Genomic DNA, 144,179 nt, shown 5'->3' on the forward strand with positions numbered 1-144,179 from the left:
GACGATATGGGTAATATCTTAGTGCAATGCAGCCCATATCTATCAGCCTCAAGGAGGAAATGTATTCCACAAGGACCTGACAGTCATCATCTAATTACTTCACTGCCTTCGCCCGACCCAATTCACCACTCAAATGAGTCACCCACTTAAGGGTTCTTACAATGCAGATTTCAATAATTATATTTAATGCATACTGAGTTTATTGCTATATAAGAAATCAAGAGTCCCAGAACACACAAAATTATACAGTGAAGACCTTGGCAGCGCTAAAGCACTGGCACTGTGTACCTCTTCTCCCCAGAATTCTCTAACAAGCAAGAGGGCATGCTGTAAGAGTCAGTTTCCAATTAAGTTTCTAGCTATGTAGACAAAAGTGAAGACTACTCTCTAGAAAACAAAGAGGTATGAGGAAGGTGATGGTATCTAGAGTGTCTGGCATGAGTAGAAATGGAAAAATGTATGAGGTTCTATTTCACCACCACCCCCTTTATTAACTTTCTATGTGTATGCCCTTGACCAAAGAGTAATCTTCCAGGTTTGGGGTGGAGGATGAGCCTTGGCATAGAGAGGGAAGAGGGGGATGCCCACGGAAACAGCAAGATCACATTTAAAGGGTCACAAACATGTGCCAGTAAAACAACCAAAAGTGTGCTAACAAAAAGTGGATAGGATCAAAGAAGGTTTTTATTCTTTGAAGGAAATATCTAAATAATATGCAGCTCAGGAAAAAATAAAAATGGTCACAAGGAGCTCCTATGGTATAGAAAGAATGTTGCCAACCTACCTTTAAGAGAAATGTAGTGTGGTGGTCTATTGGGCTCAATCATCCACAAGGACAGTAAGTGAGAAACTCACAAAAAAGCACTTGAACTCTAATGTAAGATAAGGCACTTTGTTTTTAATTTTATCAGTTTCTTCAGAATTAATCAAGGTCTGGGGTCCTCTGGTTATCTGAAGCGGTGCTGGCTACAGCTTTAACAGGCTGAGCATGTCCCCAGGAAACCCTCAGAGTGCCACAGTCCTAAGTAGACTCCTTGGTGTGCTCTGCCCACCTACCCATGTGCATTCAGACTTCTCGTTAAACTTCCCACAGCATGACCAGTGGGGGCGACCTGGGTGGCCTTTGTGTCCATGGCCACAGCCTAGGTACCCACCTGCATGGTACAAAGAAGAGAGGGAGAAATAACTATTAGAGTGGAGTCCAGCAGTTACCATGGAAATTAAACCTCCTGGCAACATTCGAACTCATGGGAGTGAAAATATCTAAGAAGAACCTGGCAAGAGGAACAAGCTATCTTGTTTCCTCTATAATCAGGAGGACTCTCAAGACTGATTACAGAAAATCAATTCATGTTAGCCAAAGCTCCAAGAATACTGCAGTGTTAAAATTGCCTACCTGAAGGAGAACTAGTTTGGACTTTAACTGTAAAATGATTGAAATAAAATAGAAGAGTGGATTGGTGATCATTAAAAATAAAAAGGTACATCCTGAAGTGTTTATACAGAAGGGTACAATAGCCTATTTTATGGCCCACCAGTAAAGCAAGGATATAATGGAATAATTTTTAAAAAATAATTAGATCCTTTGCCTGAGCTGACCCTCCTCTCTCCTCCACAAAATAATTGGTTTAATCATCCATTCCCCCAGCCATGCCTCATTTGGAATTTATTTAAAATTTTAAAAGGAATAAGGTGGGTCTACAGTTTTCACACCGTTCAGGGTTCTGGAAAGGGTACAGAGTGAAATTAAGAATCCCACAGAGACACACAGGGCTCATGGGATTGACGAAGTCTTATCAAAACTAAAAGCGCTTGGAATTTTCACAGCTTTAAGTGAAACTTCTAGAACAGTGGTATCTCTATACACAGACTGTACTTCCCAGGAACAGAGCCTGAGTCCATATATCTAGTGTCTGTGTGGCAGTGGAGGGGCCAGATTTGATCTCCACTGCTGGCAGACAGGCCCTGAGGGTACTGATCTTGCTCCTTACCTGGCATAGTGCCTCCACAGGCACAGCGAGCAGTTTTCTGGCCTCCACTGGAGCAGAAGGTGCAGCAGTGAAAGACGCCTGCGTGTGGGCGGTGCTTTCTCCTGACGGTCATGGTGAATGGAGAGCCCTTCAGGGTTCAGACCAAGAGCAAAGAACAGCACTTTGTGAGTCAACGGGATGCGCTGAGCATCCCTAAGTGCTACAAGAGTCTAAGGTGCAGGGCTCAAGGACAAGGACAGCAGGAGAGAAACAGAGATTAGAGGACAAGAACCCTGCTCAGCTGGGTGGGAGCAGATACAAATGCAGTGAAAGAATCCAGGAGTCTGTACAGCCCTTCACCATGCTTCTCACCACAGATGCTAATGGTTCAATACAGGCACTGATCTTTCCCATGTGGCTGAACTCTCTGGACACTGACTAGGGTCATACAGAGTTGGCTCCATTTTCAGTGACATCTTTATTAGCTGGGGCGTGTTCTGGCAGGGCGGTAGAAAAAGCAGAAGCCCATGCCACAATACATATAAGCTTTTCTTAATGGATTTGCCTTAACTCTAGCTTTGGGTGAAGTGAAAGCTCGTATATCATTTGACATAGTAATCTCAACTTTTGCTTTCATGTGACTGACTTTGGTCCCTAGGACTCTCAATCTCGATTCTTAAGGCATCTCTGGGCCCAGTGATAGAAGAAGTAAGGAAAGGCAAATAGCTAATAATTTGAGAGGGTGACTAGGGCAGCGGTTTCTTCTGGGAAGAGCATATCTGGGTTAGAGAAAGAAGCTGAAGGGGATATTTCCAGGAAAGGTGACAATATGGGTCAGATCAAATTAATAGAATGTTGTGAACTCAAGGCTAGGACATCCTGTGGGCATCTCTCTAATTTCTCAGCCACGTGCCTCTTCCCCTCGCATACCAAGCTATCCTTTTTCCTTCCATTCCTCTATCCTGGACACAGCATATGTATTTACCCTGCCACTTATTCTGAGACTGAAGATATATGGAAGGGAGAAAGGTTAAGTGTGTGTGGCTAATAATTCTCAAATCAGTAACTCCCGTTTGCCCCCTTTCCTTCAAGGGTAACTTCCATTTTCTAATTTCTACCCTATGTTAAACAAAAAGTATTTAATGTGCCTATCTCTATGCGAGACCCATATCGTTTGAGAAAGCACAAAGTAGTGAGTCTGGCTCCTTAGAAGCCTTTCAGATGTTAAATTTCCTCTCCTTTTAGTTTACAGTCTGTTTTAAAAAAAAATCTGGAGTTCAAAGAAATGGGTTCAAATTCCAATTTTGCTACAGAGTTACTGTGTATTGTGGCAAGTTTGGTCTCAGTCTCATTGGACAATGATCCCTATGCTTCAGTGGTTTTGAAGAAAATTGAAATAATGTATGCAAAAATACTTCACCTGTTCTTGACATACTATATTTAGGTTAGCAACAAGTGGCTATTGAATATGAGTTTCCTGGTGCGTAGACCACAAACCTAACATATCATCATCCTGTATAGTATTTTATTATCCCATCAGTGTTGATTCCTGACTACTCCAATGTCAGCAGAGAGATTCTGTTGGACATGTATAACCCAATTTTTCAAAATTCCTAATCTCTAACCAGAAAGTGCTATACTTGTTTGTGAAGAAAAGTGTTATGCTTATTTGTGTTACATTTGCTTATTTGTTATACTTGTTTATAGTAACTGTGTAACATGGTAACAATTTAACAAGGTAACATGTCATAACCATGGTAACATGGTAACTAGTTTGTGTTATACTTGTTTATTGTAACCATGTCCAAGATCGAGGAACCAACAAAAACAAACAAACAAAAAAATAAATAAATAAAAATAATATAGTAACCATGGTAACAAATAAGCATATATGAAAATAGAGAATTACATGGGCGATGGTTAGGCAGATAGATGACTGGTCAGTTAAGAGGAAGGGGCATAACCTTCCCAGTTGTGTTCTAGTAAGTCCATGTCTGGTTACACTCTGGACAAAGCTGGAAAATCCTGAGCTAGACTGTATTTCTTGAACGTGTGTGCTTATTTGCTTGTGGACTGCCCTCTTGATCAAGGCATCTTCCCCAAATTAAGAATTCTAACAAACCAACTAGGAGAATGATAAAATAAAAGCATAACTGCCAGAAGGTGAACGAGGGACAGAGAGTTCGTATGGTCACCAATATCCTCTAGTAAGCATAAGAGCAGCAAACTCTGGGCAGCTTCTAAAGTGAAGAGAAGAAAGAAAAGAGAATCCCAATCTCTCTATACAGCTGATCCTATGAGAAATGTCTCCAGATCCTAAAATGACAGCACCCCAAGGATGCAGGGAGAAAGGAGCTCAGGGAAGCACACACATAGGTCTTACTCACCTGCACGTGCTGCTCTTTGATGCAGACCCACACCGTGTAGACCCCAGGTTCCTTGGGGGTAAAGGAAACAGAGTACGTTCCATCCTTGTTATCCTGGACCATCGTTCTGATCGGACTGAATGGAGATAAGAGTTCATAAAACCACTCACTCCCACAAACCTGGTTCAGTTGCTACTACTTTAGAATATAGTAAACTCTAAACCATTCCATTCAATATTAATTTTAAGTGTCCCCAAACAGAATGCTTCTTCCATTTGCCTCACAAGTTAATTTTACAACAGAAGGTGAGCAGCATAAATTCTAATGTAGTCTGACATTCAGAAAAATTTCCTTATTGTATTCTTTTCAGCGGGCTTTGGTTGAACCTTCTTGCTCTTTGTTGTCCCTCCATACTCCAATTCCAGAGAAATATAAATATGCCCCTGGCACAATTTAGTAGCAAAGGGGGACTGAATTTTGAGAAGGGCGCTGTTCGATCTTACACAGAAGACTTTTTGGTTCACTCCAAAGCTTGGGATGATGACAATCTGAGGGGCAGACCATACCTTTGAGAGAAATGAATGTAGGCATAAAGCTCACACAAGAAAACACATTTGGTCCAACTGGTTGTATCACATTTTTTCATAGCATCACAGAGAGGCAAGATGAAACACCGCATGCAGTTATATCTCAAAGGACTTAACGTTTCCAGTTTTCTGTTACCCATAACACCTAATTGTGCCATACAAACCTGTCTTTCTTATCTTTAGGGACAACAGCAACTTGAACGTTGTCTCCTCCCCTGCCCATGCTCTCTCCCATGGCATCCTTACAAAGCAGGGTGAAAGAGGCAGTCTGTTTCTCCCGGGCTTTGTGGAGATCTGCAAAAGATAAATGCACAATCCTCACCTCAAAGGCAAACTGCATGTCTACGGCCCCAGATCAGACACCAGCTTGCTTCTTCTCTTCAGAACAAAAGGTTGTGCTTCCTGTTTATTGTAACAAGCCTGCTCCCTTTCTTTTCTCTTCCCCTGCCTCCTAGAGTATACCTCTTGGGAGTCCCTCCTGGTGAACCTGGTTCTCTCTCAGCCAGCAGCTGCTCTTGAGTCACACAGGATCCTGGACCCAAACTTCAGCCCTAAGGAAGTTTTGAAAATACTCATGATTGACCTAGGTCAGGCATCCTCAAACTGTGACCCTCGGGCCACATGCGGCCCGCGAAGGACATTTATCCAGCCCGCCAGGTGTTTTTGCCTCTGCTGCCTGTCCTGCTTAGCAGCCGACTTGTCCTGGTCACACAGTGCGCATGTGTGGAACGTGAGCCACACTCTCCAACGGTCTGAGGGACAGTGAACTGGCCCCCTGTTTAAAAAGTTTGAGGACCCCTGACCTAGGTATTCAGAGAAGAAAATCCCTAGATCCTGTGAGAGAGGCTAGTCACCCCAAAACTACCCTCTTGAAGCTCTAGATCCTGCTGGAATAGGCAGGGGGTATAGCTGACCAGCTCAGACTCTCTGTGTTGTGAGATCCTCTGTAACTCAGTGGCTCATGCCAGGGTGTTGGGGGGAATATCTAGTAGCTACCCAGCCCCTCGTCCAACATTCAGGCGAAATAGGGTTTCTTCACCTGGGGTTCATGTACTTTTATGAGGTCTATGGAAGGGCTTATGAAGGGTCTAAGAATCTCTTGAAATTGTATGATCAGGTTAGTGGGTGTTTCTGGGGGAGAGAACATTCTTAAGGGGATCTATGACTTCCAAACAGTTAAGAATTCTTGTGCCAGAGTCAGGATGGTTCTAGGATACAGTCTTCCTGTCAGGATTGATCTATGAGATATGTTTGAATAACATGCTTCCTTTAGAAATTGAACACTGGTCAAAAGAAACCATTTTTTCCCCTTACTGACTGAAACACTTACCATATCCTTTTAAATGCTAATTACAGTTTGAGCCAAAAAGAACACGAGAAGAGAGAAGAAAGGAAACCGTAATCTTGTCTTGCTCATTCCTCTGAAACCCCCTTCACCACTTGATCCAAGCAATCTGAGCTCTGCCATGCTCCTCTGGGCAGGCAGGATTTTGCCCTGCCCTAGTCATTGCTAATCTCCTATAGGCACTGTCTCTGTTCTGTCATCTGATAGCAACAAAGCATGATCCTTGAGTATGTCAGTAGTTGCCACTTTTCTGAACTGGAAAAGGGTCAAGCCTCACCCTTGAATTGAATATTAAGTGTACCCTGACTAGAACAAATCAGAAAGGAAAAGATCACTGCTTTTTAGATTAGTATGTCTCCCCCACCCTGCCCCAGGTAAACTGGTCAATAGGGGAGTGCTTCCTAGCTGAACAAGCCACAAAACTTTAAATACTATGTCCCTATCCACTGCCCTCTCAAGGCCAATGGCAAATGTCTTCCTACCTTCTCCTTGAAGGACACATTTGGCTGGATCAACTTCTTTGGTATTAATAGTCCCATAAACTTCATAGCCATGGCACAGGCCTGCTTTCTCCTGGGGAGAGAAGCATATCTTATCGTTTACTCCGGGACGGGCACTATATTCAACTTTGTTCAGCTTCCTGAGCCGTTCTACTACCACCCCCTTGGTGATGAGGATCTCCAAGTCTGAGCCGCTGGTCAGCAAGTGCTCAGTGAACTCCACTCCAGTACGCATGTCTGCCAGCAGCTGTTCCAGTTGTGCCTTCTGCAGCTGCAGGGAGTTCTCCTTATGGGCCCGGATGTCTTCCAGCTGCTTCAGCAGCTTGTCCCGATGCTCCTCAATAGCTTTGATGTAGCCCTCTGAGAATGTTCGGACATTGGCTGCCACTGCCTCTACTCGCTGCTGGAGGGCACCGTTCATCCTTTTGATCTGATCCAGAGCTTCTTCCAGGGCCTCCACATGGGGCTGTGTGCCTTTGAGGAGCTCTCGCACAGAGTCCCCATGCTTATGGATGACATTGCTGGTGAAGTCGCAGGGGTGCTCCCGATGTTCCCCCACCACACAGTCCCGGCACACAGGCCGGTCACAGAGCTCACAGAACAGCCTCAGCTCCTCGGCAGGGTGAGCAGAACACAGGATGGGCTTCCCAATCCGGCTGTAGCCTTTCAAGTCTTTTAGGTCCACCATTGTATGGTAAGTTGTTTTCCTCTGCCGTCTAGGGGCAAACAGTCAGGAACAGGAAATAAGGGAATAATTCTGGTTGGGAAACAGTTTAGGAGCAGAGGCTCTGAAGTTAAACAAATTTGAGTTCAATTCATTGCTCTAACCTCTAATTGCATAATCCTCTCTGATTCCAGTTCCTTGTCTGTACAGTGGGGAGAATACTTACCTGAAAGGGGTGTTGTATAGAACAGAATTAGAATAGACTAGGGCTCTGGCCTGGCACATGCCTTTGTGCAAAAGGTTGCAACACTAAGACTACATGCTAGAACTTTCCCCAAAAAGTTAATTTGGCAAATTTATACAAGAGCCACTGCCTGCTTCCTAAGGCAAGATAGAGGTGACAGCACCATGAAAAATCAGCACCAAGAGACAGAAACTGGGCCAGATGGCATAGCAATAAACTCTAAGCGATTAAAGAGCAGCTAGCTGGCACTGACAAAGTTTCATCCAGCTTGCATATAAGAATTTGGTAAAGCATTTCCGTTGACCAGTATCTACATCACCTAAGGTCAGCAGGCTAGAATTTCCCTCCAGAGTCATCAACATTATTAGAAAGAGTGAAATCAGTAGTCCGTAGAATCAAAGCGCTCTTTTTTAATTCCCCTTTTCTGTAGTGCTCTAGAGATTCAGGGATATACCTAGGAAACAATGATGACTGTTCAGAGTTCCTGCATTAGCATTATATCAACTTGAAGCTTATATGTCTATTCTGGCATCAGAACAGCGGCTGCAGAGAAAATAGGGTCAGCTGTTTAGCTGGCAGCAAGACAGTCATAGGGTCTATCACATAATATGAGTTAAAAATAGACTGTAGACTACTAACTTGTTATGTTGGTGAGGCCATAAAACAAATGGAAGTCAGAACCTAAAAACTATTTTAGGCTAATGCTAAAACCATGGTCATTTACTATTCTGATGTCCTGAAATGGTATGAGGGAGAATAAGAAGGGACAAAGAGTGATCCATCTGACAAACTACTCACCAAATGCCATAAAAGACATAATCTCCACCCCAGTTAACTCCTACCAGCTGACCTCACCAAGAGTCAGACTAATTCTACGGTGCAAGGGAAAGACTAAGGTGAGGTCCAGTCAGTACTTGTACTAGGAAGGCAGCATGGGTTAGTAGAAGGAGCACAGAATATAGTCACATGATCTGAATTTAATACTCTGTTAACACACGTACCAATTGTGGGACTTGGTAAATTATTGCTGAGCTCCAGATTCCTCAATTAATAAACAGGAGTGAAAACAGTGCTTGCTTTTCTAAAAGTTGCAATGACCAAATGAGATCAAGAACAGGATCAATGCTATTATAGTCATACTCGTCTGTTTCTCCAGCAGCAAGTAAAATTATTCACTACACAATGATTGATGATTAAAGCAAACTGTCAATGTACTTCATAATCTGAAAAGGACTATGCAAATATTTATTGCTGCTATTACTACAGGTATCAGGCTGACCAGGTTAACTATTATTCTAGAGTATTTGCAATTGCATCATATATTGCTCTTTGACCTTTGATGGTATTTGAAAAGGCTTTCCTTTCCATCTGCTCAACAAGGGATTTCTGTTTTGACACCTCTTTGTTCTCTGCTCTTAAACCACACCAGGTGGGGTATCCCATCTTTACCTATGAGCCTGGCAGCAGAAGTGGCAGAGATTGGCTTTGCAGGTCTGACACCTCTTCTCTACTTCCCTGTCGCTGCACAGGTCACACACCAGGCCCTGGCCTTCCCCACGCAGACTCTCCAGCATCACATCATTCATCGCCAGGTGGTCTATGGTTAAAGCCTTCACTCCACCCATAGGCAGGTCCACCTGAGCATCACATACCGGGCAGAGGATGCCGATCTGTGGCTGCAGACTGGGTGGCTTGAGTTCACTGGGTGGCTTGAGTTCCTGGAATATTGACCCCTCAGAGCTTGTGTCAGAGTCTCCCCCTCGGAGATCTACTACTGAGAAGGGTTCCAGCTGCTCCAGACAAGTGGTGCAAACCGTGTGCAAACAAGGCAAGAGCCTGGGGGCTTTGAAAAGTCCCATGCATAAAGGGCAGTGAGTCTTGCCTGAGTTCCCAAGTGCAGTCCCACTGGGGACTTTGCTCACGAAGCCCAGCAGCGGCTTTCTGTTTTCTGACATATTCCCCACGTTTGTGCCCAGGATCAGAAAAGGTCCCGGGCAGTTCTATAATGAAGTAGCAGGTGGTTAAGCCCACCCAAAGAGAAAGTTTCCAGAATTGAACAAAGACCATGAGGACTCTTTTGTTGACAAATTAAAGGGCAACCGGGCAGAAGAGGATTCCTCAAAGGAACCACCTCGGGATTTACTCAGAAGGGCCCCCTCCTTTCCACTGCATCCCATACCAGACACGCCACGCCCTCCTCTGCCCCCCAAGGGCTAGTCCTGCCACCGACTCCACCACCCCTGCACCTCCCACGCCCTGCACTACCACCCCCCGCCCGCCTCCCGCCCCACTCTCCCGCGCCCGACACGCGACAAGCGCCACCCCGGGCCCGGGGCGATGAGGTAGGGAGCCCTCCCGCTCCTTCCTTCCGCGGAGGGCGCGCGCTGGGCAGGGGAGTTGCGAGGCCCGGCCGGGTTTGCGGCGGCCACCGCCTCCCGGCGCTCGGCCCAGGATGCCAGAAGGACCGCGCCTCTCCTCGCACCAATCCCAGCTCGGGTCTACTTCGGCGAGTCCAATCACTGTCCGAGAGGGGCGGCCCTTGCCGCTCCAGGCCCCGCCGCCCTCTAGATTGACAACATCAACATCTAATAAGCTTTGGGAATTCCACATCCTCTCCAGTCCACTCACGCGGGGCGGGACCAAATTAGGACGGAGGCGGGGCCGCCGGAGGGCTCGGAGCACTGCGAGAGGAAAAGAGCAAGGCTGGAAGTGGGCGGCATAGTGTAGCCAGCGTCACCATTTTACGGGTACGGTCTCTGTCTTTATCTTTGTGGCGACCAGAGAGGGATCAGTTAAAGCCGCACTAATATGCCACAGGGACGGCCCACTTTCCGCCCTCGGATTGGTCGCACGAACGTAGACTGAGCTCCCTCATTGGTGGGTGCGGCCGTCGGCTGACCCGGCGCCCTCTGCCCGGAGCTTGCTGGGAGTTGTAGGCGGCATTTTCCTGGTCCGGGCGGTCTCTGGCGCTCCCGGGCGGTAGACGTTTCTCTTCAACGCCGGTGTGTGTCTGCGAGTTTCCCTCCTTGGCCTCCGGAGCTTATTTTAGTTCCCCAAATCCCTCAGGCCTAACGTGCCGGTTGCGAGAACTACTGCGGCTCGCTATCTCCTGATACTTTCCGGGGTAAGGGCACCTCAGGCTCCGGTTCTGAGGACCGGTTAGGGAGACCCCTGAACCGAGGTCTAGAATCGAGGGCTTCAAGCGGCCACCCCCGGGGAGCTCGACCCTCAATTCCGGGGGCTCGAGAAGCCCTTGTTTCAGTCTTTCGGGACAGTGCGGATGTCTTAAGGATTATTAAATAGGTGTCACCCAGAATTCTACAGTTATGTGTAACAAACGAGCAGAGCATGTTTGGCCCTCTGTATCAGTAAAGGAGGGCTCCTGACTGGTCACAATGGGACAGTAGAGGATGTCAGTGAGGGACAAGCCCTTTGTGGGATCACAAGCGGATTAGGAAGGTGAACACATCTGGCACCCTTAACTTTATAATTTCCTTGTCGCCTCCTTTAAGTGTCCTCACCACCGGGAGTCTCCTGATTCGGCCATATGGTGGCTTGTTACACCTGAGATCTGGGACCTAGATCTCCAAAATTCCAAAAATGGTAACACGCTGGTTCCTTACCCTCCACCTGTTCTCATTGCCTCCAGTCGCTCAAGCCTGTCTAGTTTGCCAGACTGGCTCACTGCTTTCTTTGTTCATGACCTTCCCTACTTGATTTGGACCCCGTGGGCAGCCGTTTCATTGATGCCTTCATTATCCATTTCGCGGTCCTGGTATAGTGCCTGGAGCCTAAGCTTTTAAAAAATATCTGGAAGAAAAAAGATGACTCCAAAATTTGAAAAGGAAACTAAAATATAAAAATTGAAATGTTTGGCCATTTCTAAAATATATCATGTCAATGAGTCAAATGCCACTTTTATATAAAAATTACACATGCAGTTTCCAAATGAAAGCATGACTACAAAGGTCTTAAAATAGTCCTTACCTAGATTTTTTTCAGCCTCTTGTTCTTCTGGCATCTACCCTCATTCAGAATGTGCATTCTCTGCTACTGGAGTTAGTCACAAGAACCATGTGGACTTGGGTTTGCTATATATTCTTACTTTGAACTTTGTCTTTACCCTCCCTGATGCTTGGCTATGCTTTACTTCATCCCTTATTCATGATGTATCATATTTCCTGTGGTAGGTGTTCCATCTTGTTTAAGATGTGCTTTATAATTTACATGTGCATTATCTCATTTAATCTTCTATCAATTTTGTGAAGAGACAGCCTCAGAGGGGTGGCCAGCTCAAGTTAACATATCTGGATCTTGAACACTGTCTTACGATGCCATGTCTAAGATTTCTACTGCAGCCACCTCTACCCTTTCCTTTCTCAGCTTGCTTTCTCTTCTCCTCTCCCTCTCCCTCTCCTCCTCTCTTCTCTTCTTTTCTCTCTCTCTTTCTTTCTTTCTTTTTTTTTTTTTGACAGAGTCTTATTCTGTTGCCCAGGCTAGAGTGAGTGCCATGGTGTCAGCCTAGCTCACAGCAACCTCAAACTCCTGGGCTCAAGCAATCCTTCTGCCTCAGCCTCCTGAGTAGCTAGGACTACAGGCATGTGCCACCATGCCCAGCTAATTTTTTCTATATATTTTCAGTTGGCCAATTAATTTGTTTCTGTTTGTAGTAGAGATGGGGGTCTCACTTTTGCTCAAGTTGGTTTCGAACTCCTGACCTTGAGCAATCCTCCTGCCTCGGCCTCCCAGAGTGCTAGGATTATAGGCGTGAGCCACCATGCCTGGCCTCTCAGCTTTCTTAAACATCAAATCCCTGACACACTCAGCAGCTAACTGCCTTCCATTAAGTGAGAAAAACAAGGCTATATCAAGAACTCTGTCACCTTTCTACTTAAAAATCTGTGATTCTTCAGACCTCTTCTTATTGCCTTTCCTAATTGCTTTTCTTCAATTCCAAGGTTAAGTCCCTCAAGACCGTTGTTCTTTATTTCAACCTCTCCTGCCTCCTCAAAACCTTGCTTCTCCAGTGTTTTCAGTCAGTCCTTTAATAACATGTTCTTTCTGCTAAGAATTATGATCAAGTCCTGAAAGGAGAAACAAATCCTCCCTTGACCCAGCTCCTTTTCAACTTACTAACTTTGGTGGCTTTTATCACTACATTTCTTCTTTTTTTTTCTTTTTTTAAGCAGATGGGGTCTTGCTCTGCTGCCCAGGATGGAGTGCAGTGGCACAATCATAGCTCACTGTAACCTTGAACTCTTGTTTTTTATTTGTATTTTTTATACAGAGAGAGTCCCACTATGTTGCCCAGGCTGGTCTCAAACTCCTGGGCTCAAGCTGTCCTCCCTCATTGGCCTCCCTAAGTGCTGGGATTACAGGCATAAGCCACTGCACCCAGCCTACCACTACATTTTTAAAAAGAGTACTCTCACTCTCTGCTTTCATCACCATCTTATTATCACTATAACACAATTATTCTTCCCTTCTTTCCTACTGACTTTCTTGTAGATCTTGAGTGACCAGATTGCTGGTCTTTTTTCAATACATAATCTCTTTAGTGTTCACCATTGTTTTATAATTCTTGATCCTTAAAACTTGCTTCCTCCTTGACTTGTGAAATCCTCTGCAAGTCAAGCATTCTAATCTCTTGGGCTGCTTCTTACACATCCTTCCTCACCAGCTCTGCTTCCTCCATCTTATTCCTTACCTTTTCCCGCTATGGGGAAAAGGTAAGAAAGGTAAGAAAGGTAATTATCTGCCCTCTTGGGCAGATAATTTCTAGACCCACACTTCCAGTACTGTCCTCTCCCCTGAATTTTGTCACTATTTATTATAAATCTGCACCCAAATGTGTTTCCCTCACCTTAAGCCCCACATATCTTAAACTTCATTAAACTTCGTTGCTCACTAAACTGTGCTATCTGATTTTTCCTATTTTATTTTCTCCAGAGTATCATCATTCCCCTTCTCTCCAGCTTGAAACCTTATAGTACTCTTGGCCTCCATTCTCTTTTTCCATATCTAGGCAGGCACCAATTTCTTTCCATCCAGACTGCCAACACCTTACTGCATAGAATTTTTATGGTATTAATAGTATAGGACTTTATTACTCTCAAGTATCACAATAGTCTTTAATTTTTTTCTCCCTTTTTTTTCAATTGGTCTACATAGTTCTTCCAAATGAATTGTAAAAACATGGTATAAGTCAGTCTTCATTCTAAAACCTTCAGTACCTCCCCAGCTCTGTAGGATAATGTCTGGATTCCTTAGGGGATTCTAAAAACCAGCCTTTTAGTTGTTCCCTAAACACTACCAAGCACATTTCTTGGTCTTTGCCAATTTCTCTGCAACATTCCCCTACCTTTGTTATTTAAACCTACGCTTTCATGTTAGGCCTGCTTCACAGTGCCTCCTTGAAACTTTCCCTGTTATTCCAAGGCTCCAGATTTGAGCCTAATAGTTCTTTTGCGTATATTGTCCACCTTGCAGTTTGTGCTACCTTGTAGTACTGTTCCAATTTATTACGTATGTCTATGTGTATATATGCATATATATTTACATATATAACATGTATATATACATACTGACTCTCTATATAAAATGCATATATATTCTCTCTCTTTTAAGGTGAGAAAGCCTTGGTAACCAACTTAGTGCCTAGGTGTTTAATGAAGACCTATTTTTTTTGTTTGTTTTTTGTTTTTTTTGAGACAGAGTCTCGCTTTGTTGTCCAGGCTAGAGTGAGTGCCGTGGCATCAGCCTAGCTCACAGCAACCTCAAACTCCTGGGCTCAAGCCATCCTTCTGCCTCAGCCTCCCGAGTAGCTGGGACTACAGGCATGCGCCACCATGCCTGGCTAATTTTTTTTATATATATATATCAGTTGGCCAATTAATTTCTTTCTATTTATAGTAGAGACGGGGTCTCGCTCTTGCTCAGGCTGGTTTTGAACTCCTGACCTTGAGCAATCCGCCCACCTCGGCCTCCCAGAGAGCTAGGATTACAGGTGTGAGCCACCGCGCCCGGCCGAAGACCTATTATTGATGAGACAGAGAATAGTGATCTTAAATAATGGGAGAACAAGCAGGGTCACATTCAGACAAGAATTTTATGGATAGTGCAGACCACTATCCATAGTAGTATGGGATGAGAGGGTATTTGTTAAGAATGCTCCTTTCTCAGAATTAGTGCAGTATCTTTCATCTTTTCGCACACTGATTCATCTGTCTGGGGACCCTAGGCAGCAAATAGTTACAAGGAAGTGCAAAAGTCAGGGGATCAGAGGAACAGGACTGATGAAAGTAACCAGGGCCCATCAATGTGTCTAAAGAGTTTCAACCCACCACAGTTGCCCAGGACAGTGGAAGGTACTGAAAGCAAGAAAGCCAGTAAGAGAATGACCTATCAAGAAATCAGGGAGGTCTGGATTGGAAAGTTTGCTTGATCAGTACCACAAGACATTGAGTGAATATATGGAAGAGAACCAGAGATCTCTGTCAGACTTACCTTTCACCACTACATCTGTCTCTATTGGGCACCATCCTTCCCCCTCCTTTGCTTCAAAGGAAAGAATCCTTTTTCTGGAAACCTGTGCTCTGAAGTCCAGCCCTACCTGCCTCTTCTCTCTCTTCTGTCTTTATTCTCTCTTGTCTAGTGGATCTTTCTTTTAACTCATACCTGTGCTTCATTCTCTCCTTCTACCCTATGTCCCTCTCTCATTCCCAATTTCTCTTTTTATAGCCAAACCTCTTTAAAAATAGTTTGCATTTGCTTCCTTAATTCTTCTCCTTGCATTTTACTCCTGAATACAGTATAATCTGGCATTCACTCTCACCAATAACTTCTATTTGTGAAATCCAGTGGATATGTTTCAGTTCTTATCTAACTGAATTCACTGAGCTTTGTTTTTCTATTTTATTATTTCAATGGATTTAGGGGTACAAGTGGTTTTTGGATGAGACATGGATGAAACTATAGCTTTTGACACTGACAACTTTCTTCTCCTTGAAACTTTCTTCTCCCTTGGTTTCCATACACTATTTCTGATTTTTCTTTTACCTCCTGCCATTTCGAACACTGCTCTTTTTCCCTGCTGGGAAAAGTAATGCTAGGCACTACTTTTTCCACTTTTATCTTAAATGTTGCTACTTCCCAGGGTCCTTAGTGTGCTCTCCCTCCCTCCCTCTCTCTCTCTCTGTCATTTAAACTCTTTATTCTCTCTTGATTGATGCAGGATTTGGAGGTAATTTGTAAAGTATCAGCCCACTTATTACAGGGGGCTCTTTTTACTGTTGTTATTATTGCCTCCATCATAGCTCTGAATTCACTTTCCCCTTTCCCTCCCGGTTCTTTGCTTTAGTTTAAGTTCTTGTCATACTTTGTCTGGATTACTATTTGGTGTCCCTATTTGCAGTCCATTTTTAACAACCCTGTTAGTGATCTTTCTGAAATTCCACTTCGATTGTACTCTTCGGTAGCTCTTCAGTACCTTTGTTTATTCATCAGATATCCTGTGAGCACCTAAAATATGTTTTCCCCAAATGTGTTTATGGCTTATTCCCCACTAAAACAGTAAGTTCCATAAGGTTGATGTGCCAGGCACCAGAGATACATTGTTAGAACAAGCAGAAAAAATCCCTACTCTCGTGGAACTTACCTTTTAGTAGAAGAAAGTAGCCAATAAACAATAAACAAACATAGTAAACTATATAGTGTGTTAGAAGGTGAGAGTGCCATGGAGAAAAATTAAGCAGAGTGAGGAGTATCCATAGTGCAGGGTAAGGGTGTTGCAATTTAAATGGAGTGGTCAGGATAAGTATCATTGAGAAGGTGATATCTGAGCAATGGCTTGAAGGTAAAGGAGTGACCCAGGCAGATGATTGGGGAAAAGGTAGTTCCGATAAAGGAAGAGTCAGTGCTTGCTGAGAGAGGAACATGCCTAGCTCTATCTGGGCAACAGTGAGGAGGCAGTCTAAGAATGAGCTAGGGGGAAAAGAGTAGGAGGTACCTATAGGATAAAATTCCACGTGTCTTAGCTTCCCATGACCCTACCTCTGCCAGCCTAGTCTATCTCATTTCTTGTACTTCCCCCATCTCAACCCCAGCATGCACACTGAGCTTTAGCCTTCTTTTATGATTGTACATGCTGCTAGCTCTGTTAGGACACCCTTCCCACTCTTCTTTCCCTGGTTAATTCCTACCTATTCTTCAAAGCTCACTTCAGACATCAACTTTAGGAATCCTCCATTCACCAAGTTTTCATTAGGTGCCCCTGTATGTGGCACCCATGGTACTCTGTGATGAGCTCTGTCAAGTCTTTAACATTCTGCATTTCAATTTTCTTTTCTTTTCTTTTCTTTTTTTTTTTCATTTTACTTTTTTACTTGCTCTACCGTCACTATATCCCTCCCCTCTTACACTGGAAACTCTTAAGTACAAGGGACCATGTCTTGTTTCTGTATTCCCTAATACTGGGACAGTATCTGAAACATAATATGGTTTAATACATATTAAATTAATAAATGGTCCAGATTCATATTTCATTTCTAAGAAATTGATCATTATAACTGGACAATTTACCGGAGAAATTTATTGTTGATTTCAGAGAGATCATTTTTGCCTTCTGATTTTCTTTTTTAAAGGGTCCTGATTCCTAAAACAGAGTATCTTTAGTGCCATCTGGTGGAAGTAGCTGCCATAAAAAAGCTATACTACTATTAATAATAAAGGTTGCACAGTGTTCCCTTCTATTCTATTTTATTAATTTGAACTGAGACAGAGAAGGCAGGACTTGGTTGCATAGACTCCAGTGCACACTGCATTATGGGTGTTTTGATCTTTTTATCTAGACATTCACTGTACTCTGAGATGATTCTAGTTGTGAAATCTAACAAGTATAAATAGTTCCTATATTATAATTGATATTTTGTGAAAATGGGCAACTCTTCAACTTTGAGAAGGTGAGGATGAAATGGCTAGAACAATATGAGCTTTGGAGCTCTCCTTGTATAACTGCTTTTAGGTCAGACTAGAAGTACAGAAGACATCAGTTGCATTAACTACCTACCCTTTTAGAAATAATTCTTCACTGTTTTATCCAAGATATTTTAGCTCTTCTCACTTGACTCCTAGTTGTCTGACAGATTGTCTGCCATGACTCCAAACATTCCATAGTTGATGTAGTCAGGATGCTGTACCCATTCATAGTTGGTTTAGTATAAATATAAGTGTCTCTTAGACTATTTACACTTCATTGCACACTTTATTCACCTCTTTCTGTGAACACCCTTCTTAATTACATAATAGAGCTATTAACCTTTCTGAAACGTTTAAAAAAGTACCTGCTACATTATCTTGATGTATTTTATTTTAAAATGTGAATAAATGCTTTGTGATTATATTATTTTTACATAAATGTATCTTCTGTGTAAAATATATGTAATTAAATAAAATAAGTAATTAGATAAAGAAAATGGCACATTTAGAGATTGGGTTTCATGCTGCATATGGCGATAATGTTCATGATTAAAATTAGAACAGCAGTTGTGGAGTGCTCCTACTGTTATGTTAGAGAATCAATCATAAAAGACATGTTTTGTGATCTTGATAATATTGCATTATAGTTTAACATACATTTTTTTTTTCCTTTTAGGAGTCTTTCAATACTTGCATCTAATAAACATGTCAACTTTGAAGATTAATCATGAAAATTTTGGTTTAGAAGGGGCCCTTTGGAATACATTTGCCCCAGATATCTTCATGGCTTGCTCCCTGTCAGAATGGTAAGTCAGTGAGGGCAAGGACAATTGTCTTTTGAGTTCTCTGTGTCTTCCCAGTATCTAGATGCATGTCTGGTTCATAATTGGAGCTCCATAAATATTTATTAAATGAATGTATGAGAAAACTGAGGCACGATGAGGTAGCCATTGGCTTAAGTTCACATGAAGTGAACTTAATTGGGGCCAAAATTGGGGCAAGAATTCATGTCTTCTGACTCCTACTCTTTTGAGTGGTTTAATGTAACACCTTGTCTCAAATCAGTATTGTTTTTAGATCCAGACACCTGTGGCCATGCCCTGGGCCCTTTGCTTTGAAAGAACCCACTTGGTCCTTCTTTAGCCACATCTCTTCATGTGGGCCAAGGAATTCCAAGAGTACATCTCTCCCTACACTATGTTACCCCTACACACTTCAGACTAGGTTCTTGTTACCTACAACCCCAAAATTCTCTGACAACTAACCAGAAGCCCACTTCCAGAGCCTGTGCAGTTGTAGAATAAAGGATAAGTATGCACACACCTAGGCTTCACAAGTGGTCAAAGGGCAGCTGTTGGTAGTGGTGGAATTTGATCATGCCTGTTAAAATATCCACACACATGTGTATAAGGCCCTCTGGTAGAGTGCAGAAAGTTGAGAACAAGCCATGGGTTGGGTGCCTCTGTTTGTCCTCTTGCTCACAGCCCCTCAAATGTTAGGGGCAGGACTACTTCCTATAATAAATCTAGTTTCACATATATATATTGGACAGTCTTGCTCTGTTGCCTGGGATAGAGTGCAGTGGCATCATGCAACCTCAAACTCCTGGGCTCAAGCAATCCTCCTCCTTTAGCCTCTCAAGCAGCTGGGACTATAGGCATGTACCACCACGCTTATCTAATTTTTCTATTTTTTGTAAAGATAGGGTCTTGCTCTTGCTCAGGCAGGTCTCAAACTCCTGGCCTTAGGCAATCCTCCCCTCTCCCAGAGTGCTAGGATTACAGATGTGAGCCACCACGTCTGTCCCCCCCACATATTTAATGTAATTTACATCAATACTAAGTGAATACCTATATTGTGCCATACACTGTGCTGGATATTTTCAAATGCATTATGTCATTTAAACGTTATTTTTACATAAGAAGGCTTGGTAGTAACTTACCCAAGGGCACACAACTGGTGAGCTAAATGCATAACCAGTCCTTAGGAAGTAAGTGCTCTGCATGTATGTATGTATGTGTATGTGTATATGTATATATGTGTCTGTGGTATATGTGTGTATACATACATACATGTACCTTTTTTGAGAAAGTAATGTGTTTGATAAAAATGTTCAAGCAATTTAAAAAAACTATAAGTAAATAGTAAATCTCCTAAGCCAGCCCCAAGGCAGAGTCAACAATTTCTTTTTAATTAAAAATACCCATGTTTTAAAACTTATTATCAATAATTTCTAAACTTTTTTATTTGGGAAACTTTACATATATGATATATACAATTATAGGGAAAAATATGATTAACCCCTAACTACCTATCACTCAGCTTCACCAATTTACAGTGTTCTCTCATTCTTGTTTAATATACTTTCCCAACTTTTAATTATATTTTTCTTTGCTGCAGTATTTTAAAACAGATCCAAGATATAATGTCATATTATTAAATTACATTAAGATTATGTTAAGATACTTATTTGTAAAGATTTAGATGTAAAGATGGAAAATATTTTGGATATTTAGTGAAGACCTCTTAATTTAAAATATGCCATGTATAGTTAAATACAAACTTTATTTAATTTTTAAAATTTTCTCCTTCATTTCAAAGAGGTCTCAGGTGAGAGTGAGACATTTAATCATGATTTTTGTGACTACAAGTAAAACTCATATGTGTGTATTTCACTTCATGTCATGCAGTTTTCTTTGCAGGTAAGTCAATGAGGGCAAGGACTTTGCAGGATTCTGTGAGTCAGTGTCTCTTTTTATTTTACAGTCAGTTCACTTTCTATTTTTTTCCTTTCCCTTCTTTTGGAAGAACTATTGAAAATGGTGTCCTTTTTCCCCTACCTCTATGAGTAATAAAACCTGAAAATGATAAATATATAAGGGTAGACTATGATTTAATATGGTACCTTTTCTAATTCAAGTGACAGCTAACTTTTCTGAGCTAAAATGCACCCACGTCTTGCTAATAGCATTTAGAGCATGAGTAGATTATAATATATCATGGCATATAGAGAAGTCTATACATTAGTTCCAGGAATGTTGCCTGGGAAATATAAATAATGTTCCTAGTTGTAGGGAAATATAAATAATCTCCACCAACTAAGGCAAAGCCTAGTTATTTATTTCTATAGTGACAGCAACTATTTTTTTCTTAAATACCTATTTTCTAGGTAGCGTTTAAATCTGCACTGCATTTTAATAAATTTTTCTTTTACTGCACAGTGTTTAGGACCTGAAAGATTTCTCCTATTATTGGTGAGGGGTACGTGGGGTTTTTAGGAAATTCTGGTGTGATAAAGTCCTTTCATTTTTCAGTGTTCCATGCCCTTCTTTTAGATAGAGTCACACCAAGAAGATCTTTGGAATGGTACTGTCTGGAGCACTGGACTGGGCAGGGTGTGGTGCAGGGGCAATGCCCCTGAATATCCAAGGAGCCAAGAGGAAACAATCTGGACAGAAAGAAAGTTCAGAGACTTGTTTGGAAGCTCCTTTTGCAGAGCAAAAGCACTTTTTCCTTAAATATGTATCCAGTGTGGCTTGGAGCAATGCAGATAGAAATTAGGAGGTAAGAAGAATACAGGGCGGGTGAAATTCCTCCCAAGCCACCTTTGGCACTGCCACTCCTCTAGACCTATGTTGTCCAATATGGGAGCCATTAGCCATGTGTGGTTTTTGAACACTTGAAATGTGGTTAGTCCAAATTAAGGTAATGCTGTAAGTGGAAAATATACAGTGGTTTTTGAAGATTTATCATGGAGAAAAAGAATGTAAAATAGCTCAATAATGTTTTATATTAATTGCATGTTGAAGTGATAGCATGTTATATATTTTTATTTTTACAGTATTTATACACTTTATTTTTTAGAGCAGTTTTAGGTTCACAGCAAAATTGAGCAGAAAGTGCAGAGCTCTCATATATCTGTTCTCCCCACACAGGTACAGCCTCTCCTACCATCAGCATCCTGCACCAGGGTGGTACCTTTGTTACAATCAGTCAACCAAAATTGACATATCATTATCACCCCAAGTTTATAGTTTGCATTAGGGTTCACTCTTGGTGTTCTACATCCTATGGGTTTTGACAAATATATGGCATATATCAACTATTTGAGTATTACACAAAATTGTTTTATTGCCCCCACAATCCCCTGTTTTCTGCCTATTCATTGCTGCCTTCCCCATAACCCTTGGCAACCACTGATCTTTTTACTGTTTCTATAGTTTTGCTTTTTACAGAATTTCATATAGTTGGAATTAAACAGTATGTAGCCTTTTCGGATTGCCTTCTTTCACTTAGCAACATACATTTTTCTCCATATCATTTTGTGGTTTGATAGCCTATTTCTTTTTAGCACTGAATATTTACGTAGCCGAAAGTGATAGTATTTTAATAAAAATATAAATAAAACCTATTATTAAATTTATGTCTACTTATTTCTTTCTACTTTTAAAATTTGGCTACTAGTGTTGTTACCGAAAACTCAGCACTTGTCCCTGAGGCTGCATCAGAAGAGCAAGGACAAGGTGGTTTGAGGAGAAGGAAAGAAAGATTTATTAATTTGCCAGCAAATGAGGAGGATGGAGACTCCTGCCTAAAATGCCATCCTACTCATCATAAGCAGAAATATAGAGGCTTTTAAAGAGAGGTTTTTAGCTTCAGGCAATTGCTGTTCTATCCCATGGCCAGGGAAGACAATCTTGTGACCTCCACCCAGACCTCTGCCCACCAGTACCCCAGCTGGGCAGTTCCACTGAGCCATCTCCCATAGCGCAAAGAACAAAGGACTCTCTACTGCTCCTCCTGACCACTGGGCTGGGGCAGGGATGCAGGTTTTCATTCTCCAAAAGGAGTGGGGAAAGTTTTAAAGAGACAGAAAACATTTTTGCCATTTTTTTCAGGCCATTCCCTCTGTTACATATTCCCTACTGTCAATTTTACCCTTCCATGTATATGGGAGGAGGGGCAATGTAGTCCTCAAGCTACATCCTGCTGAATTGGGGCAATGTTTTAGATGGAAGGCTTATACTTATGTATGCCATTACAAAGTTCTGGCAGTATATTTACAACAACAGATTGTCAGGCAAAAAAAGTCATAAGCAACAGTTACAATAGTGAGGATTGACAAGGTGAAATGGACTGTTGCCTTGTACACAATGTCTGATACGGGGCTAGGTTAGAAAGAAACGTGAGACCTTTGAGTACAGAACTATTGGTTGCACCCTAAGAGGTGATCTAAGAGATTGGCTTCTGCAAATTCAGAAATCGTATACAGAAATGTTTGCATTAAATGAAGTCTAGGATGACAAACCCAGCAGCAAGATGGATCAGCAGAAGAGGCAATAGCCCAGGGAAATCCTCACTAAGGAGTTGTCCCTCCATCCTGTAGACAAAATAAGTAACCAAAGAAAGATTAGTAAAAATATCAACATTTTCATTTTTCCCTTTTTTTTTAAACAGCTACTTTGGATCACCTAAAGGCCGGCCCCTCCACTGGGGGTTTGGGTCCTCTTCTTCCGTGGGATACCTCCTTACTCTGGTATGATGGACCCAGGGTTTCACTTCTGACAATTTCAATGAGGTGTGAGTTGTTAGAGTCACTTCATAGTGTCCCTTCCCTTTCTCTGCTTCCAACTGGTGCGGCGACCTGAAGAGGCAAACTCATGCATGATGGTTAGTACCTGATCTACTCATTTGACATATTGCTTTTTACTTACTCATAGTTATATTATAATACTCACCTTAGGGTGCTAGGAAGGGTCTGTCATAAACTATTTTTTTTTTTTTTTTGAGACAGAGTCTCGCTTTGTTGCCCAGGCTAGAGTGAGTGCCGTGGCGTCAGCCTAGCTCACAGCAACCTCAAACTCCTGGGCTCAAGGGATCCTCCTGTCTCAGCCTCCCAAGTAGCTGGGACTACAGGCATTCGCCACCATGCCCGGCTAATTTTTTGTATATATTAGTTGGCCAATTAATTTCTTTCTATTTATAGTAGAGACGGAGTCTCGCTCTTGCTCAGGCTGATTTCGAACTCCTGACCTCGAGCAATCCGCCCGCCTCGGCCTCCCAGAGAGCTAGGATTACAGGCATGAGCCACCGCGCCCGGCCTGTCATAAACTATTTTTAAGGGCTTAACTTAAGCGTGCTTCTGTGGACTACCCTTATCCAGATGAGGGCAAGCAGGAACACCCTGTCACACTTTAGATGGGTTTCCTGTATCAATTCCGAAATGCATGTAATTTTCATTTCAGGTGTAGGGCCTTACTTATTTTGTGGGTTATCTCCACTACAAAGGAGGCTCCATTATCACTCTTGCAAAATGGCTCTGTGGGTGCTCAGACGGACTTAGTGTGCTCCTGGGTCATGTTGACAATGGGGCCATAGGTCCAGAGACTGAGCCAACAGTTGGAAACCAGGGCAGCAACATGGAGTCTCAGGACACAGACAGCTTGACCTTCCCTGTCAGAGCCTTGTCTGCTTCCATCAGCTTCCAGGTCCCTTCTTGGCCTGAGATTTCTGCAGCCAGCATGCCATTGAGGAAGACCCCGGCTCCTCCAACAGCATGCCATTCTCCATCTGCTTGGCCTCTTTCCCTGGACTGCTGATGCCTGTCATCATGCTGTACTCCAAGGCCTGTTCCATGCTGGTGTATGTGCTCAGCAACTCAGTGATGGCCCTGTCCCAGGCCAGCAGCTCCTGGTAGGAGCCCATCTTGGAACGTCAGACACTCTCTCCATTTGGGTAGGACAAGCCTCTACTTCGCCTGAAAAGGTATCTACTAATACAAGGTTAGGCATCTGAGTGAAATCAATTTTTCTAATCATTGAAACCTCACATGTTTGGTTCCCTTTGCAGCAGGTTACTTTGTCTTTGGCTTGTTTCAAGCACACAGTCCGCTGAAAATGGGGTCCTCCCAAATCCATTAAGGTATCACACCCTTAGTGTGTGCATTCATGCAGTTGCCCCACAAGAGGCCAAAGCAAGGCCTTGGGTAGGAGAACAAATACTAAGGCTCCAAGGTTCATGCCTTATTTTTTGTGAATGTATCTGTACATCAGGCAACCCCAAAGCAGGGGCAGTCATCATAAGACTCTGCTTTAGTTTTTCAAAGGCATTTTGTCCTGCCCTTTTAAAGTCCCTAACACAGTCCAGCATCACTGCAAGGCCACCCCAATCCCAGAATCCTGCCACTCAAATGCAGCTGAGACAATATTATTAGTGGCACATTGGGCCTGCATGCATCTATACTCACTGGTCTGGGGAATTTAAGTTCTCTCTGTATGTCCCAGGGTCCCATCAGCCTATATGGTCTTACTCACTTTTGGTAGCTCTCTTCTTGTAAATGCTGTTAATGATAGGCCTGCTGAGGCCCAAACTTCAAAGCACAATGGCAGTCTCTTGTAATACTTTACCAGGCCCCATATTTATCCAGGAGGAGCTTGGAGGCCCCTCTGCCAAGTTCTGAAACAACTCCAAGCACTCCTGCTGCTCACCCACATCTGAATTCCTGGGTCTACTGAGAGGAGTTCCTCAGCCACTACCTGCCTACAGCTGCCTCACTAACACCTGGGCCCTCCCCTACCACCTCCTGTCAGCTCACAGAGCCAGCTAATGCCCAGGAATTTATGAGGAAGACCCCCAAAGCAATCACTGCAGCATCAAAAATAAACAAATGGGATCTGATCAAATTAAAAAGTTTCTGCACAGCCAAGGAAACATCAGTATAGCAAATAGACAACCCACAGAGTGGGAGAAAATATTTGCTTTCTACACCTCTGATAAAGGTCTAATAACAAGAATCTATCTAGAACTTAAAAGAATTAACAAGAAAAAAATCAAACAATCCCATCAAGAAATGGGCGACAGAAATGAAAAGAAACTTCTCCAAAGAAAACAGAATAAGGGCATGCAAACATATAAAAAAATGCTCAACTTCTCTAATTATTAGAGAAATGCAAATCAAAACCACAATGAGATACCACCTAACCCCAGTAAGAATGGCCTATATCAAGAAACCCCAAAACAACAAATGCTGGCGAGGATGCGGAGAGACAGAAACACTCCTACACTGTATGTGGGACTGCAAATTAGTGCAACCTTTGTGGAAAAGAATTTGGAGATACCTCAAACAGCTAGAAATAGAAATACCATTCGACCCTGCAATAGCATTGTTGGGCATCTACCCAAAAGAGCGTAAGACATTCTATTATAAAGACATCTGCACCCAAATGTTTATAGCAGCACAATTCACTATTGCAAGGTCATGGAAACAACCCAAGTGTCCGTCAATTCATGAGTGGATAATTAAAATGTGGTATATGCTCACAATGGAATATTACTCAATCCTAAGAAATGACTGTGAGCTAGCACTGTTTATGCTATCCTGGATTAAGCTTAAGCCCGTTATCCAAAGCAAGGTGACACAAGACATGGAAAATGGGCCCCACATCTACTCGCCATCAAATTGGTACTGACTGATTAAAACTATGGTTTTCAAATGGTGGCAATGCTCACCAGGGATTGGGGGGGAGGGGACCCAATCTTAGGGATGCGGTGAGCACTTTGGAGGGGAAGGGCATAGCTCTAACCCTTCTTAGGGAGAGCCAAAGATATACAATGTAACCAAAATGTCAAAAAACACAAACAAAAACAAAACCTTTTTATCAGGTGGTGGGCAGGCGGGAGGGGGGAGGAGGAAAGGGGTGTATGCTTTTGTAACGTGTGTGGTGCACACCACCGGGAGATTGGACACATCGGTGGGAGGGAGGGTGGGCAGGGGCACCACCTTTGTAACCCTAACAATATTTGTACCTCCATAATATGATGAAATAAAAGGAAAAAAAAGAAAAAGAAAAAGAAAAAGTGGTGGCTGGGTGAAGCCCCACTCCCACCCCCAGGCTACTTCTGTCCACACAGCTTGGAACCAATCAAATTCCCACTGTCAATTTTCCCCAGGGCTCCTGTGGGGAATATGTGGATTGGAGCTACTAGTGAGGCAGGGGGCATTTACCCACCACATTTGTCATCTGAGTCCTGGACTTAAAAATAAAAAATCTCTCCTGGGGGCTTTTTGCTATCAGATGTCTTTTGCAATTTTGGGCCATGTTCTTTCCAGTGTGCTTCCTTTATATATATATATATATATATATATATATATATATATATATATAGCACACAGATTGTACATAAATTGTCCTCCTCCAGGTATGGTTGCCCTCTGGCCAAATTGGGTTTGCTGCCAGGACAGACCATTCCAAGCCCCAAGTCATAACCTACTGAGCATGGGACTGAGGAATTATTTCTAGTCATGCCCTCTCCCGCCCCCTCATTGTGACAAGATGGCGATTGCCCCAGGTCAGGATCTGCAGGGGCAGGGGAACCAGCCTGCCTGTCTGGCAGGAGCCCCATTAGTGTGAGCTCAAGCGTGGCTGAGCTCACATCTTCCTGTGGATCACCCCAACTGCAGTGGGCACTGGCAGGGCCAGGTGGCACGCATGCCCAAGGGCAGAGGCAGTTGGGTGGCTGGCACTCCCTCCCTGCCCACGCTTCCCTCTCACTGTGGGGTGACAGCTGAGTTCACTGCCAGTCCCCCCCTCCAGCCAGGTGCACCTCTGGGGCTGCAGTGGTGCTGATCCAGAACTGGTGAGAACCGGGGAAAATGTCTGTTTAAAAACAAAGTATCTCGACTATCCCACCCACCATCAGTAGAGGTCTCTCTTGTGCCATTAACTTTATCCCAGGTTTTTAAGATTGTAATAGATCATTAAATATGGAATATATGACCTCGAATCAAACTTAAGGAAATTGGGCATTTCATACCCAATACATAGAGGATCTCGTCCCATTTACCTGACCCTTGACAAAATAATTCCAGTTATAAGAGAGTATAATAATGCAAGGTTTCATTCAACAGCCACTTCTCACACTCCACCATGTACACTGAATTACAATAACACTGTGCTCTTGTAGACATGGATTTATAGCTATAAGTTTGGCCATTCAGTGAAGATTTTCCCCAAGGGTATTTTAGATGGAGCTTCCTTATGTTGCAACAAAACTCACAAATAACAAACACAGACACCACAGGGGATTCCCAACACAAAATGCCAGGGCCCTATCAAATAAATGGGAATCCATAGGGTTCCCATGGCACCTCCAATGGTGCCTCACAAATGCCCTGCCACAGGGCTAGAAGGTTGAAAACCCTTCCCAAATTTTGGCCTAGTCCCCCTTCTTCCTCACATGGTGCCACCAACCAAATAACCAATAAGAAGGTGTGAAAACCTCCCAAATCTTTGCAATCAGGGTCTCAGCGTTCATGCCGGGTCACTTACCAAACAAATGGCCATGATGTCCAGACACTTCCCAAAACTGTTTCCTTCCCTTCAACTCAGTTCAGGTTGTGGAGAGCTGCATCTGCTTTGCAGGGGAGGGGAGGGAGAGATGGGATTTCCCTGAAGCTAAAACAGGCTCTGGCAGCTGGGACCTTACCTTACTCTCCCACCTTGAAAAGAAGCCTCTCCTTTCAGCAAAGACCCATGGCTTGCCCCGAGGCTCCTCCCCTACTTTGGGGTGCCCACCCAGGGACACCACATTCCATTATCAAAAGCTCAACACTTGTCCCCAAGGCTACACCAGAAGAACAAGGACAAGTGGTTTGAGAAGAAGGAAAGAGATTTATTAATTTGCTGGCAAATGAGGAGGATGGATACTCCTGTCTAAAGTGCCATTCCACTCATCATAAGCAGAAGTACAGAGCTTTTTAAAGGGACATTTTCAGCTTCAGGAATTGTTATTCTGTCTCATCTCTGGGGAAGACAATCTCATGACCTTCATCCAGACCTCTGTCTGCATGGACCCAGCCAGACAGTTCATTTACTGTTTTTTCAGGCCCTTCCCTCTGTTACAGTGTCAATGAAAATGAAGCCAACTCTGTAAAACAAAGAGATTTATTCTGAGCCAAATTTGAGGACTATGACCTGGAGCCATACCCAAGAAGCCTTGAGCAAGTGGACTCACTGTGGTTGGGTTACAGTTTGGTTTTATACATTTCAGAAACACAAGAATTACATGTAAAGTCATAAATCAATACATGAAAGGAGTACAATTTGTTTGGCCTGAAAAAGTGGGACATCTTAAAGTGGAGACTTACAGTGGGTTTAAAGACTCTTTGATTTGTAATTTGTTAAAGAAATGAAGCTTTTTCTAAAGGCTTGGAATATTTTTAAGATAAGGAAATCTGTTAATCAGAGACAAGCCACTGACCATATACCCAGACTCAAGTGATTTGTTACTTAAATTAAGGACTTGCAGCTTTGTCTTGCATAGCCTTAAGCCTGTTAATGACATACAAAGGATATCTACAAGAAGAGAGAGGGGCATGATGAGGCATGTCTGACCTCCCTTCTCATGGCCAGTAACTCAGTTTTAGGGTATCACTTTGGGCGTCCAAGAGGGCATCCATTCAGTCAGCCTGGGCAGGGGCTTAAGATTTTATTTTAGTTCACACTAGAATAAAATTATGTAAATTGCTCACAGTAAATTTCTATTGAACAGTTCTGCTTTAGACCTTGGCAAAACAGTGTTATCAGTAGAGTTTATCTTCAGTACAACCTTCCCATTCCAACACCTGCCCGGTTTTTGTTGCCTCATGCAAAGGGCATTCTTCTCTAGTGCTTGCCTAACTTAATTCGTTCCCGCTGCTGCCCCCAAGCTGCTTGAGATTGCCATGTTCTCCAGCACCCACTCCCCAACTGAAACTTTAGTCATTGAAGTCATTTGTTTAGGACAAGAGGACAATTGACTGATTTGGTCTTTTACCACTATACTGGGTTCTCTGGAGCATATAAAAGTGAATGGCTTGTTTACAACAAAAATGTTTTTCTTAGAAGAGATAAAAACAGAGCATTAGAAGTTAACTTTTTTGTTAGGAAATTTAGAATTTATCTTACTTTACACTTATCTAAGTGATTAATATATGAATACTGTCTCCAGAAATTAATTGTAATAGGTGTTCATTCTATTATAATGTGATTTATTACTCTTTTATGTTAGATCTGTTTATCTCATACATTCTCAGAATTTGGTTCTTAGGGTATGAAAAAAATCTTACACTTTCACCATATAGAGCAGAAATATATATACAGTACAAAAGCAGATATATAGTATATCTGTAGATTAAAGTTTCCTAAGAGGATGATTAGGAAGAAAAAAAGTCTAAGAATGTTCCTTAGAGCACTGATCATGAAAAAAAAAAAGTGGGCAAACACTGGTTTATCTGACCTGGATATTTCTAGAGTGTGGTACACATAACAATGGAACTTTTTAATGACCAATTAATCTCCAAAGTTTCCCAAGGAGAGAGAAGAGTATAAAATAGAAGAAAGATAGAGAAAGATTTACATTTACAGGTTGGGGGAGATGGAGCATCTGAGAAGTTTCAGAAATCTCTAACATCAGTCCATCGCCAATTAACATTTTGCCAAATTCTCTCTCTCTCTCTCTCTCTCTCTCTCTCTCAATCTTTGTGTGTGTATTATCTAGATGAAGCGTGTATATATATATGTTCATTGCACCATTTTTTCACATGTTTCTAGGTGTGAAAATTTTCAGAATAAAAGTTGGGGTAAAATGCCATCCTTCCTTACAACCTGTCTCTACCTACCTTGTGCTCCAGTTTTATAATGGGGCCCTACTGAACCACAGTTTCTTGGTAACGTGTTTTCTCTCACCTCTGGACTCTTGCGTAGATTGCTCCCTCTGCTTGGAACATATTGTCTGGCCTTCCCCTTCATCATTCTTCACACACAGCCATTGCCTGGATAACTCCCAGAAGTTTCGCTTCCTCCAGGAAGCCTTTCATGACCACCAAACCCCACTAAAGTCTGGGTTAAGACTCTCACATATATTCCCTTTATTGTAACTGTCTTTGTCATACAATATTATACTTATACATTAAACTTGTCTGTCTTCACTGAACTGTGAATTCCTTAACCACTCTGGTACCAGCGTCGACTATAGTCGATAGCCACAGATGAACGCGCACGGCGACTTTAGCGGACAGCGTGATAGGAAGGCCACAGCTGAGCGTCAACTTTAGTCGACAGCCATGATATAACTTTTCTAATTTTTCATTTATCAAAATAAAATTGTGAACATTTAAAAATAACATAATGAAAACATATGTGTATAAGTTACCTATTCTGCTTTACATTACAAGTAAAGCTGCCTGTAAAGTAAAGCAAGCTGTCAGTGCTTTAAAGCTTTCCTTAAACAACAAGAGCAAAACAGATTTGTTGTCAATGCACAGCACAAACTATCGTGAGGACTATGAGTGCCGGCTGTGGGCAAGGTTTCAAGGCCGGTGAGTGCCCTACCGAAGTGGTTAAAGGCAAAGATTATAACTTATTTTAGTCATCTCTTTGTTCTCTGCAGCTACCACAGAGCCTCTCATGATATTTATTAAATAAAGCAATAATTAATTTTTCTGTGAGATGCATGGTTGTTTTATATAATTCCGTTCCAAAGGTGCAATATTCCTGACAATCCCAGGAGAAATTGGTTGGTTGTTTCTTTCAGTTCCAACGGAGCTCTGTTTCTGCGTCTGTATTATAGTACTCTACAGGAGGGGTAGACAGGAGTGGGAGGTGGGAAGTGGTGGAGTGGAGAGGATACCAAGATAAGAAGTAAGGGAATTGTTTTTCAGGAGTTTGGAGTTTAGTGAGAGATATGGACTCATGAGTAATACTAGTAGTTCCTTACATTTGTATCAGGCTTTGTTTTCTGTTTTTAGGTTTTTAAAAATCATTTATTCCTCACAAAAGCTCTGAGAAGTAGCTATTATTAGCCCCATTTTAAAGACGATGTTAATACAAACCAGAATGTTCTATGAAAGTAAGAGATTCTCTTTTTTGTCTTATGGACTTCAGGCATTTCCCCCATATTTAGGTTCCATCAATTTTAAATCTACTGCTCCTTACCAATTTTACACCTTTCCTTTTGTATAAAATTGTGTAGGTTCAACACAGGCTTCAACTTCACCCATTGCAGCAGGAACCACTATCTAATGAATGATGGACTTCAGAATGAAATTCCTCAAGTGAAATGCATGGGATTGAGTAAAGTCCACTGCTTTTCTAATTTAGCAAATCTTTAGGTACGTAATTCTATATATTTACTCAAGATGAAGGCTATAATTGCAGCTCTTCAAAATATGTGTGCATATGGATAAAGATTGGAGCACACACAGACATGTAATCATTATTGGGGGGGCAGATTTAGGAATAATTCCTTTCTCTATAAATTAAAAATTGCCAGTAATTTTTAGTGTACGTACATACCGAAGTTCTTTTGCACATTAAGGAAAACTGAGAATCACCTGTCTTGAGTCCTAATAGAGTCTTGGCTTATTTAACTCACTAGTTGAGTAGCCATTTTCCCTCTGTCTTCCCAGATGTTCTGTCAAGAACATCTTCTTCCCATCTTCTCTCAAGAACAGGCATAGGATTCTGCCAGAGTTTTTGGATCAAATCATACCACCATGCCACACTGACCTAGGAAAGACTCATTCTTCTATTTCTCAACTTTCTCGCTCTTCTATTTTGAACAAGGCCTAATTAATACTTATTTTTGCCCTCCTGAAGCACATTATTTGTATTTGTATCATGCCTCTAAGGGGCGGTTCTTGGATCACAAATCAAAAGTTAAAATGTAGGCCGGGCGCTGTGGCTCACGCCTGTAATCCTAGCTCTTGGGAGGCCGAGGCGGGCGGATTGCTCAAGGTCAGGAGTTCAAAACCAGCCTGAGCAAGAGCGAGACCCCGTCTCTACTATAAATAGAAAGAAATTAATTGGCCAACTGATATATATATAAAAAAAAAAAAATTAGCTGGGCATGGTGGCGCATGCCTGTAGTCCCAGCTACTCGGGAGGCTGAGGCAGGAGGATCACTCGTGCCCAGGAGTTTGAGGTTGCTGTGAGCTAGGCTGACGCCACGGCACTCACTCTAGCCTGGGCAACAAAGTGAGACTCTGTCTCAAAAAAAAAAAAAAAAAAAAAAAAAAAAGTTAAAATGAAACTGTAGGCAGAGAGATTAGTTGAGACGCTGGGGCAGTTGTTCATTTGAGTGCTAGTGCAAATCTGAGCAGAGTCCAGCAAGCCTTTTCTTCCCACAGGCAGGGAGCTGGCTACCCAGTATGTATGGTCACACCCATGTGAGAGCGCTTACAGTTGGTCACCCTTTGCGCAGCCATTTCAACCTATCTGTAGTCCAGTGACACTTATATGTAGTGAGGATTGCCCGACTCTCCTACAATGGCTGGCAGGCAGGTCTGATTATTCCTTTTTCTTCATTGAGCAGACACGTATCTGGAAGACCCTGGAAGTCCTCGACAGAAAAACAACCTAATAACAACTCCTGAACTTTGGAGGCTCTCCTTTCTAACAAGGCTATTTTTTTCAATTAGGAGCTTCCGTAGCATCATAGTTGCCTACTCTTCTTTTGATACAAATAAAATATAGAACATTTCTGTGGGGAAGGGTTCCTATCTACTATAATGGGGTTGGGGAGACCACGCTGTACTGGAACAGTTGACTTAGTGTAGCTATGACTAGCCTAAGCACTATAACAAGAGCCCAGAGGATTGCCCTGCTCCTTCAAATCTGACTGCAAGTTTCTCCCCAAATAAACCCTCTTTTATGTTTACAGTATGTAGCATTAGAGATACGTGTGTCTTTGTCCTTTTACATGACTTTGATCAGCACATGGGTGTTTTCAGTCTTCAAAGACTGCAAAAAGTTAAGGGTTTTAGTGAGAAGGAAAGAAAATAGAAAATAACCTTGGTTTCTATCCTGAGAGCCCCAAAACAGGATAGATTATAATCTACCTCTAGCCCCAAACAGCCCTAGTACTCAGCAATTTAGTTTAGTTACATGGAGCCAAACTGCCCTCTTATCACCAGTTTTCCTCCTTTGAAGACTGGACCCACACTGGTTTTATTTTTCATCTTTTCATGCACTGTGGTCTTTTGTAACATTTAAAATAGTAACCTGTGGTTTGGGGAGGCCATTAGCCAATTCAGTTCCCTTAACAGCATCTACCTGCTGAGCCATTGTGCTCTAGTCTTCAAGTGTCCTCTGACCTGGTTTGCTATCAGTAGCTATTTGGATAATGCCTTCTGTTGTGTCCCAGCTGTTCAAACATTAACTGTCTGTTCTTGGTTAAATGGAGGAAAAAAGCAAATTTGTTCATATCTTCCCTTTTATGGTTTCTTGATATTCATTTGTTGTGCCCAACACATATGCTTAATAATTACTAATTTTTATTAGTTCCCTCCTATATATGCCCATGTTTATGGACTGAATTGTGTTCCTCCAAATTTATATGTTGAATTCCTGACCCCCAGCATAACTCAGATTGTTATTATATTTGGAGATAGGGCTTTTAAAGAGGTAGTGAGGGTCAAGTGAGGTCACATGGATAGGTTCAAATCCAGGTGTTCTTATAAGAAGAGGGAGAGACCCCAGGAGTGCACATGGACAGAGAAAAAGCCCTGTAAGGACACAGCAAGAAGGCGGCTGTCTATGAGACAAAGACAGAGGTCTCAGGGGAAACCAAATCTGACACCTTGATCTTGGATTTTCATCCTCAAGAACTGAGAAAATAAATTTCTATTGTTTAAGCCACTCAGTCTGTGGTATTTTGTTATGACAGCCCTAGCAAACTTACACAGCCAGGCAATGTAATAACTGCTTTTTATGAATTATCTGATTTAATTGTCACAGTTACCAAATGAGGCAGGCACTGTTTAGTCAGTGACTCCCAATATAGATTTTGCCCACAGCAACAACTCTGTTCAGAATATGCTCAGGCTTGATCCTGAGAGTAGATAAGTAGAATGCTCTGGTTCATATATGGATGAGGTGGGGAGAGGAATTTAATGGAGCGAAACATTTTTCTGACACATGTGTATATTTACTCAGATTGTATCTACCTCTGTTTACTCCTTGTTTGTTAAAGGAGAATGGTAATACCCTAATTTACACTAGGAAAATTCTTAGAAGAGTTTATTTATTGAATTGATGATTCTTTTCTGACTATTCACTAATAATTTCTAATTTTTTCCTCTGTTTTATCTCTTTGTTATTCATTTTCAGGAAATAGCTAGGGGAATATATTTGCATATAACTTTTTTCTTTCCTATGTATGCTGGCTAAAACTGTAGTCCTGAAAGGTTATCAAAAGTTCAGAAATAGACATGAGTATATATAAGAATAAACAACATAATAAAATATTTAAAAAATTCAGTGAAGGGAAGGATGAATTAACTTACAAATAGTATTGTAGAATCACTTGAAAAAACAATAGTTAACTCCCTTACTGCATAGAATATGCCAAAAATATAATTTCAGATGGATTAAAGATTTAAATATTAAAAATAAAACATGAAAATATTAAAATGTAAAGATTAAGTTTTCATATAATCTTGGGGTACAGGGGAATATCTAACCATATATAAACATAAGTATTAAAGGAAGAAATCAAAGTAGAAAAAAAAATGATTTGACTACATAAAAGGAGTGTGGTTGGTCATGGCAGAATGGATAGGACCGTATGTGATCTAGTTCTCAACATTAGTGGATTCAAGGAGGATTTTATAATAATTAAATCTGTTCTTTCTAAGTACAATTGATGCAGAACAGCAAGGAACGTATAAACTGGTCTCAGGAAACATTTTGTATCATCTGGTAAAGACTTCTACCTCAGAAGATCACAGGTTATATCTGAAGTCTTAGAGACATTCCGCAAGGAACTTCTGGGAGCACAAGGTGGTGTCCTTAGAGTGAGTTAGGAGGAGACTTGCAATTTCACTGCCAGCCCCTTTGTGCATCTAGGAAGGCCCAATAATTGAGGAATCATTGCTGTGTCCTCCAAGGAGAGGAGCTGTCCTCCTCACAGATGGCTAAAGATCTTCATGAGCAATGAAGTAAGAGCTCCCAACCAATCCTCATATTTTAACAAAAATAAGAACGTAGAAGGCAATATTTATATGTTTTAAATCTTTCATAGCACTTTTATACATGCTCATGCTCTTTCAAAAATAGTATGGGGTGTGATGATAGATTTGGTTTGAATTCTGGTTAACCTGCTGGCTCCTGAGTAGGTTACTTACCTTCTCAGGACCTGTTTTCTCATCTATAAAATGGTGATGGTGGTGGTGCAAGGGTCAAAATGATACACACCTTATAGGATAAGGATTGAATGAGAGAAATATCTTAGTATGTTTCACACATAGGAGGCACTCAATTCCTTTTCCTTCTGTAAAAGAGGTTATTTGCATCAGTGGACCTCAGTACTCTAGTTTCATCCAAATTGTTGCAAAAGGCCTTAATTCATCCTTCTTCATGGCTGAGTAGTGTTCCATAGTATACATGTACCACATTTTGTTAATCCACTCATGAATTGATGGACACTTGAGTTGATTCTACATCTTTGCAATTGTGAATTGTGCTGCAATAAATATTTGAGTGCAGGTGTCTTTTTGATAAAATGACTTTTTTTCCTTTGGGCAAATACTCAGTAGTAGGATTGCTGGATAAAATGGTAGTTCTACTTTCAATTGTTTTGGGAATCTCCATATTCTTTTCCATAGAGGTTGTACTAAGCCATAAAGTTCTTATTTAAAGTACTGTTTAGTGTTTGGAGTAAGGGATCTTTAAATTGAAAATACTAAGAATACCTCTTAGGCCGGACAATTAGATTTAAATTGAAGAGATACAAGCCTTCCTAGGGGATACCTACTTCACTCTCTTTCACAGAGCAAACTTCCAAGGGCTGCTTGAGTCCCCATCCTTATTTTGCCATCATTTTTAATGGAGTCCAAATACACAGCAATGAAAACAAACTCTGTGGTTTTGTACTAAGATGCATGAGTAGACTAAAGAAAAGGGTAAGATCATGGTGTATTGGACCACTCAGGTAGAGCTTCATGGGGAAAGAGGAATTTTTGTTGGACCTTGTTGGTGGGTGAAATTTAAAGAAAAATAGGAGAGAGAAGAACCAAGCTTCTGTTTCTGTGGACCCTATTTATTTTCACTGATGACTTCCATATTGAAACTCCTAGGAATGGAATCATGTGAAAGAGGAAATAAGCCAAGGTAGAAGGAGCAAGTAGTTCAGGCACATGGTAAGACAGACAGTCTGAATTAGAGCAGCACAGTGGATATGTGGAGATTTCACCAGCTGGAGGGTGATTGAACATTTTAAGTTTCATCAGAGAACCAAAGCACACTACCTATTCCATAGAGTAGAAGCCTTATGTAATAATGACCCCCAGTACACTCCTCTCCCTCAATTAACAATGCACAGATTGAGATCACTGTGTACTTAAAACGAGTCTTCCATACAATCTGGGAATAGCTGGTAGCCCATACTTCACCCTCAAGTTTGACTTGTTTGTTCCATCAAATGTGTTAATACTTCTGAAAATACTGTGGCTTTGGCATTTAAGTTTAAGCAGCCCCAGATGTCTGTGGTGTACATCATATTCTGGTCCTTACACTTGGGCTGATATGACCTACATCTGTTATCTAATGCATCTGCTATGTGCTCGTGGACAAGGCCAAATAATCAACCTGGGCTGGGAGTGTTTTGCTTTCATAGTTTGCTTTCTCAATTTGATGCAGCATTGGTCTCTTCTTGCAAAAGTCCTATTAGGACAAATCTGGAAAAGGAGCAGGGCAAGCTGATGTGAAAGTCCCTTGGGGATTTGTCCCTTGACAAGTACATTTTCTATAGATTACATCCCTCCACCAATTACTAGCATGGCTTTGGAAAGTTACATAACCTGCAGATAGCCAGCTACCCATACTTCACCCTGTGCTTCTGGGTCTATATCTGAAAAATTTAATAATTCCTCAGTAGTTAAAGTCAGAAGTTTGTCCATATATATATTCTCTCACATTTATCTTCCTCAAGACCGTTGCCATTGCTATTTTCCCAGATGGAGACATGCCAGGCTGGTATAAGCCTAGTGGAATTTCCTTAAGAAACTAGACCCAGCCATCCAGCCCATACTCACAGACTCCTCTCATGCCCTCCCATTCACTTACCTATTCACTCAACATTTATCAAAGGCCTATTATGTGTTAGGTACTGATTTTTAGAACCTATTCTACAGCTTTTTAATCCATCTTCCCTTCCACTTATTTTCTTTAACAAACCAGGCAGACAACAGTGTAGGAAATAGATATTTAATCATTCTCTTGAATGGTTAGAACTCCAAAATCAAGTTTTCTATAACAAAATGTAATACAGTCATGGTGGTTCCAAAGTGCCAGGAAGGCAGTGATCAACACGTGAAAAGAGTGCGGGAAGGGTGCTGGAAACAAAGCATTCTTTTCCATCAGAGCTTCATTCATCAAGGCCTCATTTCAAAGGGTCATTGTCCCTGTTTTCAAAAGTCTCTGCATGTTTTGAGGAAGGAACATGTTTGTTGCTTTAATTTGAATTTTGGCCAGGCAGGGTCTGGAGATCTAAATTAGAGTGAGAGAACTTGAGATGGAATTCAGGTAGCTGTCTTACAGAACTTGGTTTTAGGGTAGAGTGAAGGGAAAGGAATTTAGAAGCTCAACAAGCTGAATATAATCCCATCAGAAATTTCCCTCAGGCCTTGTCAACTCTGTTCTCAAAAGATGTTATCCTGGTTGCCCAATAGAGTTCTGGCTCTCTGTGCTGAGGCAGTAGCCAAAGAGAATGCCTATTTTTAGGGAGCAAACTGCCCTCTTTTCTAGATCCCTTTCTACTTTAAATCAGGGTTTCTTAACATTGGTGCAGTTGACATTTGAGGATGGGTAATTCTTTGTTGTGGGGAGACATCCTATACATTGTAGGATGTTGAACAACATCCCTGGGCTCTATCTACTAGATGCCAGTAGTACTGTCCCATGCTCATCCCACCCTCGATTTGTGACAATGAAAATTTTCTCCAGAAATTGCCAAATGTTTCCTGGGAGATGGGGAAGCAGCATCACCCCAGTTGAGTCCTACTCTTCTAGATGATGTTGAAAGCTGAGGTCATAGCTGTCCTTGTAGGATAGAAAGTAAAAGCCTCAAACCTTGTGATGACATAATGCCACATAGTCAAGGTGAGAGGTCCTTCCCTGGACCATTCACAAATGAACATCATTTGAGAAACAGAATGGCATTTGTTGTTTAAAAAGAAGGTGCTCAGGTTATTTATAAAATCATTGTCACCAACTACTTTGTTTATGCCAAAATTATGATAATTTTTCATGTCTTTGGCATTTTTCAGGTGGCAGGATAAGCCATTTTTCAGGTGGGTGGAAGCATCATAATGAAAAGTGAATCATTTGACCCATCACTAAAATGCAGCCACCCCTAAGTTGTGAAATGGCAGCTGAATCAGCTGCTTACAGCGTAAACTACAGTTGAATTTGTGGAATAGAAGATGTGGGTATATTGCGACTGACACTTTCCAAGAGCTTCCTCAGAGCAACATGACAGAATATGTAAATAAGGATTCAGAGACAAGGGACATACAGTATCCTGTCCTCTCACTCCCCAGGAGATAATAGGTAAGGGGAGGTCCCTGAGACCTAGGGATACACTTATCTCCAAAATGCATTTTACTTAACAGTCTTAACATATTTCTCCAGTTCAGGTGAATTATTCTCCCAACTTTTAATATATCTTTGAAGATAGAATTATCTTGTTCATACTGGAGTCTTTTGTGGTTGCTTTTGGCTTCTTTTTGTCCCTTGTTCTTGTTTGTCCACTCCAGACTCTAGACATGAATTCATTTTCCCCCAGAAATATAAAAAACTAAGTCATATCTGGTGGTGCAATAGTTCTGTAGATTCCTGGGATTCTGAAAATAACAGCAATAAGATACCATTAAAGTCATTCAGCAAACATTTATTGAGAACTAAGAGTCTTCCTGCCACTGTGTGAATATATCTCTTATTTTAAAATGGGCTTATTTTTCTGTATTTTGATGTTGGTCTATTGAGGCCACAGGGTCCCATGGGTTGCTAGGGGGAAGGGAGATGGCTTGAATCTCTCCTTAAAGGAGTATCATCACAGTGACAGTCTTGGGGAAGAAACAGGTCCTTAGAGAGAATGGAGACTGAGAGATGAAGTCTGGACAGGCTCCTGAGTAGAGGTAGAAAGGTGGCTTTTGCCTCAGTTTTCAACCAGGGGGTGTGTCTGACCTAAAATATCATGATTAGTTATAATGTATATCACAAAAAATGATGTATTCATTTAGTTTTACAAATCTACTTGCTTTAAGGTTATTTCTCTATGGTTCTAGGGAGAAAGAGGTGGAGCTGCAGCTCACTGGGTCACTGTCCCAGACCCCACATGGACTGCATGTGAACATCATCCATCACACAGAAGCCGTGGCTTTTAAAGAAAGGGCTGCAGATTATTACTCTAAGGGAATACAAGGTAAGATGAATCAGCTATACTATATAGGTCATATTACCTAGTTGCAGGTTGTTAAAACTCATTTACAGTGTTGTGGGGAATCAAGGAAAGAAGAAAATGTTCCTTCTTCTATGAGCGAGATCCCCAAAGGACAGTTTGTTTCTCTAGGGAAATCTCTCTCTACTGACAGCTGTGGAGGATTGGAAATCATGGAAACTGGAGGCTTTCCATATAAAGAATCTACTTTGTATACTACACTGTAGTAAAGCTTGGAGAATGAGAGAAACAAAACAAGCAGAAAAATAGATCTTTGTCTGCCCCTGAGAACATAACAATCTAGGCAAGGAATATGTGCCTTAGAGAGTATAAGATATAAATTATACATGCATGCCAAGAGGATGTAAAATACAAAGACCCTCAGGAAAGGGGGCTATAAACTAGGAAGCCTTTTCCCGAAATGGATAAAGGAAGCAGTGAATATGAATTGCTGTGGAGTAGAGGAGATTTCCAGGAAGGGGCAGTGAGAGAGGGAGCAAGAACAGAGAGTAGTAGTAGGAAGCTGAGAGAAGGAGGAAGCTCAGGGAGAGAAATTGAGAAGGCAAGGACTTTAACTTTGACACAGTAGTGCCCAGAGAGTCACTTTGGGCTCCAGAACAAAGGAATGCTGTGATGAAAATAGTGTTTGAATTCTTTGATTCTGGCAACATGTTTCTTATCAGCTGAAACAGGGAGAGGAAGGAGCAAATACAGGGTTTTAGAACTAGTCTGGGTGTGAGATGACAAAGGCTAGATTAGGATCAATCTGAGAGGCAACACAGGGGAAAATGCTGTTGGGGTTGGTAACAAATTGACATAAAGGACGGAGGGGAGGCAAAAGTAGCTCTAAGGCTGTGAGCCTGGAGGCTTTGTGGGGTTGCCACTGAGTAACATGGGAGTGTTGACTGGATCTTCATGAGTTCAGCTTTATACACATTCCATATGCAGAAGAATATTCAGAAGTAAAGGTCCTAATAATAATTGGAGCCAGAGGACTGAAGTGAGAAAGAGAAGTCTCAGTAGGAGGGTTAATCAATGAGTCATCTGCCAGCTCTCCTGTCAAAAGGAGCCTTGTCAGGGGGTGGAGGGGAGGTCACTTATGTGAGTGATTATGTGTATGTCATTATGCCTTATAAATAACAGTGAAATCCAGGGTAACCCTTCAGGGCTAAACATCTTTTTCTCTTCAATAAGATATTTTTGACTTTGTTGATGACTCAGTAAATTAAAAGGTATTTGAATTTACAGAAATATCTGAATTGTATAGAGTTGTTTTTCCCGTTAAGTTTGTCAGTGAGGTCTATGCTTTTTGTTAAGCTAACAAATGATTACCTTTCACAATTCTACTGGAAATGGTGTTACAACCCTGGCATCATTAAATGTTTCTCTTTGTGGCTGATGCTGGAGGCTATTTGACTCTCGTTAGGAACATAAGCACACACAGAACCAGTCTCCCATACCGTTTGTGCTTCATCTCACCTGTTGGACCAATGATTTTGCATTTTTTGTGTGACCAAGTCATATTATTTGAGCATCAGGTAAGGGGAGAGAGGCAGGAGTACCCAGCTGATGACAAAGAAAGAAGAGGCACACACGGAAGCCTTTGAGTGCAGTAGCTGTAGGTGACTCCGCCTTTTGATCTCAGAGTCTGTAAAGGTAGAGAAAAGAATTTGGAGTCATATAGGAGAAACTAGTTGTCTTCTTCATATGACTGGTTAGCAAAGAAAATTACCCCAAAAACAGAACAAGTTGTTCCTAATACAAGCAATTTTTTTTTACCCTTTTCTCTACCTTTCTGCAACTGCCTTAAAAGCAGAGCTTTCCCTTTTTTCAAAGGAAGTTCCATTCTGTGGTCCACTCCAGTGAGCATGCAGCCAGATGAAAAACTATACCAGTAAAGAGATTGTTATTGGTTACCAAATAAAAAGCAGGTTAAACAAACAGCCATGGCCAGTGCTTGGTTTCAGATCTATTTTTCCTCTAGGCAGTCACCTTTACAGGATCTGTGTCATTAGCTTTCATCATACAGTTGAGTTGTAAAGTGTTGAGGAAGCATTGTGCTCATTATGGAGTAGAGAAAGGTAGAAATGAAGAAATGAAAATACTCTTCTTTTGGTTTATTTTCTCCCTAGACAGTCCTATCTCATTTATTTCATTTCAGCTCTGTCACTTACTGGCTGTGTGACTTTAGGCAAGTCACACAGCAATATGCTCCAGTTTCTTCACCTATAAAATAGGGCTCAAATAATAGTAACCTACTTCATAGGGATCTTATAAGGATTAATGAGCTAATACATGTAAAGCACTTAGAACAGGACCTGACTCATAGTATGCATTCAATAAATATTAGCTATAAAACAACGATAGTAACTCCACTCAAGCCTAATAAGCACTACTTTTATGCTGATCATTTCTAAATCTACTTCCTTAACTTAAACTCTGTCCTGACTTCTACATCTGGCTTTCCAGTTGCTACTAGAGATGTCAGTTAAAAACTTTATTCAGTAAATATTTCTGAGCACCTACTGTTGGGGTTCAAAGGAGTCCAATAAATAACAACCTCCTCCTTGGCTTGGCTCTGGGCCAATTAAAGAGAAGGACAGAGGAAGGAAATAGCAGAGGACGTAAACAGGTAGAAAACCATACCATGCTTGTGGGTTGGCAGAATCAACATTGTTAAAATGTCTATACTACCCAAAGTGATCTATAGAGTCAATGCAATTCCTATTAAAATACCATCATCATTTTTCACAGATATAGAAAAAATAATCTTATGCTTCGTATGGAACCAGAGAAGACCCCGTATAGCAATAGCAATCCTAGGCAATAAAAACAAAATAGGAGGTATCAATTTACCAGACTTCAAACTATACTACAAGGCTATAGTAATTAAAACAGCTTTTTACTGGCACAAGAACAGGGACATTGGCCAATGGAACAGAACAGAGAACCCAGATATAAAACCATCCTCATATAGCCATACAGTCTTTGACAAAGCAGACAAAAACATACACTGGGGAAAAGAATCCTTATTCAATAAATGGTGCTGGGAAAACTGGATAGCCACATGTAGAAGACTGAAACAGGATACACACCTTTCACCTCTCACAAAAATTAACTCACACTGGGTAACAGACTTAAACCTAAGGTGTGAAACTATTAGAATTCTAGAGGAAAATGTTAAAAATACTCTTCTAGACATTGGCTTAGGCAAAGAATTTAAGAAGAAGACACCAAAGGCAATCACACAACAACAAAAATAAATGAACGGGGCCTGATCAAATTAAAAAGCTTTCTGCACAGCCAAAGAAACTGTCAGGAGGGCAAACAGACAACATACACAATGGTAAAAAATTTTTGCAAGCTACACATATAAAGAACTGATAACTAGAATCTATTTAGAACTCAGGAAAATCAACAAGGAAAAAATCAAACAACCTTATCAAAAAGTGGGCAAAGAACATGAACAGAAACTTTTTAAAAGAAGACAGAATAATGGCTAACAAACATATGAAAAAATGCTCAACATCTCTAATCATCAGGGAAATGCAAATCAAAACCACAAATGAGATATCACTTATCTCCAGTGAGAATGGCCTTTATCATAAAGTCCCAAAACAATAAATATTGGCATGGGTGTGGAGAGATAGGAACACTCCTACACAGCTGGTGGGACTGCAAACTAGTTGAACCTCTGTGGAAAGCAATATGGAGATACCTTAAAGAGATACAAGTAGATCTACCATTTGATCCAGCAATCCCATTACTGAGCATCTACCCAAAAGACCAAAAGACGTTCTATAAAAAAGACATCTGCACTTGAATGTTTATAGCAGCACAATTCACAATTGCAAAGATATGAAAACAACCCAAGTACCCATCAATACATGAGTGGATTAATAAAATGTGGTATATATATACCATGGAGTACTGGGCTATAAGAAACAATGGTGACCTAGCACCTCTTGTATTTTCCTGGATAAAGCTGGAACACATTCTACTAAGTGAAGTATCTCAAGAATGGAAAAACAAGCACCACATGTACTCACCAGCAAATTGGTGTTAATGGATCAACACCTAAGTGGACATATAGGAATAACATTTATCAGGTGTTGGGCAGATGGGACGGGGGAAGGAGGGGATTGGTATATACATACATAATGAGTGCGATGTGCACCATCTTGGAGATGGACATGCTTGAAGCTCTGACTCTGGGAGGGGAGGGCGGAGAAGGCAACATGTAACCTAAACATTTGTACCCCTATAATATACTGAAATAAAAAAAGAGAAGAACAAAAAGAGTAAGGCAATTAGAAGACCAAAATATCACCTTTATTGCTGAAAAATCTGATAATAAGGAATGAGGCTTTGTAGGTAGGCAAGTGGGCTGTACCCTGAACTTCCCCAGGGACAGACAGAAGCAGACTGGGGCAGGCTCTCTCCTGAAAGGGCAGATTCCACCCCTGAAAAACTGATGGCTTGAGGAGCAGAGCAGAATGAATACATACTCCTGAGAGTTAACTAAAAAGAAAGGGGAAAAAAAGGAGCTGAGCTACTTGTCTAGCTTCTCATACTCCCCATTCAGATAAATTACTTCTCCTTTGAGGAAGAGTAAAAAAGGGAGGAAGAAAGAGACTAAAAAGGTTACATTAAAGGAAATATGTGGAGTAGAGATGTAGTATTCTTCCCCAAAACCTATCATGTGCTGGGTACTATGCTAAGCTTTGGGCATCTCTACCTGTGTGTACCATGGACATTTTTTTATATATATTTTTGAGGTATGTTGCCCAGGCTGGTCTCGAACTCCTGTGCTCAAACAATCCTCCTGCCTCAGTCTTCCAAGCAGCTGGGATTAAAAGGTGTGAGCCACCAGGCTCAGCACCATGGGCATTTTAAACTTATCTCTAAAACCCTCATGTTCTCCCCATACATGTTGCTCCTATGTTTTCATTGTTTTGCTTATAGCATTACCAATCTCCTAAGCATCCTGAGTGGAAATATCAAACCCATTCTGACTTGTAATTTCTCTCGACCTTCACATTTGCATCACCAAGGCTTGTATGTTATTTTGTTCAGGTAACTTTTGATTCTTTTCCTTTTTCTTTCCCATTACCACTGCCCAGTTAATACCTTCATAATGTCTTCCTTGGATCAGTAGCATAGGTCTAGGGGAGAAATTGACTCCTGACTTCAGGGCTTCCTATTCTATTAATATCAAAACTGTTTTTTATCTCCTTTAAAACCCAGCTTGAACTCTACCTTATCTACTGATCCACTGCAGTCATAATTAGTAGCTCTTTCCCTTAAGTACCAAATCTACACTGTGATTAACTTATGCTAGGATACTTGTGCTATTCATGTCAGTATCTCATGGGGTTTAAAAAAGTGGTCTGAACTTACTTGGCACACAATAAATACTTGTTAACATGAATGGCCTAAATTAGCAGAATAGTTAGAAAACACAGGATGTAAATTCCATGACCCCATTTAATTGTTTAAAAACATGTATGGAATACCAACTTTGTGCATGGCAAGAAGAAATTCTGTTATTTTTTAAACTTTGAGCTATTAAAAGGTGTATTTAGTCCTAATACTGACACTTGGAACACTTGTTTTGATGTATCCAATAAACATGTAAGGAAAAAAGATCTGCTCCCTGAATAAAAGGTGTGCTCAATGTCTGTATTTTGTTCAATTATTGCCTCTGCTCCTAGAAGACATTAGTTATACAGTTTGGAGCTTTTTGTTGACATCTGAACTGAGATACTGTTGTCAATACCTAGTGTTTTAAATGACCAATGCTTCATTCTCTACTTTTCTTCTGGGAAGGCCTTCCATCAGATACTGCCCTGTTGGGCAGCTGACCCAAGTTGAGCCAGTCAACTTCATGGGAATGTAGAATGAGACTGATGGATCAGGTTCCATCTGGACACTCTCTTAAGAGAAAGAGATTTTTAAATATAAGAACTCTTGGCAACTACATTTTGCCATATAGACTAAAACAAGAAAGAGCAAAGATAGAATAAAGTAGAAATTTAAAAGGAGATAAAGAATCCAATTGGAATTTAAGTTCCTGGTTCCAGCTGCTCCTCAAGTCAATTGTACTTGTTCTTTGGTTCCATGAAACATCTCATTACCTTTTTAATAAATCCTCCTTTTATTTTAGGGTTATTTAGTTAGTTTTCTGTTACAGGCAACTAAGAGAGTCCTAAGCAGGATAGTTGCCAATTTGTGCCTCAAGACGGTGGAAGAGCTCTCTCATATGTATAATTTTTTTATTAGATACTTTAAAAACACAAAATTTATCATCTTAACCATTTTTAAATATATGGTTCAGTAGTGATAACTATATTCATATTGTTGTAAAACAGATCTCTAGAACTTTTTCATGTTTCAAATCTGAAACTCTATTCCTATTAAGCAACAAACCCCTTTCTCCACCTCCTCCATCCCAATCCTGGTAACCACCATTGTATGTTCTGTTTCTGCGAATTTGACTACTTTAGATGCCACATGTAAGTAGAATCATACAGTATTTGTCTTTTTATGAATGAGTTATTTCACTTAGCATAATGTTCTGAAAGTTCATCCGTGTTGCAGTATGTGATAGGATTTCCTTCCTTTTTCAGGCTGAATAATACTGTATTGTATGTTTATACCACATTTTGTTTATCCAGTCATCCATTGATGGACATTTTGGGTTGCTTCTACCTCTTGACTATTGTGAATAGTGGTGCTATGAACATGGGTGTGCAAATATCTCCTTTAGACTCTGCTTTGAATTCTTTTGGATATATCCCCCAAAGTGGGATTGCTAGATAATATGGTAGTTCTATTTTTAATTTTTTAAGGACCATCTATACATAAGTTTTCTATAGCACTTGTACCATTTCACAGTCCCACTAACAGTGCATGAGAGTCCCAATTTCTCCACATCCTCACCAGCACTTGTTATTTTCCCCTTCTTCTTTTTTTTATAGTAGCCATCCTAATGGGTGTTAGGGGATATCCCCTTGTGGTTTTGATTTGCATATATCTGATGATTAGTGATGTTGATCATCTTTTCATGTACTTTTTGGTCATTTATGTATTATCTTTGGATAAATCTCTATTCAAGTCCTTTGCCCATTTTCAAATTGGATTATTTCGGTTTTTTTGTTGTTGTTGAGTTGTAGGAATTCTTTATATATTCTGGATATTAACCCTTTATTGGATATATGATTTGCAAATATTTTCTCACATTCTATAGGTTACTGATATATATACATATATATACACACACATATATATATATACACACACATATATAATTGTGTTATATTTTAAAATTGATATAGTTGTACATATTTAGGGAGTTTATATATACAATTTTAAATTTAAAAATATAATCTGGTAAAAAATAGGATTCATTCAGTTAAATTCAGCAAACATTTATAGGGCACTTACAATGTGTGAGATATTTTCTGCCTAGTTCTAGACTTGATATAGATAGCAGTCTCCTGACATATTCTTTCACTACAGTTTGAACACAATTTAGCCCCAGGAGAGATGGTCTTAGAAGTCATAAATCATCCTATGAATTTTCTTGATACTAGCTCAATCCTAGGTTTTGTATTCACTAAAATTCTGCAGGGAGACTAGAGTGGTGGGCCTTTGCAGGCAGTTCTCAGCTAGGGTGCTGGGAGGCCAGTTCTATCTGGAGGTTTCAGATTAATCCTGGACCAATATTGATGGGATCATGAGTTAGTCTCTTGAGGGATGACTAAGACTAAGTCAGAGTCCAGACCTTTAGTCTTCAGATTCAAAGCCTTCTCAAAGGCAGGCTAGAACCAAAACAGTTTTGAGGGGCTTAGGATATAATACACTAGCTGAATATGTCAAAGATGTCAAATAATCATCACTTCCCTACTGCTACACCAAAGTAATCCTACTGAATTAGACAGAGCCTCAGAATCTTAAACTCTGCTCTCCAGACAACCAGTCAGTGAGAAGGCACACAAAACAAAGCTAAATTGCCATCTTTGACCTATATGCCATATATATTGTTTTGTGTTAGGCTTTCTCTTATGTAATGCAATCCCAACTGGAATTAAGATCAGGGTCTTAGTGAAGAGGATTCTAGAGAGTTTTTGCCATGGTACATAATATATCTATTATAGAAATTGGATTTCAATTTAGATCTCATTCTCTCCCCAATAAATCCATATAAAAAGTGTGGAGGAACCCACCTGTCACTTTGATATCCCCTGTGGCTTTGGCAATGTCATTTTCAATCATACAGGAGTATGTATTGTTGATTGTGACATTGTAGAGCATGGACACAACCTTCATGGTCACATTCTCAGAGTTCAGCTCAAAGCTGGTGTTGGAGAATTCCGAGAAGTTGGCTCCCTGGTCAATTTGGGATGCCCAGATCACTGTGGGCTGCGGGAACCACCGGGGAGCCTCACACCGCAAGCTCTCTGAACTGGCATTATAGTCCACGTTCACCTCTGGCATGCTGAAGGCTGCAAGGTCAAACATCAAAAGGGGCAGATGAGATGTCAAGGTCAGGCAGATAAGACAATGCCTTTGGAGTGCTAGGTCTTCAAAACACAGTCATTTCTACCATTGAAGTAACTCAGTACTTTCCCAGGAATCTGTCTGTGTATGGCCATTGTATTGTAAATGAAAATAATTATTCATTCATAGTACTGTTATCATAACCCTTTAGCCAATATCATAAACCCAAATGGCCTAAGTTCTAGGTATATTATTGTTACAACAGATAATTTTCTCCAAGTAAGAGGGGCTCCAGTGATCATAAACAAGGTTAACCCTTAGGGAAACTGGGCATTTTCCAGGGACTTGTGAAACCTTTAGGATTTTATGTATTTTTCTGCCTGGATGATAAAGTTAGGGAGAGGAGGGGGAGGGAAACAAACAGCATTCACCTGTCACCCACAGAAATTCCACACACAAGCTTTGTCATCATGGGGACTTGGAGTTTACTTAGGTGGAGACTGTCCAGCCCTGGTATCCAGCGATATAAATAGGCATTTGTTTTCTTCTAAGATAATTCTCCTCATGGGGGAGGTAAATGCATTTTGAAATTAAGACTAGCTTCACCCCATAACTAGGCAGAAAGACACTTGTGGGAAAATGTTAAGACCTGGACTTTTTACTAGGCCATAATGGCAAGATACAATTTATTGATTTATTTGGCATCTTCTTTTGCCCAGGCCTGGGCTGGTGCTGAGTGAGTGGTGAAAGGAAAGCCTTTGCCTTGCTCTTAATGAGTCTGTCTTCTAGCAGGTGAGACAAGACCCATATGCTTGGAGTAGGCAGGGAATAAGCTCCTAGGAGATGATATGGGAAGCTAAGTTTACATGACAATGAGCCACCATTTACCAAGGATGCACTCTGTGCCAGTATCATAGTCCAGATATTTATTTCATTTGATCCTCACAATAATCCTATGAATGTTATCATCCCCATTTAAAAAACTAAACTTTTATTTTTGGAATAATAGTACATGTACGGAAAAGTTGCAAACATAATACAGAGAGCTGGTGTATACTTCTGACCTGGTTTCCCCTAACATTAACATTTAATCATGGTGCATTGGTCAAAACTGAGAAAACATCATTGGCACATTACTGTTAACTAAACTCCAGACTTCATTAGGATTTATCCAGTTTTTCAACTAATGTTCTTTTTCTGTTCCAGGATCCCATCCAGAATACCACAATGCTTTTAGTCATCATATCTCCTTAGGCTCTTCTAGTTGGTGATTTTCTTAATCTTTCCATGTTTTTTATGACCTTGACAGTACTGAGGAGTACTTGTCAGGTATTTTGAGGGATGCCCCTCTGTTGGAATTTGTGTGATTTTCTTCTCATGATTAAACTAAGATTAAAGGTTTGGGAAAGGAAGACAACAGTAGGTAAAGTACCCTTCTTATCACATCATGTCAAAAGGCACATGCTATCAACATGACTTATCATTAATGATGTTAACTGACTGAAGCAGTGTTTGCCAGGTTTCTTTGGTAGCTGGACTTCATTGGTTTTAACACACTGAGTGGGGTGGGGGTATGTATTAAGCTGCACTTCCTGGAGGGGGAGAGATCTAAATGAATTATTTGAAATTATCTGTAAAGAAGATTTGTTTCATCTCCTTTAATATTCATATAAGTATGGAGTCATGTGTATTTTTTTATACTTGGAGTTTTAATTCAATACTATATTATCTATTTTGTTGCTTAAATGATTCTAGCTTTGCCATTGGAAGCTCCTTCAGTTGGCTCCAATGTCCCTTTGACCTGACCTCATTAATCCCCATTTTAAGATGAAGAAACTGAGGCTCAGAGATATTGCCTTGCTTGGGCCACTGTACTTACACAGGTTTGATTCTAGACCTCTGCTTTGAATAATTACATATACATGTTATGAGGTGTTTAAGAAAGGCCTGTGCAGACTGGGTAAGGCCAGGAGGGCTCAGTATACTTCCTGTCTATTCTTCAAGGCTCTCACAAATGCCCTTTTCTCCATGGTAGCTTTTCTATCCCTTCCCTCCTGTGCATTTGTATGTGATCTCTCTCTTCCTCTGAATCTCTGAGTCACTGTACTTATCTTTCTCTTAAAGGATTTGATGTGATTTATCAACCATTATAATCATTTACATACTTTATCCCCATACTGACCATCAACTCTGTAAGATCTACACTGTGAGCTTTCCAAGAGCAGGGGCACTCATCTTTATATTCCTCACAGTATCTACCTGAGTCCTTGCAAATTCAGAAAATACATGCCAAATTGGGTTGGCAAGGAAGGATGTATTTCATTGAAGGGGGAGAATTAATATGTTTTTAGGACAAAATTTTTGTGGTTAGTTCCCTTTGAACTTCTCCTAAAATGGGCCCACTGCCATGAGTCTCTAGAGAAATTGATTTCAGACTTGGGCCTGTACCTTCTTCGCATGGAAACATCCTAGGCCAGCTTTTAGGCTTCTTTCAGTAGCAGTATTAGGGGCTATCCCATAAAAGAAACTGCACTTATTTTAGGGAATATACCTGGAAATTCAGAAGTGGCAAGAGCCAAGAACAAAAGATTTTAAGACCTGTATTATAGTCAGCTACTGTGGGGGTTGGTGTGGATCTTGGGCAAAAAATACCAAGGATTGCTGCTAGCAGAACTGAGTCTTTGTCTGATATAGATCATTCATGAGCACAACATGATTATTTCATCATAACCTTTATCATAACTCATAACTTATCAAACTCATAACCTTTAACTTCAAATATCTTTTGTTGCTTTCTTTCCCTCTCCCCAAAACTCACCTCCAGTTTTATACTCAAGGTTAGCATTCCCCTTGCCTTTAGAAGTGATAATGTGACATTCATAGGTGCCGGCATCTGCGAGTTTCACGTTTTTCAGCCTCAGAGAGGCATTGCCAACTATCACTTGATCAGCAAACACTGCTGTCCGGCCTTTGAACATTTCATCCTGGTCCGACAGGTCATCTTTGCCTTCTTTAAACTCATGGACCAAGCCCATAACACCTTCCTTCAGCCATTGTATCACGATATCAGAAAGTTTGATGTCGGGTTCAAAAGTGCAGCTCAGAATTCCGTCCTCCCCAATGTTCCCAGCTGAGGTGAGCGTGGTGACCGTGATGGAGTGTGTCCCTGCAATCCAGGAAGCAAGGATCAACGTCCAGGGAAGTGATGGAACTTTCGCAACCAAACCCTTCACTACTAAAAGCCAAACAGAGACTCCTATGATAAAGTAGAAATATAGAAGAACTGGAGAGGCATATAAAAAAAAAGAAGACAAGAATAGAAAGAGCAGGAAGACAATCATTTTGATATCTACACCAGATCTGCCATATGCACAGCTTCTGTAAGACCAAGTAACCCAAACCTTCAGGGGCAGAAAGAGGAAAACACATCAGATTTGGGTTTAAAGATGAGATTTCAAGTCTTGGCTTCGTCACTTAATAGCTGTGTGACATTCAGGAAGTCATGTAACCTCTCTGGATCTCAGAAAAATGGGCATAACAAATATCTGTCTTACCTACCTTAAGGGGTTTTCGTGAGGATCAAATCAAATGGATGTGAACTTGATTTGCAAGCTATAATTACACAAATAAGGTGTTGTTATTCTTACTTAACTGAAAGAGCCAGAGAAATGAAACCTCATGTTAATTATATGTGGCTAGTCATTCTGAAAAACACTAAATTCTAAAGTGCTGTTACTTTTATCTCCATTTGAATGTTGAAGAAACTAAGACATAGGAGATAAGTGACTTGGTCAAGGTTACAGCGCTATCTATGGCATGATGAAGAATGGTACTTAATTCAGTTACTTTTGGTCTAAGATAAAAGCTGTCCCTGCTTCTCTGAACATACTGCCAGTAGAAATACTAATTATGGTGCCAGGTGTGTCCAGCTGCCTCCTCCCCACTTGCCCAGCCCACAGCCCACCCAGTCAGGGAAGGATCAACCAGCTGTTCTTTGTGCACTGGAGGCTGCTGACTGAGGACACCTGTGGGGGTGATTTAATTAACTGAATCTTCTTCAGAGGCTCTTTCTGTGGTTTGGATGTGAAACTAAGGAGAGGATGGCCTTGGAGCCCAAGAGGAGAGTGGAGCAGACACGAAGTGTAAGGGAGAGACCACGAGAGAGAGGGATAGAGAGAGACCTCTCTATTTCAGAGCTGTCTTAGATCCTGCAGGTATTCAGGTCTAGTTACTGTTTTAATCTCTTCATATTCTATAAACAAACACCTTATATTAAAATGGCCTGCACAAGCCTCTCTTCCTTACAGCCAAAAAAGCGCAACATGATGAGTCCTGAGCCCTTCTTGACCGGACTTTTCATCTTCCTTGTTGGTATTCCTGCCTTTCATTTTTGCCTCCATCCAATTCATTTTACATGCATTAATCTTACAGGTAGACTTCTTAAAGTACAATCTGAACATGTCTGTTTTCTAATCACTAATCATCCATGGCTCCTAAGGGCTGTGGAATGAATTTCAGATTTTCCAGCATAGTCTTCAAAGCCAAACCCTGCCTGGCACATAGTAAATACTCCATAGATGTTAGCTCTTATTGGTGTCTTTGCAGCCTCCTCACCTCATCCTTTCATAGTCCATTCTGTCTCTCTGTATCAAATGATTTGTTATTTTTCTGCCTTCAATAAAAAATACATAAACAAAGCATACATGTGCTTTTTTCCCCCTCAAATGTAAGAGGGAAACATTGCAAACACAGATATATCATTGGCTCATCTCTTCTTTCAGCCCATTAGGGATTGGAATTATTTAATTGACTCCCAGGCCTTTATAAAGCATATGAGGATAATGAATCAGAGACAGAACTGGAGAAGCTAAGCTAGATGAATTTACAGTAGAAATAACAGGGAGCTACTGACAGAAGAAAAAATATAGCTAGAAAAAGAGGCAGAGGAAACAAAAACAAGTACATAGCCTGGGTTGGGAGGCTGTTTTGGAGGCTTGAGAGCATTGGAGAAGAGAGATTTTGGGAGCAGCTGCCATGCATGGCCACTCATGTGAGAGATTTGGGAGAAAAATTATGAAAGAGAATAATATGAAGATTTTTCTGTGTAATATGAATGCAACACAACTCCATACCCTGCCTTGGAATTTTCTTGAACACTGCTTTTTAATGATTCAGGATTTTTCTAATTAGTTTTACTTCACAGACTAATATCCAAGGCAGCCCAGGCTAGCACAATTACACTACACACCTTCACATCCTTGCTCATCTTGCACCTACAATTTATAGTTCCCACCTCTCCTTTGTCACCAGTTATCTAGATTCTACTTACATTCAAGTCTGTTCAGATGGCAGCCCTCCCATGGAAACTTATTTTAATCCACCAAGGCAAAATTTATAGATTCTCTCTTTTCTGTCCCTTAACATTTTCTTTTACCTTTCTTAACAGCAGCTTGACTCCCTCTACCTGGTTTCTTGCCTATCTCTGGCACTAATTTGTAAGCTTTTCAAGGGCAGAAACTGTCTTAATCATATCCACAAGTTCCTATAGTGCCTAGTGCTTTGTTTCTACAAAGAAAAATAATATTTACTGAGTGTATGAATAACCAAATGAATAAATGGAAATCAGTAGAAATCAAAGCATAGTTTGAGATGATCTAAAATGATTGCAGGAGTAAGGTGGCAGGATTACCACGTCTAAATTTGGGGGAAATGTGAGCCAGTGGGGAAAAAAAGGCAATAAAAATACACTGAGATTCTCAATAAAATCATGGATGAACTGTAACTATGTTAGAGCGAGGGTAAATTTGATGGTTGTTGATAAAGTGCCATTAAAGTTGAATTGAAAAATTACTTTTCAGAAAAAAAATACACTATTAGCACAGTTTATGGAAAGACTGAAATGGTAATGACACATCTTAGTTCAGTAATTATATTACTGAATTAATTTTAATGTTTTGGCCTTGAGCCCACAGGTAGGGAGTCAGTTGAAATATTTCCTAGAGAACTTAATGATTAAAAGTAGGCAGCTGTGGAGCGCCCCAGGGACCTGCTGCAGGTTCTCGTCATTTCAGGTTGCATTAATGATGTGGCAGAAGGAATGAGTGTAATGTCAATTAAATCCCCCCCATATCAAATAAAGAGGAGGAATAAAAGCCAGTGAGAACTTAAAAAACCATAACTACCTACCCGTTGCTCTGCACCTAGAAAGCAATCAATAAATATTTGTTTGTTAAACGAGTAAATGATAGCTAAAAGTGATAAAATAAAATTTCATTTGCAAGCAACAGCATGTAAATATTAGTTCTCACAAAAAGGAGACTGTGTTCAAACTTGAAAACAAACATTGGCTCAAGTAGCATTATGCAGTCTGACCTGATCCTACTCTCCAGGCCTAATGACCACCAGAGATTCTTGTGTTAACTTGGTGAGCTAAAGGACAAAAGGGCCCCATGGAATGGGTCAGAGGCTGCTTTCTATCGATATAGAATTCTGTTCAATAGGCACAGATTTTAAGTATTTCACTGGCCTCTAAGATTTCATCAAAACCCTTTAAAATTGGAAGCCCCAGCCACTTACTGAAAATGAATTATCCAACTTGTGAGGGCTAATTACTACCACAGCCCCAGTCTGCATGAAGAAAGGGGGGTCATCAAAGGGGAGCAACTGAAATCTGAGCAGCTCTGTGTTCACATAGGGTGAGTACTATTCAATTGGCCCTCGGTTGCAGGAGTGGGAATATCTTAGAGAATGGGGGTAACACAAGGCAAGGATTCTTTTTTTTTTTTTTTGAGACAGAGTCTCGCTTTGTTGCCCAGGCTCGAGTGAGTGCCGTGGCGTCAGCCTAGCTCACAGCAACCTCAAACTCCTGGGCTCCAGTGATCCTTCTGCCTCAGCCTCCCTGGTAGCTGGGACTACAGGCATGCACCACCATGCCCGGCTAATTTTTTTTTTATATATATATCAGTTGGCCAATTAATTTCTTTCTATTTATAGTAGAGACGGGGTCTCGCTCTTGCTCAGGCTGGTTTTGAACTCCTGACCTTGAGCAATCCGCCCGCCTCGGCCTCCCAAGAGCTAGGATTACAGGCGTGAGCCACAGCGCCCGGCCTAAGGCAAGGATTCTTTACAGAAATTAGGATTACTGGGGCACCCTACAACACTGGATTTAACCTGGAAAATAAATTTTCCTTTGACATGAGTCAGTAAGACAAGTTCTGTACATTCTAATAGAATAGAGAACATACTAGAAGTCTCCAGCAGATGGTTAGTCAGCATCTGCTAAAATCAGCTGCCCAGATAGGCACCACAGCATATGGCTTAAAGGTGGAAATGCAAGATTTAAGCCTGCACCAGTGGAGCCTGGGGTCACACCTGTGAGTGCCACACTTGCCAAAGAAAAGTGTGGGGTAGCTCCTGTGAGAAGAAATTAGACAGGATACTAGGCCAGGGCAGAAAAGGCAAGCAGTAGAGCATGGCGTTTGAGAACATGGCACAAGCATCAGGCTGTCTGGGTTCAAGTCCTAGCTCTGCCACTTATTAGGTATGTGAACTTGGGCAAGTTTTCTAAACTTTTTACTCCATAAAAAGTAACATGGAATGTTATCTGTCACACGAGAATGCTCCCTCTGAGGGTCCCTAAAAGGACTAAATGACACAATGCAGGTGATGTGCCTAATATAGTATCTGACTATTTAGCCATGTGCTAAATCTTAAATTGATATCGATATGATTTAACTAGAGCCACTTGAGTAGATTGCAGATCAGAGTCCCAGGAGGTAGAGAAAGAATATTTTACTAAATGCTTATTTATAGTGACTCATTTTGAGCCAAAGAGGTAAGAATGACCATCGCATCCATTTTATGAATGAGGATAAAGAGGCTCCATGAGGTTAAATGGTTTACCCAATGCCCTGTATTAGGGCATTAGCAGTGGAGCCAGGATTAAATCCAGCTTGTCTGGCACTGGGCTGTGCTCTTTCTACTACATTTTGCTGTTCATTTGTTTGTTCATACTCAGGGCCAGATTGAGACATGTAGAGAGCCAACCTGCTAAAACGATATCCTTGCTTCCCTTAAAAATAAAATAAGTGTAAGAAAGGCCAACAAATTTTCAATTATTTTTTCAGATGACGACAACTCTTTTTGAAATAGCAAATACTTTCCAAACAATTTGTGCATTGCTCCTATTTTGATGCCATGAGCACACCTGGTTGGCTTACCCAGTGTCTGAAGATGGAGCATTATTAGGAGGCAGTGTGCTCCTAGTAATTGGCTTCCTGCCCTGACCTCCTTAACTTCAAAGGGGGCCTGTCCTGCTATGACCAGGAAATGATGCAGTTCCTAGGAGGTGCTATATGAATGCCTTCATAATAGCAAATTTTTATTAATAGCATTGATGTTATCAATATAAATAACAATGACAGCCATTTATCATACTCAAGTGTCAGATACATTTTTCTCATTTAATTTTCACTATGACCTTGCCTAATTTACCAGTGAGGAAACTGATTTTGGAAATTTAAGTTGCATCCCAAAGGACATATAGTTAGTGTCAGACCTGAGATTGGAACGTCTCTGATTCTTAAACTCTTCCACTACACAGAGCTGTTCAAAGTCACTCTGTGAGTGATAGCACAGGGACTGGGCTAAGTATGGTCAGGCACCTTTTGACTCCCTCTCCTTCCTTCTCAAAGGGTCATTCACAAAGGCTTTCTTTTAACCAGGGGTTTATGGGATCCCCTCAACCTCTCTTCCAAACAATCCACTTCAGATGTACTTTGTGTTTTGGGGGAGCCCATATTTAGAATTTGTAAGGAGTAGGATGACTATGAGAAGGTGGCATATACAACATCATGAAAGTTACAAAGAAATATAATTTTTTTCTGTATTTGGGAATATTTTTAAGTTTTTAAAAAGTTTGGCCTCAGGAATCATGCCTTCAAAGCAAACCAGAAAACACTCTTTTCTGCCACAACTCTCCCCGAATGTTATCATTGGTATAGGGTGGTGGGTAGGAGTGTGGATTCTGGAAGCCAATTACCAGGCTTAAAACACAGCCATCTCCACTTGCAAGCTGTGTATGAACTTACACAAGTTTCTCATCTAAACATAGTAATATTATCTACCTCCTATTTGTTGTGAGTAGTAAATCAGGTGATATATGCAAAGTTCTTGAGTACAGTAAGGTGCACGAAGAAATAATTCAAAAGATATTATCATTATCATCATCTACTTAATGCTATTTACTTAATATCAATGTCCTGTGCATTAAACCAGCTAACATTTTATTAAATTCATTTAAAGTACAATAATATGATACTCTCTGGTAAAGGTTATTGTCCTTTTAATAAAGGCAGTTGAAAAAAAATCCAACTGAATAGTATTAAACTAATAAACTGCCCATTTTATCCAAAATAACCAGTTTTTATTGTATGAAGTAGGAAGGAGGCAGAAAATCTTTTCACAGGAAGCAGTAGGGTTTTAATATTGGTGGTACATTACTGATTGAGTAAACTTCTATCCATTTATTCACTCTTTTATGCATCCCTCCAATTGTTCATTCAAAAATCACTATAGGTGCACCCTCTGCAAATTCAAGGAACTGAGCTCAGAACTTAAAAGTCACTATATCTATGCAGCAGGAAAAGCTGTAACTAGCAAAAGTGTTGACTGACATGGGGAAGCTGTGACAATGTGAAAATTCTTGCTAGGTAGTCAAAGGCCACTAACAACCAAAGATAAACAACAGTTTAAGAGTTCTGATGCCAAGGCAGTTAGCCCAAGGCCCAAGAGATTTGCCACCGAAATTTAGAGTGAAGGACAAATACTAGGGTTTTCAAGATCAGGAATAGGATAAATTATAAGTAAGGAAGAGTTAAGCTTTAGTGAGGAAAGTACCAAAATGTACCTTAGCATTAATATCTTTAAAAGTTATTCTAAAATGTTTACTTAGTCAATATTTTATTTCCTTATAAAGAATATATATGAATATATGCACACAAAAATGTATATACACATATATGTTTGCAAATGTTTATTTATGTGTAAGTCTATACTGAAGTATAACATATATATATGAAAATCCACACATCATAACTGTACAGCTTGAAGAGTTATCATAACTTTATCCCACGTAACAATCACCACACTGAGAAATAGAACTTTACTGCCTTCCCAGAAGTGCCCTAATGCCCCTCCTCATCACTGCCCCCTTACTTTTCCCCAAAGGTAAGAACAACTGTTCTACCTTTACATATGTGTGTGTATGTGTGTGTGTGTGTGTGTGTGTGTGTGTGTGTGTGTATAATTTCAGAATATTACGGGGGTACAAATGTTTTGGTTACATAAATTTCTTCTGTACCATTTGAGTCAAAGTTATAAGTGTGTCCATCACCCAGATAGTGTGCATTGTACCTCTTAGGTGTGAATTTACCCATCCCCCTTCCCCTTCCACCTGCTGGATTAAAAAATGGTGAACTAATACCTCTTTAATTCACCAAAAAAATGGTGAACTAATACCTTTTAACAGCAGAGATACATTTGCCTGCTTTTGAACTTTATATACATGGAATCATACAGAATGTACTCTTTTGTGCTCTTCTGTCACTCAACATTATGTTTTGCCTATGAAAATGTGCTCAGATCAAAACTACAATGAGGTATCATCTCACCCCAGTAAAAATGGCTTTTATCCAAAAGACAGGCAATAACAAATGCTAATAAGGATGTGGAAAAAGAGGAATCTTCATACATGTTGGTGGGAATGTAAATTAGTACAACTACTATGGAAAACAGTATGGAGGTTCCTCAAAAAAATAGAACTACCATATGTTCCAGTAATCCTAATGCTGGGTATATATCTAAAAGAAGCGTATTGAAAAGATATCTGCACTCCCATGTTTATTGTGGCACTATTCACCATAGCTAAGATTTGGATTCAACCTAAGTGTCCATCAATGGATCAATGGATACAGAAAATGTACATTCATACCATGGGATATATTATTCAGCTATAAAAAAGAATGAAATCCCCTCATTTGCAACAACATGGATGGAACTGGAGAACCTAAGTGAAATAAGCCAAGCACAGAATCTCGCATGTTCTCACTCACATGTGGAGCTAAATATTAAAATAATTGATCTCATGGAGAGGAAAAAAAGAAAAAAGAAAATGTACTTAGTCTCCTCAGACACCAGGAAATAGAAATTAAAGCCACAAGATTCTACAATATCCGGTGTTGGTGAGGACATGGAGCACCGGATCTCATGCACTTCTGGTGAAGAGTGAATTGGTAAATCACTTTGGAAAGCTGAAATGGCAGTATCTACTAAAAGCTACTAACTGGATTTTTTGACATATTCTTTTATGAAGTGTTTGTTCTAAGACATTAGAAAAAGAATTAGAAGATGGTCAAATAGGCCAGGTATGGTGGCTCACACCTGTAAATTCTAGTACTCTGGGAGGCCAAGGCAGGAAGATCGCTCAAGGTCAGGAGTTCAAGACCAGCCTGAGCAAGAGAGAGAGAGAACCTTGTCTCTAATAAAAATAGAAAGAAATTATCTGGACAACTAAAAATATATAGAGAAAAAATTAGCCGGACTTGGTGGCACATGCCTGTAGTCCCAGCTACTCAGGAGGCTGAGGCAGCAGGATTGCTTGAGCCCAGGAGTTTGAGATTGCTGTGAGCTAGGCTGACGCCACAGCACTCTAGCCCAGGCAACAGAGCTAGACTCTGTCTCAAAAAAAAAAAAAAAAAAAAAAGATGGTCAAATAAAGCAGGAAGAGGAACATTAATAAAGATAAAAGCCAAAATCAGTGAAAGAGGAAAACAAATCAGAGAAAGTATAAATAAACTGAAAGGTGGTTATTTGAAAACTACTATAAAGCTAGCAGTACCTGTAACTGTGTAAACCTATTTTAATATATGAGAGAGACAGAGAGAGAGAGAATGAATATGACCAAGATTAGGAATAGGAAAAAAGATAAAATAACATAAAAAGAAGTGAATTATAAAAGAATATTAGAATGAAACAGACTAGTGAATTCAGAAACAGATCCGCACACATATGGATAGTGGATTTGTGACAATGATGTCCCTCGAGAGAGAAGTGTGGGAGGGACAGTGCTTTTAATAAATGGTGCTGGGTTTACTGGATAGCCACATGGAAAAAGGGAATTTTGACCCCCTCTTACACCATGCATAAAATTAATTCTAGTCAGCTTGCAGATATAAATGTGAAAGATGAAACAATAAATTCTACAAGATAACCTAGAAGAAAATTTTTACAACTCTAGGATAGACAGAGATTTCTTAAACAAGTTACAAAAAGCTCTAAATATAAAGGGAAAGATTGATGAATTGGACTAAATTAAAAAAACTTCTGTTCATTGAAAGACATCATTAAGAGAGTGAAAAAGCAAGTCATAGAGTAGAACAGATTCAACAATATATATAACCAATTTGCATCCAGAATATGTAAAGAATCACCTAGAAATCAAAAAGAAAAAGATAAATAACCCAGTAGAAAAGTGGACAAAAGACAAAATATATATGTTTGATGATATAAAGAAAGTGGAGAAGGGTGTGAATGTCATTTCTAGGCAAACGCACCTATAGCGAGTTTTCTTAGCTTAGGCGTTGTGACTCTGTGGGCACACCCACACTGGAGGGGAGTGATGGAGAGGCAGCTGGAACTATGGAAACTGAACTTACGAAGTGACAGCTTTGGTCACAGACTAAGTTATAGATATTGGCCTGAGTCGGGTGGTTTATGGGAACTAAAGCAATTTGTCTCAAAGAAATGGTCTACATGGAAGAGGAAAGAGAAAGCTCTTCCTGAAACTGACATCAGTTAGCTGCATTTGGAAACTAACCATCCACACCCCAATGGCATCTGTTTCCTACATAGTACAGTAGTCACGACTAGTTTTCTCTTTATCTAAGACCCCTGTGTACAAAGACTTGATATTCTTTAACACTTTAACTGAAGCTTACATTGCAAAGAAATCATCTCCTTAGGTCAACCATGGACAGAATGGCTCAGACGCGGCACTTTACCTGTGATCCCAGAATGACATCTTCAGCAGGGACTGGTAGATGGACTACTGATAAACATCTCCTTTGATTCTCTCAACTAGCTTCTGAGGTGGACATTATTTCTCCACTCTAAGAATGAGGAAACTGACTAATTCAAGGAGTTAAAGGACTAATGTGAAGAGCACACGGTAAGTAGAAGCATGAGTGCTCTAGTCTGAAGTTTTCTGAGTGCAAGCCCCATGCTCTTTCCATGCTACCACACCAAAGTGATTTGGGGTTTAATGGTGAGGGGTGAATGGATCATAATAATGCAAGAAATCACATACCTGAAATACCAAAGCCAATGATGAGTACAATTGCTCCAGCCAAAATAATGATGATGCTAATGATGCTATGGAAAGAGAGAGAGAGAAACAGGAAATTACGTCTTCATTCCATTTGACCTGGGTACACATCTATCTTGGATAAGGTGTGCTACATAAGGCATCACAACTTTTTCTTCCATATAAGCTCCCTCCTAGAAATAGGTACCTTAGAGAGGTGTCTCAGTAATCCCATCCCCATCCCACTGGGTTTCTAGGGTAGATGAAAGGAGTGGCCTTTTTATCTGCCTGTGTCCTCTTACTTTCCTATTTCCAGGTCAGGGAAGACTGTTGGGACAAGACTGATGAAAACATCTCTATAATGCCAGGTGCTACCTGAGGGTGACTGGTCCCATACTCAGCCTACTCTGAGCATTGCTGTCCATGCTTTTCTATCATTTGTCTACTTATTTTGTCTCTTTCCACAGATTTTAAACTCCACTAAGGACAATGGTCATGTCTTTTTCACTTTGTACCCACTCACACCTAGTCCACTGCACCCATTAGTCCTCAGTGGGAGTTTTTCTCTTATGGAAAATAATACATATTTACTGCAGAAAGTTTAGAAAATCTAAAGGAGCAAAAATAGGACAATAAAATCACCTGTAATTCCATCATCCAAACACAACCACTGTTAACTTTTGGCTATGTACCCTGCCAGTTTTTAATTATTAATAACAGATTAACCGATGATACGTGGGAAATAAACAAATGAGGAAGTGTTACTTGTATCTACTAAGTACTAGAATTATGTGGCAGACATGTTGTTCCAAGCAGCATTTGTATTATATCATTTATCCATTCAATAACCTTAGGAAAAGAACAAATTTATTATCTCCATTTTATAGATAAGGAAGTGACACGGGGAGATTAAGCATCTTCCCTAAAGTCACACAGTTGGCAAGTGGCAGAGCTGAGATTAGAATCTCCACTCAGCCACCTTTTATACTACTTCCCAAGGGTAGGGGCTCAAAGGTGGGGCGTGTCCCTCCTCTCTGCCTAGGGAAACCTTTCATGCTCCATGAGCTTTAGCTGCTGAGAGTGACTCAGGCAGAGCAGAGGCACAGGTCAAAGGGGTTCTTGGGAAGCCTGCCCATTGCTGCCTGCCCTGGCGCCCACATCATCAGGCCACCCTCTCACGCTGCTGCCAGTTCACATGTTCCCCACGCCCACACTAATGTTACTCAATAGGCAGGACAAAGGAAAGACACAAGGAGGCAAAGAAGGATGCTACAGAGAGAGAAAAAGGAAGCATGAGGCATTTTGCTTTCTGCCCTGAATAGCCTCATTGTACCCAGCCCCCTCTGGCCGGGTTGGGCCTTCCAGACAGAAACAAGAGACTGACAAGAAAGAACTTAAGTAAACAGTTCTTCTAGAGGTCAAGCCCTCATGAGGTACAGCCATGGGGGCAGCAATGGAAGCTTTTATAATAACAACAGGGCATCTGCAGAATTGATTCCAAGAGAAAACCACATCTGACCACTTCCCCTCTCTGTGCAGCGTCAGTTCTTACTGGTCCAAGTGTGTGAGAACAGCTAGACAAACGCATGGTGAGAGACACCATCTGGCTCTCTCCGACTACTCAGCCAGACAGCCAACTTGCATTTGTGACCCTGAGTTTTCGCTTACTTTGGGTAAATTATTTCATATCTCTGAGACTCAGTTCCTGTATCTGTAAAACAGGAATAAGAATAATTCCTGCTTTGCTTGCTAAAAGGTATTATGGGTTGCATGTGTGCCCCCCAAAAGTCGTATGTTGAAGCCATAACCCCCAGTGTCTAGAATGTGACTTAGGGTCATTGCAGATGTAATTAGTTAAGAAGAAGTCACGCTGGAGTAGGGTGGGGGTGGGTTCCTAATCCAATATGACAGGTGTCTTATAAAAAGGGGAAATTTGGACACACACACACACACACACACACACACACACACACGGAGAACACCAAAGATTGTCAGCAAACCACCAGAAGTTAGGAGAGAAGGATGGAACAGATTCTCTTTCACAACTCTCAGGAGGATCCAACCCTGCAGACATGTAGATCTTCAGCTTCCAGCCTCCAGAACTGTCAGAAATAAATTTCCATTGTTTAAGCCACCCAGTTTGTGGTACTTTGTTACAATAGCTCTAGAAAACTAATACAAAAGGGTCATTTTAGGATCAAATTAGACAGTTAATGTGGCATAATTCATAAAGGACTATTCATGCATTACTTTTTACTATAAATAAATTTTACCTGTAAGCTATTTGGTGTGAGTTCATTGCCAAAAGCTATAACTTTTAAGGAGTGGGGGGTGTTGGACAGCAAAGACACAGAACAGATACCTGGACACTCCCAAAAGGAGTGGGACAGCGGAGGTTGTGTGTTTCAGTCAAAGCAGCTGAGCCCCTCCTCGCCCCCAGGCCCACATGTTGTCCTTGCTGTGAAAGCAGAACCTGCCATCTGTCACCAAGTTCCCTATCCAAGCAGGAATCACCTTGAGGTTCGTTCTGAACTAGTATTCCCTTGGGAAACAGCTCAGCCCTCAGAGCCTTGGAAAGAAAAGCAGGAACTATAAGAGCAGCCAAATTAAATAATTCCTGTCTGTTGCTTATTAATTTTTTAAAAAGATGAATAAAATATTTCACATAGGTGTTCTTCTTACATGGCTCTCTGGTCTTTATTCCCAGAGTAATTTCCAATGACTATGCTACAGGAAAAATTTTTTATTATTTCATCATATTATGGAGGTACAAATATTGTTAGGGTTACAAATATTGCTCCTTCCCCCTCCCTCCCCCCGAAATGTCCAATCCCCTGGTGGTGTGCACCGTACATGTTATGGAAACATACATCCCTTTCCTCCTCCCCACTCCTGCCTGCCTACCACCTGCTAAAAAGTATTTTGTGTTTTTTTTTTGCTACAGGAAATTTTTAACGCGAAACTATGTCCTCTAAGCAATGTGTTGGAATTCACGGTGCACGTGTGTTACAGACTCCTTACAAAAGGGCCCCCACAAAAATCGGTGTTTTTGGAAGACTTGTTCAGTTAGTAAATATTTATTAAGTACTTAACTATGTGAAAGGCATAGTGCTAGGCAATATGAAGGAAATATAGAGATGAAGAAAACAAAGTCCCTGCCCTTAAGGAGCTTATAGTTAAATTGAGACAAAATATACACACACACACTGCCCTATTGTATGTAACACAATACAGTGCAGAGTGTGATCAGGGCTTCGATAAAGAGAGGAACAAATTCTCACAGGAGTTCTAGGAAGGTAGGAAGTATTCAAACCTGTGGAAACAGGGAAAATCCAAGTACATTTCCATGGAAAAATTTCAAAGAAAGTGAAGAGAAAGACTTTATTCAGAAGTAAATTTAGCTAATCTATGCTGCTACACACTCTCTGTCCAAGGCAGAAACACAAGGAAGAGTTGTTATTTCTGCTGCACTGGGAGAGAGCTGTGGGGGGTCAGGGTCACACTTTAGCACTCTGGACTGGGAGGAGCTTTCAGAGGCTGCAGAACTCACAGCCTCCCAGGTGAGGGACCAGCTTTGCAGCCTGGAATTCTACCCAACACATCCACCCTACCTGAGGATGGCCGTGTTCAGTTCCTTCACATGTCTTTGCTGCTGCATGTCTTAGGCAGCACTTGAAAGAAATTAGGCATTTATTAAAACATGTTATATGTGTTCCCGAAAAACCTCACATTCTGCAAAATCACACCATAAAGGTAACAGGGCTTGTAGGGAAAAAATAGGGTTAAAGGCAGACCACTCAATACCTATGAGACTTTATAATTGGTCTACTAATAGAAGCGATAATTGGTACCTGGGGAGATAACTTGGATAGCTAAGGCAGGCAGCTCAGTAGGACCAGAAGCTGCTTCTGGGAATATTAAAAGTGCACAAATTTAATAAAATAAACTTGCTGGCCTGTGGGTGCTGTGAGCCAGTGGGGTTGCTGTGAAGGTGGGCATAGGGGAAGTGCAACCTAGGACGTGAAAGGCCAGGATGTGCTTCTATGGAGAGGAAGCCCAAAGAATAGGTGTTCATTCAAAATTTTTTTTAAATGAAATAAAAATAGAGCTGAAAGCCATGCTGAGCCTTTCCCACTGAAGTTGTCATTCTATGCTATTTCAGCTCTACTTGCCTTGAAAAAAATGCATACATGTGAACCAACACAAACTTCCATGTTGTACTGCCATCATTTCTCTATTTTCTAGCCACACATGAGCTAAATAGTGCTACATATTGCAACAGATAAATCGTATTACTGTAGTACACATCAAGAAATAAACTAGGATAGAAACACCTGTCTCTTAAGGACAAACTTCGATTGTGTCAGAAGTCCATGAGGGTGGTGGTAAAACAATAGCTAGTGCTCATCGGGTATGTTCTGTGTGCCAATGCTCTACATATAGCATCTCATTCAATCCTTACAACAACCCTATGAGATAAGCACCACTATCATTGCCTTTTTATGTGTGGGGAAACTGAGGCTTGGGTTAAGTAACAGATGAAGCTCTCACAGATGGGAAGTGGGAAGGCCAGGTTTATGAACTTCAGCTCTTACTCCTAGAAAAACTCCCATATGGCAGTAAGCCACAAGTTTAGAAGGCTCCTCTCACCTCCACCCCTGCTTATTTCCTCTAGCTCCTTTTCTGAACACAAGGGCTCTCTGGATCTGCTATACCATGTATAGAGCCCTCAGTCTGGAAAACATAAAATGCTCTTTGTTTTATTCAAACATGAATGGTTTCTATGTTCTCAAGCTTCTGCCTCCTTCTCAAAGACTGACAGAATTGAGAGATACCACATTTCTTATAGATTATTAGTTTAGCTCTATTAGTGTAATTGATAAATGTTTAAAACTCTGAAAACTAGATTAAGTTAGCGAATGTGTGATTAATCTGACTATACCAAGTAGAATATTTGAGTAAACCAAGTTGCAGCAAACATATTACTTGGTTTATAAACTAACAAAGTGTCTAGGTTTATAAGGAATGCTGAAATTGAAGGCATTTATTTCAGCATATCCAAAAATGTTCTCTTTTTCCCCTCCATAAAAGGAGAAAAGGAATTATTTTAAAACATTATGTGGAACAAAGCATTGGGCTTCAAGGTAAAACTGTCTATTTCCTAGATATTAATTAGTATGGGTTTCAGGTTTCCGAGACACTTAGATTGTTGTCTACTCAAGTTTTTTCATTTCTTTTCCTGAAGAATCTAGGGTGTAGAGTATGTTTTCACATCTCTAGCCCTCTCCCCTGTACCTCTTTAATCTGGTAAAGTTAAGGCCGGCTTTGTTTCAGGGAACTGAGAGCAGGGGCATCAAGTGTGAGGGGAGGCTCAAGAAGAATTTCTGGGTGGATGAGAGAGGGAATACTTTCTGGGCAGTATGCTGATCTGTTCACACGGCTTCAATGGCAACGATGGCCAGGCTTTGTGTTTGGGAAAGGGAGACCCAGTATTATGGATTCCTCCAAAGCACAGGCCCTAGGATTATATCTTGACCTGTGTCCCACAACCACAAAACCAGGGAAATATGGCCAGCAAATAGGTTTCTTCTTGTATGCCAACAATCATTCAAATGATTAGTAGTGGTGGTCTATTGTGTTGGAAAGGGTTGCAGGATTGCCTCTGGACTCACAGGGAAGAGTGCCACCACTGATTAGTGTTTTCCAAGTGAGCATACATGCCCCATGCATGCCATTCTTGTGTTAGTAGCAACACAAGAAGGGGGGCTTTAACCAACTACTAACTATAGAACTACCCGTATGTTAGGCTAATTTAATAGAAATGTAATGACATTACAGTGGTGGTGTTAGCTCTGACACTCACCTATACACATTTTTGGCCCATACTTTAAGAAGAACACTGATTAAGATGTATATTTAGGACAAGGATTCCCAACATCAGCACTATGAACTACTTGGGCTGGATAAATCTTTGTTGTTTGGGGCTGTCTTGTGCATTGGAGGATATTTAGCAGCATCACTGGCCTCTACCTTCTATATGTCAGTATCACTCCTACTGCTATTGCATCAACCAAAAATGTTTTCAGACATGTCGCCCCAGTTGAGAACCATTGATCTGGGAGAAGTGAGACCAGGGTGGTGATGTGAAACATGTCTTTTGAAAAATAGTTGAAGGAACTGAGGTGGTTTAATTTAAAGAAGAATAAATGTAATGATGTCATTTCAGTGCTTGACAGGTGCTGTATGGGCCTGTTTTCCATCACTCTGGAGGAAGAAACAAAGCCACTGAGTGAAAGTTCTAGGAGATTAGGTTTAGATTCAATATACAGAGCAACTTTCCAACAGAACTCTCTGGTACTGGCCTGATATTGCAGAATTCCCTGTTACTGGATGTACATGTTCAAGCAAGGGCTGGGTATGTGCACTTAGGGAGAGCAGTGGATAGGAAAGAGTTTCTAGCATCAGATAAGATTTAAACAATTTTGAAAGTATCTGTTGATTAGTTATATGATTCTGTGATTGGATAATCCCTGGGATTTGCTCTGGTCTTGCCTTCACCGCAGTTGTGTATTCTGTGTATGTCTCCTAAAAGCTTTGCTAATAATACAACAGTGATAGCTAATATTTATTTGAGTGTATTGCCTCATTTATCTCATTCAATCTCCACAACAGCTCTGCGAGATAGATACTATTATCTTTGTCTTACAGATGAGGAAGTTGAGGCCTAATGTTAAGTAGCTCCCCTGAGGACTCACCCTTGGGAAATTAGAGCAGGAATTAGACTCAGGTCTGAGATGCCATCATCATTGATCTTATTCATTATCCTGTAGTTTATTATATATAAATCCAAAGTTTTATGAATCTTGGGGTTCAAATCAGTTGCCAGGCTTGTGTTTCATGCAATTGTAACCCATGGAAGGACAGCATGCATAGTTTTACATAGATGGAAAAAATTCATCTCCCCCTGGAGGCATCTTTTGTCTGAGGCTCTGGAACGAAAACTGGAAGGGGAATATCAGCTGGAAAATTCTAGAATGTTGATAAATAAATACCTTTCCTTAAACCATATTTGAGTCTGCAGCAAAGCCATTTTATCCATTCTTAAGCCTGCTCTATTTATAACTGTCCCCCTGATTGCCGTGAAGCCCACATTAGCATTTCATCATCCTTGTGCATACTGTTTTCCACTGGCACAAGCAGAGCGAGACAGAAGTCAATACAAGGTTGATTACTAGTCCTTTTCCTGATCATACCTGTATTTCCCGTTCCTAATTATTCTCACTGCAGAGAAAAAAAATTTCCAGAAGATTCCTGCAGCAGTATAACTGATCCCATTGTGTTTGATAACAAACACATTTCAAACCTTTTATGTCCCCTCCCACAAAGTGCCTGTACTGTTAGAAAACCTGGGTATCCCATAAGCAGCCTGTGTGGTCTGAACTGGAATGGCCTGATTGTGTGTCTTCCAAACTGGGGGTTAGGAGAGATTTCCAGGGTTGCTCAGGGCAGGGGCACCAGGGTGAGGTCTGGCTGCTAATGAACACTTCCTTTCATGACCGGCTGGCCAGCGTGGTCCTGGCTGCTCTTCTGTTCACCTTACTCCTCTCCACCGTGTCCTGGCTCCTGGCTCTGCCCTCTTCTCCCACCCCTGCTAACCTCTCCTCCTCCAGCCCACAGATAAGGGCAGGAGCACTGCTCAGAGACAGCCTGATCGTCTGTGGAATGGATGAAACAAAGAGAAGGTGCAGTTATGTCTACCTCCCCCCGATCGGCTCCACGGAGAACCCAGCAGCACTGTGCTCATCCCACACCTGCCTCTAGACCCAACACGACTTTTCCACAGGGCTGTTGTGAGAGTCCAAAGGAACAAACGATGCTTTGTAAAGAGTAAATATTAGCTGTTATTTTAAAACTGTAAACGTTCATTTTTATTTTCACCCTTCCCTCACTATCCCCAAATTCAAATGACTTCAGATTGCTTATAAAGTTCAAACTGAGCCTGGAATTTCAGACCATTCTAAAATGCTCCAAGCTATTTTTCTAACCTCTCTCCCTTTCTGAAGCCCTGTGTTCTCATCTGTACATTGTCCTCGGTGGCCCTCTGCCTAGAACACCCTTCCACCTCCTCTTGGGTTATCCAAAGCCCTGCTCAGCTCTGTCACTGTCCCTGAAGGGTACAGCCCAGAGTATGCTCTCCCTTCCTTTCCTTAAAGGATTTCAGGAAGTGGGGCAGGAAGGTGAGCCTCTGAAGGCTGGACCTGAGAGAGAGGTGGAGGGAGGGCAAGGCCCACACTGGGGTTTAGAGTGGGAGCTAGGTCAGGGGAACCAGGCCCTAGCAGGTCTGAGGAGAGGACAGGGTAGGGGAGAGTGCATATCTGTTTTGCTCATCCTCCCATCAGTCACTGTGGTGATAAGTCACTGTGGTCATAAGTCACCGTGATCTGGGCCTCAGGCAGATGGATGGCCTGACAGAGCCAGTGATCTATAATCTAGATTACCTTTGCAACACCCTAAAGCCACAGTGACTGTTCTGACTTTTCATTCCTTTTCTTGCCTTCAGGAAACCTTGCCTGTCACTGAAGAGATTCAGAGAAGTGCTTGGGCTGGTCGCCTCTCAGAAAGCCTAGCCCTGGGATTCGTTTGTTGTTTATTCATTAATAAAGCTGAAAACAAGTACATCTATTGCCCTCAGAGCTTTTCTCTACTAAAGCACATGCACCTGTCTTAGGCAGTCTGATTTCTTATGTTCTGAAACAGGGCACAATGTCATATTTGTAGACCCCAAGGCTTCTGTCATCCACTTTTTTTTTTTTTTTTTCAGTAATGCCAGAGAGTCTTCCCAGTGAAAAGCAGACTACTGGATCTTAGAAATCATCAGGTGATATATTGTTCAGTCTTCCTAAACTCTTCCCAGGAGTTCTACCACAGATTCTTGCCTGCTAAGACCAAATTCTCATATTTTAGGCCTGGGCACAGTTCTGCAGGTGTGACTGAATATGGCTTGTGAGAAATGAGGTATGAAAACCATGCAGCCAGACCCATCCTGTAGGGCCTGGCTTGCCCAGCTGCAGACCCTGGGCTGCTCTGGACCATGACCTCCCTTGCCTGCCTGAAATAAGGATGGTTCCAAAACCCAAGGCAGGGGAGACACTCCCTGTCCTAGGATGGACAGTCATCCTTGAGCTGAACCCTTCTGTGGGCCTGCCCATCTGTAACAGACACAAAGGAAGTCTCCCTGGCCATCCAACCTGGACTCTTCGTCTTCCTATCCCCTGGAGCTGGGCTTCACCCTTAGACCTTGGTATTTCAGATTCTGCTACTTGGTCTTTTCTTTCTGGTCCAGCCTAATTTCTAGGGCACTGACCTTATTTTTGTCACATAGATTTCAGCATTCCCCCTGGTGGTGACTCCCAGCCTGATGTCATATGCAAGAAGGGCCTGCTGTGTCCTCCTGTACCTATCCCTACCTCTGGTCCCCAACCCTCATGGGTTACCCTGACCCACTGCAGCCCAGGGCCTGGCACTGATCAGAGATGCATGACAGGGTGCTTATAAATCACAAAACTTCTGTTTTATTTTCTGATTAAGACTTCTACACATTCAGATACCCTTTTTGAAAGGAAAAGATTATAAAGTGTTGATTTACTCATAGGAAGTGAAGAATGCATACTAATCCTAAAAGTTAAAAAAGTTTGAACACAAATATAAGCTCAAGAAGAGTTTACATAAGTTTGTGAATACTTTATCCTATTTCTTTTCCCATTCCTTGCTCCCCATATTCATTATAAACTACTCTGGGTCTCTAAATATGCCAAGCTGTTTCTTGCCTCTATGCCTTTGTTCATACTGTTTTTCAAGTTCTTGGAACATGGTGGGAACTTACGAAATGCTTGCTGAATAAATGCTCCACCTTACAGACTGCGCCTCTCAGAATGTCTAGCACATAGTCTTTAAAATAGGTTGCATTAATGAATAAATAAATATCCATACTGTGCTACCAAGGCAAACTAACACATGCTTGATTTCTGAGAAGCCGCTTATGGGAGAAATTATTGTTTATCTTCCTCTCTAAAGAAAAACAGTTTTTAAAAAAATAGTGAAATCTTGCTAATATTATGAGTTATAACAAAATGCCTTGGAAGGTCGGATGTATGAAACCTGGTTGGCTGTAGTCAAGAAGGGAACCTGGAGAAGGAATTAATTAATAATAGCCACGCTTGATTACTTGTTAAACTTGAGTCCTCTTGGTTATTTCTCTCCACAAACAAGGTACAAAATAGAAGTATCCCTCTAAAAGAAAAAGAACTTTAGAGAGAATGAAGAGTTAAATTTCCAGCAATAATGCATACTAAATATCCATTTTAAAAAGAACAACCTGGCCGGGCGCTGTGGCTCACGCCTGTAATCCTAGCTCTTGGGAGGCCGAGGCGGGCGGATTGCTCAAGGTCAGGAGTTCAAAACCAGCCTGAGCAAGAGCGAGACCCCGTCTCTACTATAAAATAGAAATAAATTAATTGGCCAACTGATATATATATAAAAAAAATTAGCCGGGCATGGTGGCGCATGCCTGTAGTCCCAGCTACTCGGGAGGCTGAGGCAGAAGGATCACTCGAGCCCAGGAGTTTGAGGTTGCTGTGAGCGAGGCTGATGCCACGGCACTCACTCTAGCCTGGGCAACAAAGCGAGACTCTGTCTCAAAAAAAAAAAAAAAAAAAAAAAAAGAACAACCTTACTAATAAACTTAGTGCATTTTAGTATTTTTTAATTCAGTATTTTTAGTAAATACTGAATTAAAAAAAAACAGGTTACATATATTTTTGAATATTTGGATTTGCTGACAAGAAAAATAGGGAAATTTGCAGAGGTTAAAAATGCCAAAACATGAATTCAGACTGATGAGAGAATGTCAAACACACTGTGTGTTCCAGTGACCAAAGGCTTTTGTCTTAAGTGCCATGCAGAATGACAGAGGCAAAGCTGGGGGCTGTACAAGCTGGGGACTCACAAGTTAGGCCTCCCACCTCCTCATCACCAAAAGGCCATGACCTTGCTTGGTCTTGGCTCTGGGTAAAGAAAAAAAATCCTTGAAATTGTATAGGTTTGAGGCCCGAATTCACTCCTAATCCCAAAGAACCTTAAACCGAGAATTAACTTGAAAGGGCTCCTAGTTGGTAGAGTCCTGCTGTTTAATAGAAACAAAACTAGAAATGCATCATTGACCCAGGCCTTAAAGAATTTCAACAGATAAAATCCCTCCAAATATGAACTCATAATAAAAAAAGCAAAAATTACACAAGGAAAAAGCTACCATGAGCAGGAGCTGATAGAAATGAGGGGCAGATTTGGAAATGAAAAGACTTCAGATGTTGAAACCATTAGACACAGAATATAAAATAAGCCTTTTAAATATGTTAGAATAAATGAATGAGGGAATGAAAAGCCTCAAAGAAAGAAAAAGAAACTGAAAACAATGACCGAATGGATTTGAAAAAGAACCAATCAGAACATCTAGAAATGAAAAATAAATATAATTGAAATTAAAACCTCACTGGACAGGTTAAGTAGTCAATTGGATACAATTAGAAGGGAGAATTAGTTAAGCAGAGGTAAGAGTTGAAGAAAACACACATGAAGCAGTATAGAGAAATGGAGATTGGAAATGTGAGAGATGCTAAGGCACATGAACACCAAAAATAAAAAATTTTAATTTTTGTCTACTCAGAGGTCTACAAAGAAAGGACAGAAAATGAAAGAGAAGCACTTTTCAGAGAGAAACAGACTGAGTATATCCCAGTATTTATGAAAGATCACACTCTTCAGAGCCAGGAGCTCAATGATTCTTAAGTAGGATAAATAAAAAGAAAACTATAATAAGACACTTCATAGTGAAGCTGAAGAAGAACAAAGACTAAAAAGATATTAAAAGCAGTAAGAGAATAGACAGATTACCTAAAAAGAAATGACAATTAGACTAATAGCTTACTTTGCAAAGTAATGAGAGGAGCCAGAAAAAATGATGGAATTATACCTTCAAAATGCTGAGAGAAAGGGAAATGTGAGATGTGAAGTATATCTATAATATGTCAAAGGTATTACAGACTCTAATGGGACATGTGAAGAATATGTGCTGGCCATTAATTAAGGCTTTATGTCCATTACAGAGACTACTAGATGCCACCATAAAAGCAAGATTTATACTTTCACCAAAGGCTAGAATCAGCCTTGGTGGCCATCTAAAGAATCAGTGTCAGGCACATTGAATAAGTTGGAGAAACAAGTCACAGACAAAGCTTTTCTGTCTAGGGCTCCAAGCTATCAAGAACTTCAACAGATGGACCAAAACAATCATTTATTGGGCCAGCCTAGAGTCCCCTGAAGCATTGGCAGCACTGGGCTGCCTGCTAGGCACACTAAGCTTGTCTTTCCAGCACTAGCCAAGCAGAGGTGGTAACCTGTCCCTCTCACCAAGGCCAACACACTCACAAAAGGGGAACAGGGATACAAGTTAAGGTTCAATGAACTTATCTAGAAATTTGTAAGCAGGAAAACTGGAAGGAAGTGGGTTTTTTGTTATTGTTTCATTGTAGCTTATATGTACATTATTTGTTTTTACAGTTCAGTATTCTTTATACTTTGCATTACATACTGGTTGGTGGGGGCATTGATGGACATTCCTACCATTGTTTTAATACTTAGGGCATATTTCTGAGTTTGAGGGGACAGTATTTAAGGTCCAGGGAGGGATCTACCTTTCATCACTTGGAGCCTTTCTTCACGATGTATCACATAACATCTATAGGATAGTGCCTGGCACGTAGCAGATGCACTAGAAATGCAGGTTCCCTTTCCTACTACCGAGGTGCCAAGGCCCACAGCAAGAACCAGAGTGACTGCGGATACAAAGTGTATTGTATTTCAAGGCAAAGAGGTGGAGGGTGCACTTTGGGAAGGAAGGTCTTATCCAGAGATGCTTAGAAGCAGATTCTCTTAGGAATTGAGACGCCTGCCAGATCTGGAAGCAATGCCAAACCCATTTTCCTTTGGTCTAGAACCACTGCTGGTTCTTTTAATGCTGTCACAGCTAAGTCAAATATTGACCAAAATTTAAGAAGTTGGGATAAGAAACTAGCTCTGTTAGTTTTATATTTAAGAATATTTCTTAGTTTCTTCTCCCTTTTAGGCATATCGTACTCAAACCAAAGACAGAAACAGTTTTTCACATTTCAGCCAAATACAACAGTTCTGATGGCACTGGCACTGAGAACCCCAGGAAGACCAGCAGGTTGTGGCAGTGTACACTGGGGCCCCAGGGGGAAAGAGCCAGGACAGACTGGGATGTTAGTCCTTTTCCATGTCAGCGATTTTCCTCCAACCTCATGGAAACCAACCACCAGAGGAAGTTTCCATGGGCTGCCATCAGAATCAGAATCTAGCTAGGTTGGGGATGTCCTGGTCTTTGCCAAGGGGGCATTTCTTGCATGACATTCTGCTTCATTGCTGTGAAATGTGGTCCCCAGTCACGGAAGCTCTTTTCCAAAAATTGGAAATGTGGTTCAACAACAGTCATGGATGCTACTTCCAGATGCGAGAGGTCTGAAAGGCATGGTTTGGATTCACAACTATTTGAATTTTTTGAGTGTTTCAATGGCTTGGAGAGACAGTAGGTAAAATAACTAAAATTAGAGCAATCCTATTAAATCTGAGGTGTATAGCTATGATATGGATGGATCCTCCAGGAGGCATTATTTTCTTAGTGTTTAAAGTGGGTCGTATCTGCTTAGAAAGTCAAATGAAACGTCGCCAGGATTTTGGGGCTCAGCAGCCTGGACTCAGTCAGGGCCCTAACTGGTCACAGCTTCCTTCTCCCTTGCCTCATGAGGGGCATCAGCTTCTTTTTAGGCTTTTTTTTTTAGTATTTTTTTGCAATTTTATGATGCCTTGTTTTATGTTAGGATTAAATGAAATGAACTATTTATTGCAAAGGAAAATAAACAATTGGATGGGAGCCAGAATGCAGGGAATAAGAAGGTAGGTGTAGTGGATGAGCCCCTTATTCTCCCTCCCCACTTCAAGCCCAAACGTCCTCTGTACGTTCACACAGGCCGTGAAGCCGTGTGCACCGTGGGGAGACACATTACCCTGGCCCCTGAACCGGGCCTGTTCTAGAATTCCTGAGGGCAGATTCAGAGAGGATTACTATTTTTACACTTGGCTGCTAAAATTTCTGGGCCTCTTTTCAAACTTTTAAAAAAGAATATTTTTCCTATTCTCTTTAACTGATTAAACAATATTGCCAAGAACCTATCATTTATTTAATTGTTCCGTCAGGCACTTGAGAAACTGGGTGACAAGTCAGTAGCACTTGTTCTGAAGCACAAAGTTCCCAATGACATACATATCCTTTCAGCTCCGTTGTCAGCCACACAGACTCCTCATTATTCAGCGTATGGCTCTCCCTCTAGATAATTTTTGAGGGAAACTCCTGGCAATGTGTATCAGAAACTGTCTCTGTGTCCTCATTGTAGTGGGTACATTTCTCCATCATGAACTTTTCACATTGTATTGAAATTATCTGGTTACGCATTTATGTCTCTTTAGTCTCTAAATTTCTCAAGAACAGGGATTATATCTTTTCATTTTTGTGTAACAGGATGTTAAATTTAAAGTTTCAACTGAGGTTCCAAGATACAGTAGATGCTGCATACCAAAGTGAGGTGCCACATCACTGTGCAGAGTTCAAAAAGGGAACTTTGACAATCATTTCTGTAATTCTTACCCACCTCACTCACTTTGATAATCATTTCCATAATTCTTAGCCACTTCACTCAGACAAAAGATATAAAAAGGGCCCAGAGTAGGAGGAGAAGATTTCTGAAGATATTTCTTTTTTTTTTTTTTTTTTTTTTGAAGATATTTCTTTGAAGAAAAAAATTTTTTTTCTGTGCTATGAGAACATATTCCTCCCCTTCCCGAAAGCACAAATACAAAACTTAACTTGAAGAGCTTATTATATGCTCCTGCTGGGGGAAGGAGGAGACACCATGGATTAGAATCTGTATCATATTTGATAAATTCATTGTGGTCTAGAACAGATCAGAGAGAGAGACAGACAGAGAAACAGAGAAAGCTGCATTTGGGAAGTCACTACTTTTTTATAAGGCAAGGAATGTGTGTTTTTCCAGCAGGGCAGATATTCTAGAGCCATGCTGAGTCCTCACCAATAGGAATACTTGGGTGAAGTGGACTTTTAGAAAACCAGGGGCTGAAGCCATAACAGGCAGTTGAAGTAGAAGCCAAGTTTTCATTAGTGGCTTTAGAAATGTCATTCTATATTTCCCTACTGAATGTACTTTAAAAGATCAGAGGGAGATAAAAATAAATTTTTGCTTTGATTATAACTACTGGTCATGCTGAATCAATTTATCAGTCACATTTATTTCACTAAGTGTCAGACATTGTGCCTGACTCATCCTCGGCATTTGATAAATGTTAAACTGAGCTGACCTGATTTTGGAGCACATTCTTCTACTGTATCAAAATATGTCCATGAGATAGCCCAACTGAATGGCAATCCTTATTTTTATTTCTGGGTTATGGTTCCTTAAATTACAGTTTGGGGCACATTTTATGTGAATTAAATTAATGCCTAAATATAAGTACACATGTAGAAATCAGCTCTTAATGATCATACATATGTAGAAATTAGTTTTCTACCTCATGAGATGTGATTCTATATATAACCCATATGGAATCCAGAAGTCTTGTGGTCCAGTTTTTCGTAATGTTATAGTAAAAGAAATATCAGTCCAGCATAAAAGTTTAAGTGAAACCAATAAATATCTAGAAAAATTTCAAAGGCAGTACATGGATAATGCACAGAAAAATGTTTTAAAAAATCTTTTTCCTCAACTTCTACCCCAACATTTCCTTTTCTGGTATTTCCCCCAAACTCTCCCTGTAATCCACTCCTTAGTCTTTCTTCCCTCTTTGCCTCTCCTGCTGCTTATTTTCTTCTCTCTCACAAGAAGATCCACTATCCTTTCTTTCATACCCTTTACAGTCTTCTCTGCATGATTTAGTCCAGTGAACTTATAATTATGAGTTGGAGAATGAGGAGACTTACCAGAAAATTTCAAGGTTTTCATGAGACACTGGGTAGAAAAAGAAGAGGCTATGAATATTTAATTGTTTTTCCCTGTCATGCCATAAAAGGGAGACTCAGCAAAGGGAAGTTTCAGGAGTGAGACAAACAGATGAATTCTGTTTTGTTAGCTCTGAGACTCTACAGAGGTGACCCTTCTCTACCCTGCAAAAACTCTAATCTTTAGATTGATAATAAATTTCTAAAATAAGAAATTTATTCCTTTGGTTTTGTTCCTGGTTAAAGTATTTAGTATAATTTTTTTTATCTCATTAGCCATTGATACCTGGGGAAATGAATGTATTAGTTACCTTGCTTAGAGTAGGATTGGATGATAAATTATGAGTAAGAAGCTTAAGAGGAGTGATATCAGCAAGATGGAATAGGAGATCCCCAGCTCATATTCCCCCATATCAACAATAATTTGGTGGCCATTGGTGGAAAAACATGCTTTTGTGGGAGCTTTGGGATCCAAGTAGGAGGTTGCAAAACCCCAGTGAAGCCCAAGACTGAGGAGGGCCAATTTGAGAAGGTAGGCTCATGCCTAGGTGGCAGGCCACCTCAGTCCAACTGCAGATGGTGAAGCAGACCTATGGCCTGGCTCCAGCACTGCTCACATGTAGCTTGGAGGCACGGGAGCAGTACTGCCTACCCAGGATCCTGGCAGGAGGCATGCCCATCCATGCCTCTGGAGACAGGCCTGCAAACCTTGGTCTCATTGAGGACCTTGGAGCAGCCCTGTGACTTGGTTCCATCCTCTCTCAGCCACAGACAGCAGCTAGTCCTGCCTGCCTCGTTACCTGGCAAGGGTCCTCTCAAGAACACAGTAGGAGCCATAACCATTCACACACCTGGTAACAAGCCTATAAACTATGGACCCAACAGTAGGCCCTGAAGCAAGCCTTTGTTCTAGTGTCAGCCCTACTGACCAAGCCCTAGGAGGAGTCCAGTCCACCCAGTGACCAAACAGGATCTATGACCATCTGAGTCACTGGTAATAGGCCCCTAACTGGTAATAGGCCCCCATGCACTTCACTGCAGACTCAGCTGCAGTTATATGACCTAGCTCCAACCTTGTTCAACTGCAATCCTGAAAGCAATCTTTTCAGCCTAGGGATCCAACAAGAGAATGTCTTTACTTGCCAAAACCAAGCTATAAAGATTAAAACGGGGTGTTTTACCCTTTCAATGCACAAACACCAATGCAATGCTACACAGATCACAAAGAATCAGGCAAACATGATACCACCAAAGGAAACTAGTAAAGCTATAGCAACCAACTCAAAAAATGAAAACCTCTGAATTGCCTGACAAAGAATTTAAAATAATCATCTTAAAGAAGTCCAATGAGATGCACAAGAACACAGATATAGACAACTAAACAAAAATCAGAAAAACAGTGCATGAAAAAATGAGGAGCTTAACAAAGAAACAGAATCAATAAAAAAGAACCAAACAGAAATTCTGGAGCTGAAGAATAAATGGCAGAACTGAAACATTCAATAGAGAACTTCAACAGCATATTTGACCATGCAGAAAAAAAAGCATCAGCAAACTTGAAGACAGGTCATTTGCAATTAGCCAGTTAGATGAACAAGAAGAAGAATTATAAAAAAAAGAGTGAAGAAAGAACATGGGACCTGTGGGACATCATCAAGTGATCAAATGTATATATTATGGGAGCCTTAAAATGAAAAGAGAGGAAGAAAGAAGGGGGGTTTATTTAAAGAATAATAGCTGAAAAGTTCCAAATATTGGTAAGTGTGTGGACATCCAAATTCATGAAGCTCAAAGGATCCCAGGCAAGATCAACCCTAATAAGATTACTCCAAGACACATTATAATCAAATTGTCAAAAGTCAAAGACAAAGAGAGAATTTTGAAAGTGTAAGAACAATGAGATTTTTCACATACGAGGGAACCTTCAAAAGGTCATTGGTGAATTTTTCAGCAGAAATCTTACAGGCCAGAGGAGAATGGGAAGATATATTAAAAGTGCTGGGGAAAAAAACTGTCAACCAAAAATACTAAGCCCAGCAAAGCTGTCCTTCAGAAATTAAGGAGAGATAAAGACATTCCCAGACAAACAAAAGCTGAAGGATTTATTACCACCATATTACCAGCATTTACCTTGTATTAGGTATTATAAATAACCTAGAGATGATTTAAAATATACAAGGGAATGTGCATATGTTACATGAATATACTATATCATTTTATATAAGAGACTTGAACATCCATGGATTTTGATATCTGTGTGTGTGTGTGTGGGCCTGTCATGGAACCAATCCCTACAGATACCAAGGAATGACTGTACTCAACTATCAATAATTACTTTAAATATAAATGAATTAAATTTTCCTAATAGAAAGACATAGAGTGACAAAATGGATAACAAAATAAGATCCAATAACATGCTTCTAAGAAGAGACTCATTTTAGCCTTAAGACACATATAGGCCAAAAGTGAAGGGATAGAAAAATATATCATGCAAATGGTAACCAAAGAGAGCAGAAGTGGCTATACTTATAAAAGACAAAATAGACTTTCAGTCAAAATCTGTCACAAAAGACATGGAAGGTCAATAGATAATGACAAAGGGGTCAATTTTTTGAGAGGATATAATAATCATAGATATATAATATATGTACTCAACATTGGAGCATCTAAATATATAAAGTAAATATTAACAGAACTGAAAGGAGAAGAGACAGCAATAAAATAATAATAGGGGACTTCAATACCTCACTTCCAACAATGGATAGGTCATTCAGACAGAAAATCAATAAATAAACAGTAGAATTGCATAATGCTATAGACCAAATGACCTAACAGACACAGACAGAATATTCCACCCAATAGCAGCAGAATACAGATTCTTCTCAAGTGCACACAGAACATTCTCCAGTATAGATCATATATTGGACCACAAAAGAAGTCTTAACAAATTTAAGAAGATTAAAATCATATCAAGCATCTTTTCCAAACATAACAGTATAAAATTCAAAATCAATAACAGGATGAAAATTGGAAACTGTACAAATATGTGAAAATTAAACAATACATTCCTAAACAACCAATGGATCAAAGAAGAAATCAAAAGAGAAATTAAAAAATACCTTGAGACAAATGAAAATGAAAACACAACATAACAAAACTTATGGATGCAGCAAAGGCAGTTCTGAGGGAAGTTTATAGTACAAAATGCCCTCAATAAAAGTAAGAAATATCTAAAATAACCTAACTTTACACCTCAAGGAACTAGAAAAAGAAGAATGAACTAAGACCAAATTTAGCAGAAGGGGGGAAATAATAAATATTAGTGCAGAAATCAATGAAATAGAGACTAGAAAGAAAATGGACAATATTAACAAAACTAAGAGTTGGTGTTTTGAAAAAATAAACAAAATTGACAACACTTTAGCTAGACTAACCAAGGAAAAAGAAAAGATTGAAATAAATAAAGTATAAATGAAAGAGAAACTATTATAACTGATACAACAGAAATACAAAGGATCATAAGATACTCCTATGAGCCAACAAATGGGATAACCTAGAAGGAATGGATAAATTACCAGAAATGTACAATCTTCCAAGACTGAATCATGAAGAAATAAAAAAATCTAAACAGACTGATAACAAGTAAGGATATTGGCCAGGCGCAGTGGCTCATGTCTGTAATCCTAGCTCTCTGGGAGGCCGAGGCAAGCGTATCGCTCAAGGTCAGGAGTTCAAAACCAGCCTGAGCAAGAGTGAGACCCCTGTCTCTACTAAAACTAGAAAAAAATTAATTGGCCAACTAAAAATATATAGAAAAATTAGCCGGGCATGGTGGCACATGCCTGTAGTCTCAGCTACTTGGGAGACTGAGGCAGAAGGATCACTTGAGCCCAGGAATTTGAGGTTGTTGTGAGCTAGGCTGATGCCATGGCACTCTAGACAGGGTAACAAAGTGAGTCTCTGTCTCAAAAACAAACAAACAAACAAAAAACCAAGTAAGGATATTGAAGCAGTAATCAGAAATATCCCAATAAAGAGGACCAAATAGCTTCATGGGTGAATGCTACCAAGCATTTAAAGAATTAATGCCAATACTTCACAAACTCTTCTAAAATTTAGAAGATGAAGGAACATTTCCAAACAGCATTATTCTCATACCAAAGCCACATAAAGACAATACAAGAAAAAAAATTATAGTTCAATATCCCTGATGAGCATAGAAACAAAAATCCTCAATGAAATTCTAGCAAACTAAATTCAACAGCACATTAAAAGGATCATATGCCATGATCAAGTGAGACTTATCCATGGGATGCAAGGATAGTTCAATATATCCAAATTACTAAATGTGATATACTACATTAACAGAATAAAAAATAAAAATCATATAATCATCTTAATAAATATAGAAAAAGCACTTGACAGAATTTAACATCCTTTCATGATAAAAACTCTCAACAAATTAGGTATAGGAGGAATATCCTCAATATAATAAAGGACATTCATAACAAGCCCACAGCTAACATCATACTTGACAGATGAAAGCTTTTCCTTTAAGATAAAAAATAAGAAACAAGGATGCTTACTCTCACCACTGCTATTTAAGAAAACACTGAAAGTCCTAGTCAGTGAGATTAGGGAAGAAAAAGAAATAATAGGCATCTAATTGGAAAGGAAGGAGTTAAAATGTCTTTGTTTACAAATGTCATGGTAGTACATATTAACAACTCTAAAGATTTCACAAAAAAACAGGTAGAAGTAGAACTAATAAACTAATTTAGCGAAGTTGCAGAATACAAAATCAACATAAGAAAATCAGTTGCATTTTTATAGACTAACAACAAATTATGTAAAAAAGAAATTAAGAAAAAATCTTATTTATAATAGTATCAAAAAGAATAAAATACTCAAGAATAAATTTAACCAAGGAGGTGAAAGAGTTGTACATTGAAAACTACATTTTTGTATAGTTTTGATGAAAGAAATGATGAAAGAAATTGACGAAGACACAAATAAATGAAAAGATATCCTATGTTCAAGGATTGGAAGAATTAATATTGTTAAAACTTTCATACTACTCAAAGCAATCTACAGATTCAATACAATCCCTATCAAAATTTCAATGGTACTTTTTTTTATAGAAACAGAAAAACAATCCAAAAATTCATATGAAATCACAGAAGACCCTGAATATCCAAAGCAATCTTTAGCAAAAAGAACTAAGCTGGAGGTATCACATTTCCTGATTTTAAACTATTTGACAAAGCTACAGTAATTGAAAGAGTATTGTATTGGCATAAAAACAGACACATAGACAAATCAAATATAATACAGAACCCAGAAATAAACACACTTATAGATAATTAACCACTCTTTGATAAGGGCACCAAGAACTCACAATGGCAAAAGGATAGTCTCTTTAATGAATGGTACCGGAAAAACTGAATATCCATTTAAAAATAATCAAATTGGACCCATATCTTATGCCATATATAAAAATTAATTCAAAATGAATCAAAGACTTAATTTAAAACCTGAAGCCCTAAAAATCCTAGAAGAAAATGTAGAAAAAGAGCTGCATGACATTGATCTTTTTTTTTTATGACACATTGATCTTGATCTTTTAGATGTGACACCAAAAGCATAGGCAACAAAAGCAAAAATAAACAAGTGGGACTACTTCAAACTAGAAAGCTTCTGCACAACAAAAAAATAAAAAATAAAAATAAGTCAACAAAGTGAACAGGCAACCTACAGAATTGGAGAAAACATTTGTAAAGCACATACCTGATAAAGGATTAATATCAAAATATATAAGAAACTCATTCAACTGAATAGCAAAAGACAAAAAAAACAATTTTTAAAAATGGGCATAGATCTGAATATAAATTTTTCCAAAAAATAATACAAATGGCCAACAGGTATATGTAAAGGTGCTCAACATCACTAGTCATTGGGGAAATACAAATCAAAACAACAATGAGATATCACCTCATGCCTGTCAGGGTGACCATTATCAAAAAGACAAGAGAGGCCAGGTACAGTGGCTCCTGCCTATAATCCTAGCATTCTAGGAGGTTGAGGCGGTAGGATTGTTTAAGGCCAGGAGTTAGAAATGAGCCTGAACCAGAGTGAGACCCCATCTCTACAAAAAATAGAAAAATTAGCTAGGCATGGTGATGCCCACCTGTGGTTCCAGCTACTCAAGAGGCCGAGGCGGGAAGATTGCTTGAGTCCAAGAGTTCAAGGCTGCAGTGAGCTATGATGGGGTACTTCACTCCAGCCTGGGTGATAGAGTGAAACTGTCTCGAAAGGAAGGAAGAGAGGAAAGGAGGAAGGGAGGAAGGAAGAAAGAAGAGAGAAAGAAGGAAAGGAAAGGAAGAAAGGAAGAGAGGAGAAAGAGAGAAAGAGAGAAAGAGAGAAAGAGAGAAAGAGAGAAAGAGAGAAAGAGAGAAAGAAAGAAAGAAAGAAAGAAAGAAAGAAAGAAAGAAAGAAAGAAAGAAAGAAAGAAAGAAAGAAAGAAAGAGAGAGAGAAAGAAAATTTAAATAGATAAGAGATAACAAATGTTGGTAAGGGTGTAGAGAACAAGGAACGCTTGTACGCTGTTGGAGAAATGTATAGTCATTATGGAAAACAGAATGGAGACTTCTCAAAAAATTAAAATTAAAATCAAATTAAAAAATTAAAATCAAATTACCATATGATCTAGCAATCCCACTTCGGGATATATATATATATATATATATATATATATATATATATCTCCAAAGAAAATGTAATCAATATCTGGAAGAGATATCTGTGTCCCATGTTCACTGCAGCATTATTCACAAGAGCCAAGATATGGAAACAACCTAAGCATCCATCTACAGATGAATGGATAAAGAAATCATGGTGCATATATACAATGAAATATTATCGTTGAAAAATAAAGAAATCCTGCCATTTGTGACAACATGGATGAACCTGAAGGTCATCATGCTAAGTGAAATAAGCCAGACACAGAAAGACAAATACTTTATAATATCACTTATATGTGGAATCTAAAAAAGTTGAACTCATAGAAGCAGAAAGGAGAATGGTGGTTGCCAGGGACTGGGAGTTGAAGGAAATGGGGAGATGTTGGTCAGAAGGCAAAAACTTACGGGTATAAGATGAATAAGTTTTGGGGATCTAATGTACAGCCTGTGACTAAGGTTAATAATATTGTATTGTGCACTTGAAATTTGCTAAGAGTAGATCTTAAGTGTTCTCACCATACACACACACAAATAGTAACTGTGAGGTGATAGATGTATTAATTAACTTGATTGTGGTAATTATTTCATAATGTATATGTATATGAAATCAAGTTGTACAACTTAAATAGATAGAATTTTTGTCAATTATACCTCAATAAAACTGTGGGGAAAAAAGAGAAAAGAGGCTAAGAAATAAAACAGAACGTGTCAAATATTGAAAAAGATGGGAAAATTAGACAAAAAAATTGTTGCTTTCTTCAAAATGTTGGCAGGGGTTAGTGCTGCTCCTGAAAAAAGGCTTAAGTAGAAATTATTGCTTTGGGAAGTCTAAATGCTGGTAGGAATGTGAGTTGGTACAACTTTTAGATGGAGAGAGGATGACAACTTGGCCATGTATATGAGAAGGCTTACAATATGCAAAGCCAATTTGTTCCGGTAATTCCACTTCTAGGAATTCATTTTAAAGAATCAACAGATGCATTTCCAAGGTTATCTATAGAGTTGATTAAAATTAATGCAATCATTGTGGCACATAATTGCAGGCACTTAAATGTCCAACTATAGGGAACTGAGCTAGTGAATTAAGGTTTATCATTAGTGGCAATACTATGCATTTATAAAAAATAATATTATAGAAGAATATTTTATTGTGAGAAATGTTCTTAAAATTAATAAGTGGGAGAGGAAAAAATGGCGGATAGTGGTGGCTTCTTGGCTCACTGCTCCCAGAGAAGGAGGTGAAGAACTCAGATGGCTACACACCAGTGGATCACTCACCCCAGAACAGCATTGTGAATATGCAAAGAAACAGTGTGCACCCAGATAGGGAAGCACCTGAAGTCAGTGCAAAATCGTGGCACAGAACGACAGGCTCTGTGAAGAGAAGACAGTAGTGGGAGTCATTTTGAACTCTCCAGTGCTCTGTGCTATGACCGCCCTGGGTGAGAGAGGGCCTGAGTGGTTACTTCCCATGAATCACGCAAGGGAGTTTGGAGACAGGCACCTCACCTCTGGTGGTCACCAGGACCAGAGCACAGAAGGTGAACGCTGAAAAGTGAGCTCTGCCCTGGGAAACTGCTGATGATTTGGCTGGCTCAGGGTGGGACAAAAAGAGCAGGATCCTCTGCTAAGCAGACAGGAGACTGAGGGACTGTGATTGCAGAGATGACAGCTGGCAGCCTGTTGATTCAGTCTACCTGACTGGCGTCTGCCAACTCCTGAGTGGTTTCCCCCAATGCTAGCTCTCCAGGGGTGGGCGGCCACCATCATGGGGTCCCCAGCCTGGAGATACTGCAGTGTGCAGCGCTTTCAGGCAACATCCCTCCCCTAACCCAGGCACTTTCACGCTGGGCACAGCAGACTCCACATTTGGAGGTGGGGAGAAGTGAGAAAAGCCACTTTCTCTGTGACTGACATGAATATGCAGGGCTTTGGTGCTGAAAAGTAGTTGGTAGCCTGTTGATTAAGCCTGCTGGACCAGCTTTGGTCATCTAATAAGAGCATAACTCCAGGGCTTGCTCTCCAGGTTCGCTTGGCCGCCAGCATTGGGATTTGTGGACAGGGAAGGATATACCTGTCCAAAGACCTCAGCAATTGCACCAATTGACCCCTCCCATCAGGAGGAGCCCTCCGAGTGTTGTGAAAGAGCCCTGAATAACATATTGGTGGGTCCCCCTAGTAGCAGATCAAGCAACCACAGAAGCACATGCACCCAGGCTTGCATGTACCAGCTCCAATCTATCTTGCCCTTATCCTCACTATAAGGGGGAACAGGGTCCAAATAATGCTCAGGAGTGGCAAGACCCCTTCCAAAGATTGGGGCATTTGTATATCCCATCCAGGGAACCAGAGCCTACCACAGAGACATCAGATTACCTCATAATAGGCTTCTCCATGCAAACTACAATCAACAACAGAGAGGGTAACCCAATAGCTTAACATAGTGCCTTTCATCTCAAGCTATTAGAGGGCAGTGGAGTCATACCCACAAGTGCAATCCACCAGCTGGGAGCTTAAGCTTGGGGACCAAACTAACTAGTCTCCATTGGCAAGAGGTGAAGACAACAGGTCAGAGATAACCCAACTTGCTAAAATACCCTGAAGGCAATACAGGACCAGCATACCTCTCCCCCACATGGTCAAGGAATGACCCCCAGAGACTTGGAGATAGGGCCATAAACCGGTCCCAGCACTCCAGTTCTTGACCAAGTAGTCTGATGAGAAAGAATCAGTGAAAGAACACAGGAAACATGAAAGATCAGAGAGAAAAGTCACCCCCCAAAGAAATCATTAGATCTCCAACAACAGACATCAACTTAAATGAAATGATTAAAATGACAGAGGAAGAATTCTGAATATGGATTGTAAGGAAATTTGATGGAATTGAAGAGAAAATAGAAACCCAACACAAAGAAGCCACGAGAACAATACAGGGAATGAATGAAAAATTCTCTAAAGAAATTGAAGTTTTACAAAAGAACCAAACAGAAATACTGGAAATGAAAGAGGCATTCAAGGAACTACAAACCACAGTGGAAAGCTGTGGATCATGCAGAGGAAAGAATCTCAGAGCTTGAAGATAATGCCTAGGTGCTAAACAAATCAAATGAAGAAAAAGAATACAGAACTAATACATGAACAAAACATACAAGAAATTTGGGATTAAACATAAGAATTACAGGCATCCTTGAGAGAGAAGAAAAAAATACACAAGGGCTTGAAAATCTATTTCTTGGAATAGTGGAGGAAAACTTACCTGGCTTGGCTAGAAATCTAGATATCCAAGTACAAAAGCACACAGAACTCTTGGGTGACTCAATGTGAAAAGGCAATCACCATGTCACTAAGTTATAAGGCTGGCCAAAGTAAACATGAAAGAGACAATCCTTCGAGCAGTAAGACAAAAACAGCAGATAACCTACAAAAGAAAACCTACTGAACTAACTGTAGATTCTCAACTGAAACCTTATAGGCCAGAAGAAACTGGGGACCCAGCCTCAATCTTCTAAAACAGAGGAATGGCTAACCTAGAATTCGTTACCTGACAAAACTAAGCTTCATTTATGAGGGTGAAACAAAGACTTTCCCAGATAAGCAATAGCTGATGGGATTTGTGAAGACCAGACCTGCCTTACAGGAAGTACTCAGACCTGCATTGTACATTGAACAGCACAATAGACACTCACCAAAGTAAAATCACTCAAGAGTTTAAAGTCCAGAACCGTGATTCCACAATGGCTCAAGAGGTAAAACAAAACAATAAGAATTTATCCAACAATAGGAAGAGAAATATACCCCAAATACCAATACTCTCAATAAATGTGAATGGCTTGAATTGTCCACTGAAGACTGGCTGAATGGATTAAGAAAACACAGGCCAAGTATCTGATGTCTCCAGGAAACACATCTTACCCACAAAAATGCTTTCAGACTCAAGGTGAAGAATTGGAAAACAAACTTCCAGGCAAATGGAAACAAAAGAAAGCTGGGGTAGCTATGCTTATATCAGATAATGTAAACTTTAAAACAGCAAAAGTAAAGAAGGACAAAGATGGTCACTATATAATGATGAAGGGAAAAATCCAACGAGAAGACTTAACAATTCTTAATAGTTTTCCACCTAACACAGGAGCACCCAGATACATAAAGCAAATCCTGTTTGACCTAAATAACACGATAAACAGTAATCCCATAGTATTTGGTGATTTCAGCACCTCACTGACTGAACAGGACAGATCCTCCAAGCAGAAAATAAGCAAAGAAACAATGGACTTATACAGATCTCTAGAACGAATGGGTCTAACAGACACCTACAGAACATTCCACTCATATAAAGCTGAATATACATTCTGCTGATCAGCTCATGAAACATTCTCTAAAATTGATCACATCCTGGGTCATAAATCAGATCTCAACAAAATTTAAAAAAAAATATTATACCATGTATCTTCTCAGATCACAGTGGAATAAAATTAGAGATCAATTCCAACAGAAACATTCACCACTTCACAAAGTCATGGAACTTAAACAATCTATTGCTGAACAATTATTGGGTCAAAGACGAGATCCAGATGGAAATCAAAAGACTCTTCAAACTAAATGATAACAGGGACACAAGCTATCAAAATCTGTGGGGTATAGCAAAAGCACTCCTGAGAGGAAAACTAATAGCCTTAAATGCACATAGTCAAAAGACAAAAAGTTCACAAATCAACAAACTAATAAACTATCTCAAGGAACTGGAAAAGGAAGAGCCAATCAATCCTAAACCTAGCAGAAAGAAACAAATAACTAAGATCAGAGCAGACTAAATGAAATCAAGAACAAAATGACTATACAGAAGATTAATAAAACCAAAAGTTGGTTTTTTGAAAAGATAAACAAAACTGACAGCCTTCTTGCTAGACTAAAAAAAAACTAGAAAGGAAAGGACTTTAATAAACTCAATTAGAAATGAAAAATGAAAGATCACTACAGACATCACAGAAATATAACAGATTATCTTTGTATACTATAAAAATCTCTATGCCCAAACACTACAAAATGTGGAGAAAATGGACAAATTCTTAAAAACACATGAATTCACTAGGCTCAATCAGGAAGAAATAGAATTCCTGAACAGACCAATATCAAGCACAGAAATTGAAGCAGCAATTAAAAATCTTCCAAAAAAAAAAAAAGAAAGAAAAGAAAAAAGAAGTCCTGGACCAGATGGATTCACACCTGAATTTTACCAAACCTACAAAGAAGAACTCATATTTATACTGTAGAAATTATTCCACAACATTGAGAAGGATGGTATCCTCCCACAGCTTATTCTATGAAGCCAATGGCACCTTGATACCAAAGCCAGGAAAGGACACAACAACAACAAAAACACTACAGACCAAAATCTCTCATGACTATAGACGCAAAAATCCTCACCAAAATCTTAGGAAATGGAATTCAACAGCATGTCAAAAAAATAATTCATCGTGACTAGGTGGACTTTATCCCAGAAATGCAAGGATGGTTCAACATATGCAAATGTACAAATGAAATTCACCACATAAATAAAAGCAAGAACAAAGATCATATGATTCTCTCAATAGTCATAGAAAAAGCATTTGACAAAATCCAGCACACTTTTATGATAAAAACTCTAACAAAATAGGTATAGATGAGGCATACATAAAATTATTAAAGCCATATACTATAAACCCACAGCCAATATCATATTGAACAGGGAAAAATTGAAAGCATTCCTACTTAGAACTGGCACCAGACAAGTTTGCCCACTGTATCCACTTCTATTTAACATAGTGCTGGAAGTCCTTGCCAGAGCAATCAGACAAGAGAGGGGAATTAAGGGTGTCCACATGGGGGCAGAAGAGGTTAAACTCTCACTCTTTGCTGATGATGTGATATTATATCTAGAACATCCCAAGGATTCAACCAAGAGACTCCTGGAATTGACAAATTGATTCAGTAAAGTCTCAGGATACAAAATCAATGCACACAAATCAATGGCAATAATATACACTAATAATAGACTAAAAATCAAATCAAAGACACAATACCTTTTAGAATGGCATTAAAGAAAATTAAATATTTAGGAATAATATTTAATGAAGAAGGTGAGAGACATATATAGGGTGAACTATGAAACACTGAGAAAATAAATTATAGAAGATGTAAACAGATGGGAAACCCTACCAACTCATGGATTGGCAGAATCAATATTGTTAAAGTGCTCATACTACCTGAAGTGATCTATAGAATTAATGCAATTCCTATCAAAATACCATCATCATTCTTTACAGATCTAGACAAAATAGTTCTATACTTTGTATGGAACCAGAGAAGGCCTTGTATAGCCAAAGCAATCTTAAGCAAAAAAGAACAAATTGGGAGGCATCAGTCTATCAGACTTCAAGCTTTACAACAAGGCTATAGTAACCAAAACAGCATGGTATTGGCACAAAAACAGAGATATAGATCTTTGGAACAGGTCTGAGAACCCAGATATAAAACCATCCTCATATTGTTATCTAATCTTTGACAAGGCAAACAAAAATATACATTGGGAAAGAGTCCCTATTCAATAAATGGTGCTGGGAAGACTGGATAACCATATGCAGAAGATTGATACTGGATCCCTACCTCTCACCTCTCACAAAAATCAACTAATTATGGATAACAGACTTAAACCTAAGGTGTGAAACCTTAAGAATTCTAGAAGAAAATGTTGGGAAAACTGTTATAGCCATCGGCCTGGGAAAAGAATTTATGAAGAAGACCCTCAAAGCAATCACAGCAGCAACAAAAATAAATAAATGGGACCCAATCAAATTAAAACATTTATGCACAGCCAAGTAAACTATCATTAGAATGAATAGACAACCTACAGAATGGGAGCAAATATTTGCTTTCTACACATCTGATAAAGGGCTGATAAAAAGAATCTATATAAAACTCAGGAAAATTAACAAGAAAAAATAAAACTCCATCAAAAAGTAGGCAAAGGACATAAACTGAAACTTTTAATAAGAAGACAGAATAATGGCCAGCAAACATATAAAAAAGTGCTCAACATCTCTGATCATTAGGGAAATACAAATCAAAACCACAATGAGATATCCCCTAACTCCAGTGAGAATGGGCTTTATCAAAAATTCACAAAACAACAAATGCTGGCATGGATATAGAGAGATAGGAACACTCTTACATGGCTGGTAGAACAGCAAATTAGTACAACTCCTGTGGAAAGTAATTTGTAGATATCTCAAATATATAAAAATAGAAATATCATTTGATCTAGCAATCTCACGACTAGGCATCTACCCAAAGGAAAAAAATACATTCTATATAAAGACATCTGCACTTGAATGTTTATGGCAGCAGAGTTCACAATTGCAAAGATATGGAGACAACCCAAGTGCCCATCAATACATGAGTGGATTAATAAAATGTGGTATATGCATACCATAGAATAGCACTAACTACAAAAAAACAATGAACTAGCACCTCTTATTATCCTGGATAGAGCTTGTGCCCATCCTTCTAAGTAAGGTATCACTAGAATGGAAAAACAAGCACCACATGTACCCTCCATCAAATTGGTATTAACTGATCAACACTAAGGTGCTCACATGGAAGTAATGTTCACTGGGTGCCGGTCAGGTGCGAGGAGGTTGGTGGGGGTGGGTAAACTCACAACTAATGGATGCAGTGTGCACTGTATGGGAAAGGACATGCTTGTAGCCCTGGCTTGGGTGAGGCAAAGGCATTATATGTAACCAAAATGTTTCTACCTGCATAATATTCTGAAATTTAAAAAAATCAGTAAGTGGAAAGTAATTTCTGAAATAATATATACAGTATTATACTATTTACTAACTGCATAGATACACACAAAAAAAGACTACAACATATTAATTATCTTTTTTTAGTTTTAGTTGTATTCAAAAGCTTTCAAAGTTTTAGTCTTATCCTACAGCTTTAGGGGAACTCTTTAAGTAAAAAAAGCCCTTCTGGTTCCTCAAAGAGCCAAGATCTTGACTACTTTTTAATATTAATGGTCGTTATCTCTGGGTTAGGAATGATATAGATTTTTTTTCTTTATGCTTTTCTTTATTTTCCAAATTTTCCGTACTGATCCAATATTACTCTTGTTAGACAAACAAGGGAAAACACATTTTAAAAAACCCAAAAGCACAGCTTTCTTTTTCTTCAGAGTTTGATCTAACTCTCTTTTAGATGATGGGCAAACAAGCATCTCTCAGTGTGATGCTCCCATAAAGCTGTTAACTTAGAATAGTTTCCTGGGTCAATGGTTTGCATTTCCGGTAGAGTTCTCATAGAAAGAGCCAGTACCCAAGTGAATATGTACCAGAAATTATAGATAACTTGATTTTCTTCATTTAAGTGAGCAAACATGTTCTTCATAACTCAATACACTGCTCACAAGCTGCCCCAGGCAATGATTAGAGAGGAGCCTCAGTTTCAGAGCCCAGATGAGCACCACCTGGAGCCCCTAGACTTTTCAGATATACTGAACGCTTCCTTCACAGTTTGATACCTTTGGGGAATGCTAATGAAAGCTACCTTCTTGCAACTCACTTCTTTACAACTGTATTTGCCTTAGGGATAAACTGTGAAACTAGCAGGATCCTCTACACAATTAAATAGATTCTCTTGTAGCTCCCATACTTTCTGCCTCAGAAAATCAGCATTTGCATTCAGATAACACATTTGTTAAGGTAAGTAGACTATGTTGGGGTATTAGTGAAACTATAAGTGCTTATTTGCTAAGTCTATAAAAGTCAAATATTCCATTGATCTAGTAATTTGTCTATTAGAAAATATCAACCTAGAAATATGCGAAAATATAGCCAGACTTATTTTTTTTTTCAGTTTTAGTTGTATTCAACAGCTTTCAAGGTTTTAGTCTTATTCTACAGTTTAAGCACAGAAGTTTTGGGGGATCTCTTTAAGGAAAAAAATCCTCTGGCCTCTCCAAAGAGTCAAGTAATATCAAAACACCCTCTTTCTCATACTGATATTCCTCTTCACTAAAACGTCAGAGTTTTACTTTTCAAGTCTTTCAAAGAAAGGTAGTGGAATATGACATTTTGGGTTTTGGCGTTGAGATTCCTGGGAAGCCAGTTTCCTGAGCTCTTGACAAAGTGTAGCTACTTTGGACCTTCTCCCTTGGACCTAAGCTAATTTGCCTAATAAGAGCCACCTTGGCACCAGCCCAGGCAACCCCCTTCCGCAGCTACTCCAAACAAGCTTTACATTGAAAATAAAACAATTTTTTTTCTAAGCTAGAAAAAGATATAGATTTTGGAGGCAGATGGATTTCATTTTCAGTTCCTTTTGCATATATTATATTAAACTGTTGTGATGATGGATAGCAGTGAAATTGATGATTCCTGGGAGAAAATGGTCAGAAAGGGGCCCTGTGGGCTTAGCAGAGTCCTACCATGAGCTAGTGGCCTCCTGACCTCATCTCCCTTTGCTCATTTGATGTTCTCAAAAATGATTTGATTTCACCTGCTGGTTTCATACACGTCCTGATCTCCTAAACATCCCCCCTCACTTTCTCACACAGTTCCAAACCTCAATTTACTGAACTGCAAAATCAGGAGGATGATTTTGCAGGTTATTGCAAAATCAGTAACCCACCTTACTCTGCTATTGAGAAGATCAAATCTGGCTCATGCTAATCTCTCCAACTACCACTTCTGGTCCCTGCACTGCCTTCCTGTTTTTCCTCCCACTCCTACCTCACCTCATAGACCTTTCCCTTTGCCTGGATATTCTTCCTGCTTCTCCTTGCTTGTCTAGGCTAATTCCTACTCAGATTAGAATCCACCTGAAAGTCTGCCCCAGAAAGTCTCTCTAACCATACCCTACCACCATCATCACCGCTAAGACTGGATTAGAAGTGATTCCAAAGCATTCTGAACCTAGCCTGTGGTGGCACTTAGCATACTGTACTGTAACTGTGTGTTTATCTGTCTCCCCTTCTAGTCTGTGCTGTAAATGATGGCAGGCCCTGTACCCTATTCATGATTGTCACCCTAGGATTTATGGTGCCAGGTACATGGTACATGTTCAATCAATATTTACCAAATAAATAATACATGCAACATTCCTAGAAGATGCTCAATAAAGATTTGTTAAATAAATTCATAACATACGCATAACTCATAGAAGAGTGCTGGCACACGAGATGAGCTCAACATTGTAGGGTGTGATTATGAGGTTGTAAGACTGTGAGGCAACCCCGTGAGAAGGCTGACTCCAGATGTGACATAAATTCTTGGCCAGAAGATCCAAAACATGAAGCTACATCCTGATACACACAAACTCTCTGGAAGCAGAACTCAGAGAAATGAACAGTGGGGAATGTTTGATTATTACTTTTAAGACTTCTGCCTATTTTAAAGCCCAGAGTGTATGGGTTCTGGATTTTATTTTTTATTTATTTTTTTGTTATCTTATTCCAGTGGGCAAGGCAGTTGTCAATTAAAGATGTAGATGTGCCTGTTAATGTAAGAGAGCTATGCATCCCATCAATGTCATTGCCATGATCATCTTTGGCACTTGATCACCTTTGGTCCTCTGCACGGTTCTAGAGGTTCATTTATTGTCCTTTCTTAACAAATGGAAAAACAGAGCCTCAGAGAAATTGACTTACATAGGATCACACACAATAAATTCGGAAAGGATGTCAAATCAGGCCCCACTGATTATAAATCTCATCCTCTTCCCATCCTTATTCCACCAGAAAAGAAGTAAAAATGTCCATGCCGCTCCCATTTTTCATTGCTTTCAGAGCACTTAGGGTATATTACGAGGATTATTTGACTTTTACAGATAAATGGCAAAGGAGATGTGAGGATCAGAAAGACGACAAGGCCTGTTGAAAGTTTACTGGTATTTGCTCTTTCAGTGAGCCTAAGTCAAGCGCTTTATTTCCATTTACATCATGAGAGATCAAAAGCCTTGTTCTCACCCTTCCTGGTAACATGTGTTTATACAATGTCCCTGACAGTCCCAGAATTTCTTTTATAGGCACACTCACTCTGGGCAGTGCCTTCCCCACTGCAGGGGCATAAAACTGTCAGGGCCCCATTTAATGTCACTTCAACCTCACCCAGCTATAATTCACCACTTCAATTAAATTAACTCTGTGCTCTCACTGGGAAGCCACGCCCTACCTTTCAACTCTCACCTTCCGCTTTCCTGAAGTATCACAGCAATTCCTCCCCATACCTAACAACTGCTAGATGACCAGATCTGTAGAGTGGTGCCAAAATGCCTCTGCACTCCCTAAAGTTGCTCATACTACCGACCCTCACTTAGGTAGCAAGTGAACCACAGACTTTCCTGTTAAAGGCTCTCTCATGAAAAGAATTCCAGATAGTGGGCCAGTGAAGTGAAAAAAAAGGGGGGGGATGCACTGGGGATGTAGAGTCCCACTGCACTCTGAATGTACCCCCATCCAACATTCCCGTTCCCTGTCTTGGACATTTGGCTCCAGTGGCTGCAGAAAAGTTAGCTCACATTCTGGCTCTGTGTGCCTTCAGTGTCCACCTTCTCTACAGAGGCACCGGCAACCAGTGCTGCATCTGCTCCCTGCATCCAGATCCCCTTAACTCACCTCGTGGCTGTAAGCAAATTAAATGAACACCTATAAACTGAGAAGATAATAACACCCTGAAAAGATAAACTAATTAATCATGACAACAATGAGAGGGCAGTCAAAATAATACCTGTGTTTATTTAGTATATGTCATTTGAGAAATAGGAGGTGAGCCATTAATGCCTCCCCATGAATCCTCCCTACACTTTTATGAGAGAGGAAAGAGCATAGGTTAGTTATGGAAATGCCAATTTGGGACAAGGTTAATCAAGGAAGAATTACTGAAGAAGCAGAAGGTCTGAAAAATATAACGACTTTGGAGATGAAAGCTGGACGGGCATTCCTGGGCATGTGCTTGGGCAGCGTCTGTGTCCAGTCTGGACGGTGAAAACAGGCCTAATGCTGCCACTGGGCTCCCACGTTAAAGGGCTTCTGTTATTTTGTAATTACTTCAGCTGTTAGTTTCCCAAAGATGTTCTGATGTGTATTAATAACCAGTATTTTTTAAAGGATTACATTCATATAACACTAGGTCAATTATAATAAATGAGATTTCTTTAACTAGATAGGATTTTTTTCAAAGCCTTTAATATGCTAATATCCATAGTGAATGTCCCAGAGGAATATATATTAGGTTGAGCCATTTGAAATTACCATTTTTATAGGTCAACAACAATTGAGCATTGGCAATGTCATCCGGTCCAACCTAATATTGTTCAGCACTTCCAAATTTGTGTGACTACAGAACTCCTCTGGGGAAAACTTGGTTGTGGTATCAGTGTCTCAGAACTCATTTCGGGAACCTCTGTCTTAGTTAGATACAAAGCTTGTTAAGTGCTTGAGTTATATGTGTTACTTGGACTCTATGCCCAGATTGAACTGGACGACAGGTTAAGCAGAATGGAAGAACCTCTGAAAGGCAGATGGGGGAATCTCACCAGGCCTTGGGGCTGTGTTACCTAATCTACTAAAAGGGCCAAAATGCATATTACTATATAGAATTACAACTATTGCAGTATTAAGAAGCAGGATTCTTTTAACTGTAAAGTTGCTTTAAAATTTAGTTTTAATACATGAAGTTTTGATGGAAAAAGCAATGTATATGTAAGCATACACTATATTAATTATTAAGTAAAAATTATTTGCAGTTGGGCTTGTGATGGGGTTAAGACCACTAGGACTTAGGGATGCTATGTCTGAGGCTGTGAGAAGATACAAGGTGAAGGAATTGCCTGAGCAGAAGCCTGAAATAAGTGCAGATGTTAACTGCCTAGTTGGGGGACATATATCAGCGATCTGGGGGTACAGCAAAGCATGCTCCAACCTCAGAGCCTAAGGGGTCTCGTGTATGAAAAGCCTCGGGCTGCCTGACATGAAAACTTCTCACGGCTGCAGAGGTAGATTGCAATGTGTCAGCCCAGGAGAAGGGTCTCAAGGCTTCCATAGTGTTTGAACCCTGGGTCAAGTTCCTTCTCTCCCTTTCTCTCAACAATGCTTCAGTTAATGTAAAACTGGTCTCCCAGTGGGAAGCATGTAGTTTCCTTGTTCCTTGATCAAATGGGTCGCAGCTACTGACATTAAAGATCCATGTACATAGCTTGAGCTTGGGATAAATCAGTTTACCTTGATCAAAAGGGTTGTACCTACTGAAGAACTATGTGTTTTTCACTTCTAGAAAGGAGAAGGAAATTAGCTAGGACACCTTGTGACTTTGGGAGGAGCCCCAAAATCTTTGATCATTGTATCCCATGATTTTTTCACATGAGATCATTGTATTTTGCAACATGCCAAAGAGAATAAAAAGCAAGTGCTGGGGTTCAGTCACCACCACCTTATCACTGGACTGCTGGTGGTCCCCTGACCTCCCAGCTTTCTTAACTGTTATTTCTGTGTCTTTGTTTTTGTTTTTCTCATCTCTTGCAACACAGTCTGTCAGGGGACCCTATCTTTCTCGGGGACATTGTGAACCCCTGATAGGTTTGAAAAGGGCAAACACCAAAAAAAAAAAAAGTAGTCATTTACAAGGATAGAACTATGGATGACTTTTGGCTTTCTCTTTTCAAAATTTCCTTAAATGTTGTTATTATACTGTTACACACACACACACACACACACACACACACACATGCATGTACACAAAATCCTCCCAGTTACTCATTACAGTTTGAGTCTATACCAGAATGTCCTCTGAGAAAATCTCACTGCACACCTCCTCATTCTTTCTAGGAGGGAGGGTAGTGTCAAGGAGAAAATGACCTCCAGCCAGGACTTTGCTGTTAACAAATTATGTCCCTCTGGCCTCCTCATTGAGCTGGAGAGAATCAAAGACCTAAGGGACAGGTAAAGCATTACCCTTTGAAGAGCCGCCTTGCCTCCTCACCTCACCCAGGTGTTGCCCACCTACATAGATCCCCAAACCTACAGGCATTTCCTACACCCAATGCTGCTTTCTAAAGTTTGTGTTTAAGTTGATTATTTGAAGTTTGGAATAGGCTCATATAGCAACACTATTTATAAATGATGATTACCTTTCTCCGCAGGCCTCAAACCTGTTGAAATCCGATGTTCCAAAAATATTGTACATTTATAATGGGAAAGGAAAATAGTGGAAAACAGTCCTATAATAAACAATCACAATTACAGTATGGAATGCACTTTTGTGGGCTAACTTGGGCCTCTAGCTCCCATTTATAAAGCTGTGTCCGTGGGAAAATGTCTTCCTACTCTGGCTTAGGACACTGTCCTAACAGCCCCTCAACAGCCTGCTGGTGGAGGGTGAAGTTAGAGTCATTGTCCAAGAGAATCCCTCTGTCCAGGCCTTCAGGCAAAGCCTGGCCTGCAGGAGACACTCCCAGTGCAGCAGCATCACAGAGCAGCTGACCAGAAAGGCAGGGTAACTGAGGAGCATCTCTTCCTCCCCAGGGTTTGCTGGGGAATCCCTCTGTGTAAGGGATATTCTGGAGTCCTGATCTCCCCCATTTTCCCACCTCCATCCCACTCCCAAATGCAGCCTTGCTCCTAGGCTCCAGGCCAGCAGCGATTTGCAAGCCCAGCCCCAACATTCCTTGCATACTGTCCTTCTGAAGGAGCTGGCATGAGTAAGTTCCCAAGAGACAGAGCTCCTCTACAGGGAAGCACCCACAGAGCTGGCCCCAAGGCAAAGGTAACCACAGCACAGGGCTTGAAAACTTGGCTGGCTTCTGCTAAACTGCCATGATAAAGATCCCCTGATCTAAGGCCATTAGAATAACACCGTGATTTCCCCATCAAGTCTGGCTTCTTCTGTATTAGCTGCAAAGAGAATCCCCAAGACTTGGTTTCTCTTAAAAAGAAAGGAAGAAGAAAGCGTGTTCTCTGGACAGGTAGAAGCTGAAATCAAAGATCAGCTTCTTGCCTGGAGCAACTCCTGGGCTAATTCTATCCTGCTTCAGGGCTTTCTGCCAAGACCCGTCTGGAAACGCCAGGCTTTAAGGGTGTATGGCTGGGGCTCCTCTGGATTCTAAAAGAAGTTCCTTCCCACGCAGCACTTGCTATTACATGACTTACCCTATTATGCGTCGTAGGACTTTATGAAGCTTATGCCAGCTGCTTTAAAGGACAATTGTCCCTATGCTGTTATATTCTGTTCTTAGACCCTGAGGTCTTTTGGCAAACAGTAGAGTCAATCATCAAATATAGTGAGTGAATAAAAGGATATGTCCTCATAACAAAGGCAGGTCCCGCCTGCAGAGCCTGGTGGGGCAGCAAAGGAGGAAAGTTGCTATAATCAGACCAGGTATAGAGAAGCAGAGGCCAACTCCAAGGGACTAGACCAGTGTACAGGGTGAGAGGGAGAAGCAGCAAATCAGGAGAAGGTAGTCTCATGGAAACCAAGAGAAGAAAATGTTTCAAGAAGGAGGTAGCAGGGACATCTGTGTTGAATGCTGTTGTGAAGACAAGTAAGATAAGAACAGAGAAGTAAACATTGAATTTGGCAGCATGGAGGTGATGAGAGGCATTGATGAGCAATATCTTGGTACAGTGGGAACAAAATCCAACTGGCGTAAATGGGAGTAGAGAATGATAATAGAAGAATATGTGGTTTACAACAAGTGTCTGGTAAGCACATTATATGTCTTAGCTCACATAATTCTCGCAACAATTTTATGATGTAGATTCTAATATTATTCCCAAATTACAGACAAGGAATCAGGCACAGAGAGGGTAAATAATTTGGCCAAGGCCACGCAGATAGAAGGTAGTCGAGCTGGGATTGCATGGACGCCGGCAGCCTGACTCCAGTCTGCACTGGGAACCACCACACCACACTCCGTCTACAACGCTGGGAAACGAACACCATCCCTCACTCACTTGCAGCCAGTTTGCTGAGAAAGGGGAAAGAGAAATGGGGTGGGTAGCTGGACGGGTTGTGAGCCTGAGAGAGGGTTTTTCTTTTAAGATAGAAAATCCCGACACACGGGTTGCATGCCAACTGGGATAATAGATGTGTGGAGGAGAGATTTATGATGCCAGTGGGAGGAAGTGCTCATGACTTGGGAGATGAGATGGCTCCAGGCACAGAGGGGTTGACCTTTGATGGGAGCTGGGCAAATCCTCTAGGACTGGGAGGGGAGGAAAAGGGCAGTGTAGCAGGTAGTTTTGAAAGTGAAAAGATGAAGCAGTACCTGTCTGCTGGCTTCTATTTTCTCAGTGAGGGATGAAGCAAGATAATCATCTGAGACGGGTAGGGAGAAGGGATGGGGGTTGCATGAGGATTGAGGAGAGAAGAGAGGAGTGAAATGGCTATTCTGGGGGTGGAGATGCCAAGAAAACACAATGAGGAGGCAAGATAGGAAGCCGAAAGAGACAATTCAATACCCCTAAATTTTATGGATGCTCTCTTTGTCTCTCAAATCTTTCATGGTTTTTATTCTATGAAATTTTTCATTATAAATCTGCAGAAAAAGAAAGGAGAAACTGCTTGCTGTTTCCCATTACTGCTGCACTGGCAGTCGGAGGAGCACATTTGGAAGTGATGTGATAGTAAATCTGAAGCATCCCAGGCAGATGGTTTGGGATTGTGGAAGAGAAATATAACCTGGGTTTCTTACTGTAGAAACTTCATGGTTTTTCCTTTGTTTTCATCAAGACCCATCTGTTGCTCTTTAGCACATTTCTTAAAGAGAAATGTGGAATGATAAATGATCACAGGTGAGATTTATATCTATCTGCATTAAATCCTTGCACTTTTCCTGAAGAAAGAGGAGCCCAGAGAGACAGTGCTTCTTGAACTTCAGGATGGCTCAGGATCACCTGGAGGGCTTGGTAAACCAGATTGCTGGGCCCCAGCCCCAGAGGTTCTGATTTAGTAGGTCTGGGTGGGGGACATGAGAATTTGCATTTCTGACAGTTCCCAGGCAAAGCTGGTGCTGCTGGTCAGGAGATCACACTTTGAGTACAGAGTTGGGACAGGGGGAGGCCTTAGAGTCCGTCCAGTTCACCACATCAGGTGGCAGAGTGCTTTCCCACAGTTCACAGAACAAGGTCTAGAAAGAAGATATCTCCAGTCTACTGGAATTTCAGAAGATTCTGGACACAAAGTTTCCTTAAACCCAGCTGCTATTGTTGGGCTTGTCATTCCTCTCCCTCCCCCTAAGTCATTTTGTTATTCTGTGAAAACACTGGAGGGAATAATTTATGTGAGTAATTAACACATAAAGTGCTAACTATATACCAGACACTGCTCTGAGCTCTTTACATGTATTAACTCATTTCATCTTCACAACAGCCCTATGAGCTAGGTACTGTTATTAACACCCAATTTATTGATGAGAAAATGAAGACACAGAGAGGTTAAGTAACTTCCTTGAGGTCACTCAGCTAGGAATTGGAGAGCTGGAGCACATACACAGACTAACTCTACTCCCCATATTATTTCCACGTCTTCCTATGTCAAAGTTAAATATGGATGAAGTTTTGGTCTTTTAGGTTTGGGGATCCTTGATGCTTGAGTAACACGTGGTCTGCTGGGGTTCAACAGTTTTTAACTAGGGTCTCTGGGCAATGTAAGATCATCAACAAGTCCTGTTGATGCATGACCCTCGGGAAAGCTGCATACTTTATTTTGATTATTCCATCAATAAAATGATGGATGTTCTGACTTTTTGAATTTTTATAGCTCTGAAAGCATATAGTTCTTGCTGGGCTTCACCCTCCTCTTACTTCTGTGCTCATTCATCTAGAGCAGCGTCCTGAAACAGCACAGACCAACCACCATGGGCTCCAGAATTCCAGGGACAGCCCCCTCTTTGGCCTGCTAAGAACTCTTCTGCTGCTGCAGTCACTGGTCACTGAGGAAGTGAGTTTTTGCCAGTAATGAGAGGTTCTCCTTTAAATGGCAGGAGCATAAGCAGAGCTGATTAAAAAGGTAATTTTCTAATAAAAGTCAGTGTGGAGGACTAGATAGTAACTTCTTGGTTCCTGCCCTTTGCTGGCTGGGAGACACTGAGCAAATTATCTTATCTCAGCATTTGCATCTGTGAAATGGAGATAATTAGGGATGTGAGGCAGTTTAGCTAATTACCAAGTGCTTGGTCATAGTTGCTTAGCTCCAACTGCCCCTTGAGGCTGTTGTTCTTGGTGTCAGCAGTGCCTCATCAGAGATGTAGACACTGAGCTGGTCCACACTAGGACCTCCCGGATTTACCTCACCCACCTTGAAGCTCCTCACCACTACTTTTTAATGCTCGACAGAGCCAGACATTTAAAAAGGAGTCTAAACCCTAGCATCCTCCGGTTTAGAGAAGGATGTGTGTCTCAGACTCATGACAAAAGGTGGGGTGGACTTATGGAATTTGGAAAACCCTAGGAATATTTTCCAGAGGTTTGGAAAAGTTAACTTCCATTAAGAGACCCTAGAGGCAATTGATCCAAAGTATCCCTTCACTACAGCATCTATTTCAGGGACAGAAGAGCAGTGGAATTGCAGAATTGAAGTTAACAGATTTTTATAGAGAGCCAACCATGTACTGGGCATTGTTGAGGAAGTTAAAAATAGTGACTATAGCAATAACTAACATTTATGAAACTCTTAGAATGTGCCAGGCACACAATTATCACATGTCATTCACACAGCCCTGGGAGTTAGGTATTGTCAGCCCCATGTTATAGACAGGAAGAGTGTTCATAAGGGGCACAGGACTTGAACCCGGGCAGTTTGACTGCAGAGCCCAGAAGCACAGCCGGGGTGCTAGCTGCATTGTCTCCCCACCACGACGTCCAGACCCTGAGGACGCTAACCCTGGGGAGGGACATAGATGGTCACCAGGAACAGATATTCATCAACACAGCTGGCTGTGAACATAAAGGGGGAAATTAATGGCAACTAGAAAGATCCCATAATACTTCAAAGTGGAAGTGGCATTTGAGCTGAAATGTGTAGCATTGCAAAAGGTGGAGACAGGGAAGCATAGTGCTCAGAAAGTAATGTGCCCCTGATGGAACACAGGTGCCAACTATTTAAGTCTTTCTTCCAATGTACAATTTATCTCATTTTCCAGATTCTTGTTCTGTTCATAGGATGTATCTGAAGGCTCTAAAGACTAAGATTTTACAGGCTCAGGGAGGCTGAAAATGTGGGCCCATCCTTTCTTATCTCAGAGGTATCCGAAGTGTCAACATGGCCCGGGCTGAGATCTCCTCAGTGTAGTCCCAGGTAAGATTTTTCTCACCAGACAAGCTTTCATAGTGTTGTCAAGCACTGTTTTCTGTGACCATCAAGGTCTGAGTTACCTGAGCCAGGCACCAGTTTGAAAACTTAGGGGAAATGGGAAACCAAAATTCCAAAGCAACCTCCCTGAGCCTCCTTTGTTCTAGTCTCCCTCATTGTCTGGTAGAAAGATTCCTACTCCTTCTCTACCCAATCGTTTCCTTCCTATGACATGCCTTCATCAATCCCATTGTCCTGGTGATTTCAGATGAAACAGAGCAGAGTCTCATGGAACACTAGCCACAGTGCTAGCACCAGCATGGAACTCTGCTTTGTTGACATCTATAAATCTCTATTCCGGCCTCTTCCTATCCTCTGGCTGTGGCCTTAACCCCTCTTCCTCTGTCCACCTGTGGATGTTGGTGTTCTTAGTGCTCCACTCTGGCTCCTGCTCCTTCCCCTCCATGCGCTCTCCTTAGAAGACACCCATATGACCGTCCCCTGCCTGTGAGCTGTTGACACTCAGATTTATATCCCCAGCCCTGACCTCTTCCAGTCTTAGCCTCATGCCTGCTGCTGCCCCCTGAGCAGCTCCCTCTCAAGGTCCTGGGGGAATCTAAAATTCAACACATCAATTATCTTTCTTCTCTCTTCCCTCTCCCCCAAACCACTCCGCCCAATCCAGAAACATGGAAGTCATTGCAGGCTCCAGCTCTGCCTCATCTACCCTATTCTGCACCACTCTGCCTGCTTATCAAATATTACTTGCAACCACTTATCAAATACCACCAATTTTAAGTCCTGAATGTTTCCTAAATCCACTTTCCTCCTCTGGATCTCTACTGTCATTCCCTATTTCAGGTTCTTATCATTCTTCATACTCTGACTACTGCCGTTTCCCAACTGTTCTCCTTGCCTCTAGTCTTGCTGCCCATCTAAGGATAAAAACTGCCAGGATCCCTGTTTGAGAGCCTTTACCGACTCATCACCAGCAACACATTCCTAGTTAGGAGTCTGGTAAACAAGGCCTAGCATGGTCTGGTGTGACCTCTCAGCCTCATCCCTCAGCATTTCATGCCTCAAACTTCACATCATGCTGATAATACAGGATATCTTGCAGCTTTCCAACACATCGTGCTGGTTCATAAGTTTTATTTTATTTTATTTATTTATTATAATTATTTTTTGAGACAGAGTTTTGGTTTTGCTCTGTCACCCTGGCTAGAGTGCAGTGGCATCATCATAGCTCACTGCAACCTCAAACTCCTGGGCTCAAGTGATCCTCCTGCTTCAGCTTCCCAAGTTGCTGGTATTACAGACTTGTACCACCACGCCTGACTAATTTTTATATTTTTTGTAGAGCTCAGGCTGGTTTCGAACTCCTGACCTCAAGCAATCCTCCCGCTTTGACCTCCCGGAGTACTAGGATTACAAGTGTGAGCCACAGCACTTGGCCTAGTTTATTTTATTTTATTTTTTTCTGTTTCTTCTACCTAGACTGCCCTTTCTACCTTTCTTCACTTGGATCATACTAACTCACTTTTTAAGATGCAGTCCAGCCATCACCTGGCTCAGGAAACCTTCCCAAAGCGTTGAATGAAGGAAGTGCTGCTGTGCTTATTGTATCCAGTGTTTGTTGTCTCATGACTTCTGAATGGTGTGCTGGAATTATCTGTTTGGGAGTCTTTATCCCCCATTAGGCTCTGACCCACAGCAGCTTAGTCATCTTTCTCCAGTGTTTAGTGCAATATCCAGCACATAGTAGGTGCTTAGTTAATATTGTTGACTAGAATTTAACGTCCTCAGAGCAAAGGTTTTCTACCCTGGGACTCCTAGCAGGCACTCGACAAATGCCCCTTGGGTGAATGGTGCTGCCGTTGGCAGCCATGATGGGAAGAAGGAGGAGAGATCAGATCACATAGCTCCTACATGTGCCAAGGAGGCCAGGCATGGCAGAAACTACACACCAGCATTCCATCCCTGAGCAGCATGCACTCTGAGGGCGAGGTCTTAAGGAATTAAGCTCTCTGGTAACTATTTAAGAGAATAACCCGCTGGGTCTACTGAGGATGGCAGCCCCTCTCATGAGCTTTCCCACAATCCCTGGGTGGTGACCACCTCGATGAGAGGCATTTGTATGAATTAAGGAAATTATGGCAAAGGAAGAGTGGTTGTTACGGCCAAGAGTTCCCCCAGGTGGGCTCCACATGCATCCCTGGGACAAGCTTTCGATATCCCGTCCCCCACTAAAGTTACCCGTTGGCTCTCTTCCTGGTGGCCTCTTTGCACAAAGGATCTGCTACCTTTGAGGCCGGTCACTGCCTTTGCAACTGCAGAGCATGAATAGCTAAGGAGTCATGCTGGGGCCAACAAGAGGAGCCTCTGTTGATTCCAGTGGGTCTCTAAAGGGTGGGGGCTCTGAATTTTGAACACCCACCTCCTGCTAATCCTCCAGCAAAACCAGTCAGGCTGGTTGTAGTGTATTATTAGAGAGCCCACATGTCCGTCCTTGGAACAACAGAGCCACTTGTGCATGAGGAGTCTTTCACATCCTTGGGACCCAGGCTGGAGGGATGGGGTTGGGGTAGGGGGGAGCTGGGACGGGTGGGAGCAGGGCAATTGTGAAACCGGGAGAGAGCTTGCGGTTTCCCAGCGAGATGCAGCGGGTTTACAGTGGCCCTGCCCCTTACACGTGGCCCCGAGCAAATGACTGAACTTCTCTGAGTTAATAACGAACCTTCACAAGGTGGTGGTGAGGATTAAGGAGATGCTGCTCTAAGGCACCTAGTGCAAAAAACACTAGCTCCTCTGAGGCAGGTGCTTCTTAGGGACAATCTCTCAGGGCAGGAAAGCCTAGATGGAAACCCCCCACCACCCGTTGCTTCTCCAGGCGTCTGATGGAGCACAGTGTCCTGCCAGGCACAGGAAGGGGAGTGCTGCCCAAGCAGCCCTTGTGGCCCGTGGCGTCCCCCTACCCCTGCCACATGACTGGTGACTTCAGATGAACATGAGCGGGGAGCTGATGTTTGTTTTCGAGGAAAAGGATTTTCTAGGTTGCCTCTGGGAAGTGATATTGTTCTCTCAGTCCCTACACAAACTTTTTATTGTTAATCTGAAGTTTCCTTTCCTCCTGCCTTCCCTTCAGCCCTCCCTTCTTTTCTTCCTCTCATTGGGAAAGATACATAGAAATTGCAGGACTGGCCCTTCAAATAACCTCTAGAACCAACAAGTATTAGTCTTCCTAAAATCTCTCCTGGGCTGTGACTGACATTAAATCACCATCTATTTCAAGACAACTGTTCACTTTTCATCTTTTTCCTTCCAGGAGTGTAAATGCTGTTCTGAGGGGGAAAAGGCAACTAGAATGTAGCTCAGTGAGAAAAGCAAAAGATAGGGGAGGGGACTTGCTTCTTTCTTCCTCTCTGGGGAGTTAGGCAGCAGCAGCAGCAAAGTCTCCTCTCCAAGGAGCTCTCAGGAGGATGAGAAACCCCAGCCTTGAGCTGGGGGGCAGGGAGGGGTGTTGGTGTGAATTGCTCAGCCGTACTGAGAAATCATACTTGCATAGAAGAGTCAAAGCATGCTCACCTCCTTCATCCTCTGGCTGTGTAGAGGGTGCCCTCATTACAGTCATTGAATCCCTTCCATGCCACCCTGCTCAGTGCCTCCACAGTGCTCAGAGCCTTTACCTCTCAGGGGAGCTCCCAGCCTGGCACCCCCCCACCCCGTCCAAACTTCCCCCGGGAGGTGCCTGCTCTCCCTGCAGGCCACCAACCAAACCCCTCCCTATCCCTGAACAGGTGCCCGGAGTGGCTGGGTGTGATGGTAAGACCAGTCCAGTTAGGCTGTTGTCTGGCCAGGCTTCTGCTGGCTCCATGCTGGATCAGATAAGGGCACAGGTGGGGCCCTATGGGACAGCCCAGCAGTGCTCAGCACCCCCAAAAGACCTCACCCCTGTTCCCTTCACCTGCACGGGCAGAGAGGAGAGTACACTACCTCCAGAAGATGATCTGCCCCAGGGAAGCCATGGCGAGGGGGAGGCTCTTTCCCACGGCGTGGCTGGGTGCTGGGTGAGGAGCTGCTGCTGTCCTTCTGGGTGCTGTGACTCACCAGTGCGCTGGCCTTAAATAGTGCGCTCAGGCCGGGAGTGGTACGTGCACTGGGTACAGCTGAGGTATGAGGAAACGGCGCAGCCAGCCAGGCAGAATTCCCTGCAGGCACGGGGGCTGCCTGCTCCCAGCCAGCCAGTGAAGCCAGGGGTTCTGAGCTGCTTTTCCAGCCTTGACCTTGGCAAGAAAGTGAGGAGGAAAAGGTTTCCCAGGCCCCCTGCGTCAGGGGTGGTATTCAGCATGTGTCTTTTCCTCCTGACTGTGGAAGGGAGCTCTAGAGAGGGAGATTTAATCTCAAAATAAGAAAGGACTGGAACAGCTCAAAATGTCAGGCTGTGCCAGGAAGCTGGGGGACCAGGAGTCCCCATCCCTGCTGGCAGATGGTGCCCAGACGGAGACTGGGCCACCACTGGTGGGGTCTCTCACAGAGGTGATTCATGCTGAGGGACCTCAGAAAGGCCATGAGCAGAACATTACAAGACTGCTGAGTTTGTCACTCAGGACTGAGCTCACCTCGGGCCCCAGTGATGCTCGGCTGGCTGGCAAATCCCTTCTGGTTTCATCTCAGTGGGAGGGTGAGAGGGCCAGCCCTTCCCGCCTCATAATTTTTTTTGAGACTCCCAAAAGACACCGAATGTGCATTACATAGAAGCTATTGCTGTTGAAGTTGAGTGGGTTAGCAAAAACGTGTCTGACATTTCATTCAGCAGTCAGACTGCCAACAGGGCAGGACGCTTCTCAAGGCATAACCTTGCTCTCTTGTATGGGTCCCTCCACACCCCCGACGAGCGCTTTGCAAATGGGCCTGACTGGCTGTGAGGCTTACTAGCTATGCAGATGGATTGTATTGACAGCAAAGCTGCCCTGGGCCTTCCACAGAACCACCCTAGTGTTGGGACATGGGTTGTGGGAGCCACCTGGAGGGAAACTGGAGTAGGAAGGGAGAACGGAGTGGTGGTGGGGAGACAGCAGGGGAAGAATCTTTACAGCCAAACCAAGCCAGGTCCACATCCTTCCCAAGCAGTCCTTGTGGCCTGTGGAGTCCCCCTACCCCTGCCACATGACTGGTGACTTCAGATGAACATGAGCAGGGAAGCTGATGTTTGGTTTCGAGGAAAAGGATTTTCTAGGTTGCCTCTGGGAAGTGAGGCAACTAGTCCCTAGTTAATCCCTAGTTAATCATGTGGCTTTGGGAATATCAATTCACCTTTCTTCAAAGCACCTCCCACTGGGTAGGAGTGAGGAGTAAGTGAGAGGGGCCCATGTGCCTTCCCTTCCCCACAGTAAGCAAATGGCGGCACCCAGGAACCTATGAAGTGTCGGCACTGACCTGTTCCTCCTGGGCCTGGGGAAGCTGAGGGTGATGGGAGCAGTGGTTTCCATAATTCTGACCAAAGGCACAGGGACGCTGCCCAACCCCCTGATGAACCTTAAAGAGAACAGCCCCACCTTAGACACCTGGAGCAGAGCCACGGGGTTTCTCTCCTCCAGCCTGGCATCATCACTAAGGGAAGGTCTAAGGAAGGTCCTAGAGGGAAAACCAAGACAACCTGGCGTAGATGCCTCTGAGTAAGAGAGAAAGTGACCAGCGGGCAGCTCCTGTCAGGAGGACATCTGGAGAAGCCCACTGGCCATCAGACAGGCATTATATGGCAAGAATAGAGAGCTAAATGCATTCTGCCTTCTCTGGAGAAGCAAACAGAGTGCTCTGGTCCTAACTCCAAAACCTGAAGAGAGATACCCATAAAATAATGTGGAAAATCATTGCAGAGCAACAGACAAAACTTGAATGTATATGTATGCATGTGCGGAGAGAGAGGGTCTTGGAACACTGAGCTCTCTAGCACTGGAGAGCCTCTCTTCTCCAAGATCCCCCCCTGCCTTGTGCCCAAACCCTCTTCCTTAGCTGATGGGGTTCTCCATGGTTTTGTCCTCTGCCTCCTCTTCCTACAGCACGGGTACCTGGACAATCTCATCCATCGCCCTGTTTCTGCTGCCCTCCACCTAGAGATCCCACATCTGCATCCCCAGCTCATCCCCTGACTGTGCCCCGGCTACACACCGAGCTGTCTGGTGGACATCTCTGCTCTGTTGTCCTGTAGGGACCAGGAAACTAGAACGTACCATCTTCCACCACTAACCCCACTGCTTCTCTGGGTTTCACCTCTGGGAGCACAGCAGCACCACATGCTAGAATGCACAGTGAGAAACCTCAAAGTCACCCTTGCCTCCTCCTCCCTTGCTGCAGACATCCCTGTGCTCAGCAGGCCTCCTGACTCTTCCTCTTTGTATTAGTTTCCCAGGGCTGCCACAGACTGGGTGGCTCAGCCAACAGGAATGCATTTTCTCACAGTTCTGAAGGCTACGAGTCTGAGATAAGATGTTGGCAGGGTTTGTTCCTCCTGAGGCCTCTCTCCTTGGCCTGTAGGAGATGTCTTCTCCCGGTGTCTTTACCTGGTCTTCCATCTCTGCCTGTCTGTCCTAATCTCCTCTTCATAGGACATCAGTCCTATTGGATCAGGGTTCACCCTAATGACCCCATTTGAACTTAATTACTTCTTTAAAGGCCTTGTCTCTAAATACAGTCACATTCTGAGGTACTAGGGGGTCAGGACTTCAAGATGAATTCTTCTGGAGAGACATAATTCAGCTCACAACATTACTATGTGCCTCCCAAATCCATCCCTTCTCTTCATCCCCAATACTATTGCCCAAATTCATTCCCGCCTCATTTTCCATTTGAATCAAATCGCTAAACAGTCTCCTACTACATTGCCCTGTTCTCAGTCTGCCGCTATCTGTGCTGATCCACTCAATTCTGCTAGAGTGCTCTTTCTAAAATGCAAATCTGATCAGGCCACTTGCCTGCTTAAAGTGACCAATGGTTCCCCAGGGCCCGTGATCTGGCTTCTGCCCACCTCTCCAGATTTTTCACTCATGTTTCCCCTTCTCATTTTGTGGACTAGCCATGCTAAGCTGCTTTGGGTTTCTCAGAAATGCCAGTATGCTCTCCCAAGCCACTCTGCCTTTATACATGTGGTTCTCTCTGCCTGGAATCCATCCCTGCCCTTTTCTCATTTTACATAAAATCTATGTGAAACTTTCCCAGCGACTTCCATCTGGCAGGTGCCATGCTCCAGGCTCCCACATGAACCTTGTGCTGACTTCTGTGTTCCTAAATTGGGATCCTTGACTTTTCTGTCTCCTTCACTCCTTAAAAATAGAAAAAGTGTCTTATTCATCTTCGTATTTCACACCAGTATAAGGCACGCGTTAAACGAATGTTAAATAAATGCACATTTTTCTTATACAGCACACAATAACAGTACTATTTTCTGTTTATGCATCTGTCTCATTGATAGTCTTGAACTCTGGAAGGTAAAAACTATGCCTCATTCATCTTTTTTGTCACCAGGTCCTAGCACCATGCCAGACATAAAAAACACTCAGTAGCATTTGATAGATGAGTGAGCAGGGATCAACCTGAGGTGTGATCAATCAAACATTTTCTGGAGGAGACGTCTTATGAGCTGGATTGACACTATTAAAGGCAGGTGAGAGCAAGTCACATTTGAGATTGAGGTACAATTTAGGGGTAGGACAAAGGTAAAGCAGATGTGTTAGACAAACACAAAATCTCTTTTCCCCTTGTTGATCTTTGGGAAAGAGAGAGACTGAAACAGAGACTAACTTAATGTATCTGGAACCAGAGTGTCTTCTCATGCATTTTTTAAAAATTAGTTCAACAGCCTAGTCACCTGGAGCCCCACTTTCTAATTGCATATCTGCACATTTTCCCATGCATCAGGCTTAAAGTTCCCCAGAAACACAGCGTATCCTGGCTGTGACAGGAAGAGCACCCACTTATATGTGGGGTTTTATACTTTTTCACAAAAGGCCCTGAGCTCCTGTGATCCTTACCATAGCCCTGTGGAGTTTTACAAACAGGAAACTAAGTCTTGGAGATTAAGAGATTTGTTCAAGGTCAATTAACTTGAGTTTCTCCAGGCCTTACTTGCCTGTGTGTATAAATGAGGTCATGTTAATGAAAATAACAGTTTCACTAGCTCTTGAACTGAATTTGTAAGGCCGAACTCCTAGCCCATCTGCAAGTTTTACCTTTGGGCATCTCAGGACATGATACAAAGGTTCTCAGAAAAGCAAACTGGAGATTCTTCCACTGAGGGTCCCTGCAGAATCTTGCCTTCCTGTATATGTGCCTTTGTGCAAACCCCACCCACACTGACTCTGGGCTTAGCCACTAGACATTAGTGAACATGAGGCAAGCAGAGGCTTGCTTGGGCTTTTAGGAGTGCCCTTTCTAGCTGCTGAGGACCCTTCTGCCACTGTGTGAAAAAAACTGGAACAGAGATAAGCCATCCCAGCTAGAGGTCCCTGAATCAACCAGCCCTTAGCCAACTGCAGTCACATGAATGCCCTCAGGTGAACAGAAGAATCATCTGGCTGAGCCCAGCCCAAATTACTGACCCACATAATTTTGAACAAGTAAAATAGTTACTGTTTTAAGCCACTGTGTTTTGGGGTGGTTTGTTACATAAGCAATAGATGACTGATACACTGTCCTTTCACCTTACTCTGTTCCATGTTTCTGTCTCATGGGCTCTGAGCCACTTGAGAGGACATCTCCTCTCAAGTGGTATATATGCCTGGCCAGCTTTATATACTTTTTAATTTTTGAAACTTGTATTATCTATTAAAAAATTTAATAAATCAAATTAAATATTTAGGAAAGAATGTAGATGTGAATGTACAAAGTTGACTGCAGACTTCAAAGAAGCAGAGGCTCAGTGAGATTGTGTCCAGGGGTATACCAGCTAGTAGGTGGCAGAGTCAGTGTCTGAACTTAGGGTATCTGACCCTAAAGTTAGGAACTTGGGAAAGTCAAGGCTTCTGTAAATTTCAGTTTTCACAACTGTAAAATGGGGATCATAGTCACACCACCCCTGCCTATCTACAGGATTATTGGGAGGTTATCATGAGTTAGTGTTTGTGAGAGTGTTTTGCAAACCATGCATGGCTCTACCCATGGAAGCTCAAGCAATTTCCACATACTAAATGATGTGCAACCGTTTTTCTGGTTTCACTATTGCCAGAACGAAGGGCCAGGTACTTTATATACATCATAATTTGATCTAATCCTCTTGTCAACTTTGAGGGGGTGAAGTATTTTGTTCCCATTTTAGAGATGAAGAAATGGAGACTCAGAGAGGTTTATTAATTTAGCTGGTGTATGACACAAATGGGATATGAGTGCAAGTTTGTTTGACACTGAAGCAGTTACCTCTCAGTATTGGAGAGGGGATCACTCTTCCCAGTCCTCAGGAGTGGGTTCCTTGATGCCTGAAAGACGAAGCTGGAATTCATTCCCATTTGCAGATTTCCTCATATGATGCTCCTGTTGGATGGCCTCCTTTTCCTCTCTCTCCCTGCCCAAATGTTCATTGCCCATCCTTAGAGGCCCATATCAAACCCAGCCTTCTGTTTGAGACTTTCATGACTATATTCCTTAGCTATGACTTCTTGTTTTTTTAAATTATCACTGTTCATAATGTCCTGATTTTTGGATATACTTGAAATAATGTACTATCCTTTTGTGTGTATATGCCTCATTTCCTTAAATGATGTTTAGTTGTTTTATGGTCAGAAACTGTTTTATTTATCTTTGTAAAAGGCCTAGTTCAGAGCCTGGTATACATATAGAAAACACTCAACAAATGGGGATTCTTTGGGTCTTCCTCACAGCCCTCACAACAATGCCTTGTGCCTGGTACCTATTCACAAATAATTGATGATTGAAAAGGTAGCTGTCCTGAGGGACCATGGGACACATAATAGAGAGGGAAAACCTACTGTAGGGAGGGAAACATCCAGGTAAGAGACTGACAATTAGTCAGATTCAGAAGTGCTAGCCCCATGTAATGGGTTCCAGAGCTCATGGCCCTACCAGAAAACCAGGTTGACCCATTCTGCTATGTCCTCCAATAACAAGTAATGTACCCCATTCTCAATGGGTGGTGTGAGGCACAGATGACTGAGTCCACATCTACCCAACCCAAATCACTGTTGTGAGGTGTAGCCCAATGACTGTGGAAAGACCCCCATGAACATTGTTCTGGGCAAGGACTTCTTGAGTAATACCTCCAAAGCACAGGCAACAAAAACAAAATTGGACAAATGGGATTACATCAAGCTAAGCTTCTCCATAGCAGAGTAAACAACAAAGTAAAGAGACAACCCACAGAATGGGAGAAAATATTTGCAAACTACCCATCTGACATGAGATTAATAATCAGAATACATAATAAGCTCTAACAATTCAACAGGAAAAAAAATCAAATAATCTGATCAAAAAATGGACAAAGGGTCTGAATAGACATTTCTTAAAAGATGACACACGAATGGCCAACAGACATATGAAAAAATGCTCAACATCATTAGTCATCAGAGAAATGCAAATCAAAACAATAAGATATCATCTCACTGCAGTTAAAATGGTTTTTTTCAAAAAGGCAGGCAATAACAAATGCTGGTGAGGATGTGGAGAAAGGGGAACCCTCATTTACTGTTGGTGGGACTATAAATTAGTGCAACCACTATGGATGACAGTATGGGGGTTCCTCAAAAAACTGAAAATAGAACTACCATATGACCCAGCATCCCAGTGCTGGATGGGAATTCCCAAAGGATGGAATTCAGTATATCGAAAAGATATCTGCACTCCCATGTTTATTGCAGCACTATTCACAATAACTGAGATATGGAATCAATCTAAGTGTCCTTCAATGTATGAATGGATAAAGAAATTGTGGTACATATATGTAATGGAATATCATATAGCCATAAAAAGAATGAAATCCTTCCATTTGTAACAACATGGATGGAACTGGAGAACATGCCTGAGGTGATGGCTATCCCAATTACCCTGATTTGACTAATTCATATTATATGCCTGTATCAAAAATCACATGTACCCTATAAAGATATACAACTATTATGTGCCCATAATAATTTTTAAAAAATCTAAAAATAAAAGAAGATACCCATGAATTCAGAATCACAGACTTACTGAAGGAGACCTACTGTGTGTCGGAGATGCTCACCCATGGTATCTCATATAATCTTCCCAACAAGCCTTGAGGTCAGAATGATCACCCTCATCTTATTGATGAGACACCTCAGTATCAATTAGGCAGTGACCAATCAATCATCTAAGTACCATGTACCAAACTCCTCAGGGGTCTCAGGAAGCTTCAGTTTAGTAGAGAAGTGACTTATACATGTAAAAAGAAAATAACTATCCTGAAATCAGCTACAATGCAAATCAAAAGCTTCCCAGCACATTGGCCTAGGCAAAGAATTTTTGAGGAAGACCCCCAAGGCAATCACTGCAGCATCAAAAATAAACAAATTGGATCTGATCAAATTAAAAAGTTTCTGCACAGCCAAGGAAACCATCAGTAGAGCAAATAGACGACACACAGAGTGGGAGAAAATATTTGCTCTCTACACCTCTGATAAAGGCCTAATAACAAGAATTTATCTAGAGCTTAAAAAAATTAACAAGAAAAAAATCAAACAATCCCATCAAGAAATGGGCGACAGAAATGAAAAGAAACTTCTCCAAAGAAGACAGAATAATGGCATGCAAACATATAAAGAAATGCTCAACCTCTCTAATTATTAGAGAAATGCAAATCAAAACCATAATGAGCTACCACCTAACCCCAGTAAGAATGGCCTATATCAAGAAATCCCAAAACAACAAATGCTGGCGAGGATGCGGAGAGACAGGAACAATCTTACACTGCTGGTGGGACTGCAAATTAGTGCAACCTTTGTGGAAAAGAATTTGGAGATACCTCAAATAGCTAGAAATAGAAATACCATTTGACCCTGCAATAGCATTGTTAGCCATCTACCCAAAAGAGCATAAGACATTCTATTATAAAGACATCTGCACCCAAATGTTTATAGCAGCACAATTCACTATTGCAAGGTCATGGAAGCAGCCCAGGTGCCCATCAATTCATGAGTGGATAATTAAAATGTGGCATATGCTCACAATGGAATATTACTCAATCCTAAGAAATGACAGTGAGCTAGCACCATTTATGCTATACTGGATTAAGCTTAAGCCTGTTATTCAAAGTGAGGCAACACAAGACTTGGAAAATGGGCTCCACATCTACTCGCCATCAAATTGGTACTGACTGATTTAAACTTCGATTTTCAAATGGTGGCAATACCCACCAGAGATTCGGTGGGGGGGGACCCAATCTTAGGGATGGGACGAGTATTCTGGAGGGGGAGAGCATAACTCTAACCCTTCTTAGGGAGAGGCAAAGATATACAATGTAACCAAAATGTTAAACAAAACAAACAAAAAAACTTTCTAGCAGGTGGTGGGCAGGCAGGAGTGGCGAGGAGGAAAGGGATGTATGTTTCCATAACATGTACGGTGCACACCACCAGGGGATTGGACATTTCGGGGGGAGGGAGGGGGAAGGAGCAATATCTGTAACCCTAACAATATTTGTACCTCCATAATATGATGAAATAAAAATCATGTTCTAATTAAAAAAAAAAAAAAAAAGCTTCCCAGCTTGGAAGGAAGGAAGGGAGAGAGAGGGAGAGGGAAAAACGAAGGAGGATAGGGAAGAAACAGGGATTGAAATGGTAGCTTGGCAGGCTTCTTCGATGGGGCAGAATCTGCCACCCTAAATATTTTTAAGGGATTACAAAACTGGGACAAAACCCCAAACTCCGTTTATATTATTTCTACAACTGGATTTGTGGCATCCTAAGAGTCTTTGGTAAACTTGAGCACTTTTTGTGACTTCCTTTTTTTGATCCTTTCCTCTCTTTCACTGGGGGTCACAGCCAATTGTCCTTCAATTTGCCTCCCATCATGCCTCCTTCCCCATACTCCCACACCCCAAAACTCCCTGCTCACCAAAACCAAAATCCAAACAAAATCAGGCTATTTAGCATCTCAGCCTCATTGGATATTCTTGGCTCAGGGGCTTCCTGAGAAAAGGCCATCAGTGTCCCAGGGTCTGGAAGGGAAGAGAGGTTGACAGCCATTGGTCTATTGGGTTTGCTTCCAACCAGTACCCTCAGAGGATGCTTGGAGGAAATGGGTAGAAGGAAAGTAGGAGAAAAACTGGCCTCTTGCTATACCAAGCAGCCTCAAAGCTTCTTGCACCTGCTCTCAGGAGGAATGAGGATCAAGGGTTAGCACTTCAACAGGAAGCTCTGAACTCTCTCCTGAAGTACCTCTCAGGCTTCCTGATGCCACTCTTGTCCTTGAGTCTGTCATTCGCATGGGGCAGCCATAGAGATCGAAAACAGAAAGAAGACTACGTCATGTCCCTGCTAACAACCCTCCCAGAGTTTCCCATTGCAGCTAGGCTACCCTAGCCTGCGAGTCTGCGTCCATCTGGTCCCTGCCGGCCACATCATGCCCTGCCTCCTTTCATTTCCTCATTTGTAAAATGGGAACCAACATGGTTACTTTTAGGACAAAGGAAGATGATGTATGTCACACACAGACACATATATCATCACTGTCACCACCAGGACACATCTTGGTTGAGTCTGAATATTAAGAAATGATTAAATTGACCAGGTTAACAGCCATGTAGAGAATGAGAAGAATAGGTACCTAGTACATGAGAAAGGGTCAGGTTACTGACCTGGTCACTACACCTTTGAATAAGACAACTGGACAAAAGCTGGCCATCAAGAAGCAAATGACAGCGAGGATGGGACCTTGAAGGACTAACAAGTGACAGGAACTCTACTCTTCAAAATGTGTCCTGCAGGAGTGGCTGGCTTAAGATTTTTAGGAAAGCAAAAACATTTTTACTGATTATTTAACACTTAAGCTAGTAGGCCACTAGTGTCTAATAAGCTCCCTCATATAACCACAGTAGCTGTTTAACTGTTTCTGCCTGGTCTAACATCAGCTGGCTTTTATCCATTGATAATGATATTTGAGACAAAATGTAATTCTATAAAGTTTCATTCTACCCAAGTTTCATCTTTAAAGTGAGCATTATGGAGCATGCTGATGAACAGAATAACTGGTATCCATAAAGTATCTATATGCATTTGGTCCCTGCCAGAACTTATAGGCCAAGATTAACCATTTGAATTCCCATAATTGTGAATAGAAGATTCATGTGGCCCACACACAGGAATTTGTAGTCATGTGCCCTGCTCTTGAGAAAAACTAAGCCCCTCTTCACTAGTTAAAAGCCATAGCATTTGGAATAAATAATAAACATTCATCTGCTTCTAAGTGTCTTGAGACCTGATATCCCACTTTATATGATTTCATACATGGGCTTGTTGTATGTTTCAGGCCCAATTTCTAACAGTGTCATTTCCCATCATGGTTCTTATTCCAGGCTGGTCAAACACTGCAGCAACCACTGTTGACACCCAGTCTTCGTCTTGGTCCCGGGTCTGGTCACAAGATACTCCTCACATTCCAAGCTAAAGTCTGAGGTTGCTATTGAATAATTAAAGGGATCTAGTTCCTTAAGAAATGCAAAGTCCATTTCTAGTATAAGACGTGGGGGAGAGACTGTTTTAGAAGCGTATCAGGAAGTTGCTATTCAGTTTGATTAGGTTGGGCAAACAGAAATCAGTTAACTGGTGGGAAAACACAGAGCCAAGTTGGAACCTTAAGCTGAAACCATGGTTTCAAATGACTATTTGTCCCTCTCTGAAATTGTAGCCTTAGAATCTTCCCCCTCACCCCCCCATCAAAGCCAAGGTTGATGACCTCTGCCAGGGCCTTGTAAATCATTCTCTTACCCCAACAATAAAGCCCATAGTTTATTTCTGGGCTTGCCATTCATGAGTTATGTGAAAACAGACTCCAAGCTAACTCTACTGCTGTCAGTCCTCTTTGTAGTGGTTACAATTCCATGAGAGCTGCCACTTGACTTGGCAACTGAGTTGGTCAGTGGCTCCTGTTGCTATTAATTAAAGAAGGGGAAAAGCAGGCATCATACAAGGAGCCCTGGCCAAAGGTTTAGGAGGTCATTTAAAGGACATAGGGAAGGTGTGTTTATTGTTGGGGTCGCCTCTGCTCCAACAATGTTGTGTGAGACCTTGAGGAAACCCCATCACTTTTCTGTGCCTCAGTTTCTTCCTCTGTAAGATTGCACTAGTGATGAGCTCTGCACCCACGTACTTGATTCTTTTTTGAACCAGAGACTCAGCTACCACCCCACTGGTTTCTCTTCAGAAAGGTGTGGTCTTTTCCATATATACTACATACACTCTATTTCCCAAATACAATGGACTATTTTATAGTTTGGGTGATTAGATTTACTGGCTCATTACAGTTTTAAAAATAGAAGTCACACAGAACTCCTACAAATTACCCCCTGAGGCTGATAGAGTTGGCAGGCAAAGTGGCAGCACTTTCCTTTTCTAAAATTTGACTCAAATGCAAAGGCTGGATGGCATTTGAGGAGTTCACATGCAATCAAGACTCCTCCAATCTTTAAGTATCAGAGCACAGGGAGGAGTGGCTTAGGATTGCCTAGACCTGAGCCTTTGATCCACTCCCTCCTTGCCTGCTGGATGCCTTCCCTCTCCCTTTGCCCAGCAAAATCTTAGCTCTCTTTCAAAGCTTCAAAAGCCTCTTCCTGTTGCCTTCCCCACTCCTTCCCCTTCAATCCCCTAGTTGGGAGGGTTTCTCTCCTATTTGTCTCTATAAGCATTCATCTGTGCTACATGTGTAAGTTATAACGCAGTGCTTTGTACCCTGGGTGTTTGTGCCTATGTTTCCTTCTTTCTTGAGGTGAGGGCACATTGTAACATCATATCTCTTATAGCACCCAGACACGGCTTTGCCTATAGTAGGAAAATGAACACATGAGCAAATGTGGAGGACTCTGGGCATGAGGATTCACTGACCTGGTTCTACTTTTCTCTCTTTCTTGTATGTCATGAACCCTCAGCCCAACTGTTCTGTTTTTAGATCTCAATAAGTTAATGTATTCACCTTACTGAGTGCTTTGATGGGCGCTGTGATGTGCTGCTCAGCTACTTCTTCAGAAATGAAGGGATTATTTTTCCTGCTCCTGGTGGTGCTGCTGGCAAAAAAAAAAAAAAAATCCTCCTCCGTTGTCAGTCCACTGACATGGAGTGTGTTCAATCTATTGGGAGAAGACAAACAATAAACAAATACATAATAAGTCAAATGAAGTTATGGCCAGAATAAGCAACCAGTCATGAGTGACTGATCTTTGTGGGTTTTTTAAGTTCTAGTCCCTACACCCCAACTTGGTACGACTCTGAAAGGCCATGCCAACTTCAGAGTTTCCTGTGGGATTGGTCTTCATCAAGACTGTATCACAGCCCAACTTCTCCCTCTGCCAATCCTGTCCTTACCTTTTATAGCTTTTGATCCCAAGAGCACTCCCTAACAGAGGCCATGCACATCAAGCTCTGTCTGAGTCTGCTTCCCAGGGAATCGACCTGCAACAAGTGCCTACTATGTAACAGGTTCTATTCTGGCTTGTGGAGTTACAGTGGTGACCAAGACCAGGCCCCTGCCTGCATGGAGCATTCAATCTGTTGGGAAGAGACAGACAATAAAGAAATACACACATAAGTTAAAGGAGTTGTGGTCAGAATAAGCGAGTTGGAAAGTGACTCAGGAACTGGGGAGGAATGTTATTCTTAATAAAGAGGCTAAGGAGGCTTCACTGGTGAATAAGAACCTTAATAAAAGAGGAAGAGATACATGGACATATCTTGGGAGAAAGTATTCTAGGCAGTTAGAATAGCAACTTCAAAGACCTTAGGCCAAAGGAACAGCAGGGAGGATGGCAGCAGATGAGGACCCAGTGAATCAAATCATGCAGGGCCTTGTGTCAATATTCTATTTTCTGTATTGGGAAGTAGGATTATAGATATTATATTTATTTATTTATTTATTTTTGAGGCAGAGTCTCACTCTGTTGCCTGGGCTAGAGTGCTGCAGCGTCAGCCTAGCTCACAGCAACCTCAAACCCCTGGGCTCAAGCAATCCTTCTGCCTCAGCCTCCCGAGTAGCTGGGACTACAGGCATGCGCCACCATGCCCAGCTAATTTTTTCTGTTTTTAGTTGTTTGGCTAATTTCTTTCTATTTATAGTAGAGACAGGGTCTCGCTCTTGCTCAGGCTGGTTTCAAACTCCTGACCTTGAGCGATCTGCCCACCTCGGTCTCTCAGAATGCTAGGATTACAGGCATGAGCCACTGTGCCCGGCCCTATATTATTTTTTTTAAAAAAATAAAATTATAAAAGAGGGCCAAGCATTGACAAAACATGAGTATGTCACCAACCAAAGGTTATGATTCTGTGCTTTTGAAATTTAAAAGAAGAGAAGGAGATATCTATTCAAAATCCAAGAGGAGATGTTAGATACAAGAGTCCTGAATTCAGGGCCTGGGTATACATTTGAGAGTCATTGGTTTCTAGATAGGACATGTAGTGTGAGAGTGAGTGCAATAGAAAAAAGATGTCTGAGGGGAAAAACCAGAAGATTCCAACATAAATAAATTGGAGAGCTGAGTAGGAACCACCAGCACACATGACTGATAAGGAGGGGCCTGTGAGGAAAAGGGAAGGACGGAGTGATTCACTAGTGAAAGGGTGCTTGAAAGGTCAAGGAAGATGAGGTCTAAGCATTGGATTTGGCAAAACACAGTCACTGGTGATCTCAGAATTGCTGTTACAGTAGAATGGTAGAGATGAAAGTGCATTTGAGTGAAATGAAGAGAGACTCAGAGAACAGGTGAAGACAATGAGCATTGCTTCATAAGCAATGCTCTCATGGATTTTGCTATGAAAGGGTGCAGAGAAATGAATTGTAGTTGGAAAGGATGTGGACTCAGAGAGGGACAATTTAAGATGGGAGATAATATGCATTCTTCAGTGAATATTTATCAAGCACCTACTAATTGTCAGACATAAAATTACACGCAGGGAAAACTGCAGTAAACTCCTTTAGTGGATGCTCTGGGTGCCTGCAGCTCACTGAAGGCAGCTCTGTGGACAGGTCTGTGCAGGTTTCCGGCACCCCACCTCAGACACACGCCAGAGCACCTCTTTGCTTTTCTACTCAGGGCTTCCTCTAAACCTCTCTGTATGCTGATGGGAGTTCTCCAGTTGAAAAGAAAACTGGATGATTCAGGAGAGAGAAAAGTCAACAGGCAGGAGGGGATGGGATCCCTTGCACAATGGGGAGAAGAGTTGGCCCCAGATAGCAGCTGGGACAAGCTGTCCTTGTCATAAGTGGGAAGGAGCCAGTATGGGTAAGGTTGCAAGTGGGCTGGTTGACTTTGTTGTGGGAGTGTGTAGATGTTCTTTTCAGATTAATTCCATTTTTACAGTGAAATAAGTAGCAAGCCTAACAGCTGAGTGTGAGTCGTGGTGAAAAACTTTGAGGTCTGAGGAAAGAGGAGGGCGTGTGAAATAACCGTCCATAACATTCACTGCTCATGCTGTGTGCCAGGCACTATTCCAGGCCCTTGGGATAGCACAGAGATTCCTGCCCATGTAGAGCTCACACTCCAGTGAGTCCATTGGAGAAATGTCATCGGAGGGCCAGGCTCCACTCAGGCCCCACCTGAGGCTGGAATCAAGCCCATAAATGAGAGTGGTCCCAGGATTGAGTGCCAGTCGGCTGCTCGAGGTCCTTGTTGAATGCTCAGCTAAAGAGGTTCTGATGTCCAATGGAGCAGAATCTGAAGTAGACACAGATAAATTGAAAACATAACTCAATGCTTGAAAATATGCATCTAAAACTAAAGGAAACTCAACTTTGTTTATTGAATCCATCTCCAATTCTCACCTTTCTTGATACCCCTATTGCTGCCGCTCTGGAGCAAGCTCTCCATTCTCTGTGGACTATCTCAGTAGTCTCTTATTTCCCTTTCCTTTTATTTTCTCCATTTAAGCCAGTCTGTAAAACCTCGTTAGATTACTATTCCACAAATACCACTGTCAGTATGTCACTCTCCTGCTCAGAAACCCAAATGCCTTCTCACTCCCTATAGGATAAAGTACAAACTTATTTGTATTTTCAATGCTCTTTTCAATCTGATCCCCAATTTACCCATGTTACTCTTGCCTGCATATATGAATATCTTGCTCCATTCAGACTAGTTTGCTCAAAACTCCTTACCCTTTGTGTGCTCTTGACAAACATTTTGCTCTTCACTTGACACACCATAACCTCTCTGCCTGTCTTAATGTACTTCTCTGCACTTCAAGGACCTGCTCAAGTAGCATCTCTCTTCCCACCCAAGCCTGCAGTGATCACTCTCCCCACCCTCCGTTCCACCTAATGCCACCAATTGTTTATATTATTCCTTTAGATCTCTTATATGCTACCTAAATTTGTAATGGTCTTTTATGTCCCTTTCTCACCTCCACAGCTAGATTACAAGCCCTGAGCAAGCAGAAGCGATGCCTTACTTCTCTGGCTGACCCTCAGCAATTATCCTTGGAAAGTCGATCCTTTTTCAGCATTGAATTTGTATGCTGACTCAGGGGCAAAAAGAATTTCATCAGGGACCCCTCACAGGACACTTCAGATTGGTGGTTCCAATTACAGGAAGCTCACGAGAGAAGCCACCTCCCATTTGTTTTCACTCCATTAGGAAATTATTTGTGTTAATTCAACATTTCGTCCTATGACCCATTAAGTAAAGCTCTGTTGAAAGTTATTTAATTAAAACCCTTTGACTTTGCAAGATTGCCACAAATTCTAGCCTCTCTAGGCAGAACGATGGCTTATAAAATGCAGCATTTTCAGATATCAACATAGCAGCCAGGAGCCCAGCAACTCAGGCTTGTTCGAAGATGAAGTTCTAAGAAGTTCCTCCCACATTGGCTGAGGTCACTTGGCTGGTAGACAGATTTTGCAAATGTAGCTTACCGTCAAAAAGCTAAGCATTTCAGATACAGCCTCCCTTTCCCCACACATGTACACACATACGCCCTCTCTTTCTTGCCTAAATAAATATAATAGCAACCTTGGTGTGCCAGTGTAGCCCCAGCAATTATAGTTAAAAACAGCAATTACCGCTTCATCTCAAGTTCTTGGTTCCCCAAATGAGAAGTTTCCCTGTGTGGAGCTGAGTTTTCTTGCAACCAGAACAGTCTTTCTGTTTTGCCCAGCAGAGATTTACTGGGGGCTTACTGTTTACCAAACACAAACAGGGTTGAGATAAACAATGCAAAAGAACAATAAGCCCTGGGTTCCGCTTTTAGGGGCTTTATGATCTAATGGTAGGAGGCAGGTAATATATGGTTATTAAACTCAAGTTCACGTGCAAGGAGAGATGTATACGTTGGAAACAGTGGGAATACGTAGAAGGTATAACTTGAGTGGAAGCAGAAAGGATAGTTTTAAAAAGTCTTCAGAGAGGATGTCTTAAAAGATGCTCACTTGATTAACAGTTCCCCAATAAGTTAAGCATAAAATTCCCCTATGACCTAGCAATTCCACTTCTTTGTATATACCACCCCAAATTGAAAACAGGTGCAAACAAAAACTTTTTGCAAACAAACAAACAGGTGCAAACAAAAACTATTTTGCACATAAGGTCTTTAAAGACAGGTGGGGCACTAGTCTGATGTGGTATTAGCTGTGCTGTTATAAGTTTGCATAGAATAAGGCAAATTGACCAATTAAAAGTTATTACTTTATTAAATATGGCAATTTGCTAAAATTCAGGAAATTATCTTAAAATTATTATTGTGTCAAAACAAAAAGTCTTTATGATATTTTAATTTAAAGATAATCTTATATCAACACAAACTTGGAATATAGCCTTATTTAATGAGATACCTGAAACTAATTTAGTGGGCTACTCTGAAAAAGATGAAATAACTGTGTATGAATGGCTTCAAGATTTTATCCATTAAGTGATAATAGATGCTATTGATTGGAATGGGGCAAGCCTTTTGCTACCATATTTTCTGATCAAAATAGTTCAAAGGGGGCACAGACAGAAGGAAACTCACGGTTCACCTATACTTAGAAACACTTCCCTGAAGGGCAGTCCACTGACCTATTGGTTAGAAAGTAGCCTCAGGCTCTTGAAACACACTTTAAGACACACAGCTTGGCAATACAACAGCCTTGGGCTTTGTTAAAGTGTGACATTGGTCAGAATTCCTTTATTCCTTTCTTGAATAGCAGGATATTTAAATTAGAACCTCTTCCCAAGGGCGTATTCTAGCTCATTGATTGAAGGTCTTTAAAAACAGGCGGGAACATTGCTTCCTAGCATGAGGCTGCGGAGCAGTGCCGGCCTACAGAAAAACAACACAAGCCATGTATGTGGCTTTAAATTTTATAGCAGCCACATTAAATAAGTAAAAAGGAAGAGGTGAAATTGATTTCAGTAATATATTATTTAAACCAATACATCCTTCAACATGTAATCAATATGAAAATTATTAATGAAAAAACAGGGAAGAATGGAGAGGGAAAGGGAAGGAAAGAGAGCGGGCTGGAAGGATGGAAGAAAGTTGCTCAAGAAACTGCAATTGCTGGCACAAATATATATCCTCAGAGATAGAAACACTCTTTCCTTTTAACAAACACTAGTCTCAGGGATCCAAACCCCCACAAATGTGTATATACACTCATCTACACATACATACATGTTCCCATAAGAAAATGTAAAGAATCTCTTAGCACTTAATTATGACACTTTTCTAGGTATCAGACATCATTCAGTTGTTCTAGGTTACCACCCTAGGCACAGACTCCTCCTTTCCTTCATCTGTGTCAGCTCAGCCCCACCAAGGTCCTTCTCTACCGTTGACTTTCCTAATTGCCTCAATGCACTTCTGGCTCCAAAACTGCAGCTTCCTTTGTGTCCCTTCTGGTCAATAACACCACTATCCACCCTGTCTCCCAACAGCCTCTTAATTACACTGTCTAATGGCTTTCTCCAGTCCTCACCTCCTCAGCTTTCCTGTAGCACTGACTCATTCAATAATTCATTCAAAACACATTTGTTAAGAGCTTGCTATGTGCCATCATGGTGTGAGGCTTTAGGAATACCAAAACAAGTAAGACTTAAGACCCCTTTTCCTTTGGTTTCCGTCACATTACATCATCTTTATCTCTTAAATGTTCAATCGTTCCATCATTCAAAGCCAAAAAAAAAAAAGAAAAATCTAGAGATTTCCCATCAGCCAGTTGTGCCATTTGATGCCTTCAAAACTCATGGCCCAGCCATCGTGACCTCCCACCAGGACCAGCTCGGTGGCCTGTTGGCTGGTCTCCCACTCCACACTTGTTATCTATGGCCCACAGAAGCAAAGTGGTCCTTTTAAAAGCAAGTCAGATCATGTAGTTCATTTCAGAGCCTCCAGTGAGGTCCCCAAAACACCTGAGAATAAACCCCCAGATCCTTGCCATGGCCTACAAGGCCTCGGCCAAGAGGCGCCTTCCGTGGCCTGGCTCCTGCTCGCTCTTCTGGCCTCCTCTCACACTGCCCTCCCCGTACCCACTCTACTCCAGCCCCAGACACCTCAGCCTGTTTCTCACCTCAGAATCTGTACGCATTTTGTACCTCTGCCTGGAAAACTCTTCCTCCAGATCTTCTTATGGCTGCCTCCTCTCAGGTTCTACTCAAATGTCACCTCCTAAGAGGCTTCTCCTCATTCAATCAAAAAGTGCCCTTTCACCCCCACTCTCCTTCCTCCTCCCCCACACCACACCCACACCCCACCACTCTCCAGCCCTTGTTTTTTTTTTTTTTTCTCCATGGTGCTATTTAAAACTATGTTATTTATTTCGGTGTTTATTTGTGTGGATTATTTTACATTAGAGTGTAGGCTCCAAGAAGGCAAGGCCTTTGTCTGTCCCAGGACCTAGCCAAGTACCTGGCACATAGTAGGAGTTCCACTGTGCAGATGATTCTCCTCCTCTTCCTACCACCCGAGTGTAGAGTGTTCATAGTCATCCTCAGGAACCTCTTGTTTTTCTACACTCTCTTGATCACCTCAATTTCCACTGGGGCATTTCCCAAAGTGTTATCAGCATGCCACCTCTATCCAAATCTTCTAAGATGCTGCTTAAAAATACAGATTTCTGGGTCCAACACTGAATCTTGCTCTCCACAGAGTGGAGCTGGAAACTTGCATACAGCTCTTGAGAAAATTCTTGTGCTTGGTAAGCTTGAGAACCACTGTTCTTTGATTTTAATGATTATCTTTACTGATTGCCAAATCTTTGTTTCCACCTCTTGCTTCCAAGGTTTTGTTGACCCTGCTTCCTGTGTGCACTTCTCTTGTCTTGATCCTGCTTCCTGTTAGCACTTGAGTCTCCTACCTGGCTCAGGCATCATGACCTTATTTGAATCACTGTGATGGCCACTGAGCTCGTTTCTGTCTGCTTTCTAAAGTACACTGCTCACCCATGTCACTTTTCTTTTTAAAGCCATCAGTGGTTTTCCATTCCCTCCCTTCTGGGTCCCTTTTCATCACGTTTTAGATCCTGCCTCTCCAACAAGGATCAGTTTATGTGCCAATTTCTCCAGAAACTTCTCTTGTCTCTGCTGAACACCATGTGTACTCCCGCATGCACAAAGAGCTCTGTTATCTCTGAAGGCATTTATTCATTTACATTTACTAGAGTTATTTGTTTATTTGTCCCATGTCCTCAAATCTGTAAGTTCCATGAGTTCAGAAAATGTGACTTATTCATCTTTGTATACTCCAAAGCACTTAGCCCGGTGGTTGGTACTCAATAATGTTTGCTGAATGAATGATTGAGCTCATGTTTGGTTCAAAATATACTTTATCATTCTATGTGTTTTTCTTCCAGTAGTTAAGAAAGAAATCCACAAGATATTAATTCAAAAAATTTAGTTCATTCATTTCTGCTAGAAGAAAAACACTGATAGCCAAGTACTGACACACATTTGTGATGATGATCAATCTAGATATTGTAATAAATTTCAAAAACAAATTTATTGTAATCAAGGAACATAAAACTACTTACTAGTTGTAACAAAGAACAAAAAAACCTTTGAGTCCTCAATCATGGCCACAAAACTAAATGAAAGCAAAGACAAGCAGCCCTCTTTGAATATTCCATTTGTAGCATAATGTAAACACGGAAACAGGAAGAGTTGGCACTCAGAAATCCACCTTTCAAGCTCTTCTTGTTACCCAGTTTGCAATAATTTTGTCTTCTCTTAGGCAAGTATAAAGCTTGGATCAAGTGAGTGGCTGGGATCACCTACTCTGATAGCTGCCCACAAACTGTCCCCACCACTGCAGGTCTGTTCTACTACTGGGCTGGGGAGATATATCCATGGCATCACAGCTGGGAATGCAGAATGGATTCCCCCCCGCCGGCCCCCCAGAAAATGATGCTATTAATGAAGCTAAATATATCAATGCAAACTTTTTAATGATCTTTTTATATTTAGCATTAAATAGACTCTTGGAATTTAGCCTGATAACTTAACCATATAACCTTGATGGTTTGGGCATGCATTTTGGATTCCTACCAACGAAATTTTGAAACACCCTCTTTCTATACATACTTAGCAACAGGAAAATGTCCTCTCGTTTCCTCACTTAGTTCTATTGACCTTGCAAACTGGCTGTTGGTCCCGTAGCTTTTGTGCTGGGAGTATATGGAAGAGATTATAAGTAGACATACTATTTGCTGAATTACACTTGAAACCCCACTCAAGTGCCATTTCTTAGAAAGTAAGAAATGAAACTGTACATATAATAAAAGATTTAAGATAATTTTGGAAATTTTTTTCTGAGGTTTGTTGCCATGATGTTGTCTATTCAATCTGTGCAAAGAACAATTTATTTTTCACACAATTCACCTGAAACCTATGCTGTTGCTGTCATCTGCCCTGAAGTCATAAATTCACATTGTTGGAAGGGCCCTAGGAGATCATCTGGTTCAACACCCTCATTTTGCCTGCAAACATAATGAAATTGCTTCAGTTTTATCTTTGTCATAAATTCTATATGCCACAAATGTTCTGAATGCTTTCTATGGGTTACAAATGTAGTCTATTGGGTTCTATATTAAGCAAGCTTTGTTTACAAAATCGTAGGGAGAATTAATACATGGTGTCTCTTTGGATAATGCAAGACAGAAAACAATGTCAGAATCAATTCTATAGAGTGGTATTCTGGAAATAAAAGACCACAGATTCAAAATTTTAAATTAAGACTCTGTATGCAGGAAGAATATACGGGAGAAGCTCTCATTTAAATGCAGGTGGAATAAATGAGTTAACTGGTGGCTTAACTCCCAGACTCCTTGAATAGTTTGGGGACATACTTATTCTAGTAACTAAGCTTGTTTTTTGGAAACTAGCTTAGTAACATGTGCAAATAGAGGCCTCTTTATAAGAACTGCCTTTCTCTGTGGTTAGAGATCTCTTTGTCTAAAAACAGGTTTTGTTCTTTTTTTCCATGATTGGAAATTTTCTATGTCATAGGAAAGCTGTGGGCAGGGGCACACTCACTTCTGGTAGCACAGAAGAGTTGTTTTGAGGATATCTTGTGATACAGGAACGTTCCAGGTATTTCTAACTAGAAAGGAGTGAGTGGAATTTCCATCAGGTGGTGGAGAAGATGGCGAAACATAAGGAGGTGGCAGAAAAGCAAATCTCTTATACGCATGACGCAGACAGAAAGAAAACTATTGAAAACCAGAAGGATAAAATAGCCTCTGGATCAAATGCATTACCTAACCCTTCAGCCAGATCAGTTCCACCTTTATCTAACTTATGTATTGAGATTGCTTATAACATTTTGTTTTTAAAAAGAGTTGCACTAGGGTATTCAAGAAGGCTTGAAAACCATTGATCTATTTCAATTCCCTCTATTTAAATCAATTAAACAGACATTAATTAAGTACCTGCTGCACTTTTGTGAACTATGCTGGTTTCTGGGGATATAAAGATGAATAAGACATACTTTCTGCTCTTCAGAAGTTTATCATCTTGTGGGAAAGACAGACTCATTAATCAACCCAACAGAGATGATAAGAGCTATGAGAACACGGATGAAGGAACAATTAATTCAGCCTGAGAGAGCAAAATAAAGATATAAAAAGGCAACATCTGAGGCACCTTTAAATATGTTTGTAGTTTGTCAGGTGGACAAATAAGATAAGAGCTCTCAAGGGCAAATGTGCAAAGGTAGCGGGTCTGCTGGAAATACTCTGGAGGGGGACTCTGGGGCCAGGCTGGGAGGCTGGTTCAGTGAGTACCACATTAAGTGGCCACCAGTTGTTTGTATTATTGTTTTAAGAAGCAGGATGAAAGGATTGGATTTATGCTTTAAACATGTAACAACATGGAGTATAGAAGAGTGGGGGGAGCCCAGCTGGGAGGCCTTAAAAAAGTCTAGAGGAAGAAGGTGGAAGCGTGCCCTCTCAGCACATCTGGATGGGAAAGAACAAATGCAAGAAATATTTGGAGGTAGAATGGGTAGTATGTGGTGAAAAACTGGGTGTAAGAGATAAGGAAGAAGAGGAGCCGAACTGGACTCCTAGGGTTTTTTCTTTGGAAAGGTTGTGGGTATGGTCCCATTACTCTGTTTGCAAAGAATAGAAACCCAGCTTGGGCAAAATGGCAAACATAGTATCCTCAGAATCCGAGTTTGGGTTAAGAAGCCAAACTGAAGATGCAGCTATGCATCTAGGACTAGATAGCAATGCAGCCAAAATTCATTTTTCCTCCTGCCCGCCCTCCCTCCTACACTCACACCCCTTGCTTCTGGTTCTTTCTGTGTTAGTCTCCTTCATATTGGCTTTTGTTGTGGTATCATTGACTTGATAAAATGAACTGTGCATATTTAAAGTGTACAATTTGAAAAGTTTTGAAACATGTACACACCTTGGAAACCATCACCACAATCAGGGCAGTGAACTCATCCATCACCCCCCAAATCTCCCCTTTGCCTTTTTGTGCCTTCCCCAGCGGCTGCCTCACTCTGTTCCCCACCCTTCCCGGCAGTGACTGATCTGATTTCTGTCACTATAAATTGGTTTGCATTTTCAAGAGTTTTGTATAAATGGAATGACCCAGTATGTACTTATTTTTGTCTGGCTTCTTTCACTCAGATCGATTCTCATTGGTGTGTGTATCTGTAGTTCATCTTTTTATTTCAGAGTAATATTCCATCTCTGCTTTTCTTCTCCGTATTGTTTTATTCTTTCACTACTGCCTGGCTATCTCATGCGGAAGGAAACCTGGCCCGTGGAAGTCCTGACCAAGGTTTATGTTTTATGGTTGCCTCCGCCAAGAATTGCCTAATTCTCTTTCTGGTCTCAAGCTCAGAAATTCCGGACACGGTCTCTGATTGGCTCTATGTTGGGTCAGAATCTCAGCCCTGGGCCAAAGGTCTGTGGTTGGATGGGAAGGACCACATGGGGAACATGGCAAAGCCGTGAGAATCCTCTGGATGTTTCATTCTAGACTTCAGGCCACATGGGAACATCCTTCTGACCTCCTTCCTTGCCCCACTCCTCAGACTCACACTTTAATTGTGAAAAGTAAGTATTCCTGTGCAAGAACTCAGTTTGGTATCATTTTCATTTGCTTCACTCTTTAGGATAATTTCTGTTTTGGCTGATATCTCAGCAATTTACACAGTTTTAAATTTTCTATTATTTGGCAGATCAACAGAACAGAATTAAGAATTCAGAAATAGACTCAAATACATTCAGGGATTTATGATAGAGTTGCCCTCTCAAAATCAGAGGGGAAAATGATAGACTCTCCCAAAAATATCATTGGAACAACTGTGGGTCCATTTGGATAATAATAAAGTTGGATCAATGCCTCACGCATTATACTGGGACCCATTCCAAATGAATCAGATATTAAATGTAAGAAGTAAATCCTAAAGGTAAGTTCCTGTATAAATTCAGAGTAGGGAAGACCTTTCTAACTATGAGACAAAATCTAGAAGGCATAAAGATAAGTTATAAAAATTAAAATCTTTGCTTGGCAAAAACTACTTGAGCAAAGTCCAGAGACAAATGACAAATTGGGAGCAAGTTATTTACAACTCATTTCACAGGCCAGGTTTAATGTCCTTAATATTGTGAGGGCTCCTATAACATGAAAAAGACCACCAGGATATATGAAGGCTCAAACAACTTAACAGGAAAAAAAAATAATCCTATTTAAAAATGGGCAAAAAATCTGACTAGACAATTCTTAAAAGAAGACATATAAAGGCCAACAGGTATATGAAAAAATGTTCAACATCACTAATCATCAGGGAAATGCAAATCAAAACCACAATGAGATATCATGTCAGCCCAATTAAAATGGCTTCTTCCAAAAGGCAGGCAGTAATGAATGCTGGTGAGGATGTAGAGAAACGGGAACCCTGGTACACAGTTGGTGGGAATGTAAATTAGTACAGCCACTGTGGAAAGCAGCATGTACTTCTAAAAATAGAACTACCACCTGATCCAGTAATCCTATGGCTGGGTGTATATCCAAAAGAAATGAAATCAATATATCTTCACTCTCATGTTCATTCAGCACTATGCACAATAATGGAGATATGGAATCAACCTAAGTGTCCATCAATGGATGACTGGAAAATGTGGTACATATACATAATGGACTATTACTCAACCATAAAAAAGAATGAAATCCTGTCATTTGCAGCAACATAGACAGAACTGTAGGACATTATCTTCAGTGAAATAAGCAAATCACAGAAAGACAAATATCACATGTTCTCACTTCTATGTGGGAGCTAAGAAATTGATCTCATAGAGGCAGAGAGTAGAATGATGGTTACCAGAGGCTTAGTAGTGGAAATTGGGGGACAGAGAGGGGTTGGTTAATGGGTACAAAAATACAGTTGGATAGTAGAATAAGATTTAGTGCAGGGGTGGGGAACCTTTTCATGTTGGAAGGCAGCATTAATTTAGCTGTAATCAAATAAGGCCACATTCAAGAAACTTCAATTAGATATACTTAAAAATGTACATCATTCGGTAAAAATCTTACACTGTGTACTTAATAATTTCAAAAACTGAAAAGTATTTGTTAGTTTTAAAGTGTGGATTTGGATGCTCTTAGACTTATGATGGGGTTAGTCTGGATAAACCCATCATAAGTTGACAATAAGTAATGATAAGTTCAACTTACAATAAGTTTGTCAGGATATAACTCTACTGTAAGTCAAGGATGTACTGAATGCTTATTGCTTTTGTACTATTATAAAGTTGAAAAATTGTAAGTCAAACCATCATAAATCAGGGTCTGTCTAATAAATTTTAAGTGTGATCAGAGGTTGAGAAGGAGAAGCCCAGTGTGGTGTTATAAGGTAGAGTAGGGGAACTGGCATAGTCTGAGGATCCCAAAAAGGTGTCCCCAAAGGACGTTTCAGTTGGAAGACACTTGTCCCAACTCTTGCCCTTGGTACACGATACTCCCATGTCCATCCTCCAGTCCCAAACCCTACAAAATGGCCCTCTTTATAAACTTAGTATACCAGAGATCAAAAGCCCCAATATCTATCATTCTTCCTCCTTCCTCTTTTTCCTTTTTTTATCTCCTTTTTCTTCTCCCTTTTCTCCTCCTCCTCCTCCTCCTCCTTCTTCTTCTTCCTCCTCTCTTCCTCTTCCTCCTCTTCCTCTTTTTCTTCTTCTTCTTCCTTCTCTTCCTCCTCCTCCTCCTTCTTCGTAATAAAACATCAATAGTTAGCTGGGCGAATGATCACCCAGGTAGCGATCACATTTCCTAGCCTCTCATGCAATTAGGAATATGACTAAATTCCTGACATTGGAATGTGAGCAGAAGTGACATGAGCAACATCAGGGCCACATTCTTTATAAAGAAAAGGGCTTGTGCTCCACTCTCCATTTCCTACTGTGTCAGAAATGGCAGCAACTGCAGCAGCCACCTTAGACCAGGTGGGAGCCACCACTGAGGGTGGAAGACTCCCCCAGTGCCTGTATCTTGGGATGACCTCAGGAAACAGTCTTGTCTGTCTGCTCTGGACTTCTAGATTCTCTATGAACCCTTCCAAGAGGGAGAATTAAACTTCTGTCGCATCTTGGGGTCTCTTCAGCAGGCCAGTTAAGCCTGTACCCGGATTCACATATCCAGGCTCTGTTTTTGGCATGTCTTTAGCTTAGCTCAGGACCAAAAAGGCATTTACCCAATTTGTCATATCTGTGCATAGTCGCAGTATAAGGTTTCTTTTGAATGATTTTCCAGTTTAAATATTATCATGATCTCCATTTGACTGTTATTCTTTTTAACTTTTCCTCTTCTCTTTTCCTGTTCACTTGCTCACTTATTTATAGTATAGGACCTCTAAAGTCATGGAGTCATGGGATTTCTTGGCCAGGTCACAATACCTTTGGGAGAGTGGGCTAGGACAGGAAAGAGATGTGAATGAGATTCTGACATGAAGTTATATACCTGGGAATTGGCTAATCACAGTTCTCCATTAATGTGAGTGTTTTCACCACACCTTGAGAAAGAAGAAAACCATAACCCATGATCAAATAAGCTGTTATTAAAGATCCATTTAAAAAACTAATCTCTTAGGCCTGTGCCAGAGTTTCAACCCAATTTGTTACCCTTTCATGGTGACATTCACAGTTCCCTGTGATGGGATGAGAATCATAATGTCTCCGAGGCCATATTTTCAACACCAGAATCCCTGCTTTGTCAAAGCATTTTATTTCAGGGGAAAATGGAGTACAATATCCATTTTAAGGAACTTGTCCTAAAGAAATACTATACAAATGTGCAAAGCTACATGTATATGGATATTCACTGTGGTATGGTTTGCATTGGTTAAATATGGAAAATAACATAATGCTCAGCAGTATGAGGAAGATTTTTTTTTTTTTGAGATAAGATCTCATTCTATTGTCCAGGCTAGAGTGCAGTGATGTCATCCTAGCTCACTGCAACCTCAAACTCCTGGACTCAAGTGGATCTTCCTGCCTCAGCCTCCTGAGTAGCTGGGACCATGCCTGGCTAATTTTTCTAGAGATAGAGGTCTCCTTCCTGCTCAGGCTGGTCTCAAACTCCTGACTTCAAGCAATCCTCTTGCCTTGGCCTCCCAAAGAACTGGGATTACAGGCGTAAGCCACCACACCCAGCCAGTATGGAGAAGATTAATTAAAGCATGGTTTATCTTACTAAGGCAAAGCAAGGCTAGTTGTGGTGGCTCACACCTATAATCCCAGCACTTTGGGAGGCCAAGGCAGGAAGATTGCTTGAGTTCAGGAGTTCAAGATCAGGCTGGGCAGAATAAAAAGACCCAATCTATAAAAAATAAAAAAAATTAGCTGGATATGGTAGCACAAACCTATAGTCCTACCTACTTGGGAGGCTGAGGTGGGAGGACTGCTCGAGCCCAGGATTTGGAGGCTGCAGTGTGCTATGATTGCACCACTATACTCTAGCCTGGACAATAGAGTCAGACTTTGTCTCTAAAAACACCAAAAAGAAGGCAAAGCAGCCACTTCAAAGAAGATATCTCTGTATCAACTGACCTGCCAAACTGTCCATAATTTATTGTTAGCAAAATGATTCTATTTTTGATAAAAATAAACAATAGATATTTATATATACATTTTCATATGCCTAGAAAAATAGTCTAGAAGGATACATCCTCTGGGGGTAGACTTTCATATTTTACTCTATATAATTCTATATTGTTTGAATTTTTGTATAATAGTAGGAATTCATGGTGAGGAGGGGAACATACTTTTCCTGCTCATTGCCCTTTCAAGCATAGAACAGAGGAGATGATCAAAAATAATAATAATAGTAACAGTTATGTAGCACCTACCATGTGGTATCCTATGAATTTTATATATGTTAATCTCTGATTTTCATATGTATGCTATGAGATAGTACTATTGTTACCTCCGTCTTACAGATGAGGAAACAGATGCCCAGAAAGGGTAAACAGTCTGCCCAGGGTGAAATGGTGGTGGAGCTGGGATTGAATCCAGGCAGCTTGGCTCTAGCAACTCCTTTTAACCTCTGTCCTATGTTATATTGATTAATTGATGGAATGTACAAATGAATGAATGAATGAATGCTAGAAAAAAAGAATTTTCTGGCTAAGTCTCCAATAAGTAGAAGAATCAATAAGCCATGGAAACTCATTCCCAGAGCATTCTGCTTAATCAAGGTTTTACAATTTATCTTTCATTGCAAGGTAATGGGCTGTTTATACTCAGAGCCTTCCAAATGTGGAAAAGACACTGATGTTAACAGTTGTTGATGGGCGACTGGGAAAGGCTGAACATTTTAATTTAAACTAAGTGAGAGAATTAATTGCCAGCAAATTAAAAGGCTTCATCTACCATTCCTCTGCCTCCTCCATCTTCTGTCTTCCACCCAGAACAACAACAAGGGTGTCGTAAGCACTAGCATAACGGGCTGGCTTTTCTTTTCCAAGCTGCCTAGTTTTCCAGCTTCTGAAATTGTCTTCTCTTTGCATACATTTGGTGGTGACTTGGAAATGTAGGAAAGAATTCTGTAGTTCAGAAGCAGCTCTGCCTTAAGGGACCGTTGGGACTCCTCCCTCAGGCAGAAAGGATAAAGAACAGACCCCACTCCTGGAGTGGAGGAACTAGATTTCATCCCATTGGTACCTGCAGCAGCTGGCAGAGCGCCTGGCACATAGTTGGGGCTTTACATAAGACAGGCTATCTTAACTGTCAGATCAATAGAAATTTTGATGATATAGAGGAAGTTTCAAGAAAAATAATACATAGTCCTTGATCAAAATAATGTTTTCTAAATCTAAAAATAACATTAATTCAGCAAATGAATACTAAGCACCTACTATGTGCAAAGCACTATGGGAGACACAGGTGAATACAAAATAGTCCCAGTCTTCAGGTAGCTGATAGTAGAGTCTGATATACACGCACATCAGAGCTGTGAATTTAGAACAAGAGAATTTTGTAAATTTGAAGTCAAAGAAAAGCAGAAGTTCTCTATCTCTTTTAGTCTTAAAGTACAACTCAGGAGTAATTTTGTGGGCATGTGAAATTTGTATATGTGCCTAAAATGCATTTTTGTGGTGCATAGTGAACAAATAGAATCACTTCCCTAGGATAATTGAAGGTGGCTTCGTGGCAGAGTGGGGATTGGTTTGCCTGTGCACAGGTGTGTTGAGAGTAGGTCTGCAGACAAGTGCGCCTCTGTGGGAAGTCAGAAGAAAATCCCACAGGAAAAAGATGCATCAGCCTGTCTGATGGGACAAATGAACTTGGGGGTAGGAAGAAAGGAGAGGATTGCAGAAATGAACAATTGTGCTGGCTACCTGACTCTTAATGGTCTACATAGAAAGGGCATAGAGCATTATATAACTGCCACACAAAACTGCACAAGCACTAAAGTTCTGAGCTTTCACAGAATGGAAATATTGCAATTCTTAGTTTATTTCCAATCACAAATATTGACACCTAATCATATACAGTTGTCCCTCAGTATAAGCAGGAGATTTGTTCCAGGACCCCTGCATATACCAAAATCCACACATACTCAAGTCCCACAGTTGGCTCTGCAGAATCCACATATACAAAAATTTGACCCTCCATCTACATGGGTTTCCCATCCTGGGAATACTGTATTTTCCATCCACGTTTGGTTGAAAAAATTCTGGACCCAGGCAATTAAACCCATGTTGTTCAAGTGTCAACTGTATTTTTCATGAATCTTTGAGTCTTTCAGAAGACAGCATAGTGTAGTGGTGAGAAGAGCAGGCATTGACATCAGACTGCCAGAGTTCCAAACTTATCACCTGTGTTACTCTGGGCAAGAAAACCTTATGTGGACAGTAGTATAGACAAAGGGTTAATGACCATGGTACATCATAAGTACTCAACAACTGCTAGTTCAGGGATGGGGAGCCTGTGGCCTTTTAGATCCTTAAGTACAGCCTTTTGACTGAATCCAAATTTTACAGAACAAATCTTTTTTCATTTTTATTAATACATTTTTGTTTGTCTTTTATATTTTTATTTTTTAAATGAACATATTTAAAACACCAAGGAATAAAATACGTTTCAATGAAATAATCCTCAAAGACAGACTGGCACAATTAGAACATTAGTAAGCCATAAAGCAAAGCCATAAGTAAGCCATAGGACTAACTTCCCCCACCTGACAGGAGCCACTACTGCATGAGGCTGGCTGGTGAGAATTTATGGGGGTCAAGTACACCAGTCTGTTACAGCTTTTGACAAAGGTCCACACTCAGATTAGCATTTCAGCCTAACCTAGCTGATATTACCAAGGCACCTAGAGAACTACAGATGGAATTGATTGAGCTTTCTTTCAGTTGATGACATTTAAAAATTGTCATGATTGATACTAGGGAAGGTCCAGTTGAAATATGGAAAAATGAAGTGGAATACCCACACCTTGGCAACATGCCCCCAAAATTCTTTCTTGCTTTTCAACCACTTATTGTTGAGAATCTACACTCTCCTACCTCACCCAAATCAAGATGCCCTGAAGGTCACAAATGACTGATACTCATCTAGAGGATCAACTGAAACTGCAGACCTCCATTCTAACCAAATATTCAAATGTTTTCCAACAAAAAGCAGACATAACAAAGTCCACAGATTTTTACATGTTTGTGTCATCTTTGTCATTCGGTTTGAAAAATAATTTCTATCTTAATTTCATCATTAACACAAAGATCATTCTGCAGCAGGTTGTTTAATTTTCATGGCTTTGTGTTGATTTGAGAGTTCCTTCATGAATTGATTTCCAGTTTCATTCCACTGTGGTCTGAGAAGATACATGGTATGATTTCAACTTTTCTGAATTTGTTGAGACTTATTTTGTGGGCTAACATAATCTATCTGTGTCCCACGTGCTGATGAGAAGAATGTATATTCTGCAGTTTTGGGGTAGACTGCTCTGTAAATGTCTGTTAGGTCCATTTGTTTTAGAGTCCCTTTTAAATCCAGTGTTTCTCTTTTGATCTGCCTTGATGATCTGTCCGGTTCTGTCAGTGGAGTGCTAAAGTCCCTAGCTATTATGATGCTGCTCCCTCTTTTCTTTCTTTTTTTTTCTTTTCTTTCCCTTCCTTTCCCTTCCTTTCCTTTCCTTTCCTTTCCTTTCCTTTCCTTTCCTTTCCTTTCCTTTCCTTTCCTTTCCTTTCCTTTCCTTCCCTTCCCTTCCCTTCCCTTCCCTTCCCTTCCCTTCCCTTCCCTTCCCTTCCCTTCCCTTCCCTTCCCTTCTTTCTTTTCTTCCTTCCTTCCTTTCTTTTAGACAGGGCCTCACTCTATCACCTGGGCTAGAGTGCAGTGGCATCATCATAGCTAACTGCAACTTCTAACTCCTGGGTTCAAGCAATTCACCTGCCTCAGCCTCCCAAGTAGCTGGGACTATAGGTGCACGCCACCACACCAAGATAGTTTTGTATTTTTTGTAGATATGGGGTCTTGCTATGTTGCTCAGGCTGGTCTAGAACTCGTGGCCTCTAAAGATCCTCTTGCCTTAGCCTTCCAAAGTGCTAGGATTACAGGCATGAGCCACTGCACCTGGCCTGCTGTTTATTTTTTAAATCATTAAGCCCACATATAGCTCAGACCAAATACGTCACTGCTTCTTACTTTCTTTCCCTATCTCTTGCTACTCATCAGTCAAACTCCTATACCTGGGCCCCATGAAGAAATGCTACTCTATCACAGAGCAGGGAAAGCCTTTTGTGGTTGTATTAGTTCCCTAGGGCTGCCATAACAAACTACCACAGACTGAGTGCCTTAAAATAACAGAAATTTATTATCTCACAGTTCTGGAGGCTAAACATTTGAAATCAAGGCGTTGGCAGGGTCATGCTCCCTCTGAAACATATGGATGAGAATCTTTGCCTAGCCTAGCTTCTGTTTTTGTTTCTCAGCATCTTTGACATTTCTTGGCTTGTAGATGCATTGCTGCAATCTCTGCCTCTGCCATCACATGGCCATCTTCTCCCTGTGTGTCTCTGTGTCTTGTCTTCACCTGGGGCCCTCTTCTCATGGTGATGCCAGTCAGTCATATTGGGTTAGGCACATCCTAATGGCTCAATCTTAACTTAATTAATTCTGCAAAGAGCCTATTTCCAAAAAAGTTCACATTAACAGGTACTGGAGGTCAAGATTTCAATATATATTTAGGGAAAGGACATAATTCAACTCATAACAATGATATGGACAGTGGTTCTCAAACCATAGCGTGCATCAGAATCACCTGGAAGGTTTGCTAAAATACAGATTGCTGGCCACAGATCCAGAGTTTGTAATTCAGTAGATCTCAGGTGGGGCTTAAGAATTTGCATTTCTAAATTCCCAGGTGATGCTGTTGCTGTTGTTCCGCTTTGAGAACTAGTGTGGGACCTCTCAACTCAAAATGCACGAACCAGCAGCATCGGCATTACCAGGAAGCCTGGCAGAAATAAAGATTCTCTCCTGTCCCACACCCCAGATCTACTGAATCAGAATCTACCTTGTAACAGGTGATGTGTGTGCACATTAAAAAAAAAAGAAAATGTTGATAAGCCTTGCTCTGGGAGACCCACTGCCCCAGTACAAGCTGGAATGTTAGCTAGTCCTGAATAGAGAGGTAAGGTTTTATACAGCCAAGACAGTAGGCTCAGTCCAATAGAGTTGGCCTCCTCACAGAAACCTCAAAGAGCCTCAATTGGTATCTGGCTCTCAGAAGAGTCCACATCTCTTTATAGTTTCCCACCCACACCCCTAAACCTGCCCAATCTTGGGAGATTCCAGGAAGTCACGCCTGAGGTCAAGTTTTCAGAAAAGCAACTGAACATCAGCTTGCATACATCGCTTTTGCTAAAAAGAAAATAAGTTTTATTCTAAGAAGCCAGTGAAATATATAGTCAGAGACTGTGACATGCCAGAGGGGATTATAAAACTCATAGATGTACAAAAGAGCAGATAAGCAAAATGTATTATGAGAGTTTTTTCTTGCACCTGTGTGTGTGCTATTGACTTATTTTGCTTTCTTTTAGTGCGGCCTTGTGGATAACTATTTATTTTCATGATTTCTCTAATTGGAGAAACAGGCTTACATTGTTGTGATAAGGTTTGTGCTTTAAAAGAAAGAAAGAGTAGAAAATAATACAGTTCCTGTGGGTTCCTCTGAATGCACCGAAAGATTGTGAAATTCTCTCTAATTTATTTCCCAGAGATATTGTTTCGGGTGAGGTGTTTGCTCTGACAAATAATGTTTTCAGTAGTTCCTACTATGGTTTCTAAATAAAGAGCCAAGCCCTGATTTGAGCCCTGAACTCATCTAAAGGAAAGCTCTGGCATCCAAAACAGCTGCAGTCACTTGGGCCACACCTCTCTTCACCGGGCTGGGTCTGTCTTCCAGCTGCTCCAAACTTGAGCCAGCCAGAGTCATTTGCTACTTACTTGTTTGTTTGTACCCACGGTCCACTTCTAAAAGACACACTCCCAAAGTCTTATAAAATTTTGACTTATAAGCAGTAGCCTAGGAGAGTTTAAGTGCTGACACCCACCTTTTCACATCAACTCCAATCTCTCCCTTTTATAGGTGCATAGAAGGAAAGTGACTCAACACGGCTCACATAGCCAGCCTGTGGCAGAACCTGGAATCAATCCCAGGCCTATAGTCACTTCCCAGCGCTCTCCATGCCAGCGCTTTATCCTGCAATCCCCCTTGGAGATTAACTGACCTTGGAATTAACCATAAACAAATGCTCAGCAGCTTATACTTGTGTTCTCTGTTCCTAACCAACCCAAGTAGTGTGTTAGCCCAGAATTCTGTTCCTAGGGCCACTCAAAGTCAGGGATACACCTAGCACCCAAAATTCATGGTATGGGGGGCTGTATAGCAAGGCTGGGCAATTCTGGAGCAGGGGGAGTCATGTAGGTATTTGAACAGAACTAGCCTGCTGTATGGTCCTATGGGAAACTGGGAGCATATGTCCCATCTGGCAGGGAAGCTAATACTTATGTCCAGTAGCCAGTGGCCTTTGGGATTGAGGGTCCAATGTTGCCAGTCACATCAATTTTTAAGAGATGTTAGAATTTTGTATGTGTTTATATGTGAAATCGCTTGCATTTTAAATATTGGCTCATATTTTTAAGTGTCTTTTGAAACACTGGCAAGATAAACAAAATTCAACCCATGGGCTGCCAATTTAGCATCTGCAGCATAGCAACAGTGGAGGAGGGATGCTAAAGCCAGCAGACCACTGTGAATCCTTGATCAGCCCTTCCGTGGGGTCCTGGGCAAGGCCCTATCTCATGTCATTCTTGGAAAGACTAAATGAGAAATGTAGGTGAAGCATTTAGCGTGCTACCAGTCACATCAGTACTGGTAGCACTGTTAGCATTGCCATTATTAAAACACTGAATCGTGAAGACCTGAACGTCCTTAGTCAAAGCACCACCCAGAAAGCCACTCAAGTGAAGCCAGCATTGCTCTGCTAAAAGCTCACCATGCCCCTCAGCCAGTTTCTAGACCAATGTCCTCCATGGCTCCATGACATGGAGGACATGGCTCCATGACATTGGCTCCATGGCTGGACATTCAATGTTAAGGTAGCACAGTGCCCTGTCATGTACTTCCCTGTGGCCTACCTCTGTAGAGCTGGACGGATGGAAAGAACGGATGTGGCAGGCTGCTCAGACCACTCTGGAGAGCCCTGGTGGACATGGGGACATGGCTGGGGGCTGTGAGCATGCACAGAGGGAAGCACAGCTCAGCCAGAAAGCCCCGGGGTGTTTGTGTCTGAACACCCTTCCAGGAACAGCTCAGATCATCTGATAGGAAATTGGGCTCTGGCCCAAGACAGTGTTTTCCTGTTCTTTCTCAGCCAGTAAGGCATAAGTGAAGTATGTGGCTGAGACTGGGATATGGCCTACAGTGCCTAATGGGGGACATGCGGGTTGAAATGTTGTTAAAAACTCTTTGGAATGCTGCCCAACTAGTGCTTTGGGTGTTACTTAAATTCTCAGCAAGGACAGAAAGGAATTGACCACCAGGGATGCTAAACTAAGCATTGTGCTTTGGTATATGGGGTCTCACAGAAGTGCAGGCATATTTGCTTTTGCTTACGAAGGGTCAGAGATGGATTTCTTTAGTGCATACAACAGCTGCTGAACAAGCAGGGCTTTGAAGGACATAGCCCACAGTGGGCGTGTTAGGGTGGAAGAATATGTGCAGGGCTACAAGGCAGGAGGTACTGAAACATTGAAAATGACCTTGATCATGTAGGAGCCAAGAGGAACTTTTCCCTTGGCCCTCTGAAGTTTCACTCACCAATCAACCCAAAAAATCAGATTAATTAGAGAAAAGGCACACACATTTATTTGATTATAGTTTTATGTGGCACAGGAGCCTTCAGAATGAAGACCCAACACCCCGGGGAGTTGGGGCACAGAAGCTTATACACCATCTTGTGGTTCCAGAAAGAATGGGGGCTTGGATCCTGGCAAAACATTTATGTTTTGGCTATGTGTGTGGGGGTGGGGGGGCGGGAGAGGGAGAAGAATTATTCTGTTGAAAGGCAATAAATGATTACTAGGGAGAATTCAATGGGCTTGAAGAATATACAATGGTCTGAGACAAAGTCTGTTGGGCCCACAGAGGAGACAATGGTTTGTGACAAAAGTCTGTCCAGCTTTTTGACAGATTTTAATCTTCATTCCTGCAATATAGGTTCAATTAATGAAAACTCAGGGAAGGGACTGGAGGTAATTGTTTTCTTCTTTGGTAGGTGTAGAATTTAGGCAGATAAGGGATTTAGAGAACAACTTTATTCTATGCTTTGGGA

The 144,179-nt window shown here is 41.2% G+C and overlaps 2 protein-coding genes and 1 long non-coding RNA gene across 3 annotated transcripts; 1 reads left to right on the forward strand and 2 right to left on the reverse strand.

The window, feature by feature from the left end:
• Window positions 1-532: 532 nt before the first annotated feature.
• Window positions 533-10,252, reverse strand: TRIM45 (tripartite motif containing 45). The gene is made up of 6 exons (XM_012761830.2): window positions 9,126-10,252; window positions 6,751-7,484; window positions 5,088-5,217; window positions 4,358-4,472; window positions 1,992-2,118; window positions 533-1,154 (listed from the first exon to the last, which is right to left on the reverse strand). The coding sequence occupies exons 1-6, from the start codon at window positions 9,629-9,631 to the stop codon at window positions 1,006-1,008; spliced, it is 1,761 nt and encodes a 586-aa protein (XP_012617284.2). The 5' UTR covers window positions 9,632-10,252; the 3' UTR covers window positions 533-1,005.
• Window positions 10,253-20,408: 10,156 nt separating this feature from the next.
• LOC142869564 (uncharacterized) lies at window positions 20,409-26,309 on the forward strand. The gene is made up of 3 exons (XR_012918141.1): window positions 20,409-21,215; window positions 23,109-23,321; window positions 24,133-26,309. It is a non-coding gene; the product is annotated as an uncharacterized LOC142869564 (long non-coding RNA).
• Window positions 26,310-37,880: 11,571 nt separating this feature from the next.
• On the reverse strand, window positions 37,881-108,286 carry VTCN1 (V-set domain containing T cell activation inhibitor 1). The gene is made up of 6 exons (XM_012761833.2): window positions 108,187-108,286; window positions 61,993-62,057; window positions 51,448-51,795; window positions 48,356-48,634; window positions 41,607-41,775; window positions 37,881-39,531 (listed from the first exon to the last, which is right to left on the reverse strand). Exons 1-5 carry the CDS (start codon window positions 108,216-108,218, stop codon window positions 41,651-41,653), a joined length of 849 nt encoding a protein of 282 aa, XP_012617287.1. The 5' UTR covers window positions 108,219-108,286; the 3' UTR covers window positions 37,881-39,531; window positions 41,607-41,650.
• Between the last annotated feature and the right edge of the window lie 35,893 nt (window positions 108,287-144,179).

This window comes from Microcebus murinus, chromosome 2 (assembly GCF_040939455.1).
Source record: "Microcebus murinus isolate Inina chromosome 2, M.murinus_Inina_mat1.0, whole genome shotgun sequence".
NCBI classification, from domain to species: domain Eukaryota; kingdom Metazoa; phylum Chordata; class Mammalia; order Primates; family Cheirogaleidae; genus Microcebus; species Microcebus murinus.

Coding starts and splice junctions, on each gene's coding strand:
- TRIM45 (XM_012761830.2), bottom strand. CDS start 9,631: ATGTCAGAAAACAGAAAGCCGCTGCTGGGCTTCGTGAGCAAAGTCCCC. Junction 4,473..5,087: donor CCTAAAGATAAGAAAGACAG/GTTTGTATGGCA, acceptor ATCTCCATTCAG/TCCGATCAGAACGATGGTCC. Junction 2,119..4,357: donor TCAAAGAGCAGCACGTGCAG/GTGAGTAAGACC, acceptor TGAACCCTGAAG/GGCTCTCCATTCACCATGAC.
- VTCN1 (XM_012761833.2), bottom strand. CDS start 108,218: ATGGCTTCCCTGGGGCAGATCATCTTCTGGAG. Junction 51,796..61,992: donor CATTGGCTTTGGTATTTCAG/GTATGTGATTTC, acceptor CCTGGATTGCAG/GGACACACTCCATCACGGTC. Junction 41,776..48,355: donor AGGGGATATCAAAGTGACAG/GTGGGTTCCTCC, acceptor CTACCTTTACAG/ACTCTGAGATCAAAAGGCGG.